Source organism: Leucopleurus acutus (assembly GCF_964270905.1).
Source record: "Leucopleurus acutus genome assembly, chromosome: 16".
Lineage (NCBI taxonomy): Eukaryota > Metazoa > Chordata > Mammalia > Artiodactyla > Delphinidae > Leucopleurus > Leucopleurus acutus.
The window spans coordinates 30,206,502-30,329,945 of NC_139158.1; the positions used below are offsets into that span (position 1 = coordinate 30,206,502).

The window sequence follows — 123,444 nt, forward strand, 5'->3', positions numbered from 1 at the left end:
GTTTGTAGAAGGACAACAGTGTAATTTCACGGGGGACTTGGACACATGTGAGGAAAGAGAGGTATGACTTGACCTTGGCACAGGGTTCCCTTAAATAATAGCTATCTTTTTTTTTTTTTCTTTTTTGCCATTGGGGGAAGTTAAATTGCCATGATGTGCTGCTGCCTCGTCCAGAGATGAACGCTGCTGGAGAGGAGAGCCTGGCCAGGAAAGCATCCACATCCCTAGTCTGACGCTGAGTTGGTGATGGGGAACGGGGTGTAACAAGGTGGTCGCCATGCCTCTGTCCCCTTAGTTGTGCTTAGCTTTGCATTTTCCTGAAGCCCGCTTTCTCTGTCACCCTCTGTCTCCTCGGGTGGATGGTCTTTTGTCCTGAGAAAAAGGACCCTGAAAGGTCCCCAGACGTTCTCAGAATAAGGTGTGATGTCTGGAAATATCTCACTAGGACCAATGAGACCAGCACGCCAGGGCTAACTCTTCCCAGTGAGCTGGCTGCCTGCCTTCAAACCAGGTCTCAGCGTTTTCCTGCTGTATGACCTCAGGCAAGCTGCTTGATTTCTCTGTGCCTCTGCTGCCTGTAAAATGGGAACAGCTGTGACAGCAACAGCAGGGGACCTACACCCAGCGCTCAGTGAGGGCTATTCATCTTTTATTATCAAGTCACTGGGCCAAGCCCACCTACCAAGTAAGCGGCAGACTTGAGGATTAAAATTAGATTTTCTGACTCCAAATCTTGGGTTCTCAACCTTGCCACACGCTGGAATCACTTGGGAGGCTTCTGAAGGCTGGATCCTGCAGAGGTTGCCATCTCCTTGGTCTGGGGAGCAGCCAGGTGTGGAGAGTGTTGAGGGTCTCCAGGTGATTCTAACGTGCCGCCTTATAACTCAGGTGAAGGACACTCAGGCTCAGGCAGAATCTGACCTCCCAGGGCTGGCTTATCTCACTGAGCATAATGTCCTCCAGGTTCATCCACGTTGTAGCGTGTGACAGGATTTCCTTCTTCATGCCTGAATAATATCCCATCCTATGTACATATCACATTTTCTTTCTCCACTCATCTGTCATTTCTTTCTCTGCATCAGCTGATACTGCTTACATGAGGTATTTAAAGTGGTCAAATTCATAGGAACAGAAAGTAGAAGGATGGTTGCCAGGGGCTTGGGGAGGGGGGATGGGGAGTTGCTGTTCAATGGGTACAGCGTTTCAGTCCTGCAAGAGGGAAAGTTCTAGAGAGGCTGGGCAACATAGTCCTTATAAGTAACGGTATAGTTCCATACACTTAAACTTTGTTAAGAGGGTAATCTCATGCTATGTTATGAAAAAATTAAATTTTTTTTACCACAACTTAAAAAAAAAAGACAGGCTCAAACGCGTGGTTCAGGGAAGTGCTGAAGGCTCCAGGGTGGGCAGAGGCTGAAAACAGGGGGACTGAATCAGAAGGGCTTCCTGGATGAGGAGCCTCCAGGCTCTTCCAGGAAGAGGCGGAAAATGTGGACCCAACATGTGGGGCAGCTGCTGGCGTGGAAGCGTTTCCCAAGGGATTAATGGGAGAGAAGGGCTGCTAGGAGATCCAAGCCGGGATCTGGAGCCTTCAGTGTGAACTGCAGACAGCCAGCCTCGGAGAATTGCCTCCGCTTGTTAGCAAGGTGTGGCCTGCAGCCTCCCTGCCCCTGGCTGAGTTGACGCAGTAACCAGAGTGCTTATTTAAAGGATGGATGACTCAGCCTCCAGTTCCAGCCTCCGTCTTGCTTGGCTTGTTTTCTGGCAAAGGAGGCAGAGAGCCAGCGAGCAAAACGTGTGATTTGCCAGATTTTGCCAGCAGCTCAACTGATTTCAAATTCAGCCTAAATTTCTGTCTCCTTGTACGTGAAAAAGTCTTTATAATTTGCTGGTGGGGAAGGGGTGGGGTAGGGGGCTGATTCTTAAAGTCTAGTCCAAGGACTTGCTGCCTTGGAACTCCCTGGGGAGCATGTTGAGAATACAGATTCCTGGGTCACACCCCAGACTTGTGGAGTGGGACCCTCAAGGGGTGGGACCCTGGAATCGGCCATCTTACCGAGCTCTCCAGGTATGTGGACCAAACGATGTTGGTGGATCACAGCTGGGAGTATTTCATGGGATGCTTAACACTGAAAACCAGGCCAGACAGCCCAAATTAAGAGGTGGTCGTGGCCCATCCAACCTGAACTTCCTTTCTTCTCTGCTGGTTCTCTCCTTTGTCTCACTGAGCAGGATAAACAGACCTCAGAGGTGGTTTGGAAATGCAGTGACCTGCAGTCCAATCAAAAATGATAAATTTTAAAAAGAAAGGAAATCTCACTTCATGGTCTGCAGGTTTTCAAAATACCTGTGAATCGTGTTGACACGGATTGCTTTCTTTCTGGTCACCTAATATGCAGTTCCCCTTGCTTTGGTAGCAACCCCCCAAATTCCTTTTGGAATCATCTCTCCCTCCCAGTGGGTGGGCAGGTCGATCCATCAGGGTGTCTGGTGGCACGTGACCCAAGCCAAGTCAATCAACATTTCTCTCCTAGGCTTGTGAGGGTGGAAAGCCCAGCCCTCAAACAGCTGCATCTTATTCTCTCCATTAGCTCCTGTTCCTTTGATTATTCTCTGTGCTCCTTTCTGAGCCTTCTCTAGCCTACAGCACAATTCTGTGGGCTACCCCAGGCCCCGCCCATAAACCCCTCTGCTGCTGAAATTCTGGTCCGCTAGACAACTCTGGGAACTAAGGTTCTCTCTCTCTCTCTCTTTTTTTTTAAACAGATGCTAATGTTTTGCCTTCTTTTCTTTTTAAATTATTTTTGGCTGCATTGAGTCTTTGTTGCTGTGCACAGGCTTTCTCTAGTTGCAGCGAGCGGGGGCTACTCCTCGTTGTGGTGCGCAGGCTTCTCACTGCGGTGGTTTCTCTTGTTGCGGAGCACAGGCTCTAGGCGCGCGGGCTTCAGTAGTTGTGGCACGTGGGCTCAGTAGTTGTGGCTTGCAGGCTCTAGAGCGCAGGCTCAGTAGTTGTGGCGCACGGGCTTAGTTGCTCCGCGGCATGTGGGATCTTCCTGGACCAGGGCTCGAACCCACGTCCCCTGCATTGGCAGGTGGATTCTTAACCACTGCGCCACTAGGGAAGTCCCAGGCTCTCTCTTAATCTATGTCCGCATGCTGCTGCAGAGTTCTGGAAAGCTTTGTCCTGTTTTGACTTGTCATGGGGTGAGGGGAGGAGCGGAGATGGGGCGGTAATGTGAGTCGTTTTTATGCTATACATTTTGCCACTTTCAATCCAGTCCCTCAGAAAAGCTTTACATTTTCATCACAGACAACTAAGGGTAAGTTGCTTCCAGAGCCTCACTGAGATCTGAGTCTTTTTTGACTTGTATTGGATTTTCAGCTTAAACTAACTGCCTCTAATCTACATCAATTCCAATTTGATGAAATGAAGTGAGGATGATAAAATCCACCTGCAAGGGCTTTTGTTTCTAAATGGAACTGAAGCTCTGCAACGGAGAACACGGTCAAGGAGGAGCTTCTGACTCTAAGTTTAGAGAAGCAATTCCAGTTAAAAATTTTGACTCAAGACTCAAAATCAACTGAGAATCAATGTGGAGGTCTGGGAAGAAAGGACTGTGCTGTACCTAAATATTAGCCAAAGTCTTGCTACACTGGCACCATATTTCAAATATGTTGTTTGGTAGTTTTGTGACAATCGATTGGTTTCAACACCAAACATGACAAAAAGCAGGTTTATTTTCAGAAAGGTGGAGAAGGGGCATTACCGCCACCTGGTGGCCAATTTTCCAAACTGTTCGTTCAGGTCTTGTAGGGATGAAATTTGCGATGTTGAAGGCCGGCAGTAAACCGCAAACATTCCAAAGCCTCAACATTTGGCTACTGACCTGCATATTATACATTTCTATATTCAATTACAATCCCAATCATAAACCAAAACAATTTGGTTTGGTCTGGTCAGATAAAATTTCCTTTTTTTTTTTTTTTCAAATCGGATATTCCCAAAGAAGAGAAATCGTTACAGTGATTCCTTTTGTGGTCATTCTACATTTCCTTCTGCCATGTTATTTTTTTCCCGGAGGAAGAAGGGTGTGCACATTTATTCTGGCTTCCTTAGTGGCATTGGGACAGAATAACTTGACCTTGGGGTCTGGGGCTGGTATGTGCATTGATGTTTCCCTGGAAAGGATTTGTTGTTCAGTTCCCCTTCCTCTGGACATCACTTCCACAAACCCAGTCCCAGCTGCTGTGTCACCCTGACCATTGTGATGGACTTGTAATTTGTCATCCTGGTTCCCCCACTACCCATCGCCCCCACCCCAGCCCCCAGCCCATTTTCTATGTGGCAGCCAGAGTGACCACGGCCTCCACTCTGGTCCTGTCATCCATCGGGCCTGAAGGCTTCAATGGCTCTCTGTTACTCCCAAGATGATGACCAAACATCTTAACATGGACAACAGTCTCTAGCAGTGTCCCAGGTGCTGTTGTTGCCTCATAAACAAACCCCAAACTTAGTGGCTTAAAATAACTTTTTTTTTTTTTTTTTTTTTTGCGGTACGCGGGCCTCTCACTGTTGTGGCCTCTCCCGTTGCGGAGCACAGGCTCGGGACGCGCAGGCTCAGCGGCCATGGCTCACGGGCCCAGCCACTCCGTGGCATGTGGGATCTTCCCGGACCGGGGCACGAACCCGTGTCCCCTGCATCGGCAGGTGGACTCTCAACCACTGTGCCACTAGGGAAGCCCAAAATAACTTATTTTGCCCACAGTTTTGTGGGTCCAGATCTGGATAGGACTCAGTTTGGCTATTCGTCTGCTCCACGTGGCTTCAGCTGGGGCATTTGCAATCCAGGATCTGCTCCAAAGATGGTTTCTTCACTCACGGGTCTGCCATCTCAGTGCTCCCTGGCCTGTCTCTTTCTTTCTCCCTCTCCATGTGGCATCTTGTCCTCCAGGGTCTCATGGCCTGGGCTTCCCACAGCCTGGTAATCTCAGGGTGGTTGCACTTCTTATGTGGTGGCTGGTGTCCAAGAGGCAGGAAGTAGAAGCCGCCTGGCTGGCTCCCAGAGCTGGCCCAGCATTGCTTTCATTGTATTCTATTGGTCAAAGCAATCACAGATCTCCCCAGAGGCAAGGAGGTGGAGAGAGAGACTCCACCTCCAGGCAGGGGAGAGAGGCAAGTGGCCTGGGAGGTACTAGGAGGTCTAGCCTCATCCCGCAGGCCCCAAACCAGACTGTCCAGAGCCACCTGCCTCTTGCAAATGTCCTTCCCTGTGCACTTAACCTCGTGAGTTCTACCCATTCTGCAGATTCCAGCTAAATCAGAATTTCTAGAGGGTAGGCTCACCTGACCCTATGTGGACTCTAAGAGTCCATGATCCATTGTTTTGTCCCCCCACTGCTTATTTTGAAAATTTTCAACCTGCAGAAGTGTTGCAAGAATAACATTACTTAGATTCACCGACTATGAACATTTTTGTCACATTTGCTTTTATCTTTCTCTTTGTATGTGTGTGTGTGTGTCTAAATATTTTATGAGCCATTTGTGTGTCAGCTGCAGACATCAAGGCACTTTGCCTCCAAGGACGTCGGCAGTATCTCCTAAGAACAAGACTGTCCTCCCACGTAAGCCCAATACGATGAATACGATGATCACTTTCAGGTGATTTAACACTATTATCCATAGTCAGAGTTCACCAAGGTCCAAATAATATCCTCTAAATCCAGGATCCACTGTGGGTCATGCATAGCATTTCATTGTCCTGTGGGATCCCCTCTTACACCCAAATCCTTTTCCTTCAGAGGACTTTCCCCATGTGCGTTAAGCTCCTTGGTCAGGCACAAGCCCTTCCCCCAGGCACTCTCATGCCTTTCTCTTTATCATCCCTCAGCTTAAGTGCTTCCTCTTCCAGGAAGCTCTTCTTGACCAGCCTGTCTCACATAACCTCACTGCCCCCATCATGCCCCACCATATCTCCCTCCTTATTTTCATATGGACAACATCACATTGCTCTCTGAAAATCTCATGTGTGTACTTTCCATTTGTCTCCTGTGTCCCCCACTAGGTCAGCTCCAAGAGGGCAGGGACAGTGATAAGTCTTGTTCTCCATGTTAGCACCTGGCACGGTGTCTGGAATCTGGTAGATCCCTTGATGAATGAACACATGAATATTTCACTGTGAAATTTTAACCAATGGGTGAAAATAGAGTTTTGGGTTGCTGGGGCTGATGTCTTTACCAAACTTTTACCATGTCGTAAACCTCTTAACACAGCTGCTAAGAATTTCTCCTGTGTCTTGGGCTACAATCCAGCCTACCTAAGCTTGGCCTCTATTTCGCTCAGACGAATAACCCCTGCCCACAAATTTACCAAATTGCATTTATACAGAGCCTATGTGGCCTGAAACAGGGCCCTCAGTCCTACTACTTAAACTACCCCAAATATCTCTGCTTGCTGCACATGGGTCCCAGTCTGTGAGCAAGACATGGGTGAGTATCCCCAGGCTAAGGGATAATTTTTTTTCATGGAGAGAGAAGTGGTAGATAAGCACAATTAGCTCAAAAGGAACTGACCTCAAGCTGTGGAGGTGATGGGGGCAATTTGTGGGTAGTTCACACTCCCCATGATCCTTACCACCATGTGTGGTTTCCATGGTGGCAGAGTTTGCCACGGCCAGAATTGGCTGTTTGCTATCATTACAGAACCAGCTGTGCTGCATCTGTATCCTTCACAGGCACTCTGGACATCCATCCCACAGATGACTCGGATCTTTAGGAACCCCCCAAAACTCAATACTCTCTTTAATGTGAATAGTTAAAACTCTGTATGGCAAAAATCAAATATGATCTGCCTTTTGTATTATCTTGGCCCAAATTCCATCCGAACCTGTCCAACTGCATTTACTATATTCCCCTACAGCCAAAATCCAGGGAAACATAATTGGGTTAGAAATCGTTTTAAATAAATCTTGAGTGTCGAAAGATTTTCTTCATACATCAGACGTCATTTCCCTCTATCAAAGTAAGGAAAAGAAACTTCAGGTGTCTTTGCCCCTGTGGTCAGTCATAGCATCTACAGATATGTTTTCTGATACCATCTTCATTGATCCAACTTACTGCAATCTTTAAGGTGTTTTATTTCACTGGCATTGACAAACAGCTGTCCATCTTGTTACTGAACTGAACTCGGGTTCACTTGCCAGACGCACAGAAAAGCCAATCTGCGGACACCAGGTTGTGGTGCATTGCACAGTGCCAAGCAAGAACAGGCAGCTTATGCTCAAAAGACCCGAGCTCTTCGATGGGTTTTAGTGAAGGATTTTTAAAGGCAACGTTAGGGGTGAGGGTTGCAGGGTACATGATCAGCTCATGGATGTTCTTCTGATTGGTCGGTGGTGAGGTAACAGGGAGGTGTTTGGGCAATCTTAACCATCAGTCTTCTGACTCCAACCAATCTGGGGTCTACGTGCTTGTGGTCAGCAATTTCTATCCAGTGAGGCCCTGGTTTCTGTAAAACAACTCAAGGATATGTGTCCGATTGTTATCTATATCCCTTGAGGAGGAACTGGGGTCCTGTGACTCTGTTTTACGGCTGACCTATTGTTTAAGCTATCATTAATTTTCTTGCTGGACTGCTTTTCCTTTGTTTCTGCATTCCCTCACTTCTCTAATTAGTAACTGCTTGAGTCTGCTCTTTGGATCCTGGGGAAGGCCGAGGAGACTGAAGCCTTTCTCCTACAAACAAGAAACAGGGGACACAGAGGGATCTGCCACCAGGAAGGCCCTGCAGGGTCCTGCTCGCTTTCAATCTCACAAAACCCTGGCCCTAGTTTTAAAATGATAAGAAATTTTCCTTTCAAAGAAATTTGAGAAAAACATCCTGGTATATGGATGATTAATTCATTGTCTATGTATAAGAGTTGTTGCTTGTTGACCAGTGATGGTCTGAGTTTTAACTAATGTTTGTTCTTTTCCACCATCTAAATAGCTAATCTGTTAAGCTCTCCCACCACCCATCGTAATTCCTGTGGTCTCTGTCGTCTCACACTTTGCTTGTGTATTTGGAGGATTAGATCCCAGTGGGTGCGACTCTTTAACCCAACACAGTTCTACCACCCACAGTTCACATTGTAGAGGAAGAAAACTTCCTCTTCCCTTCTAGGGGCTATGAATGGAGCCTGTGAATTAAACTGACAAAAGACAGATTAATAGGAGAAAGGGAATACAAATTTTAATATTTTTACATGCACAGAGGTTTCAGAGAAAACACGTGAAACCCCAAAGAAGTGGTTAGACCTGGAGGGCTTTAACAAAGGGCGATTAAATTATGGGGAAGTGACAAAGGAAAGGGATTTGGGGCTCCTAGAGGTGGTAAATTGTGGGAAGGTGACTAGGAAATATATAGCAGATAAAGGTTTGCTTAATAGGGTTTGTTATGCAGATTCATCTCAGGTCTTCCAGGTACTGAAGAGGGAAACCCCTTTACAGAGGGAAATTTATGTCACCTTTACAAGTGGAAATTTATGCCTTGATTTTAGGCAGAAAGGGGGAGCCAAGTGAACTCTTCCTGTGTCTTCGGTTTTCTCAAATGCGTTCAGCTCAACATAATCCTTATTCCAAAGTGGCATATTTTGTGGTGGCACGTTTTGATCCCTTTCAACACAGATAAAAAAAATCAAGTAGCCACATCCTCCCCCTGAGAAAATCTCAGGAGGCTGAAAGGTAGGAACTGACTGAGTTAGATTTGTCTGCACTGTAGGACTCCTGATTTTTAAAATTCAATGATTTAACTCTATCCTCTGGATTTGTGGTAATAGGTAATGTAAGTCTATCTCTGAGCATTTGCCACTTCAGCTGTGTCAAAGGAAAATAAGATGGAGTGAGTATTGCTAAGAGAGCTCTCCGGAAAGGAGCCAGGAGGCTGTCGAGGAAGTGGGATTCACGCACGTCTCATTCCGGGTGGAATCTGACCTTTGACCACTTAGTATCTTAACACGGGCATCCAGAACATCTGCACAATGTTCCAGAAGTTCAAGATACCTATTAGACCCTTACCCTAAATAACTCGCTTCAGCCTATCCCTTAAAGACAAATATTTCCTTTTTGCATCAGTCATAATTCTCGCCAGACCATAACCTTGTGGCTTTTGCCTTTATAAGCCTGATTCCCTCTTCCCCAGAATACTCTTTTGGTTTTACCTGAATCTGTGACTCCCGAATTGCAATTCTTAGGACCCCAAATAAGGCTCTTTGTTTTCTGAAGCCTTGATACTGATTATTCTTCAACAGCTGCCATCTACCAGTTAAAGATAAAGCCACCATCTGATGTCACGATGTCGGGCACATCTCACTGACAGAAGACATTGTGAAATGATTGACAGAGGCTTTGCATCTTCCATGTTGGGGGCATAAAACCACACCCCCGGCCAACATGAGTGTCTAGGAACACACAGGAGGCCCCACCTCCGCAGCATATGGGGTAAGGGCCAGGTGTCCACGTTTTGAACAAATCGTGGTCCCAGGGAAGAGTGCTTGTGTTAGTTTCCCTAGGGCTGTTGTAACAAATTACCACAAACTTGGTGGCTCAGAACAACAGACGTGTATTTTCTCATAGCTCTACAGACGTCTGAAATCCAGGTGTTGGCTGGGCTGTGCTCCCTCCAGAGGCTCTTCCAGCTTCTGGTGGCTCCGGTGTTCCTTGGCTTGTGGCTGCATCACTCCAATCTCTGCCTCTATCTCCATATTGGAAACGTGTTCACATTATGATTTTTAGAAGAATTTTCTTCCATCTCCATGGCCACCTCTGAGTGACATGCCATCTCCTGCTGACCCTTTGGCCCAGTAAATTAGCAGTTACCTCGGAAACAAGGTATTTCTAATTTACCCATCCCCAGCAAAGGTTTTACGTTTTTGCTTTCTACCATTTACTAATAAAGGACTTGCTTTGTCCTAGGTATTCTATGTTACATCGTTAACTCCTTACAATGACCCTGAATCAGGGCTCTTGAGCTCAGGCAGCAGAACCAGTTAAACAAGGAAAGAGAGGGAGAAAGAGGCAGAAGGAAGGAGTCAGCACTGCCTTCATTCTACACATTGAGAAAAAGGAGGCTCAGAGATGCTGACCTCACGGTAAGTGTTAGAACTGGCTTTCAGACTCAGGGTCTGTCTGTGAATTCCTTATCCCACGAGAACAACGTAGGAGACATTCAGTGTCCAGGACAGGTGGACAAGCTACTGCCCTGATACTCAATTCCCGGGGTGAGGATGCGCCTCCTCTGTCTGGGGGCCCTGTGGTCTTGGTGAGGAAGCCATCAAAACTATAGAACTTGGAACTGATTACAGGGGCTAGGCTTGGCCCAGTGTGGGAGAGCTGGTGGAGAAGCCTATGCAAAGTGTTCCCTCTGGGTCTAGTGTTGAGTCTGGAGTCGCCAGAGGTCAGCCAGGTGGCCGTCAGGAAGGAAGGAAGGAAGGAAGCGGACAAGTACGAACTGGAAGCACGTCTGTGTGTGACTACCTCCAGCCTCGAAGCCACAGGAAACACAGCCTATAGGAAAGGCACAGAGCAGCACGCAGAGGTGCCCTTCACTTGGCCAGGCACTTGGCAGGAGCTGTGGGTCTATGAGCCAGCAGAGCATAGAAGCCTCCACGCTCTGATGCCCCGTGTCTATCTTCAGAACATAAAACACAGAACTGATGTTTTGCTTCTGCTCCAAACTGCATGCAGTGTCTCGTGACCAACGCTAAACTTGAACCAGCCAGGGAAGGACATCCTTGGAAAGGTAGTTCCAGCTTAGCGACATGGACATCATCCAAAGCCACTACACCTACCCTGAGTGTCAAGAGTAGCGGAGTATACCTCTCACTGACCAAAAATGCCAGAGGTTTACTTTTTTGTTCGCCTTGCAGCTTTGACACATGCCCTAGGATAAGCCAATCTGATATGTGTCTGGGCTTTGATTCTGGAACCACAAGGCAGCAAGGACAGTGGGAAAGGCTTTCTGTTCCGCCCATTGTCCCCACGAGGCCGCAAAGCCTGTGTATACAGCCGGAACCCAGGACCAGGGCGCCGCATGTGAATGGGCTGGGTCTCTGTGACTTGGGCAAGCCAACTAAGCTCCCTGGACCTGTTTCCACTCTTTAAAATGGGCAGAAAATATCTTAACATATCATTATGGGGTATAAATTGCATAAACTGTCTCAGGTTTGAAACCTCATGGGAATTGGTTGCAAAGTATCTTTTTTTCCCCTTTCCTGTTTTCCAAGCCAGAGTCTCTCAGCTCCCTGCTGATTCCAGGAACCGCCCCACAGCCTTTTCTCAATATATTCAATTTTAGCTCATCAATCAGGAGTTTGGTTCTGTTGCTTCAAGGAGGCATAAAGGTTTCCCACCAAAAGCGCATGAAACGTTTCCTGGGTGGAGGTGGGGTGTTTACCTTGTACTATGTAACTGTACAGTCCTGGGTCTTGTTCTCAGGCCGGTTCTCTTCTGGTGTCCCTGATAGGTAACAGTTGAGGATCTTGCTCCTGCCCCTCCAAAAGGCAAGAAACAGTAATGCTTTCTGGGCCACCAGCTGTAAGATGCTTGCTTGCTATCAGCGTTCCTCCTCATTCTACTATTGTGAAGAGCTCTTTTGCTTAAGACTTGTATACCTATCAACATTCCAGAAGGTCTGCTGGTTGGGATGCAGTTTCGCTCTGCTGATGCACACCAAAGTCTTGGCTTTGGGCTTCGCTTAGTGAGTGAATGGCTAGTTGATGCCAACCCAAGGGTGCAGTTGTCCTCAAGTGAAGCCCTTGTCCTGTGCTGCAGGACACCCTCCACTGCTCCGAGCCTGAAATAGGACCTCACAGAGGGCAGCTCATCTCTTCAAATTCAGGTCAGAATTTGGCTCTTTCAGTCATAATGTTTTAAAAGGTAGACACAGGAGACTGAAAAATAACATCTTTATTTATGACTGAAGATGTGACAGCATTCACAAAATGCCAAGGAAAGCCATTCCTGTTCAATTTTTTAAATCTCAGAGCCTCTGAGGCCTGAACTTTCACTATATACCAGAAAAGAATGCCTCTCTTGAACAGACTTTCACACTAACTGCTATTTTTCTGTTTTCTCAGTGTCCTAGTATTACTCATCCACGGTTTGTCCCATTAGGGACTGACTTACACTTACCCAGTCTGCTCACCCGTCAAGTTTCTTGGGCTACTTGTAGGAGCCACAGCTCACATCAGTGTTCCCTCAGACAGAGGTAAGCAGGACATCTATGGGAGCCCCTTAGTGTTATGTTGTAAGTAATGACGGTAGCCAGGAAATAAGCAAAGGGTCTCATTAGGGAATCAGCAAATTAAAGCCTTAAATCTAAGGCAGGCAACTCCATTTTCCTCCACTGAAATAGCAGGTTGGGTAATTTTTTATTTTACAAGAGATACTGTATTTTTTGTGTACACAGCATACGTTTAAGTAGTTTTATTACATATGTAAGTATACAAACCGATTTCGGGAAAACCTAGACTATTTCCCTAAATGATTGATATGGCCTAAAACAAAAGGGGGGAGTAGGGAGGGGCACAAATTAATAGCCCTTAGAATTTGAACAGAACGGGAAGACATATTTTCATAAAATCTTGGTGTAGATGCACCCCAAGGATGATCTGGCCTCAGTAAAGAGCTGAATTTTCCTGTACCTATACTGACCACAAGCAGGTCACCAAAAGCTGATATTCAAGAGAGGAAATAGTGGTTGCTTGCATCCTAGGGCTTCTGATAGAAGCAGCAGCTCCATAGTTACCGAATGTATTGTAACTAACACAGCTTAGCAACATGGGTCCATGATGGTGTATGTCTTAGAACATATCCATTGGAAGTATTTATTGAATGCAAATCAGAAATTCATGAAACTAGAGGCCACTTACAACATAGGGAAGAGGACTGTCCCTGTATAAAGGGTTCACAATCTGAACTGGCCCTTTAAGACATTGAATAGGGTTAGAGAACCATTGTAAACAAACAACTGATGTATGAAAAAAAAATGTAGTACAATATATAATTATCAAATACTTTTCTTACTTTTAGGTAAGATTTTCAGAAAACCCAGGAATAGATTTTATATCACAAAATGGTCCATATCGCCCAAAAATGTCTTTTGACTGGACAGTAAAATAATATTTGTTGGAAGTTAAAAAATGAGATAAAGTACAGGCCATTGGGAGTGGTAAAGCTTTAATTTCTCCAACTTTCTTCCAGCTCATCTTATTATTAGGGATGTCATGGCACAGGAAGATGTGGTAGCTTTCCACGGGGGCACACTTGGGATTGATTTTGGTTATGTTCCAAGTCAGGGCAATGCCCTTGGGTCTCAGCACCCGTTTTACTTTGAGCTCAGGCTTCTGGGGAGGAAGTGTGTCTCGGATTTTGTCTACCAGTTCGGGTAGTAGTGGTGGTAGTTCTGGGAGAGGTGGCAGGTGCTCAAAGGATTCAAGAACCTAAAACACATTTATAAAAAGTTTAGCAAGCTGAATTGGTGGGTTCTGATTTTTTTTAAGTGGTCAACTGCAGTTCTACAATATATATTTCCCATTCCTCAATCCATTTATCAAAATCATAAGAACAAAAGGATGCTTCAAGGATACGTGAGGCTGGATCCAGTTTCTTTCAAGCATAAGCTTCTTTAAGAGTTAAGATCTCTACACTCTGGAATATCACTAATCCAGAATGGGTTAGGGCCCAGACATTCTGGAGAAATATTCCATCTCATTTCCAAACCTGTGTTCCCAAACATGAAAAGTGTGACTGTAGGAGAACACCCATTTCCATCCACCTTCATCAACAATGGTTATTATTCTTAAAAATCTTTTCCAATTTGTTGGACTAAAAAATGTAGTTGTTCTAATTCTGTAGCTTCTGGAAAATTCAATTAAATTATTTTAATTGAGTAAATAAGTAGACTCACAATAGCACATTTGAAAAAGCATATTAAAGTGCTTTCTAAGATGAAATGTAACCCAAATGTTTCTTTATGAGTAAAATGGATACTTCCACTCAATTTGGAATGAATATCCCTTACAGAACATTTCATATCAGTACCTGGGCTGCATTTTGTGCCTCTGGGGTTGTCTCTTTTGAGATTGAAATAGCTTTCGTAGGTGACTCAAGCATGGATACTGGACTTTCTGTGAACAACAGAAGGTTTAAAAGTAAAATGTATCTACAATAATCAGTCCCATAGCCTTTAAAGCAAACAGTAGTTTACATCTTGGGTAGTAATTAAATGTGAACTAAAATTATAAAACTGTGAAATAAGAAGATAACTTTTGATATGCAAAGGTATCAAATATAGATAATTTTTCTTTAATGTGACAAAAATTCCTCAAGGTAAACACTAATGTCATGATGCAACTGGGAACTAGGAAAAATTACCCATGGTAGAGGGATTCCTGCTTAGCAGTCTTAGAGGCAGATTTTGCTCTGTTAGGTCAACAAGGATGTTTGCAAACACAGAACTGTTTACAATCCTATAAGAATGTGTGATACAAACAAGGCCTAGGAATTCAAACTAAAACTCATGCAGGCTGGGGTTGGAGGTATCCCATGGTAGCCTAGAGGGAATTAGACATCAATTGTGGACTGCTGAAAGGGAGGGGGCGGGAGGAGAGACAGAAGAGAGAATGGAAGAAAGAGAGATGGTTAGAAGAAGAAAAGGAGGAAAATAGAGAAAATGTGGGTGTGAGGGAGAGAAAGAAGGTTTAGTAGGCACAAGAATGGTTTGAGGACAACTGGGGAAAGTATCATGGGGATAGTAAGAAAAGTGCCTCCATGTTGGAAAGTAATAGGACCAGACAGCTAAAAATTTCAGAAGTTTGAACATATCTAATAAGCAGCAAAAATCATTTTTAATCCACTGTGTGTGCAGTGATGTAACTGTTTAACATACTTTAAGAATCTCCCCCAATAAAATTTTTTACTTGTATTTTTCTTTTAACTGACAAGGATAATTGAGATTCTGCACTGTTTCAAAGATAGTTTATTAATCGCTTTATTTACTGGTGTTAAAATACGTTTTTGTAAAGGTAATGATTTTACGCTTTTAATTGTAAGAGAATCGATGCATGAGAGATTGGTTCAAAATGGCAGAGTAAAAGGATGTGTGCTCACTCCCTCTTGCGAGAGCAGCAGAACCACAACTAACTGCTGAACACTCATTGACAGGAAGACACTGGAACTCACCAAAAAAGATACCCCCACATCCAAAGACAAAGGAGAAGCCGCAATGAGGCGGTAGGAGGGGCGCAATCACAATAAAATCAAATCTCATAACCGCTAGGTGGTGACTCACAAACTGGAGAACAATTATACCACAGGAGACCATCCACTGGAGTGAAGGGTCTGAGCCCCATGTCCAGCTTCCCAACCTGGGGGTCTGGCAATGGGGGGAGGAATTCCTAGAGAATCACACTTTGAAGGCTAGTGGGATTTGATTGCAGAATTCGACAGGACTGGGGGAAACAGAGACTCCCCTCTTGGAGGGCACACACAAAGTAGTGTGCACATCAGGACCCAGAGGAAGGAGCAGTGACCCCACAGGAGACTGAACCAGACCTACCTGCTAGTGTTGGAGGGTCTCCTGCAGAGGCGGGGGGTGGCTGTGGCTCACCGTGGGGACAAGGACACTGGCAGCAGAAGTTCTGGGAAATACTCCTTGGCATGAGCCCTCCCAGAGTCCACCATTAGCCCCACCAAAGAGCCGGGTAGGCTCCAGTGCTGGGTCGCCTCAGGCCAAACAACCAACAGTGAGGGAACCCAGCCCCACCTATCAGCAGACAAGCAGATTAAAGTTTTACTGAGCTCTGCCCAACAGAGCAACACTCAGCTCTACCCACCACCAGTCCCTTCCATCAGGAAGCTTGCACAAGCCTCTTAGATAGCCTCAACCACCAGAGGGCAGACAGCAGAAGCAAGAAGAATTACAATTCTGCAGCCTGTGGAACGAAAACCATATTCACAGAAAGACAGACAAAACGAAAAGGCAGAGGACTATGTACCAGATGAAGAAACAAGATAAAACCCCAGAAAAAGAACTAAATGAAGTGGAAATAGGCAACCATCCAGAAAAAGAATTCAGAATAATGATAATGAAGATGATCCAGGACCTCGGAAAAAGAATGGAGGCAAAGATCGAGAAGATGCAAGAAATGTTTAATAAAGACCTAGAAGAATTAAAGAACAAACAAACAGAGATGAACAATACAATAACTGAAATGAAAAATGAACTAGAAACAATCAATGGCAGAAAAACTGAGGCAGAACAGATAAGTAACCTGGGAGACGAATGGTGGCATTCACCGCCATGGAACAAAATAAAGAAAAGAAAATGAAAAGAAATGAAGACAGCTTAAGAGACCTCTGGGACAACATTAAATGCACCAACATTCTCATTATAGGGGTCCCAGAAGGAGAAGATAGAAAGGACCCGAGAAACTGTTTGAAGAGATTACAGTCAAAAACTTCCCTAACATAGGAAAGTAAATAGCCAGCCAAGTCCAGGAAGCACAGAGTCCCAGGCAGGATAGACCCAAGGAGAAACATGCTGAGACACACAGTAATCAAACTGACAAAAACTAAAGACAAAGAAAACTTACTGAAAGCAACAAGGGAAAAATGACAAGTAACATACAAGGGAACTCCCATAAGGATAACAGCTGATTTCTCAGCAGAAACTCTACAAGCCAGAAGGGAGTGGCATGATATATTTAAAGCGATGAAAGGGAAGAACCTACAACCAAGATTACTCTACCCGGCAAGGATCTCTTTAGGTTTGATGGAGAAATCAAAAGCTTTACAGACAAGCAAAAGCTAAGAGAATTCAGCACCACCAAACCAGCTCTACAACAAATGCTAAAGGAACTTCTCTAAGTGGGAAACACAAAAGAAGAAAATGACCTACAGAAACAAACCCATAACAAGAAAATGATAATAGGAACATACATATCAATAATTACCTTAAACGTGAATGGATTAAATGCTCCAACCAAAAGACACAGGCTCACTGAATGGATACAAAAACAAGACCCATATATATGCTGTCTACAAGAGACTCACTTCAGACCCAGGGACACATACAGACTGAAAGTGAGGGGATAGAAAAAGATATTCCATGTAAATGGAAATCAAAAGAAAGCTGGAGTAGCAATACTCATATCAGATAAAACAGAATTTAAAATAAAGAATGTTACAAGAGACAAGGAAGGACACTACATAACAATCAAGGGATCAATCCAGGAAGAAGATATAACAATTTTAAATATATATGCACCCAACATAGGAGCACCTCAATACATAAGGCAACTGTTAACACCTATAAAAGAGGAAATCGACAGTTACACAATAATAGTGGGGGACTTCAACACCTCACTTACACCAATGGACAAATAATCGAGACAGAAAATTAATAAGGAAACACAAGCTTTAAATGACACATTAGACCAGATAGATTTAATATATATTTATAGGACATTCCATCCAAAAACAGCAGATTACACTTTCTTCTCAAGTGCACACGGAACATTCTCTAGGATAGATCACATCTTGGGTCACAAATCAAGGCTCGGTAAATTTAAGAAAATTGAAATCATATCAAACATCTTTTCTAACCACAATGCTTGGAGATTAGAAATAAATTACAGGGAAAAAATGTAAAAAAACACAAACACATGGAGGAAAAACAATACATTACTAAATAACCAAGAGATCACTGAAGAAATCAAAGAGGAAATCAAAAAATACCCAGAGACAAATGACAATGAAAACATGACGATCCAAAACCTATAGGATGCAGCAAAAGCAGTTCTAAGAGGGAAGTTGATAGCTATACAATCCTTCCTCAAGAAACAAGAAAAATTTCAAACAATCTAACCTTACACCTAAAGGATCTACAGAAAGAAGAACAAACAAAACACAAAATTAGTAGAAGGAAAGAAATCATAAAGATCAGAGCAGAAATAAATGAAATAGAAACAAAGAAAACAATAGCAAAGATCAATAAAACTAAAAGCTGGTTCTTTGAAAAGATAAATAAAATTGATAAACCTTTAGCCAGACTCAACAAGAAAAAGAGGGAGAGGACTCAAATCAATAAAATTAGAGAGGCTTCCGGGAAGATGGCGGAAGAGTAAGACGCGGAGATCACCTTCTTCCCACAGATACACCAGAAATACATCTACACGTGGAATAACTCCTACAGAACACCTACTGACGCTGGCAGAAGACCTCAGACCTCCCAAGAGGCAAGAAACCCCCCAGGTACCTGGGTAGGGAAAAAGATAAAGAATAAACAGAGACCAAAGGAGAGGGACCGGACCTGCACCAGTGGGAGGGAGCTGTGAAGGAGGAAAGGTTTCCACACACTAGGAAGCCCCTTCGCGGGCGAAGACTGCAGGTGGCGGAGGGGGAAAGCTTCAGAGCCGCGGAGGAGAGCACAGCAACAGGGGTGCGGGGGACAAAGCGGAGAGATTTCCACACAGAGGATCAGGGCCGACCGGCACTCACCAGCCAGAGAGGCTTGTCTGCTCACCTGCTGGGGCGGGCGGGGTTGGGAGCTGAGGCTCGGGCTTCGGTCAGAGCCCAGGGAGAGGACTGGGGTTCGCGGTGTGAACACAGCCTGCAGGGGGTTAGTGCACCACGGCTAGCTGGGAGGGAATCTGGGAAAAGTCTGGACCTGCCGAAGAGGCAAGAGACTTTTTCTTCCCTCTTTGTTTCCTGGTACACGAGGAGAGGGGATTAAGAGTGCTGCTTAAAGGAGCTCCAGAGATGGGCGCGAGCCGCGGCTAAAAGCACGGACCCCAGAGACGGGCATGAGACGCTAAGGCTGCTGCTGCCGCCACCAAGAAGCCTGTGTGCGAGCACAGGTCACTATCCCCACCTCCCCTGCGGGGAGCCTGTGCAGCCTGCCACTGCCAGGGTGCCGGGATCCAGGGACAACTCCCCCGGGAGAATGCACGGCTCACCTCAGGCTGGTGCAACGTCACGCCGGTCTCTGCTGCCGCAGGTTCCCCCCACACTCCATGGACCACCCTCCCCCTGGCCTGAGTGAACCAGAGCCCCTGAATCAGCTGCTCCTTTAACCCCGTCCTGTCTGAGCGAAGAACAGACGCACTCCGGCGACCTACATGCAGAGGCGGGGTCAAATCCAAAGCTGAGCCCCTGGGAGCTGTGCGAACAAAGAAGAGAAAGGGAAATCTCAGCAGCCTCAGGAGCAGCGGATTAAAGCTCCACAATCAACTTGATGTACCCTGCATCTGTGGAATACATGAATAGACAACGAGTCATCCCAAATTGAGGAGGTGGACTTTGAGAGCAAGATTTATGATTTTTTCCCCTTTTCCTCTTTTTGTGAGTGTGTATGTGTATGCTTCTGTGTGAGATTTTGTCTGTATAGCTTTGCTTCCACCATTTGTCCTAGGGTTCTATCCATCCATCTTTTTTTTAAAAATTTTTTTCTCTTAATTATTTTTTATTTTAATAATTTTATTATATTTTATCTTACTTTATGTTACTTTATCTTCTTTCTTTTTTTCCTTCCTTCCTTCCTTCCTCCCTCCCTCCCTCCTTTCTTTCTACTTCTACTACTTCTTTCTTTCTACTTTTTCTCCCTTTTATTCTGAGCCGTGTGGATGAAAGGCTCTTGGTGCTGCAGCCAGGAGTCAGTGCTGTGCCTCTGAGGTGGGAGAGCCAACTTCAGGACACTGGTCCACAAGAGACCTCCCAGCTCCACATACTATCAAACGGCAAAAATCTCCCAGAGATCATCTCAACACCAGCACCCAGCTTCACTCAATGACCAGCAAGCTACAGTGCTGGATGCTGGACATCCTATGCCAAACAACTAGCAAGACAGGAACACAACCCCACCCATTAGCAGAGAGGCTGCCTAAAATCATAATAAGTCCACAGACACCCCAAAACACACCACCAGACATGGACCTGCCCAACAGAAAGACAAGATCCAGCCTCATCCACCAGAACACAGGCACTAGTCCCCTCCACCAGGAAGCCGACATAACCCACTGAACCAATCTTAGCCACTGGGGACAGACACCAAAAACAACAGGAACTATGAACCTACAGCCTGCAAAAAGGAGACCCCAAACACAGTAAGATAAGCAAAATGAGAAGACAGAAAAACACATAGAAGATGAAGGAGCAAGATAAAAACCCACCAGACCTAACAAATGAAGAGGAAATAGGCAGTCTACCAGAAAAAGAATTCAGAATAAAGATAGTAAAGATGATCCCCAATCTTGGAAATAGAATGGACAAAATGCAAGAAACATTTAAAAAGGACCTAGAAGAACTAAAGATGAAACAAGCAACAATGAACAACACATTAAATGAAATTAAAAACACTCTAGATGGGATCAATAGCAGATAACTGAGGCAGAAGAACGGATAAGTGACCTGGAAGATAAAAACAGTGGAAATAACTACTGCAGAGCAGAATAAAGAAAAAAGAATGAAAAGAACTGAGGACAGTCTCAGAGACCTCTGGGACAACATTAAACACACCAACATTCGAATTATAGGGGTTCCAGAAGAAGAAGAGAAAAAGAAAGGGACTGAGAAAATATTTGAAGAGATTATTGAATCTCTTGATTGAAAACTTCCCTAATATGGGAAAGGAAATAGTTAATCAAGTCCGGGAAGCACAGAGAGTCCCATACAGGATAAACCCAAGGAGAAATACGCCAAGACACATATTTATCAAACTGTCAAAAATTAAATACAAAGAAAACATATTAAAAGCAGCCAGGGAAAAACAACAAATAACACACAAGGGAATCCCCATAAGGTTAACAGCTGATCTTTCAGCAGAAACTCTGCAAGCCAGAAGGGACTGGCAGGACATATTTAAAGTGATGAAGGAGTAAATCCTGCAACCAAGATTACTCTACCCAGCAAGGATCTCATTCAGATTTGATGGAGAAATTAAAACCTTTACAGACAAGGAAAAGCTGAGAGAGTTCAACACCACCAAACCAGCTCTACAACAACTGCTAAAGGAACTTCTCTAGGCAAGAAACATGAGAGAAGGAAAAGACCTACAATAACGAACCCAAAACAATTAAGAAAATGGGAATAGGAACATACATATCGATAATTACCTTAAATGTAAATGGACTAAATGCTCCCACCAAAAGACACAGGTTGGCTGAATGGATATAAAAACAAGACCCATATATTTGCTGTCTACAAGAGACCCACTTCAGACCTAGAGACACATACAGACTGAAAGTAAGGGGATGGAAAAAGATATTTCATGCAAATGGAAACCAAAAGAAAGCTGGAGTAGCAATTCTCATATCACACAAAATAGACCTTAAAATAAAGACTATTAGAAGAGACAAAGAAGGACACTACATAATGATCAAGGGATCAATCCAAGAACAAGATATAACAATTGTAAATATTTATGCACCCAACATAGGAGCACCTCAATACATAAGGCAAATACTAACAGCCATAAAAGGGGAAATCGACAGTAACACATTCACAGTAGGGGATTTTAACACCCCACTTTCACCAATGGACAGATCATCCAAAATGAAAATAAATAAGGAAACACAAGCTTTAAATGATACATTAAAAAGATGGACTTACTTGATAATTATAGGACATTCCATCCAAAAACAACAGAATACACATTTTTCTCAAGTGCTCATGGAACATTCTCCAGGATAGATCATATCTTGGGTCACAAGTCAAGCCTTGGTAAATTTAAGAAAATTGAAAGTGTTTCAAGTATCTTTTCCCACCACAATGCTATGAGACTAGATATCAATTACAGGAAAAGATCTGTAAAAAATACAAACACATGGAGGCTAAACAATACACTACTTAATAACGAAGTGATCACTGAAGAAATCAAAGAGGAAATAAAAAATTACCTAGAAACAAATGACAATGGAGACACAACGACCCAAAATCTATGGGATGCAGCAAAAGCAGTTCTAAGAGGGAAGATTATAGCAATACAATCCTACCTTAAGAAACAGGAAACATCTCGAATAAACAACCTAACCTTGCACCTAAAGCAATTAGAGAAAGAAGAACAAAAAAAACCCAAAGTTAGTAGAAGGAAAGAAATCATTAAAATCAGATCAGAAATAAATGAAAAAGAATGAAGGAAACGATAGCAAAGATCAATAAAAATAAAAGCTGGTTCTTTGAGAAGATAAACAAAATTGATAAACCATTAGCCAGACTCATCAAGAAAAAAGGGAGAAGACTCAAATCAATAGAATTAGAAATGAAAAAGGAGAAGTAACAACTGACACTGCAGAAATAAAAAAGATCGTGAAAGATTACTACAAGCAACTCTATGCCAATAAAATGGACAACCTGGAAGAAATGGAAAAATTCTTAGAAATGCACAACCTGCCAAGACTGAATCAGGAAGAAATAGAAAATATGAACAGACCAATCACAAGCACTGAAATTGAAACTGTGATTAAAAATCTTCCAACAAACAAAGCCCAGGACCAGATGCCTTCACAGGCGAATTCTATCAAACATTTAGAGAAGAGCTAACACCTATCCTTCTCAAACTCTTCCAAAATATAGCAGAGGGAGGAACACTCCCAAACTCATTCTATGAGGCCACCATCACCTTGATACCAAAACCAGACAAGGATGTCACAAAGAAAGAAAACTACAGGCCAATACCACTGATGAACATAGATGCAAAAATCCTCAACAAAATACTAGCAAACAGAATCCAACAGCACATTAAACGGATCATACACCATGATCAAGTGGGGTTTATTCCAGGAATGCAAGGATTCTTCAATATACGCAAATCAATCAATGTGATACACCATATTAACAAATTGAAGGAGAAAAACCATATGATCATCTCAATAGATGCAGAGAAAGCTTTTGACAAAATTCAATACCCATTTATGATAAAAACCCTGCAAAAAGTAGGCATAGAGGGAACTTTCCTCAACATAATAAAGGCCATATATGACAAACCCACAGCCAACATTGTCCTCAATGGTGAAAAACTGAAAGCATTTCCACTAAGATCAGGAACAAGACAAGGTTGCCCACTCTCACCAATCTTATTCAACATAGTTTTGGAAATTTTAGCCACAGCAATCAGAGAAGAAAAGGAAATAAAAGGAATCCAAATTGGAAAAGAAGAAGTAAAGCTGTCACTGTTTGCAGATGACATGATACTATACACAGAGAATCCTAAAGATGCTACCAGAAAACTACTAGAGCTAATCAATGAATTTGGTAAAGTAGCAGGATACAAAATTAAATGCACAGAAATCTCTGGCATTCCTATACACTAATGATGAAAAATCTGAAAGTGAAATCAAGAAAACACTCCCATTTACCACTGCAACAAAAAGAATAAAATATCTAGGAATAAACCTACCTAAGGAGACAAAAGACCTGTATGCAGAAAATTATAAGACACTGATGAAAGAAATTAAAGATGATACAAATAGATGGAGAGATATACCATGTTCTTGGATTGGAAGAATCAACATTGTGAAAATGACTCTACTACCCAAAGCAATCTACAGAATCAATGCAATCCCTATCAAACTACCAATGGCATTTTTCACAGAACTAGAACAAAAAATTTCACAATTTGTATGGAAACACAAAAGACCCCGAATAGCCAAAGCAATCTTGAGAACGAAAAACGGTGCTGGCAGAATCAGGCTCCCTGACTTCAGACTATACTACAAAGCTGCAGTAATCAAGACAGTATGGTACTGGCACAAAAACAGAAAGATAGATCAATGGAACAGGATAGAAAGCCCAGAGATAAACCCACGCACATATGGTCACCTTATCTTTGATAAAGGAGGCAGGAATGTACAGTGGAGAAAGGACAGCCTCTTCCATAAGTGGTGGTGGGAAAACTGGACAGGTACATGTAAAAGTATGAGATTAGATCACTCCCTAACACCATACACAAAAATAAGCTCAAAATGGATTAAAGACCTAAATGTAAGGCCAGAAACTATCAAACTCTTAGAGGAAAGCATAGGCAGAACACTCTATGACATAAATCACAGCAAGATCCTTTCTGACCCACCTCCCAGAGAAATGGAAATAGAAACAAAAATAAACAAATGGGACCTAATGAAACTTCAAAGCTTTTGCACAGCAAAGGAAACCATAAACAAGACCAAAAGACAACCCTCAGAATGGGAGAAAATATTTGCAAATGAAGCAATTGACAAAGGATTAACCTCCAAAATTTATAAGCAGCTCATGCAGCTCAATAACAAAAAAACAAACAACCCAATCCAAAAATGGGTAGAAGACCTAAACAGACATTTCTCCATAGAAGATATACAGACTGCCAACAAACACATGAAAGAATGCTCAACATCATTAATCATTAGAGAAATGCAAATCAAAACTACAATGAGATATCATCTCACACCAGTCAGAATGGCCATCATCAAAAAATCTAGAAACAATAAATGCTGGAGAGGGTGTGGAGAAAAGGGAACACTCTTGCACTGCTGGTGGGAATGTGAATTGGTACAGCCACTATGGAGAACAGTATGGAGGTTCCTTAAAAAACTACAAATAGAACTACCATATGACCCAGCAATCCCACTACTGGGCATATACCCTGAGAAAACCATAATTCAAAAAGATTCATGTACCAAAATGTTCATTGCAGCTCTATTTACAATAGCCCAGAGATGGAAACAACCTAAGTGTCCATCATCAGATGAATGGATAAAGAAGATGTGGCACATATATACAATGGAATATTACTCAGCCATAAAAAGAAACGAAATTGTGCTATGTGTAATGAGGTGGATAGACCTAGAGTCTGTCATACAGAGTGAAGTAAGTCAGAAAGAGAAAGACAAATACTGTATGCTAACACATATGTATGGAATTTAAGAAAAAATAAGTCATGAAGATTCTGGGGGTAAGACAGGAATAAAGACACAGACCTACTAGAGAATGGACTTGAGGATATGGGGAGGGGGAAACGTAAGCTCTGACAAAGCGAGAGAGAGGCATGGACATATATACACTACCAACTGTAAGGTAGATAGCTAGTGGGAAGCAGCCGCATAGCACAGGGAGATCAGCTCGGTGATTTGTGACCGCCTGGAGGGGTGGGATAAGGAGGGTGGGAGGGAGGGAGATGCAAGAGGGAAAAGATATGGGAACATATGTATAACTGATTCACTTTGTTATAAAGCAGAAACTAACATACCATTGTAAAGCAATTATACTCCAGTAAAGATGTAAATAAAATAAAATAAAATAAAATTAGAAATGAAAAAGGAGAAGTTACAATGGACATAGCAGAAATATAAAGCATCATAAGTGACTACTACAAGCAACTCTATGCCATTAAAATGGACAACGTGGAAGAAATGGACAAATTCTTAGAAAGATATAACCTTCCACGACTGAACCAGGAAGAAGTAGAAAATATGAACAGACCAATCACAAGTAATGAAATTGAAACTGTGATTAAAAATCTTCCAACAAACCAAAGTCCAGGACTGTCTAGGACCGGATGGCTTCACAGGTGAATTCTATCAAACATTTAGAGAAGAGCTAAGACCCATCCTTCTCAAACTCTTCCAAAAAACTGCAGGGGAAGGAACACTCCCAAACTTATTCTACAAGGCCACCATCACTCTGATACCAAAACCAGAGATACTACAAAAAAAGAAAATTACAGACCAATATCATTGATGGATATAGGTGCAAAAATCCTCAACAAAATACTAGCAAACAGGATCCAACAACAAGTTAAAAGGATCACACACCATGATCAAGTGGGATTTGTCACAGGGATACAAGGATTCTTCAATATAGGCATATCAATCAGTGTGATACACCATATTAACAAATTGAATAAAAACCATATGATCTCAATAGATGCAGAAAAAGCTTTTGACAAAATTCAACACCCATGTATGATAAAAACTCTCCAGAAAGTGGGCATAGAGGGAAACTAACATAATAAAGGCCATATACAACAAACCCATAGCAAACATCATTCTCAATGGTGAAAAACTGAAAGCATTTCCTCTAAGATGAGAAACAACAAATGTATGTCCACTCTCACCACTTTCAAAGTCCCAGACACAGCAATCAGAGAAGAAAAAGAAATAAAAGGAATACAAATTGGAAGAAAACTGTCACTGCTTGCAGATGACATGATACTAACATAGAGAATCCTAACGATGCCACCAGAAAACTACTAGAGCTAATCAATGAATTCGGTAAAGTTGCAGGATACAAAATTAATGCAAAGAAATCTCTTGCATTCCTATACACTAACAAGAGATCAGAAAGAGAAATTAAGGAAACAATCCCATTTACCATTGCAACAAAAAGAATAAAATACCTACGAATAAACCTACCTAAGAAGGTAAAAGACCTGTACTCAGAAAACTATAAGACACTGATGAAAGAAATCTAGGATAACACAAACAGATGGAGAGCTATACCATGTGCTTGGTTTGGAAGAATCAGTAGTGTGAAAATGACTATACTACTCAAAGCAATCTACAGAATCAATGCAATCCCTATCAAATTACCAGTGACATTTTTTACAGAACTAGAACAAAAAATCTTAAAATACGTATGGAGACACAAAGGACCCTGGATACCCAAAGCAGTCTTGAGGGAATAAAATGGAGCAGGAGGAATCAGACTCCCTGACTTCAGATTATACTACAAAGCTACAGTAATCAAGACAATATGGTACTGGCACAAAAACAGAAATACAGCTCAATGGAACAGGATAGAAAGCCCAGAGATAAACCCATGCACCTATGGTCAACTAATCTATGATAAAGGAGGCAAGGATACACAATTGAGAAAAGATAGCCTCTTCAATAAGTGGTGCTGGGAAAACTGGACAGCTACATGTAAAAGAATGAAATTAGAACATTCCCTAACACCATACACAAAAATAAACTCAAAATGGATTAAAGACCTAAATGTAAGACTGGACACTATAAAACTCTTAGAGGAAAACATAGGAAGAACACTCTTTGACATAAATCACAGCAAGATCTTTTTTGACCCACTTCCTAGAGTAATGGAAATAAAAACAAACATAAATAAATGGGACCTAATGAAACGTAAAAGCTTTTGCACAGCAAAGGGAAGTATAAACAAAACGAAAAGACAACCCTCAGAATAGGAGAAAATATTTGAAAATGAACCAACGGATGAAGGATTAATCTCAAATATATAAACAGCTCATGCCGCTCAATGTTAAAAAAACAAACAACCCAATAAAAAAATGGGCAGAAGATCTAAATAGACATCTCTCCAAAGAAGACATACAGATGGGCAAGAGGCATATGAAAAGCTGCTCAACATCACTAATCATTAGAGAAATGCAAATTAAAACTACAGTGAGATATCACCTCCACCAGTTAGAATGGGCATCATCAGAAAATCCACAAACAACAAATGCTGGAGAGGATGAGGAGAAAAGGGAACCCTCTTGCACTGTTGGTAGGAATGTAAATTGATAGAGCCACTATGGAGAACAGTATGGAGGTTCCTTAAAAAACTAAAAATAGAACTACCATATGACCCAGCAATCCCACTACTGGACACATACCCTGAGAAAACCATAATTCAAAAAGAGTCATGTTGCTCCGCAGCGGGAGAGGCCACAACAGTGAGAGGCCCGCATACCGCAAAAAAAAAAAAAAAAAAGAGTCATGTACCACAATGTCCATTGCAGCTCTATTTACTATAGCCAGAACATGGAAGCAACCTAAGTGTCCATTGACAGATGAATGGATAAGGAAGATGTGGCACATATATACAATGGAATATTACTCAGCCATAAAAAGGAATGAAATTGGTTCATTTGTAGAGACATGGATGGACCTAGAGACTGTCATACAGAGTGAAGTAAGTCAGAAAGAGAAAAACAAATATCATATATTAATGCATATATGTGGAATCTAGAAAAATGGTACAGATAAACCTATTTTCAAGACAGAAATAGAGACACAGATGTAGAGAACAAACCTATGGACACCAAGGGGGGAAAGGGGGGTGTGTGGTGGGATGAACTGGGAGATTGGGATTGACATATATACACTAATATGTATAAAACATAATAAGAACCTGCTGTATAAGAAATAAAATTTAAAAATTACAAATTGTAGGATAATCTATACACCCTTTTTATAACTGGTTAATTAGAACTAAATTTGTGAAATCATAATCTGCAGCTTAATCAATGCACAAGAGCTGATACAAATAACCTCCTTTAAATTTTCAAGTGAACAGTTTCATACAAAAAAAAATTCTAATAGATATAACTTCCCATAACTAACATTCCTTCTTTCAAGGTAGTAAGTCAACAAGCCCTTGGCAAATTAAAACAGGCTAAGACAGAAACTCAACTTTATGATAAGAGATAAAACAGGATTTTTATCCCAAACCAGTTTATGTTTAGATCCTTTGTGTCACCAATGTCAATGTCTTGTAAATACTCTGCAGCTTTTACCCTTATCTATATAAAAATGAGTAACGGTTACTTTTTTAAAATTTATTTTATTTTTTTGGCTGTGTTGGGTCTTGGCTGCTGTGCATGGGCTTTCTCTAGTTGCAGCAAGTGGGGGCTACTCTTTGCTGTGGTGCGTGGGCTTCTCAGTACGGTGGCTTCTCTTGTTGTGAAGCACAGGCTCTAGGTGCGCAGGCTTCAGTAGCTGCAGCACGTGGGCTCAGTAGTTGCGACACACGGGCTCTAGAACGCAGGCTCAGTAGTTGTGGCGCACAGGCTTAGTTGCTCCGCGGCAATGTGGGATCTTCCTGGACCAGGGATCGAACCCGTGTCCCCAGCATTGGCAGGTGGATTCTTAACCACTGCGCCACCAGGGAAGTCCAGTAATGGTTACTTTAGCACTTTGTATTCTCAAAGCAACAGGAGACAGTACCCGATTATTTTAAAGTTCCTCCTCATTAAACTGCTAGGTGAGAATTGTGGCCTCTGGTCTCAACTTACCCCTTTGGTGTTTGACCTTTCAGATCCTTTGCTGCATGTATATGCACATGTAGACGCACGTTCACTTATGTAAATATTTATATGATAGACATGATTTTTAAAGTTTGTATTTAAAAATTAACTATTCAGATATAACTTACATACAATAAAATGTACCCATTTTATTTTTTTAGATTTTTTTGGTGTGGACCTTTTTTTTTTTTAACATCTTTATTGGAGTATAATTTTGCTTTACAATGGTGTGTTAGTTTCTGCCGTATAACAAAGTGAGTCAGCTATACATATACATATATCCCCATATCTCCTCCCTCTTGTGTCTCCCTCCCACCCTCCCTATCCCAGCCCTCTAGGTGGACACAAAGCACCGAGCTGATCTCCCTGTGCTATGTGGCTGCTTCCCAGTAGCTAGCTATTTTACATTTGTTAGTGTATATATGTCCATGCCACTCTCTCACTTTGTCCCAGCTTACCCTTCCCCCTCACCATGTCTCAAGTTCATTCTCTACGTCTGCATTTTTATTCCTGTCTTGCTCTTGCTCCAATTTCTTCAGAACCATTTTTTGTTTTTTTTTAGATTCCATATATATGTGTTAGCATACGGCATTTGTTTTTCTGTTTCTGACTTACTTCACTCTGTATGAGACTCTAGGTCCATCCATCTCACTACAAATAACTCAATTTTGTTTCTTTTTATGGCTGAGTAATATTCCATTGTATATAGGTGCCACATCTTCTTTATCCATTCATTTGTCGATGGATACTTAGGTTGCTTCCATGATGTGGACCATTTTTAAAGTCTTTCTTGAATTTGTTACAATATTGCTTCTGTTTTATGTTTTGGTTTTTTTGGCCACAAGGCATGTGGGATCTTAGCTCCCCAACCAGAGATCGAACCCACACCCCCTACATTGGAAGTTGAAGTCTTAACCACTGAACCACCAGGGAAGTCCCCAAAATGTACCCATTTTAAATGTGCCATTCTTTGGGTTTTGACAAATTTACAGTTGTGAAACCACCACCAAAATCAAGACAGAATGTTTTTATTACCCCAAATAGTGTCCCTTCTGGTAATATGGAAGAACAAATCTGACTCCACATTGGATCTGTTTCTTTTACTTTAACCTTTGTATTCTATTGATTTTGCTACAAGTTAAAAATGTTGCAGGTAGCCTGAAATATACAGGATAGCTCTTTCTCAAGGCCCTGACCTTAAAAGGTATAACACTTATCCATTTAAATAGAGGTAAAAAGTTGTAGAACAGAGAATAACATTTGTCTTGTTGGAAGTTTATAGCAATATTGTGAAATGACCTACTGGACAGCTAGCTGCCAAGAACAAAGGATTCCAGCCCCAAGACGTTTGTAGCAACCAACCACACACCCTTCCTCTTTTAGTATAAAAGAAGCCTGAATTCTAATTCGGAGAAGATGGTTCTTTGGGACACTAGTCCACCATCTTCTCGGTTTGCTGTCACCATTCCTTGACCCAACAATTCATCTCTTGATTTATTGGCCTGTTGTGCAGCGAGCAGTATGAACTTGGTCTTGGTAACATTCTCAATCCCTCTCACCGCTGGCCCCATGAAATCACAGGTCTGTTGTCACTATAGATTGGCCTTTTCTAGAATTTGACATAAAGCAAATCACACAGTATGTATAATTCTTTTGCCCAACATTTTGTTTCTGAGATTCATCAATGTTGTTGCATATAATAATATTTTGTTCATTTTTATTGTTGAGTAGTAGTACTTAGCTGTAGAGATAGATATGCCACAACCTATTTATCTATTGATGGACATTTGGACTGTTTATAGTTCAGTGCTATTATGAATAAATTGCTATGAACATTTGTGTAAAAGTCTTTGTGTAGATGTAGGTTTTCATTTGTCTTGGATAAATACCTAAAGGTGGAATAATAGTGTCATTTGCTAAGAGTATAGCTAATGTTTTGAGAAACTGCCAGACCACTTCCAAAGTGATTTCACCATTTTACACTCCTACCAGCAAAACATGAGAATTCCAGGTCACTCCACATCCTCACCAACACTTTGTATATTTTCAGTTGTTTTCATTTTAGCCATTTTAGTGGATGTGTTGTGGTATCTCATTGTGGTCTTAACTTCCCTAATGAATAACAATGTTGAGGATGTCTTGTGTTTATTTGCCATCCCCATATCTTCTCTAGTGAAGTGTCATCTACTTGCTTTGGGTTTAATTTGCTCTTTTTAATGTAGAATCTTAGATTATTCATTTTAGACTTTCCATTTTTCCTACTATAAACATTTAATGCTAGCAATTTCCTTCTAAGCACTGCTTCAGCTGCATTCCTCAGATTTTGATATGCTGTGTTTTCATTTTCATTCAGTTCAAATTTTTTTTTTTTTTGGCGGTATGCGGGCCTCTCACTGCTGTGGCCTCTCCCGTTGTGGAGCACAGGCTCCGGACACGCAGGCTCAGCGGCCATGGCTCACAGGCCCAGCCGCTCCACGGCATGTGGGATCTTCCCGGACCAGGGCACGAACCCGTGTCCCCTGCATTGGCAGGCAGACTCTCAACCACTGCGCCACCAGAGAAGCCCCAGTTCAAAATATTTTTAAACCTTCCTTTTGATTTCTTCTTTGACTCATGGGTTATCTAGAAATGTAATCTTTAGCTTCCAAATATCTAGGGATTTCCCAACTAGCTTTCTATTACTAATCTAATTGTATCTGTAATCATACAGAGTATGTTCTCTAAACTTTTACATATACTGAGACTAGTTTTGTGGTCCAGAACCTGATGTTTCATATGCACTTAAAATGAATGTGTATTCTTTTGTGGCTGGGTTTGAGCGTTCTATAAATGTCAAGTAGGTTAAGTTGGTTGATAGTATTGCCCAAGCTTCCAAAATTTTACTGACTACATATTATATCAATTACTGAGAAGGCAGTGTTGGAACCTCCAATTATAATTGTCTACTTATAATTTCAGTCCGATCAGTTTTTATATCAGGAATTTTGAAGTTCTACTATTATATGCATAAACGTAGGTTTAGTGTGTCTTTCTGATGAATGATTGCTTTACTGTTACGAAACAGCCTTCTTTATCCCTGGTAATATTCCTTGTTCTGAAGTCTATCTGATAATAATATAGTCACTCTAGCTTTCTTATGATTAGTGTTTGTATGCTTCTTTTTGTTTTTTGCGGTACGCGGGTCCCTCACTGTTGTGGCCCCTCCCGCTGCGGAGCACAGGCTCCGGACGCGCAGGCTCAGCGGCCATGGCTCACAGGCCCAGCCACTCCACGGCATGTGGGATCTTCCCGGACCAGGGCACGAACCCGTGTCCCCTGAATCGGCAGGCGGACCCTCAACCACTGCGCCACCAGGGAAGCCCTGTTTGTAGGTTTTTGCATGGCTTATCTTCTTACGTCCCTTTAATTTTAACCTATCCATATATTTATATTTAACATACATCATGTAGTTGTCACATAGTTGGGTCTTGTTTTGTTACCCAGTCCAACAATGTGTGCTTTTTAATGGAGTGTTTAGACCCTCTATACTTATTCTAACTATTAATATGGTTGGGTTTAAATCTACCATCCTGTAATTTGTTCTCTATTTAGTGTCATTTGTTCTTTGCACCTTCTCTTGGATTGAGTATTTTAAAAATTCCATTCTACCTCCACTATTGGTCTATCAGCCATACTTGCACTTAAAAAAATATTGCTCTAGGCACTGCCGTATGTATGTATCTAGTATCTTTAATAACGTATAGTCTATCTTCAAATAACATTATACTACGCACAATGTAACACCCTTACAGCCAGCATACTTCCATTCCTCTGACCATCTTTCACACTACTGTTGGCATACATTAGCTTCTACATAAATTATAAACTCCAAAACATACTGTTACATTCCTCTGTGTAGATCCACTTTCCATCTTATATTTTCCCTTTGCTTGAAGAACTTCCTTTATTTTTGACAGTGAAGGTCTGCTGGCAACAACTTTTGTTTATCTTAATAAACAGAAGTCTTAATTTTGCTTTCATGTTTGTAAGTTATATTAGCTGGATATAGAATTCTAGGTTGACAATTATTTTCCCCCAGCCTTTTAATAATGCCATTTGATTTGTTTTGCATAGTTCCAATTGAGATAACTGTGCATTCTTTGTTCTTCCCTATATATCTTATATATATGGTGTCTTTCTGATTGCTCTAAAGTTGTTGCTGTTAATCACTGGTTTTCAGGAACTGATTATGATGTTCCTCGATGTGGTTTTCTTTGTATTTACCCTGCCTGCAGAGTACTGAAGTTCTTGGTTATGGTGGGCTTGTACTTTTCATTAAATTTGTAAAACTTTTGACCATACATGTATGTTAGACCACTTGATATTGTCCCACAGTTTACTAAAGGTCTGATTCCTTTTTCCCAGTCTTTTTTCTTTTCTTTTCATATTCTTTCTTTAATTTGTATAGTTTCTTTCCAAATTATACAGTCATGTACTATTTCTTCCAGTATACCAATTTGTTTTTCTTTCTCTGGTGTTTAATAATATTTATTAAATATATTTATTAACATTTAATTAATTAATATTTATTAATATAATAATATTTATTCCATTCACTGAACTTCAAGTATTTTTATTTCATTTGGTTCTCTTTTATATCTTTTATTTTTCTTATTATGTTCATGTTTTCCTTTAAATCTCTGAGTGTACTTCTATCAGTTCTTTTAAGGTCCTTGTCTGTTAATTCTGTCAACTGTCATTTCTAAGTTTGTTTCTTTTGACTGATTTTTCTCCTGGTTATGGATTCCATTTTTCTTCCTCATATCTCGAGTGACTTTTTAAAATTGGATGATGGATATTATGAATTTTACATGGTTGTGAGTTGAATTCTGAGTTTGGTTTTATTAGGGCAATGCTAGAGTTGCCTTTGCTCTAAGATGAGTTTACACCCGTATAGTCAGTAAGAATCTACCACAATGGCTGGTCAGACCTGAAACATTTCCCACTGCTGTTTGAGCTCTGGAAATTGTTTAGTTTAAAGGTCCTTGGTCATTCTCTGCCCAGACTCATGCAATTTCACTCTGCATGTGTGACTTAATATTTCCGCAAAGACTCAAAAGGACTCCTATGCTAACCTCTTGGAGCTCTTTCTCCAAGTGCCTTCCTCATCTGATAGTACTCTTCCCCTCATTCCAGTTGCCTCAGCCTCTCTGAATGCCAATCTCTCTTTACCTCAGCAAGACAGCCATTCTCTGCTTGGGATCTCCATCAGTGCACCACAATCTAGGAAGAAAGCTGGGGCAGCCCATAGGGCTCATCTCATGCATTTCCCTTCTCTCAGGACTGCAGTCCTGTACTGCAATATCTAAAAAATTTTTTCTTATATCTTGTTTAGTTTTCTACTTGTTTACTGAAGAAAAGTTAAGTCTGAGCCCACTTACTCCACCATGACTCTACATATATACTTTTATAACTTTTTTCTCTTGTTATATTATTAACATGTTTACATCAATACATATACTTCCTCAACATTATTTTTAATGGTTGAATATGGTTGTACCATATAAATCTAATTTTTGTAATTAATTCCTTATTCCTAGAACTTTAAGGGTTTCCAAAGTTTTATATTTCATGAATAGCACTGCAATGAACATTTTCGTATTTCCCCTATACTTTATTTTCTTCAGGTAACTATTCAAAGAATTGAGTCACAAGGCTTGCATATTTGTAAAGTTTTGATATTGACAGAATGTCTTCCAGAAAGATTAATTTACACTCCCATTCACAGTATATAAACTTACATTTCTTTTAAAACTATTTAGTGGAAAATCTGCATTAATTCAACCTTTTTTTTTGGAATGTATGTTGTGTGCCAAGCACTGTGCTAAAAAGATGAAAACATACAGATTAATAAAAACATTAATGCTGCTGAAACGAATTTCAAGTCCTTTTAGGAAAACAGATATGTACAGAAACAATGAATCAAAGGTATAATATAGGCATGCACAAAATACCAAGGGTAAGGAGAGCAAAGATGACAATTTCTGCCAGAACAGTTTGTCACAAGTGTCTAAACTGAATATTGAAGGATGAGAAGTGGGGTCATCAGAAAAGCCTGGGGAGGTACAGAGGGGAGAGCACTCCTGGCAAAGAGAACAGGATATGTGGTGATGGCAAGGAGAGAAGAAGCACTACCTACTGAGAAGCCATCAAAGAAGAGGTAAGGAATCTGTAGAAGATAAATCTAGAAACGTTTTCAGGGTTTAAGTCATTAAGAATTTTGTATATCTTGTTAAAGAATTTGGATTTTATCCTAAAGACAAAAACATAACCAGATTTGGATACAGGAAATAATATTTTAGTGGCAACTTAGAAGATTCATTAAAAGCAGTAAGTTAGGACAGAAATATTAGTTATTAAGTTATGGCAATAGACTACAGATGATAGAATTCTGAAATAAGGAAATATATGGACTACATCTGTTAGCTTTTCGGGAGACAACTGATGAGCTTGAAAGATGACTACACAGTGGAATGAGGCATATCTATGGGTCAAAAGTGACTCTTACTTCCGGCTTGAGAAACTGGATGAGTTGGTGATACCATTCATCAAGCCTGGGAATATGAGAAACGGTCCAAGTTTCATCTGACTAACTAACTATACCCTTATTCAGAACTGAACATTTTACAAGACAGATTCACATTCACATTATCATGAGTTAGCATCATGAATTGGCATGATTTATCTTTCCAACTGCTCGATTTCAAAGTGAATCCCCCCTCAACCCCATTACAGGTATAACTTATTTTATCAAGCACTGAATGAATCTATGTTTTTATTTTACTGCAACTCAAATACTGTATCGTGTACTTTAAAAAATATTTAGTAATCTTAATTGTTAATATTAATGTTAAAATTGTTAATCATTAATGATAGTTCATTATGGACTCCAATTTCATTTTTTAATTCATTCTAATCTTCATGAAATTGGAAACTGAAGGGTTTTTGATTCTATCATGGGGTGCCTAAAGATTCCAATGGTTCCAACCTTTGTTTGGATCCACAGTTGAGATCAGAGAATGAACTGGACTATATAGTTCCTGTAGTAATCTCCATTTTTAAATATTAATTTACTAATGCTAATAAGTGGAATCAAATATTTCATCAAGAGTACCATAAACATTCAAGTGCAATTAAGAGATGAAACCTTATGATTGATTACCAGTCCCAGAAGACTCTATTTTACTTCTTTTTGTTTAAATCTGAGAAAGAGGGCACTGCTGTCACTCTCCCTCTGCATTTTCATGTTATGCCCTAGCATCCTCTCACAGCCAGTATTGCTATGGTTAAGGAAAAAAGTGTGTCTCACAGGTAGAAAAGAGATTTCTAATAGTCCCAAGCAACCCAGATGTCTTTCAGTGAGTGAATGGATAAACCATTACACATCCACACCATGGAATGCTACTCAGCAATAAAAAGGAATAGTTACTAACAACTTGGATGACCCTTGGGGGAAATTAAGCTAAGGGAAAGAAGCCAATATCAGAAGGATACATATTACATCACATTTATATAACATCCATGAAACAACATATAATTATAATAGTGAGGAACAGATTAGTGGTTGCCAGGGTTTAGGGACTGGGAACAAACTCTTAAAAAAATCCTATAAAGGGATAGCATGAGGGAACCTTGTAATGATAGAACAGTTGTATAATTTGAGTGTGGTGGCAGTTACATAAATCTACACACGTGATAAAACTGCATAGAGCTACTAAATACACACACTAACACACACAAAAAAACTTCATAAATGGGTCAAATGTATTTTGAGTTGTTACCCTTCCCTCTTTCTTGAAAAAGACAAATCTTTTACCTGTGTTGCAGTGTGACAGGCCTTCTTTCGTTAGATCAATCACAGAATCAAGTTTCTTCTCTTTAGCCTGAAAAGTTGTTAAAAAAATAAGATTTTGCCTCAACAGAAAATGTTTTTAAAAAATAAAACACATATCATTTAAAATTACTATTTAGAAGCTAGAGATTGAACATTCTATAAGTCTTACAGCTTAATTTAACTCTACTATGAAAGAGAAGCTCGTGAAATACTATATGGTTTCTGTGAATATAACTAAGCAGAGTCTAAATGAGTTAATTTGGTAATAAATATGGTTGTGAAATATGTTTACCATTAGCTGTTTGCTTTTTAATGTTTAAGCTGGACTGAAACCTGGTCACGCTAACTAGGAGACATTAATTTCTCAGAGAATGAATCTCCCAAAGAATGAATGACAAAGATGAGTCATCCAACATGTAGCAACACTAAAGTTCCTAGAACTAACGTATTCAAATAAACAATATTCAGAGACAATATTTAATACCTACCATAGCTTCAGTTTCAGCATCAGGTGAATTGTTAGAATTTCCTGATGTAATTTTTCCAGTATCTGAAAGAAAATTATTAAAATATGAACATTTGACAAGTTTATTAACTATTAAATATTTATGGACTTTATAATATGTGAATGCTGAAACAATAATAATGGGGATGCTACTTAACCATTATATAATCATGGTTGTAACTCAAAAATGTAACTCAATCGACTTTACTTATTCCAAAGACCAATGAACCAGTCCAAAAAAAGCAAACTCTAATTTTGGTTCAAAAGATTTTTTCCTTCTGTAACTTTACAGCTATATTAGTAACTCTTTTTGAGTATCTATCTGTAAACCACTATAGCATTTGAGGAAATAACTTGGAAATTTACACATTTTTTATTCATAGTATCTTTAGACTAGACCACCTGAGATGGCTGAGGAGGATTCTTCACAGAACCAGTAAAAGCCTCAGATAAATGCTTAATATCCCTTAACTATCTGATTTACAATGTTAACAGCCCAAATCATAGTGGCAATTAAGTAGCTATATAAGTGCAGACAAAGCTTTCTGAAATTAAGATGCAAATTAAAGTCTCTAATGTATATTAAAAATGAAAAGGAAATGGGGAATTTTGAAGGAGAAATTATGAGGCAAAAAAGATAGCTATTTTAAGGGAAAGGAAATTTATTGGAAATCTAAGGTTAAAGATTTTTACATTAAGTGTAATGAGAAACTCTAAAGAGTAACAGAAGTATTATTTATAAAAGTTTAAAAAAATCAAAGATACTAAAGATTAGACAAACTAGTAGACTATAACTCGATAAAACAAAAGACAAACAAAAAATAAACCATCACTATCAGCAACAAGACCAGAGTAAACAAGTACAAATAACGGATATGAAAGGTTAAGTAGTTTTATAATTTACAAAGCCATTAAACACAGTAAAGAAACAAAAGGCCATAAATTGATAAACACAAAGTTAACAAGAAACCTCAATTTTATTAAGCAATCACTGATTTATTCAGGTAATATTAATCACAGATATAAATTAAACATTTTTGAGAGTAGAATTAAAACTTTTATTTTATTAAAAGATAATATTCAATTCTCTATTTTAAACAAATACTGATTTGAGGCTTTCTGATTTGCTAGGTCATATTTTAAGATACCTGTTGGATCTGATGTAATTGGAGTTGTCAAATTAGGACTTTCCACAGAAATCAACATGATATCATCTTTACTGAAATAAATAAATAAATAAATAAATAAAATAAACGTGATTATGCTGAGATGTGCAATCAATGGTTTTAATTCTTCTAATTTAACATTTCATAACTGATATGTTTTAATCTAACAATGGGGAGGATGTGGAATGAAAATGATAAAACCAAGTACCCAAGAAACCCTGTGTATAGCCAATTATTTATATGACCGAAAGTTCATGATATACAATAAACATAGACCCTTAACACTTAGTAGAGGGCTTCCCTGGTGGCGCAGTGGTTAAGAATCCACCTGCCAATGCAGGGGACACAGGTTCGAGCCCTGGTCCGGGAAGATTCCACATGCCACGGAGTAACTAAGCCCATGTGCCACAACTACTGAAGCCTGCGCACCTAGAGCCTGTGCTCCACAACAAGAGAAGCTACTGCAATGAGAAGCCCATGCACTGCAACGAAGAGTAGCCCCCACTCGCCGCAACTAGAGAAAGCCCGCGCACAGCAGCAAAAGACCCAATGCAGCCAAAAATAAATAAATTTATTAAAAAAAACTTAATAGAAATCCATTTACAATAAATCCAAATGTATGAACTATAAGTATTCAACATATATAAATGTACAAAATATACAAAAGTCACTCTAGCACATATACTTGCCTTCTTGAAAATGAAACAATGTATAAAAGAAACTGATTAAAACTTTGTTACTGATGTAGAACTATAAAAAATAAAGATATTAAAAAATTAATTCTGCCACTACTCTATATCACTATAGTAGCAATATTTACTATGCAATGATGATAAAGGATGCTGATTATGGTTACAGAATATTCTGAGTCATGAGACTGTCTTTTGCTCCCATTTGACCCCGACTCCACTTTTTTGAATGTGACATTTAAAATCAGAATTTTTGTTAAGAAAACCTTGACACAAATTTCAGTAAGCCCATTTAATTTGCTACATGAATTTTCTACACACAGGGTTGTACCATTTTCTTATAGATGTTTTTAATTTTTAGCCTTTGTATTTGGCCTATGATCCATTTCAAGTTATTTTTGTGTATGGTGTAAGAGTTGAGGTTCACTTTTCCCCTCTGGTTATTCCAGCAACAGTTGTTGAAACAACTCTCTCTTCCCCATTAAATTACCTTGGCATCTTCGCTGAAAACCAATGGACTCTATACATACTCTCTAATTTGTCCATTGATTTATATTTCTATCCTTATGCCAACACCATTCTCTTAATTACTATAGCTTTATAGTAAGTCTTGAACTCAGGTAGTGTATGTCTTCCAACGTTGTTCTCTTATAACACTGTTTTCACCTTCTAGGTCTTTTGCATTTCATACAAGTTTATGATCAGTTTGTTACTTTCTACAGAAAAGGATGCCATGATTTTGTTTAAGGGTGCATTAAATATACAAAACAATTTGGGTGAAGTGATATTAACAATGAATTTTCTGATTTGTAAACATGGCATATCTCACCATATATTTATATTTCCATTAATTTTTCACAGCAATATTTTGTACTTTTAAAAATTATTAACTGGGTTTTTTTTTACAGCAGCTTTAGGTTTACAGCAAAATTGACTACAGTGTTTTCCCATATACCCCCTATCCCTCCCACACACAACCTCCCACACAATCCTTTGCCAGTGGGTACTGCTGTTACAACTGATGAAACTACGTTAACATCATTACCCCCAAACTTCATAGTTTACAATAACATTCACTCTTAGTGTTAGGATATTCTGTGGATTCTGACAAGTATATAATGACATGTAGCCACCATTACAGTATAATAAAAAATAGTTTCACTGCCCTAAAAATCCCCAGTGCTCTGCCTATTCATCCCTCCCCACCAACCTCTGGCAACATTTGATCTTTTTACTATTTCCACAGTTTTGCCTTTTCTAGAATGTCATATAGTTGAAATCATACAGTATACAGCCTTCTCAGATTGGCTTCTTTCCCTTAATAATATGCATTTAAGTTTCCTCCATGTCTTTTCATAGCTTGATAGATTTTTTTTTTTTTAGCACTAAACAGTATTCCATTGCCTGAATGTACTGGGTTGGCCAAAACGTTTGTTCGGTTTTTTCCGTAACATGGATCTAGTAGTGCTTAGATGTCTTTAACTTCATTCAAAACAATTTTGTTAGATTGTATTGTGTCAGCTGCCATATCAGCATGCATTTAAAAAAACTTATCAAAATTGGTAAATTTATGTGAAGCCATTTTGATATTGATGGAAGAAAAAAGCAACATTTTCGGCACATTATGCTTTATTATTTGCAACTGAAATGCAAAAAAAGATTTGTGCAGTGTATGGAGAAGGTGCTATGACTGATCGAACACATCAAAAGTGGTTTGCAAACTTTCGTGCTGGAGATTTTCTTGCTGCACGATGCTCCACGGTTGGGTAGACCACTTGAAGTTGATAGAGATCAAATCAAGACATTAATTGAGAACAATTAATATTATGCCAGGCAAGAGATAGCCGACACACTCAAAATATATCAAGCATTGAAAATCATTTGCACCAGCTTGGTTATGTTAATCGCCTTGATGTTTGGGTTCCACATAAGTTAAGCAAAAAAAAACTTCTTGACCGCATTTCCACGTGCGATTCTCTACTGAAACATAATGAAAACATTCCATTTTAAAAACAAATTGTGATGGGTGATGAAAAGTGGATACTGTACAACAATGTGGATGGAAGAGATCGTGGGGCAAGTGAAATGAACCACGACCAACCACACCAAAGGCCAGTCTTCAACCAAAGAATGTGATGATGTGTATATAGTAGGATTGGAAGGGAGTCCTCTATTGTGAGCTCCTTCTGGAAAACCAAACGATTAATTCCAACAAGTACTGCTCCCAATTAGACCAAAAGAAAGCAGCACTCGATGAAAAGCATCCGGAATTAGTCAACAGAAAATGCATAATCTTCCATCAGGGTAACTCAAGTCCACATGTTTCTTTGATGACCAGGCAAAAACTGTTACAGCTTGGCTGGGAAGTTCTGATTCATCTGCTGTATTCACCAGACTTTGCACCTTTGGATTTCCATTTATTTCACTCTTCACAAAATTCTCTTAATGGAAAAAATTTCAATTCCCTGGAAGACTGTAAAAGGCACCTGGAACAGTTCTTTGCTCAAAAAGGTAACAAGTTTTGGGAAGATGGAATTATGAAGTTGCCTGAAAAATGTCAGAAGGTAGTGGAACAAAATGGTGAATATGTTGTTCAACAAAGTTCTTGGTGAATATGAAAAATGTTTCTTTTATTTTTACTTAAAAACCGATTGAAACTTTGGCCAACCCTATACCACATTTGTTTACCCACTCACTTACTGAAGGGCATCCTGGTTGCTTCCAAGTTTTGGCAGTTACGAATAAAACTACATTTTATATGATTCCATTTTCTCTCCTTTCTTAGCAAACTATACTTCTGTATTTAGTGGTTGCCCCAGAGTTTGCAATACACATTGACAACTAATCCAAGTCAATTGTCAAATAATACTATACTGCTTCACAAGTAGTACAAGTACCTTATAATAACAAAATATTCCTAATTCCTTTTTCCTGTTCCTTTTCAATCATTGCTGCCATTCATTTCACTTATATATAAGTGCGTGAATGCAGCACGCACACACACACACACATACACACACACACAAGCATACATAATCAAATACATTGTTGCTATTAATTTGAACAAACTCTTGTCAGTTAAATCAATTAATAATAAGAAAGATAAAACATTCTATTTTATCTTCACTCATTCCTTCTCTGATGATCTTCCTTTTCTTTATGTAGATCTGATTTTCTGACATACTGTTTTCCTTCTCTGTGAAGAATTTTTAACATTTCCTGCAAGGCAGATCTACTGGCAACTAATACCCTAAATTTTTGTTTGCCTGAGAAAGTCTTTTTCCTTCACCTTTGAAAGATAATTTCACACTGTAAAGAATTTTAGGTTGGTAAGTTTTGTTCTTGCAACACTTTAAATATTTCACTCTACTTTCTTCTTGTTTGCATAGTTTCTAAGGAGAAGTTGAATGTAAGTCTTACCTTTGCTCCTCTACACGTATGGTGTTTTTCCTTGGCTTCTTTCAAGATTTTAGCTTTGATTTCCTGAAGTTTATATATGATATGTCTAGGTGTACTCTTTTAGGTATTTATCCTGCTTAGTATTCTCTGAGCTTCCTGGATCTGTGGCTTGGTGTCTAACATTAATTTGGGAGAAATTCTTAGTCACAGTTACTTCAAATATTGCTTTTGTTCCTTTCTTTTTTCTTCCTGGAATTCCCATTATGCATATATAACTCCCTTTGTAGTTGTCCTAAGTTTTTGGATATTCTGGGTTGTTTTTGTCTTTTATTTTCTCTTTGCTTTTCCATTTTGGAAGTTTCTATTGTCATATTCTTAAGGTTGGTGATTCTTTCCTCAGCCATGTCTATTCTACTAATGAGCCCATCAAAGGCTTTCCTCATTCTGTTAGTAGTTTTGATCTCAACCATTTCTTTTTCTTAGAATTTCCATCTCTCTTCTTACATTACCTAACAGTTCTTGCATTTTGTCTACTTTTTCCATTAAAGCACATTAATCATAGTTTAAAAAAATTCCTGGTCTAGTAATTTGAACATTCCTGCCATATCTGACTCTGGTTCTGATGCTTGCTCAGTCTCTTCAAATTGTGTTTTCTGGTTTTTAATATGTCTTTTTTTTATAATATGTTTTTAATATGTAACTTTTTGTTGAAAGGTAGACATGATGTACTGGGTAAAAGGAACTATGGTAAACATGCCTTTAGTAATGTAGTGGTAAAATGTGGGGGAAGGGGAAGCATTCTACTAGTCCTATGAGTAGGTCTCAGTCTTTTAATGAGCCTGTGCCCCTAGAGTATGAAATTCACTAATGCAGCCCAGTCTCCATACCCCTCTTAGGTGGGACAGGATGGCTAGAGGGGGCTAGAGTTGGGTATTTCTCTTCCTCCATGTGGAAGGCTGGAGGGAGTAGGTATTAGATATTTCCTTTCCTCCAGGTAGGTTAATCTCTGGTAATACTTTCTCCTGATGGCAGGCCTTGTTAAGAACAGAGTGCTCTGGTGTATTTCAAAAGCTTCTTTTTATCTTGCCCCCTGCTGGAAGCATGAGAGGATTTTTCTTCAATATTCACTGCAAAGATCAGTAGAGCTCTAGAGGTAAAACTCACAAAATTGTGCCCCTCCCTTACCTGGACCCCCCCCCCCCTTGGAGTTTTTATCTCTGAGATTTATTTACTCTGAGCCTCCAGCAATTACAATTTAGGTTTCCCTACCCCAGCAGTGGTTGCCACGGAGGTTTTTGCTCCACTTCCAGGGCGTTTTGATTCTGTTTCCGCCTGTTTCTGTCTCCAAATTGGGTGTCAGTAGTTTGCTCTATGACCTTACTTCTCTGGTGGATCAAAGAAGAGTGGTTTTTTTCAGTCTGTTCAGCTTTTACTTGTTAGTATGGAGTGATGACACCTTACAGGCTGGACCAGAAATCTTGTTTTGGAGTTAGGTCTTATATGTATTTTGGTAATATACCCCTATGAATATCATGCTCTGATATTACTGTAAATGGTATTAATTTAAAATTCCAACTGTTTGTTGCCTGTACACAGAAATACTACAGACAACCAGTATTATAACATATATATACACACCACATAGTACAAAGGAATAGTGTGATATATACACACATATATACCCTATATAGAAACAATAAAATATTTTATATTTATCCACATATTTATAATTTCCAGCACCCTTCATAACTTTACCTTTGTATAGATCCAAATTTCCATCTGATATTATTTTCCTTCTACCTGAAGAAACTCCTTTAGCATTCCCTGTAGTGCAATTTTGCTGCTGATGTATTCTTTCACTTTTTTTGAGTATGAAAAAGTCCATTTTCTTGTACACGTCTGAAAGATATTTTCACTGAGTGTAGAACTGTAGAAACTGTAGACAGTTCCTCTTTTAATGATTTAGAGATGTCTCTCCATTTCAGTACTTTAGAGATGTCTCCTTTTCGACATCTCTAAAGTTTGAATAGTTTACAGTGAGAATTCTCATCTTATTTTTTGTTCCTTTCTATGTAATGTGTCTTTTCTCTCTGGCTGCTTTTAAGATTTTGTCACCATTGATTTTTAGCAGTCTGGTTATGATGTGTTTTTCCTTTATGCTTCTGCTTAGCTTTGTTAACCTTTCTTTCTTCCTTTCTATTTATGGGTTTAGAATTGGACAAATTTTAGATATATTTTCCTGCCCCCCTGCCTAGTGATGACTTCAATGATATATACATATATTAGACTACTTGATACTGTTCTACAAGTCTCTGATGCTCTGTTCATTTTTTTGTTAGCCTGTTTTCTCCCCATGCTTTTGTCTGAACAGTTTCTGGTATTTCACTGATTTTTAAAAAGCCAGTAATTATTCTGTTATTAATCCTATCCAATGTACTTTTCACTTTATTGTCTTTCTCATCTCTAGAAGTACAATTTGGGTCTTTTTTTTTACATCTTCCATTTCTGTCATGTTGACATTCTCCTCTATGTTGTTAGATATGAATAATATACTGATAATTGCTATTTTATGTTGTCTGCTAAGTCCAACAACCATATTAATTCTGTTTCTATCATTTTGGTTTTCTCCTTGTTATGGGTTACTTTTCATATTTGGCATGCTTGGTAAGTTTTTATTAGATGTCAGACATTGTTAAATTCACACTGTTGGATGATGTTTCATTCTATCAGAGTGTTGGACTTTGTTCTGGCATACAGTTAAATTACCCATGATTAGTTCTGACTCCTTTGAGTCCTTTTAGCTTTCTGGGGTAGGTTCACTGGAGTCTTTTAGTCCAGAATTAATTTAGCCTCACTACAGCTATACCCATCCAAGGACTCTACCTGTTGGTGCATGCTAAGTCTCTTCACTACAGCCAGTGAGAAAGCAAAATGTTCCCAGCCCTGTGCAACCTCCAAAAAATGTATGGCCTTCTTCTTTTCAGTGGTTCTTGACCCAGCCTCTTGTAGTTTCATGCTTTGCACATATAGATCTGTATTCAGCCAATGATTCAAGGGGTTCCCTTTGCAGATCTCCAGAGCTCTACCTTTATGCAATTACCTCTCTTGCTTTGCCTCACAAATTCTAGATAATTCATATTCTCCAATATCTGATCTAAATGCACCAAGACCAGCAGGCTGTTTGGGCTCCTCCCACCCCTGCTTTTCAACTTGGGAAATGCCTCCAGGCAGAACTGGCACAATGGTAGGGTGCATTTCTTTTGTTTCTTTTCTCACAGGGATCATAATTGTGTGCTCCCTGTTGAACAATGTCTAAACACAATTTCTTTTCTTTAGTCTAGTTTTCTGTTTGTTTACAGCAAAAGAACAATTCCTGTGCAGTTAATACTTCATGAGCAGAAGGATACATTTCCCACACACTGATTTCCATTTTGTGAAATCAACTGTTTTTCATGTGCACTTTTAAACAAATTCAATAATTTTTTCCATATCAAATTTATCAATAAAAGATTCTGACAAAAGCTATTATTTCTAAGTTCAATTAACAACAAAAAAGTTCAGATCTAAATTTTATCAATAATATTTTACTCTTCTACTCATTTTTGGCCTTTAACACAGCTTACAAAGTTTATTTTGTATATACTTTTTTCTACTAGTATTCAATAATAGTCATATAGTGGATGAAAGACTAATAGCTGTATTTATTTTGTTGCTTAACTACAACTATAAGCAACTCTTTTCATTATACTATAGTCAAAATCTCTTATCAATCTCAAAATTCTTCATTTAATATTTCTATATTTCTAATGTTTTAAATATCTTTATTTGCTGCTACAGTATATCAAATATAATGTTATTAAGGAGTCTAAGACATTAAGCAGAAAGACTAAAAATCAGAGTGAAATTTTTGGCAATCTCATTGGAATTTTGGGCTGAGGAGGTAAAGGTAAAGATTTAGAAGCCACCGAGGCGGAGAGGCCCTGGTGAACACTCCAAGCTTTCAGCTGGAATCCACTAAGGGCTACATCTTAAAAGCCAGAGTGAAGTAGATATAGGAGACTTACCAAAATAACAACAGGCCTGAATTTATACCATTACCTGAGCAGATTAGGTGACCAGGCCCTACTCTACCTGCCAGAGAACAGAATAAATCTCGTCTATAGAAAGATATTATTCAGAGCCTCACCAATTCTTCAGAAACTATCAAGCACACTAACAGACAGAATCAAATGACTAGAAACAGAGAAAAACAATAAAAACATATGTACAGATGATTGAGGTACTGGAGTTATAAAACAAGGACATAAAAATAAACTGGGCTTCCCTGGTGGCGCAGTGGTTGAGAGTCCACCTGCTGATGCAGGAGACACAGGTTCGTGCCCCTGTCCAGGAAGATCCCACATGCTGCGGAGTGGCTGGGCCCGTGAGCAATGGCCGTTGAGCCTGTGCGTCCGGAGCCTGTGCTCCACAATGGGAGAGGCCACAACAGTGAGAGGCCCACATACCACAAAACAAAACAAAACAAAAAAACCCCAAAAACTATGATGAATAGTTTTAAGAATACTGAGGAAAGATGGGAAAATAGTCAAAACCAGATGGAACATTCATCAGAAAAGCATAATCTATGAAAAAAAAGACTACACTGAAATTAAGAAGAGTTAATACATATAAAGACACTATTATGAAAGTGGAAAGACTTGGAATGGGAAAAGATACTTGTTGTCAATATATCTGATTAAAAAACTTAAGACAGGCAACTCAAAAGAAAAACATGCAAAAGTCTTAGAGAAACTTTATGAAAGAAGATATCCAAATGACTAACAAATATAAAAAAAGTGCTTAATTTCATTATTAGAAGGAAACAAATTAAAACGAATACAGGCATACCTTAGAGATATTGCAGGTTTGATTCCAGACCACAACAATATTAAGCGAATATCTCAATAAAGTGAATCACTTGAATTTTTTAATTTCCCAGTGCATATAAAAGTTATGTTTACTATACTATAGTGTGCAGTATACTATAGTCTATTAAGTGTGCAATAGCATTATGTCTAAAAAAACAATACATACCTTAATTTTAAAATATTTCATTGCTAAAAAATGCTAACCATCATCTAAGCCTTCAGTAAGTTGTAATCTTTTTGTTGCTGGATGGTCTTGTGTTGATGCTGATGGCTGCTGACTGATCAGGGTGGTGGTTGCTGACGGCTGGGGTGGCTCTGGCAATTTCTTAAAATAAAACAATGAAATTTGCTGCATGAATTAACTCATCCTTTCACAAGTGATTGGTTTTCTGAAGCATGCAATGCTGTTTGATAGCATTTTACCCACAGTAAAACTTCTTTCAAAGTTTGAGTCAATCTTCTTAAACCCAACCACTGCTTTATCAACTAAGTTTATGTAATGTTCTAAATCCTCTGTCATCACTTCAACAGTCTTCACAGGATCTTCATCAAGAATAGATTCCATCTCAAGAAACCACTTTCTTTGCTCATCCGTTAAAGTTTATCATGAGATTACAGCAATTCAGTCACCTTCAGGCTCCACTTCTAATTCTAGTTCTCTTGCTATTTCTACATCTGCAGTTACTTCCTCCACTGAAGTCTTGAACCTCTCAAAGTCATCCATGAAGGTTAGAGTAAACCTCTTCCAAACTTCTGTTAATGTTGATCTTTTGACCTCTTGCCATGAACCATGAATGTTCTTAATGTATCTAGAATGGTGAATCCTTTCCAGAAGGTTTTCAAATTACTTTGCTCAGATCCATTGAAGGAATCACTATCTATGGCAGCAAGAGCTTTACAAAGTACTTAAAATAATAAGCTTGAAAGTTGAAATTACTTGACCCATGGGCTGCAGAAAGGATGTTGTGTTAGCAGGCATGAAAACAACAATAATCTCATTGTATATCTCCATCAGAGTTCTTGGGTGGCCAGGTGCATTGTCAGTGAGCAGTAAATTTTTTTTTAAAATAAATTTATTTATTTTTGGCTGCATTGAGTCTTTGTTGCTGTGCGTGGGCTTTCTCTAGTTGTGGTGAGCGGGGGCTACTCTTCATTGTGGTGTGCAGTCTTCTCATTTCGGTGGCTTCTTCTGTTGTGGAGCACGGGCTCTGGGCTCTAGGCACGCGGGCTTCAGTAGTTGTGGGACACGAGCTTAGATGCTCCGCAGCATGTGGGATCTTCCCAGACCAGAGATTGAACCCGTGTCCGCTGCACTGGCAGGCAGATTCTTAACCACTGCACCACCAGGGAAGTCCCCTTTGAGCAGTAAATTTTGAGAGGAATCTTTTTTCTGAGCAGTAGGTCTCAAACATTCAGTTGAGTAAAATATTCAGTAATTCAAGCCTGGATATGCTGTCAGCCAGGCATTGTTCTTCTACTTATATAGCACAGGCAAAGCAGATTTAGCATAATTCTTAAGGGCCCTAAGATTTTTGGAATGGTAAATGAGTACTGGCTTCAACCTAAAAGTCACCAGCTGCACTAGCCCTCAAAAAGAGAGTCAGCCTGTTCTTTGAAGTTTGAAGCCAGGTATTGACTTCTATGTAGCTATGAAAGTCCTAGATGGTATCTTCTTGCTATTTAAGGTTGTTTCTTCTACACTGAAAATCTTTTGTTTAATGTAACCACTTTCATTAATTATCTTTGGTAGATCTTCTGAATAGCTTGCTGCAGCTTCTACATCAGTATTTGCTGCGTTACATTGCACTTTTATGTTATAGAGATGGCTTCTTACCTTAAACCTCATGAACCAACCTCTGCAAACTTTTTTTTCTGCAGCTTCCTCCTCATCACTCTAAGCCTTCACAGAATTGAAGAGTTAGAGCCTTGCTCTGGATTAAGCTTTGGCTTAAGGGAATGCTGTGGCTGATTTGACCTTAAACTTTCTCTATATCAATAATAAGGCTATTTCACTTTCTTATCATTCACGTGTTCTGGAGTAGCACTTTTAATTTCCTTCAAGAACTTTTCCTTTGCATTCACAACTTGGCTATTTGGTGCAAAAGGCCTAGCTTTTGGCCTGTCTCAGCTTTCAACATGCCCTCCTCACTAAGCTTAATTTCTAGCTTTTGACTTAAAGTGAGAGACATGTAGGTCTTCTTTCACTTAAACATTTAGAGACCATTGTAAGGTTATTAACTGGCCTAATTTCAATATTGTTATGTCTCAGGGAGTAGGGAGGCCTGAGGAAAGGAGACAGATGACATCAGTGGAGCAGTCAGAATGCACACATTTATTAAGTTGCTGTCTTATACGGGTGTGGTTTGTGGCAACCCCCAAAAAGTACAATAGTGACATCAAAGATCACTAATCACAGATCACCATGACAAATCATAATGGAAAAGTCTGAAATATTGTGAGGAAAAAAAAATATTGTGAGAATTGCCAAACTGTGACACAAAGTGAGCAAATGCTATTGGAAAAATGGTGCCAACAGAATTGACGCAGGGTTGCCATAAACCTTCAATTTGTAAAAAACCACAATATCTGTGAAGCAAAATAAAGCAAAGCACAAAGAAACAAGGCATGCCTGTATGTGATGCTATAAACATACCAGTGTGGCTAAAGTGAAAAAGGCAGATAATACCAAGTGTTGGCAAGGATATAGAATAAGAAAAACCTCATATACTCTCATTGGGAGTGTAACTTGATACAACTTCTTTGGTATTTAGTAGTATCTATTAAACCTGAAAATACACATACCCTATGACCTACCAATTCCACTTCCAGTCAAAGGTCCAACAGAAATTTACCTATGTATATTCACCAACAAACACGTAAAGGAATGTTCATAGCAGCACTAATCATAATTTCCCCAATCTGCAAATAACTCAGATGTCCATCAACAGTTGTGAATGGAATAAGCTGTGGTATATTCATATGATGGACATTATATAGCAATGAGAATGATCAAATTATTGATGCTAAGCAACAGCATGGATGAATCTCTTAACACATAAAGTTGGGCAAAAGAGGCAAGACACCAAAGAGTTCATTGAGTATGATTCCATTTATATAAAGGGGAAAAGTAAACGAAAACAACTTATGGTGTTAGAGGTTAGGATGATGTTTACTGAAGTCAGTGTGGTAGGGGTGGGACTTGTGACTGGCATGAGGCAGAACAGATGCCATTGGTGTTGTTTTTTGATCTGGGTGATAATTACAAAATGTGTTTACTTTTTCAAAATTCACCAAACTATACATTTACTGTTTGTGCAGTTTTCAGTAGGTATTATAGGTCAATTAACTTTATTTTAAAAATTATGTGTCTGTGTATGTACGTATGTAAAGCTGCTAATGCTTATCCTGAGAAATTCATTTCTACATCTACACACTAAAGATTGGAATTCCACAAGCATTTTATGATACGTAACTTTCATGAAACTGTTCCACTGACTGCTTCCAATGATGGCTCTTTTTTTAATGAACCGTATCTGGGAGGAAAACTGAGGACACTGATGATTTTCGTGGTCTTCTAGATGCACCTATTTTTCTACTTGTATTCTACCTTGGAGAAAAACTTCTGTGTCTAAAATCAGTAATTAAAATTCTCCAGGTAACGTTATAATGTAGTACATAGTTCAATAATGGGATCTGGAGACAAAACTGTCTAGGTCTAAATCCTGGCTCTGCCATTTACTAGCTCAGTGTTTGGGGGACAGGAAACTTGGTTTCCTGATCTGTTAAAGAGGGACATGTCATAAACGTGAGATTAAATAAGTGTTAATGAGTAGGAAGGAGCACATGAAAAACAGTGGAAAATTTCTTATAATACTATGGCTGGTAACTACTTTTTTCTCCTTTGTATCTCTGTAAACATTTCTTCACATGAAATTCAATGCAAGACTTATTTTTCAGACAATATTAATGTTTCATTCCATCAACACTGGTGAAGTGGTCTGTTCTTGGGTGCCTTAGACCTTGATGCTTACTTTTCCTCTTTGGAAAAGATTGCATATGAAAGCCTTTTCTTTCTATTTAAGCAAGTTCCTTCATCAAATATGTGTTCTGGTCCACAGGCCTTCTCTTCTATGAGCTTCTTCAGCTCAGCTGTTACTGCCTTTCCCATTTTCTTCACATTCTAAAAAGAAAATGCTTAAACTTCTAAATCGAACCATGACTATAGACATAGAAAGTTAGTAGTGGCACTAATTCCTTCAACACTTGGGGTATCAGAAGAAACAATTATAAAGCCTCCTGGATTTCTCTAGAGTTATAATAATGGAGAGAAAATAGATCCAATGAAAAGAGGAGACTGGAAAATTAAAAAAACTGAAACTAAGAACTAAATACCTGAGTTTAACAGCCACTTGGATACAGCTAAAGAGAGAATGAACTAGAAAATTGTAGCAAATATCCAGACAAAAGCATGGAGAACAAAATAGATGGAGTGTACACAGAAGAGTATAATTGGAATACCAGAAGGGAAGAAGAGACAGAATGGTGCAGAAGCAATATCTAAGAAGATAATAGCCAAGAATTTTCCAAAGATAATGAAAGATATGAAGTCACAGATTCAAGAAAAACTATGAGCCCCAATTAGGATAAATTAATCCCCCCCCACCGCCAGCATCATAGAATATACTGATGAAAACCAAAAATATATAGACTATCTTGAAAGCAGCTAGACAAATAGACACCATCCTCAAAGAAGGAACAAGAAGATGGATATCTAACTTTTCAACAGAAATTATAGAAGTCAGAAAACAATGTAATGACATCTTGAAAGTGCTAAAAATAACTGCCAACCTATAATTCAATACCTATGTTGAAATATCCTTTAAAAATAAAGACAAGGGCTTCCCTGGTGGCACAGTGGTTGAGAGTCCGCCTGCCGATGCAGGGGACGCGGGTTCGTGTCCCAGTCCGGGAAGATCCCACATGCTGCGGAGCGGCTGGGCCCGTGAGCCATGGCTGCTGAGCCTGTGCATCCGGAGCCTGTACTCCGCAACGGGAAAGGCCACAACAGTGAGAGGCCCGCGTACAGCGCAAAAATAAATAAATAAATAAAGATAAAATGAAGTTATTTCCAGACAAATAAAAACAAAGTTTATCCTGAGCAGAATTTTTAAAATAAATAATAAATGGAATTATTCAGGCAGATGAAAAATTATCCCAGATGGAAATACAGGAAGAAATAAAGAGCAACAGAAAGGGTAAATACACTTGACCCTTGCACAATGAAGGCATCAGAAAATCCAAGTATAACTTTTGACTCACCCCCAAACTAGTAATAGCCTACTGTTGACTAGAAGGCTTACTGTTAACATAAACAGTCGATTAACACATACTTTGTATGTTATATATATTATATACTGTGTTCTTACAATAAAGGTAGGAAAAAATATTAAGAAATCATAAGGAAAATACAGTTGCAGTAGTGTCCTCTATTTATTGATACTATAAGTTTATGCTGTCTGTTTACAAGATGAATCATCTGTCAGTACCTATATCAATATTGTCCTAATGATATAAATACCATAGATGTTATATGTATTACAAACATTAGACATCAAAAATGAAAAGAAAATGTGAAAAAGAAATTATTTGTTTATAGGTACTATATTTATTGAAAAAAATCCATATATACGAGTGGACTCAAGTAGTTCAAACCCTTGTTGTTCAAGAGTCAACAACTGTATTTGGGTAACTCTAAGTGAATGACTGTACAAAGTAATGATATTGTCTTATGAGATTTAAAATAATGTAAAACTTAAATGCATGAAACAAACAATGGGAGGGAGCACTAAATGGAGTTAAAAGTGTTCTAAGGTCAAGCATTGCCTATAAAATGGTAAAAGTAGCAATTCATATTAGACTCTAATGTTAGACTCAAGAATCCATATCATGATCTTTAGGATAACTTCAAAAGGTACAATGAAAGATGTATAATTAATGAGGTAATGGGGAATGGGAAAAAGAAATCCAAAAGAAGGCTAAAATAAGTAGAGAAAAAAACAGACACAGATAAGGGAAAAGGACCATAAAATAATGTAACAAATAGAAAACAAGTATTAAGATTATAGTTATGAGCCCACATATATCAGTAAGATTACATTAAACATAATCTAAAATTTCCAATTAATAATTATTTTCAGATTGGATTAAAAATACATATTCAGCTTAATAAATAATTATAAAGCTAGCATCCATGTAGCCACTACTCAGATAAATACATTTTAACCTTTTTTTTTTTTTTTTGCGGTACATGGGCCTCTCACTGCTGTGGCCTCTCCCACCGCGGAGCACAGGCTCCGGACGCACAGGCCCAGCGGCCATGGCTCACGGGCCCAGCCGCTCCGCGGCATGTGGGATCTTCCCAGACTGGGTCACAAACCCGTGTCCCCTGCATCGGCAGGCAGACCCTCAACCACTGTGCCACCAGGGAAGCCCCAGATAAATACATTTTAAATTATCAGCACTTCAGAAACCCACGTGCCTCCATCCTGAATCATAAATCTCCTCCATAAATAGCATTTGTGGTACTAATCCCCTTGTTTTACTCTTTAGATTTACCATCTAGCTTTGAATTCATAAATAATGTACTTTTTGCTGGCTATTTCTGAACTTCATTTGAATGGAATCATACTATTCCTTGTGTCTGCCTTTCAGTAATGTTTTTTGTGGGAGTAACATACTGTTTACATGTGACTGTAGTTCCTTCACTTTCATTAATGTACAAAATTCTACCATATGGACTTACAGCAATTATTTTTCTTTTCAGCTGTAGATGGACTGTTTTTCCTCCTGGTTTTTGGCTATTATGGAAAATGCTGCTAATAAACATTCCTCTAGATATGTCCTATTGCACATGTGAACATGTCTCTAGCTAGGGTATATACCAAGGGATAGGACCGCTAGGTCAAAGGATATTCAGATCTTCAATATTTCTAGATAATGCCAAATTTTTTCTAAAATACTATACCAATTTACTCACCCAACAAAATATTAACTAAAACCAATTCCTTTTATTTCAAAACCTCACCAATACCTGGTATTGTCAGATTTTAAAATGTTTTACTTTTCCTTACCTGATATGAAATGGTATCTCATTGTGGTTTTAATTTGCATTTCCCTGATTACTAGTGAAGATGAGCACCTTTTCATATGTTTATTTGCCATTTGGAATTCCTCTTTTGTGAAGTAGATGTACAAGTCTTTTGCCCATTTTTCTTTTGCATTATCTGGCTTTTACTCATTGATTTGTTGAAGTTCTTTATATATATTCTGGGTACTAGTCCTCTATAGGTTATATGTGCTGCAAGTATCTTCTCCCACTTGATGGCCTGTCTTCTCACTATCTTTATAGTGCCTTTTGAGAAAAGAAGTTTCTAATTTTAATGTGGTAAAATTGATCTTTTTTTTCTTTTATGGTAAGGGTATTTGTGTCTGAAGATATCTTTCCTTATCCGAAGTTCATGAAGACATTTTATGTTACCTTCTAAAAGCTTCATAATTTTCCTTTAGATATTTAGTTCCTTAATTCACTTGAGATTGATGTACAGGGATTGGACTCAGGGATCCAATTTCTTTTATATTTCTCACAATATGAACAGCAATATGAATTTACTAAAGTCAATCATTTCCCAATTGATCTGCCATACAATCTCCAACACAAATCACATAATACATTATAGGTATAGGTTTCCAGACTCTCTGTTACACAGCTCTGTTGTCTAGCACTTGCCAATATCACATTATCCTAATTACTGCAGTTTCATAATGTCCTGACATCTGATGGCAAACTCCTTCCATTCTGTTTCTCTACTTAAAGGGTATCTTGGCCTCTTAACCCATTGCATTTATATATACATTTTCGAATGAAATCAGCTTGTCAAGTTCCATAAAATTACACACTGGGAAACTGACTGAAACTGTCCTCTATAAATTAATTTGAACAAAAGTAAAAGCATTTTTAATACTGTATTGTCCAAACCATAAACATAGTACATTTCTCCAATGAATTCTTCTTCAATATCTCAAAGTTTCGAAATTTTCTTCAGTTATTACATGCCTCGTTAATTGTATTTCTAGGTACTTGATACATTTAATACTATAATATGTTTAAAAAATTTTCATTTCCTAATTTTTTATATCTTATAGGAATACAATTGATTTCTTATATGTTTGAGTTTAGCAATCTTGCTAAACTCATATTAATCCTAATAATTTATCTGTAAATTCCTTTGGATTTCCTACATATATACCCCCAATCATCTAGGAATAGTAATAATATTTATTGTTTCTTCTTTTTGAATCTTTTATACTTTTCTTTCTTTTGTTTTTCTGATTTTTGCATTAGCTAAGATATCCAGTATAACCTTAAAGTGTAACAGCAGGCATCCTTCTATTTTTATCTCAAAGGGAATATTTCCAATATTTCACTAACAGATTTTAGGGTTTTTATAGATACTCTTTATCAAATTAAGGAAGGTACCTCCTATCCCAAGTTTGCCAAGAATTTTTTTTTAATCATAAACATGTGTTTTATAAAATCCTACATCTATTTTGAGCTGATGATGACTCTTCTCCTGGCACATTATGTAAGTTGACTTGCTATTGTTAAACCAATGTTGCAGCATTCCTGGAACAAACTCAACTTTTATAGACTGTTGAATTTGGTTTACTAGTTTCTGTTTAGGATATCTGCATCTATTTTGTGGGTAAAAGTAAACTGTAATTTTCCATTTCTGTAAAATTTTTAAATTGATTTTATTATCAGAGTATCAGAGTTATACCAAATTTTAGCATCTAGTCTCATAAAATGAAAAATATTCCCTCTTTTTTTATTCTTTGGGATAGTTTGTTTAAAAATGATATTGTTTCTTTCTTAAATGTTTTATAAAATTCACCACTGAACCTACCCATCAGGGTCAAGTTACACAATTGTTACACCTATTCTCACACTCACCATGGGCTGAAACATAAATTGCACATTCTTCCTTCATTATAGAGCATGAGGTGAATTGTTCATATCATGGGTATAAGCCACTGATAAAGTTAACATATCAGTCTATAAAATGTTACTTTAACGGCGCTTTCACTTCCATCAACAGCATTTTTCTTTTTTGTCACCTTATGAGTTTCAGCACAGGCATCAAGTAAGTGGTAACAACAAACACTCACTGAAATGTGACTCTTTCCTTTGTCAACTAAATAAGTGCCTTCTTCACAGCAGCTTCCTGGCTCAAAACTAAAATGCAGGCCTCAATATCATGGAATATTAGGGTTTCTTCTGAAGAGCCAGAACTGCATGTGAATTCCCAAATACCAAGAATCTCCTGTAAATGGTGTCGATCTGTAATGCTTCTCTTTCATTTTATAGCATCCTTGAGTATGCATAGTTGGGGGAAAGAGTGGTGTTCTCCAAACAATGGCCATCATTTAATTCACTTATTTTTAGTTATAAATTTTCCTCTTTTTAAAAGCTGACATATAATTTAACATATAAAAGCAAAACCATAGGACATTCTAGGGAGTGAAATGTTAAGAATAAATAATATTATAAAGCTCCAAAACTGTTGAGAATCACCAGTCAAGAGAATTCATTAAAATGTCCCCATCCCCCTATCCTTGAACATCAATCCAGGCCAGGATCACCAATCAAGGGTCTTTGTTAAACTAAACTATTTCTTCCCTATCAGCCCCAAATCTTCTATTAGACTAGATTGGAGATTAGGTGTCTCAGCTGCTTTGTGATCAATCAGACAAATAAGTTAACCTATTCACTATAGTTTGAAGTTATCATGATACTACTTTCCACATTCAGGGAACTAATTTTAGACACTTTTCTCCTAGTCTTACTCCTCTGTGTAATTCTTTAAAACTACTGTTTCATAGGGCCTTGATTCTTCCATGTGTAGAAGTGGAAACTACTGGAGTGATCCAGTTGATCACTCCAGTTGCCATACCAAAGATGGAAAGCATCACAATGAAAAACCTGATCACCTAACCAATTCAAAAGTTTATTTAGTACAGTTAAAACAACAATAAAAGCTTTTGAGAACCAATTTCTTCATAATGGACAAAAATAGCATTCATATAAATATGAAGCTTTAAGGTATTTTATGCTTGAGTATATGTGTTTACAAACATATTTAGATAAGTTTATGCATTTTTATAGAAATGCCTACCTTTCAGAAACAGCCTCATTATGTTCCCGTGACAAATTAATCTTTTCACTTGCTTTTTCTGAAGGGTTAGAAGGTTCAGAGTTCACAGAAGTTTTTCTTTCCTGTGGACTATTAACTGACTCTGGATTCTTATCCAAATTCATAGTCTCTGAATTTGCAACCTGTTAGTTGGGTGAGGAAAAAGCAGTTGAGGGGAGGGTTACCAATTGTGCTCTTCCAACAAAATTGATGATAGGTTAAAATTCCACTTGGAAAGTGTTCTCAAAATATTCTTGCATACACACAGTAAAACATATATTAAATTATATGTATATCAATGGCTGATGACCATGATTGCAGTTACTCTGCCAAAATGAATTTTAAAAAATACTTCAAAAGAAATAAAAATAATGACAGCACAAATCAACTTCCTAGCTTGAACGGAAAGAAGGAGAAACAAATACCTAAGTACTTAGACAACATTTTATTCCTATTATACTAAACTTTAGGAATAAACATTAGACTTCAACAAGGAAACTTTTACTTTTGTTATACTTCTAATAAGAGTGAAGACCAGAAATAAATCAATTTTCCAAGTTGCTCTTCTAGTTGATGAGTTTTGGATAGGCTAAGAATTTCCCCAATCAAATCCTGGTTCCTTTTTGCTAAAGTTTCTCCTTCAATTTATCTTTTCTCTCTCACATTTTACTGTAAGAAGCAAGAAACCAAGCCAAACCTTCAACATTTTGCTCAAAAATCTCATCAGCCTAATAAACACGCAAGTTTATCATTTACAAATTCTGCTTTCCATATCACTGTAGGTAACATTTCAGCTAAGCTTCCTGCCACTATGTAACAAGAACCCCATCCCCTCCCCAATTTCCAATAACATGTTCCTCTTTTGAGTCCTCACCAACAGTGCTTTTAAATATCCGTATTTCTGCCAACAGTTTATGAAGATTTAGGTATTCTCTTAGACTATACAGGGTTTCTCTACAATGTTCCTCATTTCCTCCTGAGCCCTCACTTGCAGACTTTATCATCTATATTTCTATAATACTAAGAGTCTGATCAAGGCAATCCAGGCTTTTGAAAAATCATGCGCCTTAATATTCTTCCAGCCTCTACCATTCCAAATCCACTTCCACATTTTTAGGTATCGGTTACAACAGCATGCCATACTTCCTGGTACCACATTCTATATTAGTTTTCCGAGGCTGCGATAACAAATTACCACAAACTGGGTGGTTTAAAACAACAGAAATTTATTCCGTCACACTTCTGAAGGCCAGAAGTTTGAAATCAGTTTCATTAAGATCAAGTTGTTAGCTGGCTGCATCCCTTCTGGAGGCTTCAGGGGAAAAATCTGTTTCCTTTTTTCCAGCTTCTAGAAGCTGCCAGCATTCCTTGGCTTGTACCTCTTGCCTCCATCTTCAGTGCAATCATCCAGCCTCTGCTTTCATTGTCCCATTTCCATCTTGTCTTTAACCTTCTTGACTCCTTTTTATAAGGACCCTTGTGGTTTTATTGAGCCCACCAGGATAATCTTCCCATCTATAAGCTTCTTTTAGCACATTAAGTAACATACTCACAGGTTCCAGGGATTAGGTCGTGGACATCCTTTAAGGGCCATGATTCACCACTATCAACCATCTTGACACAATTAGCATAGAAGTGACATTTATAGAATATTATACCGAATATTCTTTTCAAGTATACATGAAACATTCAACAAGGGAAAGCATATCTTGGGCTATAAAATAAGTGTCAGTAACTCTCAATGTTGCAATTTTACACAGTATGTTCTCTGACCAAAATGAAATTAGATATCTATAAAAATAAGATACCTAGAAATGTGTGGAAATTAAACATATCCTTCTAAATAACCCATGGGTCAAAGAACAATACCATAAGGGAAACTGGAAATTATTTTCAACTGATGGAAAACAAAAATACAATATAATACAGATTATATTATACTCTCTACACTGAAAAGTACATAATATAAGCATTAAGAAGATGCTTAGAAGGTGCTTAGAAAGAGCAGTGCTTAGAAGAAAATTTATAGCTTTAAATGTTTTCTAGTAGAAAAGGTTAAAAATTAATGCTCTTTGTCTCTTAAGAAGCTGGAAAAAGAAGAACAAATTATATCCAAAGTAAGACTGATCAAGAAAAAAAGGAGCCACTTCAGTTTTAATCAGAAACTGGCTGAGGTTGAGTCCAGATCCTAAGCATTTTAAAGCCTAGTTATTCAGAAGCCAAATACACCAGAAATACATCTACACGTGGAACAACTCCTACAGAACACCTACTGAACACTGGCAGACCTCAGACCTCCCAAAAGGCAAGAAACCCCCCCCCCAAGTACCTGGGTAAGGCAAAAGAAAAAAGAATAAACACAGAAAAAAGGATAGGGACTGGACCTGCACCAGTGGGAGGGAGCTATGAAGGAGGAAAGGTTTCCACACACTAGGAAGCCCCTTCGCGGGCGGAGACTACGGGTGGCACAGGGGGAAAGCTTCGGAGCCGCGGAGGAGAGCACAGCAACAGGGGTGCGGGGGGCAAAGCGGAGAGATTCCCACACAGAGGATCGGGGCCGACCAGCACTCACCAGCCCGAGAGGCTTGTCTGCTCACCCGCCGGGGCGGGCGGGGCTGGGAGTTGAGGCTCAGGATTTGGTTGGAGCGCTGGGAGAGGGCTGGGGTTGGCAGCGTCAACACAGCCTGCAGGGGGTTAGTGCACCACGGCTAGCCGGGAGGGAGTCCGGGGAAAAGTCTGGACCTGCCGAAGAGGCAAGAGACTTTTTCTTCCCTCTTTGTTTCCTGGTACACGAGGAGAGGGGATCAAGAGTGCTGTTTAAAGGAGCTCCAGAGACTGGCACGAACAGCGGCTAAAAGAACGGACCCCAGAGACAGGCATGAGACGCTAAGGCCGCTGCTACCACCACCAAGAAGCCTGTGTGCAAGCACAGGTTACTATCCACACCCCCCTTCCGGGGAGCCTGTACAGCCCGCCACTGCCAGGGTCCCGTGATCTAGGGACAACTTCCCCGGGAGAACGCACGGCGCACCCCAGGTTGGTGCAACGTCACGGCGGCCTCTGCCGCCAGAGGCCCGCCCCACATCCACACCCCTCCCTCCCCACAGCCTGAGTGAGCCAGAGCCCCCGAATCAGCTGCTCCTTTAAAGCCGTCCTGCCTCAGCGAAGAACAGACGCCCTCCAGCGACCTACACGCAGAGGCGGGGTCAAATTCAAAGCTGAGCCCCGGGAAATGTGCAAACAAAGAAGAGAAAGGGAAATCTCTCCCAGAAGCCTCAGAAGCAGCAGATTAAAGCTCCACAATCAACTTGATGTACCCTGCATCTGTGGAATACATGAATAGACAACAAATCATCCCAAATTGAGGAGGTGGACTTTGAGAGCAAGATTTATGATTTTTTCCCCTTTTCCTCTTTTTGTGAGTGTGTATGTGTATGCTTCTGTGTGAGATTTTGTCTGTATAGCTTTGCTTCCACCATTTGTCCTAGGGTTCTATCCATCCGTCTTTTTTTTTTTTCCTCTTAATAATTATTCTTTATTTTAATAACTTTATTACATTTTATCTTACCTTATGTTGCTTTATCTTCTTTCCTTTTTTCCTTCCTTCCCTCCTTCCTTCCTTCCTCCCTCCCTCCCTCCTTTCTTTCTACTTCCACTAATTCTTTCTTTCTACTTTTTCTCCCTTTTATTCTGAGTCGTGCGGATGAAAGGTTCTTGGTGCTGCAGCCAGGAGTCAGTGCTGTGCCTCTGAGGTGGGAGAGCCAACTTCAGGACACTGGTCCACAAGAGACCTCCCAGCTCCACATACTATCAAACGGCAAAAATCTCCCAGAGATCTCCATCTCAACACCAACACCCAGCTTCACTCAATGACCAGCAAGCTACAGTGCTGTACATCCTATGCCAAACAACTAGCAAGACAGGAACACAACCCCACCCATTAGCAGAGAGGCTGCCTAAAATCATAAGTCCACAGACACCCCAAAACACACCACCAGACATGGACCTGCCCAACAGAAAGACAAGATCCAGCTTCATCCACCAGAACACAGGCACTAGTCCCCTCCACCAGGAAGCCGACATAACCCACTGAACCAACCTTAGCCACTGGGGACAGACACCAAAAACAACGGGAACTACGAACCTGCAGCCTGCAAAAAGGAGACGCCAAACACAGTAAGATAAGCAAAATGAGAAGACAGAAAAACACACAGAAGATGAAGGAGCAAGATAAAAACCCACCAGACCTAACAAATGAAGAGGAAATAGGCAGTCTACCAGAAAAAGAATTCAGAATAATGATAGTAAAGATGATCCCCAATCTTGGAAACAGAATGGACAAAATGCAAGAAACATTTAACAGAGACCTAGAAGAACTAAAGATGAAACAAGCAACAATGAACAACACATTAAATGAAATTAAAAACACTCTAGATGGGATCAATAGCAGATAACTGAGGCAGAAGAACGGATAAGTGACCTGGAAGATAAAAACAGTGGAAATAACTACTGCAGAGCAGAATAAAGAAAAAAGAATGAAAAGAACTGAGGACAGTCTCAGAGACCTCTGGGACAACATTAAACACACCAACATTCGAATTATGGGGGTTCCAGAAGAAGAAGAGAAAAAGAAAGGGACTGAGAAAATATTTGAAGAGATTATAGTTGAAAACTTCCCTAATATGGGAAAGGAAATAGTTAATCAAGTCCGGGAAGCACAGAGAGTCCCATACAGGATAAACCCAAGGAGAAATACGCCAAGACACATATTTATCAAACTGTCAAAAATTAAATACAAAGAAAACATATTAAAAGCAGCCAGGGAAAAACAACAAATAACACACAAGGGAATCCCCATAAGGTTAACAGCTGATCTTTCAGCAGAAACTCTGCAAGCCAGAAGGGACTGGCAGGACATATTTAAAGTGATGAAGGAGTAAATCCTGCAACCAAGATTACTCTACCCAGCAAGGATCTCATTCAGATTTGATGGAGAAATTAAAACCTTTACAGACAAGGAAAAGCTGAGAGAGTTCAGCACCACCAAACCAGCTTTACAACAACTTCTAAAGGAACTTCTCTGGGCAAGAAACATGAGAGAAGGAAAAGACCTACAATAACGAACCCAAAACAATTAAGAAAATGGGAATAGGAACATACATATCGATAATTACCTTAAATGTAAATGGACTAAATGCTCCCACCAAAAGACACAGATTAGCTGAATGGATACAAAAACAAGACCCATATATTTGCTGTCTACAAGAGACCCACTTCAGACCTAGAGACACATACAGACTGAAAGTAAGGGGATGGAAAAAGATATTTCATGCAAATGGAAACCAAAAGAAAGCTGGAGTAGCAATTCTCATATCACACAAAATAGACCTTAAAATAAAGACTATTAGAAGAGACAAAGAAGGACACTACATAATGATCAAGGGATCAATCCAAGAACAAGATATAACAATTGTAAATATTTATGCACCCAACATAGGAGCACCTCAATACATAAGGCAAATACTAACAGCCATAAAAGGGGAAATCGACAGTAACACATTCATAGTAGGGGATTTTAACACCCCACTTTCACCAATGGACAGATCATCCAAAATGAAAATAAATAAGGAAACACAAGCTTTAAATGATACCTTAAACAAGATGGACTTAATTAATATTTATAGGACATTCCATCCAAAAACAATAGAATACACATTTTTCTCAAGTGCTCATGGAACATTCTCCAGGATAGATCATATCTTGGGTCACAAGTCAAGCCTTGGTAAATTTAAGAAAATTGAAAGTGTTTCAAGTATCTTTTCCCACCACAATGCTATGAGACTAGATATCAATTACAGGAAAAGATCTGTAAAAAATACAAACACATGGAGGCTAAACAATACACTACTTAATAACAAAGTGATCACTGAAGAAATCAAAGAGGAAATAAAAAATTACCTAGAAACAAATGACAATGGAGACACAATGACCCAAAATCTATGGGATGCAGCAAAAGCAGTTCTAAGAGGGAAGATTATAGCAATACAATCCTACCTTAAGAAACAGGAAACATCTCGAATAAACAACCTAACCTTGCACCTAAAGCAATTAGAGAAAGAAGAACAAAAAAACCCCAGTTAGCAGAATGAAAGAAATCATTAAAATCAGATCAGAAATAAATGAAAAAGAAATGAAGGAAACGATAGCAAAGATCAATAAAACTAAAAGCTGGTTCTTTGAGAAGATAAACGAAATTGATAAACCATTAGCCAGACTCATCAAGAAAAAGATGGAGAAGACTCAAATCAATAGAATTAGAAATGAAAAGGAGAAGTAACAACTGACACTGCAGAAATAAAAAAGACCATGAAAGATTACTACAAGCAACTTTATGCCAATAAAAGGGACAACCTGGAAGAAATGGACAAATACCTAGTAATGCACAACCTGCCAAGACTGAATCAGGAAGAAATAGAAAATATGAACAGACCAATCACAAGCACTGAAATTGAAACTGTGATTAAAAATCTTCCAACAAACAAAGCCCAGGACCAGATGGCTTCACAGGCGAATTCTAACAAACATTTAGAGAAGAGCTAACACCTATCCTTCTCAAACTCTTCCAAAATATAGCAGAGGGAGGAACACTCCCAAACTCATTCTATGAGGCCACCATCACCTTGATACCAAAACCAGACAAGGATGTCACAAAGAAAGAAAACTACAGGCCAATATCACTGATGAACATAGATGCAAAAATCCTCAACAAAATACTAGCAAACAGAATCCAACAGCACATTAAACGGATCATACACCATGATCAAGTGGGGTTTATTCCAGGAATGCAAGGATTCTTCAATATACGCAAATCAATCAATGTGATACACCATATTAACAAATTGAAGGAGAAAAACCATATGATCATCTCAATAGATGCAGAGAAAGCTTTTGACAAAATTCAATACCCATTTATGATAAAAACCCTGCAAAAAGTAGGCATAGAGGGAACTTTCCTCAACATAATAAAGGCCATATATGACAAACCCACAGCCAACATTGTCCTCAATGGTGAAAAACTGAAAGCATTTCCACTAAGATCAGGAACAAGACAAGGTTGCCCACTCTCACCAATCTTATTCAACATAGTTTTGGAAATTTTAGCCACAGCAATCAGAGAAGAAAAGGAAATAAAAGGAATCCAAATTGGAAAAGAAGAAGTAAAGCTGTCACTGTTTGCAGATGACATGATACTATACACAGAGAATCCTAAAGATGCTACCAGAAAACTACTAGAGCTAATCAATGAATTTGGTAAAGTAGCAGGATACAAAATTAAATGCACAGAAATCTCTGGCATTCCTATACACTAATGATGAAAAATCTGAAAGTGAAATCAAGAAAACACTCCCATTTACCACTGCAACAAAAAGAATAAAATATCTAGGAATAAACCTACCTAAGGAGACAAAAGACCTGTATGCAGAAAATTATAAGACACTGATGAAAGAAATTAAAGATGATACAAATAGATGGAGAGATATACCATGTTCTTGGATTAGAAGAATCAACATTGTGAAAATGACTCTACTACCCAAAGCAATCTACAGATTCAATGTAATCCCTATCAAACTATCACTGGCATTTTTCACAGAACTAGAACAAAAAATTTCACAATTTGTATGGAAACACAAAAGACCCCGAATAGCCAAAGCAATCTTGAGAACGAAAAACGGAGCTGGTGGAACCAGGCTCCCTGACTTCAGACTATACTACAAAGCTACAGTAATCAAGGCAGTATGGTACTGGCACAAAAACAGAAAGATAGATCAATGGAACAGGATAGAAAGCCCAGAGATAAACTCACCCACATATGGTCACCTTATCTTTGATAAAGGAGGCAGGAATGTACAGCGGAGAAAGGACAGCCTCTTCCATAAGTGGTGGTGGGAAAACTGGACAGGTACATGTAAAAGTATGAGATTAGATCACTCCCTAACACCATACACAAAAATAAGCTCAAAATGGATTAAAGACCTAAATGTAAGGCCAGAAACTATCAAACTCTTAGAGGAAAGCATAGGCAGAACACTCTATGACATAAATCACAGCAAGATCCTTTCTGACCCACCTCCCAGAGAAATGGAAATAAAAACAAAAATAAACAAATGGGACCTAATGAAACGTCAAAGCTTTTGCACAGCAAAGGAAACCATAAACAAGACCAAAAGACAACCCTCAGAATGGGAGAAAATATTTGCAAATGAAGCAATTGACAAAGGATTAATCTCCAAAATTTATAAGCAGCTCATGCAGCTCAATAACAAAAAAACAAACAACCCAATCCAAAAATGGGTAGAAGACCTAAATAGACATTTCTCCAAAGAAGATATACAGACTGCCAACAAACAGATGAAAGCATGCTCAACTTCATTAATCATTAGAGAAATGTAAATCAAAACTACAATGAGATATCATCTCACACCAGTCAGAATGGCCATCATCAAAAAATCTAGAAACAATAAATGCTGGAGAGGGTGTGGAGAAAAGGGAACACTCTTGCACTGCTGGTGGGAATGTAAATTGGTACAGCCACTGTGGAGAACAGTATGGAGGTTCCTTAAAAAACTACAAATAGAACTACCATATGACCCAGCAATCCCACTACTGGGCATATACCCTGAGAAAACCATAATTCAAAAAGAGTCATGTACCAAAATGTTCATTGCAGCTCTATTTACAATAGCCCGGAGATGGAAATAACCTAAGTGTCCATCATCGGATGAATGGATAAAGAAGATGTGGCACATATACACAATGGAATATTACTCAGCCATAAAAAGAAACGAAATTGAGCTATTTGTAATGAGGTGGATAGACCTAGAGTCTGTCATACAGAGGGAAGTAAGTCAGAAAGAGAAAGACAAATACCGTATGCTAACACATATATATGGAATTTACGAAAAAAAAAATGTCATGAAGAACCTAGGGGTAAGACAGGAATAAAGACACAGACCTACTAGAGAATGAACTTGAGGATATGGGGAGGGGGAAGGGTAAGCTGTGACAAAGCATGAGAGAGGCATGGACATATATACACTATCAAACGTAAGGTAGATAGCTAGTGGGAAGCAGCCGCATAGCACAGGGAGATCAGCTTGGTGCTTTGTGACCGCCTGGAGGGGTGGGATAGGGAGGGTGGGAGGGAGGAAGACGCAAAAGGGAATAGATATGGGAACATATGTATATATATAACTGATTCACTTTGTTATAAAGCAGAAACTAACACACTATTGTAAAGCAATTATACTCCAATAAAGATGTAAAAAAGAAAGAAAGAAAGAAAAAAAGGAAATACAGATTATACTAGTATCAGAAATGAAATAGAGTATATCACTACAGATCTACAAAGGTTAAAAGGACAAGGGAATTTTATCAATAACTTTATGCCAACAAAATCATCAACTTAGATGAAATGGACAAATTTCTTGCTAAGATAACTTACAAAACTAATACACAAAATGAAATAGGAAAATCTGAATTACTTTATACCTATGAAAGAATTACATTTTCAGGAAAAAGTCTTCCTACAAAGAAAGGTCCTTGCCCAGATTTCAGAGGTGGATTCTATCAAACATTTAAGGAAGTGATAAAAATCTTGCACAAACTTTCAGAAAACAGGGAAGGAAATGCTTCCCAATTGATTTATTGAGGCTAGCGCAAATATGATACTACAGGGAACAAAGACATAAGAAAAAATTCAGTGAATGTATACTTATGATTATTATTATTTTTTTTTTTTTTTGCGTTACGCGGGCCTCTCACTGTTGTGGCCTCTCCCGCAGAGCACAGGCTCCGGACGCGCAGGCCCAGCGGCCATGGTTCACGGGCCCAGCCTCTCCGCGGCATGTGGGATCCTCCCAGACCGGCGCACGAAACCGCATCCCCTGCATCAGCAGGCGGACCCTCAACCACCACGCCACCAGGGAAGCCCTATTTTAAATTTTATATAAAAAATATAAACAGATACTAAACTCTACTTAATGATACCCATGCTGAAATATTTTGGAAGTGTACACTGCAAAGTGTATTTTGATACAAAATACGTTAGTACTTATGAATGTACCAAATATGAACATGGCTTAGGGGATGAGTAGGCTGGCAGATACATGACAAAAATAAATTTATTAAAAGAGTAAAGGTAGAAGTTAGACGTTGATTATACAAGCGTTCACTGTAAAATTCTCTCAGCTTTTCTATGTTTGAAATTTTTCATCATGATAAAACGGCGGGGAGGGAGGCAGTACAGGCAATCACAAATCACCTCTCTACTCACTTTATGAAATAAATACAGGTGGCATTTACTTTTGGCTATCTGAGGGTATCTTCTCCAGAGATAGAGTCAGAGGAACATTCTAAGTATAAATTTATTGTCTTTTAAACCTATGTCTTCGTTGGAAGTATATTCTGCTCTTACAGTCCAACTACTTATAATGTGGGGCAAGTAAGTTATTAAAACTCCTATACGTTTATACCAACCTTACAAGCTGTATTGCTGGATACCACTTTTGGTTCCACACAATTCCTTCGAGATAACATTACTGTTCTAATACGTCTTTGAAGTTTTTTTATTTTTGTCTAGAAGAGAAAAACAAATAAATACAAAACCAGAGTACCAAATAATATATCATATAGAGGTGGAGAGAAAAATATTTGCCAATGTAATTTTGTGAGACTTAGGCATCCACCAAATAAATGAGAAATTCTTATGTAAGCCAAACATTTAAATCAGGTTTGATCTACTATAAGATGTTCAAGAATAGAAGATTAAAAAAATCAAACTTCTAATTGGTCCACAATAAAATTAATGTTGGTAGAAACACCAATTAGCAAGTAACCCTAGAAGAGTAAAACAAAACAAAAAACCTAAAGAAAGTTTGAAACAGGTTATACAAGCTCTAATATAGAATATATTTTGAACTGACACAGAATGGCTGATGGTTCTACAAGTATTTCTCAAGGGCCAATACAGCTGAGATATAATAACTTATATTACCAATGGTATAGCACATCAGGGTTGTGGCCAGGGATCAGATTTGGGTCCACCTTTACTGTTTTCCTTTCCTAATATGTAAAATTTTATTAAATTCTACTTTTTAAAAGGACTCAAATGAAATAAAATGAAATTAGAAACTTACAAAGAGTTCATCAGCTATTGCTTCATGTTTACTCCTGCACTGTGTCTTCCCAATGCGTTCAGTCAATTCTTTCAGTTTGTTATCAAATAGTTTGTAATTTATACTACAGATCTCCTGTCGAATCAAATGTCCGACCTAGAATGTTAAAATAAAAACCAAAACACTCCACGTTTCAAATTTAAAAGCAATTTTATTTTCTACTTCTTAAAAACAGCTTTGCTCTTTTCTGGATTTACTGTAACTAATAAAAGGTACTTTATTTATGTATTTATATTACTATGTCAATATGGTTTATAAAAGTTAAATAGCAAATTCAGCAGAACACATCTAATATTTAAATATATGGGTAAGTTAGAAATTAAATTTATTCTCCTAGTGCTAATTTTAGTTTCCTACAGTTTTGGTTGAATTCCATAATACAAATTAAAGGAATAGTAAAAGTCTATATATATCCCATTTATACTTTTTAATGACCATAGCTGAAACCTAGTATTCTATGAAAAGGGACTCCACTTATCTGAAAACCAGAGCCCAGTGAAAATGGCTGGTTGATCTGTAGTAGACAGAAAGGAAATTATGAAAATTTGAGCCTTGACCCCACCATTAACAAGCTATATGACCTTCGGGAAGTCACAACTCTCTGAGCTTCATTTGCCTGGTCCACAAATGGGTAGATGTCATACAATGTTGAACAAGTGATGCTCATAAGATTTTCATAAGAACAAAAAGATAATATGCATAAGAGCTCCATAAAATGGAAAACACTGAATTGAAATGAAAGAAATAAATATACAAGATAATCTCCTTTAGTTTTTTTTTGGAGGGGGAGGGGATGACTTATTGTTAAAGTGAAAAAAGCAATTATGTGACTAATGCTATCTGGCATAATGTATGCTATTCTATCAGACTATAGTAGTTAGCACATGAAACATTAATGAATTTCATTATCTGGCTAGTTTTCAGAAAATAGGTTGGCCTATTTTCAGGTAGCATAATTAATCTCAGTGCCTACTGATATTAATGGCTTTGCTGAGCCATACATTCAGAAATATCCACTGCAGGTGTTTGCTCAATGTATATGCCCCTTTTAGCAACTTTCACAACAGAGTAGGTAGTCTCTCTTAATAACAAATTCTGTCATGATATATTTAAGGTATTTATTAGTAATATTTATATCTTCCCATAATATCTTGTTTCTTGGTGCTCAAAACTGTAGCACATAGTTTCTATGTTAAACTCCTTTATACTGACGTCACCTAGATGATTAGTCATATTCAGTAATTTTATTTGATTATTCCCAAGGTTTTTCCTTTTCATTCCCTATTGTTCTTGATCTTCAACATTATCATCTACTCGATTTCTTCTGTAATGCTTCATTAACACTTCTACAGTGGTTTCTCAACATTATTAGACATGATTGTCATTTGTACTCTCACAACTTTTAAATATCTGATTAATAACAGCTCAAAACATATGTATTATGTAAATAAGTGCTCAGAGAATCATACTATTTTTACTGACAGCCATTACCTGTCCCCATGTGTGGTTTTTATGGATTATTGCATGCTTGCCAGTTCACTGGCTGAGGTCAATACGTGAAGTTCATACCCTGATGAATCTTGGAATACAAATTTAACTGTTTTGAATACGGAAATACTGTTTTGCTAAGAAGCAAAAGCCATACAGTGTTCGTCAAACTTCCCTGGTAAGGAAGAATCATATGGAATACTTGTTAAATTCACAAATTCCTAGGACCTACCCTGATTCACCAATTTCCTGAAAAGAGGCCTGGCACCACTAATGATTCTTATCGGGTAAGTCTGAGAAAAGAGAAGCTTAAAACAATTAGTAGTGAGCTGAAGACACCACAATTTAAACAAGTACTCCTGGTGATTCAGATGGAGGCAGACTCTTAAAACTTGGTTACTTTGGATTAACTGCCCTCCAAGGCATGCGTCCTCTAGTGTAGAGTACACACTTGTTCTCATTTAGTGGTTATGGTCTTCATACAGAAGGAAGACACAATAATCTCCACCAAATACCTCATAAATATCTTCTGCAGATGGTAATGTGTCAAAAATTATGGAATCAGATGAAGTCCTAGCTACAATTTGCAGATGGTAGGCAAAGTGGCCTAAAGATTGGAGAAAAACTGGAAATTATGTATGTGTATGTGTGTGTGTGTGTGTGTGTGTGTGTATATGTGTGTATATATATGTGTATATATGTGTGTGTATATATATATATATATATATATATATATCTCCCCTATCTGCCTCAACTTTCTGCAATGGTGGGTAGCGTTAACAACTTGGACTTCGGAAGAAAACCCCCTCTACTTCAGTAATTTAATTGGAATCAACCAGGCCAAGATCCTTCTGAAACCTCAAAAGATAAGAGTTAACTGCTCTGGGACTCTCTCAGTAGGGAAGAACAATGTCAGAATGGGAGGCCCTATTCCGCTGGGATTCAAACAAGAAAAACAAACAGATGTGGTTTAGAGAGTTAACTGTTCAGACAGGAATTAAAATATCAAGTGAGGGAGAGCTAGTTACTGAGAGATAGATAAAAGATAGGAATTAGCTAAAACCCACGCTGTCACCCGACAATGTAAGAAACTTCTGGTGGTAGTGGTGGGGGAGGATAACAAATAAACTGCATTCCTTCAACCTCACTGGCAAGGACCATATTCTGTGTTAACTTGGACCAAGTATTTTGTGAGATAGATAATAGTAGTGAATGAAAACCCTGATTTTTCTGTGCCAGTGAAATTAAAATGTTCAAAGATTAAATTTTGTATTTGTATGTCCATATCAGAACTTATTTCTGAAATCAGCTACTAATCACTGGGAGTAACACAGCTGCAATGCCCAACTTCTTAAGCTAGATCCATGTTTAACATAACTCCACTACCCCATCCCTGCAAACAATAGAATATTTACATATTTTTTATTAATGTCTCCTTTGGTCTTGCAGAAGAAAATAAGAAGTAGAAAGGGGAAGTATTGACTCACCTTTTAAGCTGATTCTGCATGAGTCTTTCAATGGTTTCCATTTATTATGTGAATATATGTTGATATAACATGTAACTATGTAATTGTAATGGCCTGTTTTAGAAACAGTGTTTTTGTTTCTGAAACAGCAGGATAGTTTGGATTGGGACATTTTTTGGTCCACTATAGCTGACGACAATCTATCACATAATGACTTTTAGTTGTGGCATTTCAGTGGTAATAAAATAGCAAAACATGATCATCAAAACAAGTCCTGATACGGACCTACTAAAATTGGAAGCTCATTACACTTAAAGTCAGAGTTGATCAGACATTAATGGAAACTGTAGTACAATGAGATGAAATGGGGCAAAAAGAAAAGGAAAAGTACACTTAATGATGCTATAAAAGCAAAACGTCAGATAATGCACCATATCTGTGTAAATTAGGGTAAGTAAACCTTTCCCTAATTTCTTGGAAATTAGGGCAAGTAAACCTGAATGTAGCAGGACTTTGTAATGAACTTCCGGGTTGCCTGGGTCTATGAAGTAGTGGTCAATTGTGATAATAAACAGCTATAGCTGCAGATCAAGAACGCCATGACCAGTACAAAAGAGACAGAATTGTTCACAAAGCTCAAGGTCATGTAGTGTCTGACTTGAAGAGATTTGAGCATAATATTGACTAAAAAGCCCATTCTCTTTCTACCACAGCACTCTACCTTCATGTGATTCTGTAGGTTACTCTGCATAGGATCATTTTGAAGGATCTAGAGATGTTTTGGTGATGTAAACAATTATTTTCCCCTAATATCTCCACCTGCTAATAATTCAGTTTTCATATACCTGCCCTGCATCATGAAAGTTATCTGTACTCATTGTTTAGATCAATTAACTTTTACCATTTTTTACTAATCAAAAGTAAAAGTTTCTGAAGCAAATATTTAAGCCCAATATTTTACCTGTTCCAGCAATGCTGTTTGCTTTCCCAGAGCTAGAGAAATATTTTCATTAACTTGCTCTGAAGTTTTCACACGCTTAACATTTTCTTTGTGTTCTGAAAACGTCCTCTTCTTTTGATTATGGCCTTGGGGAGACGGAAAGATGAGACAGAAAAATACTCCTTCTAATGAAGGAAACAGGGGAATTCTCTAATTTAGGGACCCCTAAGCAAATTAAAAAACTAAAATGTGACCACAGCAGCATTTTTTAGAAAATGTATAAAAAATTCTGACAAACTAATCCTTAAAAAAAAAGAGTATTTTAGTCCTGGTCTCAGATATACTTTCCTTCCAGAGTATTTAATATACACTTAATACTAACAAAAACAATAAATTACAGCATTTGATCTTCTGTTTACAGTTATTTACTTGGTGGTCTTACATTATTTTTAGAGTTACTTAGGCAGTCCTACATATTTTTAATAGGTGATCCTACTATTATTTTTAAGCAATTTAAAATTCACCTTGTTAAATGATCACTCTGTAGCATACACAAGAAAACAAATACAATTTATCCTAGTAAATCAAGTTTTTCTTATATTTCATTAACCTACAAAAACACCCTTTTAATAAAATTTACTTGTGCTATTTTAATAACTTTATAACCCTAGAACTTCATTGGTTAATTATTTGATGTGTTTCTCACTCTACACACAAACCTGTATGTATTCTTATTATCTATCCGCTTACACTTGGCATGTGATATACAGGCCAATTCTGGAATTGGAAAGAAATGGGTTCAACTATTTAAAAAACCCACTCTGCCTTTCAACTAGCCTCCTTATTAATTTAATAAAACTTCAAAAAAAAGAAAAAGGTGTAAATGAAATAAACCAAGCAATTTCTATAAACCACCTTTTGATTTTGTTGTACTTTCAAAGGAAAGTGATTGATTCCTTCTTTGCCAGAATTTACTTCCCTTTGGACATAGAGGATACCATTCCCCCTCCCCGCCAAGAATGGTTCAGAAATAAGATACTCTGAAATAATTATCATTTACTGTTTTCCTGTTTATGTGTACTCTACTGTTTCTGAGATTATGAAACTGCCCAAAGCAAAGTAACTATTTTAACTTCTCCAAGAGAAACGTTAAGTATGCACTTACTGTTATTACTATCAGTGTCAAATGAGGACAGCCACTTTGCATCTGTACTTTCACAACTTAAAATGCTGGAATGACAGGTTCTACAGGATTCTTCACTTTTCAAAATGTCAGCAGCACAGTTACTAGAAATGACTGAATTTACCAAGTTAGGTATTTTATCAACAGGCACAAAAGGGATATCTGAATTTAAAGTTAAAGTGTTATTTTGTCTTTTATCACGAAACTCAGAATTGGAGTTTGTTTCTAAATAGGAAACTATCTTGTCAGTTCTCTTATCATCCAAGGTATTGGTTATTGTAGACTTTGACATCTGAACTACACCACTCAATACACTGGATGGACAGCAAATGGGTTTCAGATTACAATCCTCTTCATGTTCAAAAATGGATCGTGTTACACTTGCCTGACATTCAAAATGGCTTTCAGAAGTGTTTTGTGAATCTTTTGCGTCTTGTGTGAAGAGTTTCCTGGGAGATTCTACTGTTTTACTTGGCTTTTCATAAGGGTACACAACTTGTTCTTCAGTGTATTCTAATCTTGTTTTCGAATCAACAATTTCTAGTGGTTTTATTAAGTTCTGAGAAAATACTTTACTTTTTGGTGCACATACTGAATTTTTTATAGAGTCCAAAGAGGAAGCATCATTTTCAGAATGTCTACATTTGCTACTTATGACATCAGTACTTGAATTCTGATTACTACTTGACACATTATTCCCAATTGCTGCTGTTTTTAGTGCTTCAACATTCTTTGACTTATTCAGGATCTCTGCTTGCTTCCGGCAACTTGCAGGCATTGTTTTTCTTGCTTTTAAAATCTTCCGTTTACTTCTATCTGGACTTGCCATCTTTCATATCCTAGAATTTAAGATACCATATTTAAATGAATATCTCTAGCAGACAAAAGTTAACATTTACTTACAATATTAAAATAATGCCGAGACTAATCTTTCCAGATTTAGATAATTATTTTTATTGAAAAATATACCCATTTTCATCTGTCATTGATAATTTTAATTTTGTTCTATAACTCTATATAAAGTCAAAATTTATACTGTCAGTAAGCCTCTGTTTGATACTAAGTCTGATAATTTATCTGGCCACTTTTTGTTATATCACCTCACTACTATAACCATTAAGTTCTGATTTAAATAATCCAAGTAGGCCATACTTTAGATAATCTAAAGATTAAGTTGCATTTCTTCATAAAAACAAAAAACAATGTTTTGTGTGGCATGTTCCATTTTCTACATACCGTGGCACCTTTTTAAAGCTTTCCTAATGTTCAAATTTCCAAATTAATGGTACTGCACGAGTAATTCTCAACAATCATCAGTATGAAATGAGCACTAAAATACACAACGTGATGCTAGTTCAAATAAGAAAGCCAAGTTAGGTTTCAATACATCCTTAATTCTGAATTATTTCTGTTAATTTAAGAAAAATCTACTACATAGAAGGGAAAAATATTTTAGTATTTATTTCTCAGTACCCACATCAAGCCTGATCTGAACCATAGGTAAGTAAATGGTTTAAAAGAAAGGAAAACTGCCAAATTACAAGGCACTTAAAGGCATAATACAAGCAAAAAAAAAAAAAAAAATTATATAATACATGATAGACCAGTTACCTAACAAACTATAGAGCAATTATTAAACTCGAAGACAGAATCTAAGACATTTTAAGGTGCAAATAACCCAGTCAAAGCTACCTGAATAATTTGATTTATCCTTATCTGTTTTCTTACTCGAAGTTTTCATTTACTCTATTTTTTTCATTCACTATATCATTTGACCAGGAACAGTTCCAGGATTTGTTAGACTTGAAGGCTAAATAAATATTTATTTTATGTATACATAAAAATCAGGAAATCCAGAAAAACAGCACATTTTCATTAAGGGCCTGATACAAAATAGAACTCTATTTTCTCTATATGACTACATATTTGACAGCCTTTTCATGAATACAATATTTGTAATATTCCCCAAAGACAAACCAAATCTTTTCTCTAGCAAGGTTGATCAATTTTTAATTTTTTTATTTTGGGTTTTTTTTTCCCAAACATTTTACTGAAGTACCTACAGAAAAGTGCACATATCATGTGTTCAGTTAAAAGAATTTTCACAAACTGAATACACCCATTTAACCAGAATCAAGATCAATTATAACAAATATACCACTCTGGTGGGGGATATTCATAATGGGAGAGGTTATGCATGTGGGGGTCAGGGGATATATGAGAAATCTCTGTATCTTCTTCTTAATTTTGCTGTGAGTCTAAAACTACTCTAAAAAAATGAAGTCTGAAAAAAAAAAGAGCTATAGAAATAAAAGAATTTTAAAAAAAGAGAATAATTCCAAGGGTCAACTGTACTAGTAACTGCCTAAAAGGTGAAGAAATAGTTTACGTGTTGTAGTGAGGGTGAGTGAAATTTATTACTGGGAGCATAAAAAGCAACAACTCAGTCTAATTGGGGGATCACTGGCATCACCATCCTGACATTTAGACTTGAGTCCTTTGCTGCAAATAAGCCACATTTCACAGAGGTCTTTGGAATCGTGGTACTGTCCTGCAGCACAAGGTCAGAACGACAGGTCATCTACATTTTCTCAAGTCTTAAAGATTTGTCATTTATAATTTACATCCTCAATCCATCTAGATTTTAGGATATAGTTATAGGAAGGGATGTAATTTTGCTTTCCCTCAGATGTATACTGGCATACCTAGGAGATACTGCAGGTTAGGTTCCAGACACTGCAAATACTGCAATAAAGTGACTCACATGAAGTTTTTGGTTTCCCAGGGCATATACAAGCTATTTATGCTGTAGTGTAGTGTACAATAGACTAAAAAAACAATATACATACCTTAATTTGAAAATAATTTATTGTCCAAAAAATGCCAAAACAATTCCAATAGGAACGTCAAAGACCACTGATCACAGATCACCATAGCAATATAATAATGAAAAGTTTTGAAATATTGTAAGAATTACCAAAATGTGACAGAGACACAAATGAGCAAAGGCTGTTAGATAAATGCTGCCCACAGACTTGCTCAACACAGGGTTGCCACAACCCTTCAATCTGTAAAAAACACACTATCTGCGAAGCACAATAAAGAGAAGCGCAATGAAACAAGGTATGCCTGTAATTGTTTGAAAGCATCCTATTAATTTTAAACTGTAAAAACATAATCTGTCCCTTTTATTCTATTTTATCTGGTGATGTAACTCATGCTGAATATATTGTTGTTCACTCCACCAACTTTTTTAGATGTCTCTTATAAAACCTATTGAAAATATTTTAAACTAATGAATGTCTTTTAATAGGAGAATTTAATCCAATTACATTTATTGTAAATGACACATTAAAGCTTTAGTTTACATTTGGTTTTATGCCCTCTGATTTTTATAACTTGTTATGTTTTACATTTTATTATTTATGTTTATCTCCATGTCATTTTAGTATGAAAATGTCTTTTTTTTTTTTTGAGGTACATGGGCTTCTCACTGCCATTACCTCTCCCGTTGCGGAGCACAGGCTCCGCACGTGCAGGCTCAGCGGCCATGGCTCGTGGGCCCAGCCACTCCGCGGCACATGGGATCCTCCCGGACCAGGGCACGAACCCACGTCCCCTGCATCGGGAGGCGGACTCTCAACCACTGTGCCACCAGGGAAGCCTTGAAAATGTCCTATTTTTTAAGGTCTACAAATGCTTTACAATTCTGTGGAGCCTAGTATATTTAAACATTCCCTAAAAGCATTTTTCAGCTAACATTTCATTAACCACTGAGGTCAAGAGATTTCTTTTCACTGAATTTAGAACTTTATATCCCAGGTTTTACTTTACTCTTACATTATATTTACACACACACACTTGATCCTTGAACATAGGGGTTGGGGTTCAACTCTTCATGCAGTTGAAAATCCACATATAACTTACAGTTGGCCTTTCATATATGTGGTTATGATGCTTTCATATCCACAATTCTCTATCAGCAGATTCAACTGCAGATCATGTAGTACTATATAATATTTACTATTGAAAAATACCCACATAAGTGGATCTGCATAGTTCAAACTCATGTTGTTCAAGGGTAAACTGTACTTTCAAGAATAACTCTGGATATTCACATCTTGCTAAAGAACCAGATTTGGCTATTATAAATAATGCTATGAACATTCACGTATAAATTTTTGTGTGAACAGGTTTTCATTTCTCTTGGGTATATGCCCAAGGATGGAATTGCTGATCATACAGTAACTCTACATTTAACCTTCTAAGAAACAGACTGTTTTCCAAAGGGTCTGGACCAATTTACATTCACACCAGGAAAGTATGAGGGATCCAATTTTAGCACCTCTTCATCCATCAATACTCATTATCATCTGTCTGTTTTAGTATTGCATCTTGGTGTGAGTGATGACTTCACTGTCATTTTAATTTGCACTGCCCTTATGGCTAATGATGATGAGCATTATTTCATGAGCTTATTGGCCACTGGTATATTGTTTTTGGGGAAATGACTATTCGGCTCATCTGTCCACTTCAAAATTGGGTTATCTGACTTTTCATGGTTGACTTGTAAGACATCTTTATATATTCCAGATCTAAGTCCCTATAGACATGATTTCCAAACTTTTCCTCACATTTTGTGGGTGTCTTTTCAATTTCTTGATGGTATACTTTGAGAAACTAAAGTTTTAAATTTTGATAAAGCCCAATTTACTTTTTCATTTGTTGCTTGTGCTTTTAGTGTCATATCTAAAAAAAAAAAAATCACTGCCTAATCCAAGGTCATGAAGATTTATCTCTGTTTAAAAATTTTATTGTTTTACCTTGGATACATTTGGAGTTAATTTTTATGTGTGTTAGTAATAAAGTGAGGGAGAAGGTCCACACTTATTCTTTTGCATGTTGACATAGAGCTGTTCCAGCACCTTTTGAAAAGGCCATTCCTTCTTCCTCATTGTTTTGTTTCTCTCATCAAAAACCAATTGCCTAGGACTTCCCTAGTGAGGCAGTGGTTGAGAGTCCACCTGCCGATGCAGGGGACACGGGTTCGTGCCCCGGTCTGGGAAGATCCCACATGCTGCAGAGCGGCTAGGCCCATGAGCCATGGCTGCTGAGCCTGCGCGTCCGAAGCCTGTGCTCTGCAACGGGAGAGGCCACAACAGTGAGAGGCCCGCGTAATGCAAAAAAAAAAACAAAAACAAAAACCAATTGTCTATATAAATGTGAAGGTTTATTTCTGGATTCTCAATTTTATCCCACTGATATATAGGTATGGCCTTATGCCTGTACCAGACTGTCTTGATTACTATAGCTTTCTAGTAAGTTTTGAATTCAGGATGTGTGAGTCCTCAATGTTCAAGACTGTTTTTGCTATTCTGAGTTCTCGGAATGTCTATATGAATTTTAGGACCAGATTAACAATTTCTGCAAAGAAGCCAGATGGCACTTCAATAGGGATTGTGTTGAATCTTTAGATCAACTTAGGGAGCAATTACCTTCATTCTATCAAGTGTTCTGATCCATGAATATAGGATGTCTTTCCATTTATTTAGACATTTAATTTCTTTCAATAATGTTTACTTTTCAGAGTTAAAGTTTTGCACTTTTCGATACTATTGTTAATGAAACTTCAGAATTTTTCACTGCAAGTACATGGAAATACAATAGAATTTTGTATATTTATCTTGCATCCTGCAACTCTATTGATCTTATTCTCATCTCAGAATAGCTTTTTGCAGATTCCTTAGGATTTCCTCCATACAAGATCATGTCATTTGTCAACAGTTTTATTTCTTCCTTTCCAATCTATTCCATTTTCTTGCCTAATTGTCCTGACTACAACCTCCTGTACAATGTAGACTAGAAGTGGCAAGAGTGGACATCCTTGTCTTGCTCCCTATTTAGGAGGAAAACCTTCAGTCTTTAATCATTATGCATGATGTTAACTGTAGATTTTTCACAGGTACCTTTTATCAGGTTAAAAAAAATTTCACAACTAACCCTACTTCTTTGCTTTTTTTTTTTTTTTTTAACCATGAAGGAACCTTGGATTTTTGTCAGAATATGCCTTTTCAGCATTAACATGACCATATGGCTTTGTGCTCTATTCTATAGATATGGTACATTCATTAATATATTTTTGGATGTGAAACCAACCTTGCATTCCTGGGATAAACCCTACATGGTCATGACGTTGCTGGATTCAACTTGCTAGTATTTTGTTGACAATTTTTGCACCTATATTCATAAGAGATATTGTTCTGTCATTTTCTTACAGTGTCTTTGGTTTTGTTACCAGGATAATACTGGCCTCACAGAATGATCAGGGCAGTGTGCCTTCCTCTTCTATTTCTCTGAAGAATTTGTAAGAAATTGGTATTTTTACACGCTTGGTAGAATTCAACAACAAAAACCATCTGAGTTTTTCTTTGTGTTCTAATTCAATCTCTTTACTTGCTTTTCAGATTTTCTATTTCTTCCTGAGTCAGTTTTGTTCATTTTGGCCTTGTTAAGAATTTGTCTAGGGCTTCCCTGGTGGCACAGTGGTTGAGAGTCCGCCTGCCGATGCAGGGGACACGGGTTCATGCCCCGGTCTGGGAAGATCCCACATGCCTCGGAGCAGCTAGGCCCGTGAGCCATGGCCACTGAGCCTGCGTGTCCAGAGCCTGTGCTCCACAACGGGAGAGGCCACAACAGTGAGAGGCCTGCGTACCACAAAAAAAAAAAAAAGAATTTGTCTAGTTCATCTATAAAACTGATCAGTATATAAGTGAATCGTTCTATAGGAGTCTCTTATTATCTTTTTAACTTCTGCAAGATCAGTAGTAATGCATCCTTTCATTCCAAATTTCAGTAATTTGAGTCTTTTTCATGGTCACTCTAGGTAAAGGTTTGTCAATTTTGTTGATCTTTTTGAAAAACAACTTTTGATTTTATTAATTTTATTTTTTTCTTTCTTGATTTTACTAATCATTTCCTTCATTCTGCTTAGGTTTAGTTTCCTCTTTCTGCATTAAAAGTCAGTTTATTGATTTGAAGTCTTCTTTTAAATATAGGCATTTATCACAACAACTTTCCTAAGAAAAGCTTTAATTGCACCCAAAATGTTTTGTATGTTATGTCTTCATTTCCATTAATGTTAAAGTATTTTCTAAATTCCCTCATGATTTCTCCTTTGACTCACTCATTATTTAGGAGTGTGTTGTTTAATTTCCACATAGCTGTGAATTTCTCAAATTTCTTCTTCTTAGGTTCTAATTTCATTCCACTGTGGTCACAGAATGTAGTTTGTTGTGGTTTCAGTCCTTTAAAATGTGTTGAGGTTTGTTTTATGGCCTAGCATAATGTCTATTTTGGAAATTTTTCTATGTACATTTAAGAAGAATATAATCTGCTTTTGTTTGGTTGAGTGTTCAAAAGATGTTTCTTAGGTCTAGTTGATTTACAGCGTTATTCAAGTCTTTTCTAATTGATCTTTCACCTAGTTTTCCATTATGAAAGTGTTGTATTGAAGTCTCCAACTATTATTGTTGAAATTTGCTATTTCTCTGTTCAATTCTTGTCAATATTTGCTTCATATATTTTGGCGCTAGTTAGTGGCATGTCTGTAATTGTTATAACTTCCTAAGGGACTGCATCTTTTATTACAAAATGTCCCTCTTTACCTCTAATATTTATTTTAAAGTCTATTTTGTCTGAAATTAGTATAGCCACTCTAGTTTTCTTATAGTTGCTATTCACATGATTTTTTCTATGCTTTTACTTTCAACATAATTGTATCTTTCAATCTATGTGTGTCTCCTACAGACAGCATATAGTTGGATGCTATTTTTCCTCTGGTCTGACAATCTGGTATTTGACTGGATTGTTTAATCCATTCACACTTGACATTAATATTGATATAGCTGGATTTCTGGCTACCATTTTACTTTGTTTTATATGTTTCATGTCTTTTGCTCCTCTATCCCATAGGCATTCATTTTTTAATATTCATTTTTTAATACTTTCTATGTGGCATCACTTTAAAATTTCATTTTTCTGCCTGGTATCATATAGAAATACAATCAGTGCTTTTTTATTGATCGTATCTCCAATTAATTCATTAAATTCACTTATTAAACCAAGTAAGTTCTTTTGAACTTTCTATGTAGTGTCATAATTTTCTTGCTAAGCCTTATTTTTCTTATTGCACTAGTTAGAACCTCCAGTATGCTATGAATGGGTATGCTGTTAGCAGGCATCCTTCACTCATTACCAATCTTGAAAGGGGTGTGCAGTTTCACTAACACCACTATGATTTTTGCTATACATTTTACAAATGCTCTATATTAGATTAATAAAATACCCTTCTATTCCCAGATTTTATCATTAATGCATTTTCAATTTTATCCTTTTCATATATATTTAGATAATATAATCTCATTTTTTCAATTAACTTCTATCATATTGGTTGATCTCTTAAAATACTAAACCTAGCTTATTTCTGAAAGAAACCTCAGTCAGTCATAATATGCCCATTTTTTTGCTTCATGTTTCTGTATTCAACTTGCTAATATTTTTTTAGGACTTTGTATCAATGTTATGAGAAAGATGAGTCATTCTTTTCCTTTATCAGGTTTTGAAATCAGGGTTATTTTGGCTTCATTAAAAAACTGGAAAGTCTTTTTCCATTCTCTGAAGAGTTTTTGTCTGCAAATAGTATTACTCCTTCCTTAAATGTTAGAAATAATTCATCATAATGCCATCTGGGCTTGGAGTTAACTTAGTGATAAAGGTTTTCAATTATGTTTGAATTTTTAAAAATAGATATAGGAATTATCCATATTTTACTTTTCTGTTAATTTTATTTTTTTCACACAAAATTTCAAAATTTAACAGAATTTCAAGTTTATAAAGTTCTTCATAATATTCTCTAATTACATTTGTAATATATGCAGGATCTGTAGTGATGTCTCTTTTTATTCTTGATATTACTGACATGTTTTGTTTTTCTTTCTCTTGGTCACTCTTACTAGAAATTTATCCATTTAATCAATACTGTCAAAGCACTGACATTCTGACTTTCCTCTCTATTGTATGCAGTGTTCTATTTCATCATTTCCTGTTAGTTTTATGATTCAATTTTCTTCAGGCTTGATTTTTGTTCCAGCTTGAGATAAAACTCAAATCTTTTTCAGTCCTTTTTGTTTTTTTGCATTTAAAGCTACAAAATTTCCTCTAAGTCCTGTCTCTTTGTCAAGTCTCACAAATTCTGATAAGCCCTCTTATTACTTGGTTCAAAATACTTTCTAATTTCCATTATAATTCCTTCTATGATCTGTGCATTATTTAGAAATACATTTATTTCCAGGCAATTGCAGATTTCCAAGTTGCAGTTTTGTTGTTGAAGGTTAGCTTAATTTAATTGCACTGTAATCAGAGAATGTCCTCTGAATAATTTCCATCCTGTATTATCTGTTGAGGCTAGTTTCACAGCCAATTTTTTCAAAAGCTCCATGTGTATTTGAGCAAAACCTGTATTCCAACATTGTTGGGTACAGTGTTATTCTATGTCGACGCCAACTAGTTCAAATTTCTTAGCTGTGTTGTTTATAATCTTCCAGCTATTAAAACAGGAGTGTGTTCAGAGTGATCCACTATGATTCCACAACTTGTCTATTCCACTATGATTTGTCTATTTCTTTTAACTGAATCACTGTCTCTCCCCCCCTACAGTATATAGTTTGAAGCCATGGGTACATACTGATTGAGTTTATTGTCTCTATTCCTGGTGCTGGACTGGTTTTTCTCATTACAAAATGTCTCTATCTCTAGTGATCCTTGTTGCTGAGATATTACCTTATTATAAATATCAATACTAAATAAAGCACAATTCCTGTTATATTTTACATTTACACCAAAACAAATCTAAGCTAGGTTGTATAACTTGTTCAGAAAAACACAGTTCAGAGCCAGTATTTAAACCCAGGATCGTAAGACTCAAATCTCATATCACAAGTACAAATCAGATATTATGAAGTAACAAGGTTACCTTTAAGGGATATATAGTGGTCAACAAAAGGACAAAACATGACCAACTTGTGCCAGGTGACAATCTTATAATGAGCATGAACTAATCCTTACTACTCTAAATGTGGTCCATGGACCAGCAGCATTAGCATCTTCTAAGTACTAGTAGAATTTTGCTTTTACTTAGAAAAATTTTATCGACGTAGTGGTATAAAATTAAGCAGCATAGGGCTTCCCTGGTGGTGCAGTGGTTGAGAGTCCACCTGCTGATGCAGGGGATGCGGGTTCGTGCCCCGGTACGGGAAGATCCCACACGCCGCAGAGCAGCTGGGCCTGTGAGCCATGGCCGCTGAGCCTGCGCATCTGGAGCCTGTGCTCCGCAACGGGAGAGGCCACAACAGTGAGAGGCCCGTGTACCACCAAAAAAAAAAAAAAAAAATTAAGCAGCATAAAATGCTCACAGTGAAATAAAGTAGTTGCTTGTCAACACTCAATGCCTAGTAACAATCATTTTAAACTAACTTTTTTTTTAATCTCAGTATTTTAAAATACATTCACAGTAGTATTTCTTGAATTACAAATTTTAGCCACTATCAAGGTCCTATACATACAGATGAGGATTTAGCTCTTTTCTATACCCTATACAGCTTTTCATCACATTTGTAATTAAATCAATACTTGAGTTGTTACAAGCAAATACATAACCAGAGAATCACGACTGCACTATCTTTTTTATATTTCCTTTTTCCTGAAGCTATTAAATTTTATCTCTGAATTTCCTATAAACCTATTCTTCACTTTTTTTTCAAATTCATCAGAATGGTCATATACCAACATTTTCCCTTATTCGCCACTCCTTCAAGGTCTCATTTAAAGATCATCTCTTCAGAGAAAGACTTCCCGCAAGAGAACTACTTCCTTATCTGAATTTCCCATTAGAAATTTATATTTTAGTCATGATATTTGTGGGCAGAGACTTGTCTTACTTTTATATCCTCAGTGAGATGCTTTTCATGTAGAAGTTTTATTAAATGCTGCCTAAATGAATACTCAACTTATAAAAATGAACCTCTGGAAAGCCACCCAGGGTTATTTTTTCCTTAATAAAGAGTACCAGAACAGGCCTCAGCAACTTTTGCCATAGCTTTACCATAAGCTATTTCATATCAGCAGCACTATACACAGTAGAACTTCAAAGGTATACTAATGATACCACATTTAGTAGATACATATAGTGCCTCTATATAATTAATGGTTAAATTTAATAAGATCTGTACACAAACACCCCTTATATGCCTAGAAATTTAATCAGAAATTCAAAAATTCACATTATAACCAATTATCTCCCCTACCCAAACAGTTATGTTTACTTCCCTCTAGATATTACCCGACTACAATCTTTCTGTCCTACTTAGATTGGTAAAGATAAAAAAAGGATACGAAGTTACCTGAGTCTATAGTAATGCATTTTAAAGGTATGGGTCAAGGTTTAATTAAGCTTTAGAGAACAGAATAAGTATTTAAACAATGTAAGGATATGAGACAAAATAAGATAGAAGAATATGTTTCTTTGTATTTTAATATAATCTCACTCAACTTAATGAGAACTAGTACTCTTGTGCATTTAAAATCATAGTTTATTTTTAACAAGTATCCAATATATTATTTAAAATTTGATATCAAATGAAATACACCCACTATACACCCACTATAAGAGAACTACATGATTTGCACATGCAAAGATGCAGGGATCATGCAATATTTTCATACCAGAATTCAAGATATTAAGTAGCAAGGAAATACAGCAGAATTGAAGGTTGAGGTGAAGTACGAGCGTCAATAAGATAAACAGCTGAAAATTCAAGATGTACCTAGATACACCAGTTCTTAAAAGATGCAAATCATGCACTTCTGTTGAGGCAGAAGTCAATCTTAGGATGTAGTCTGTACAAATCTGCAGATAAGACTGAGAGTTAAGTAGATTAATTTGATTACGGTCAGACTCAACATTTCCAAAAATGTATTGGAGGATGAACGAACTAAGAAGACATACTTCACAAGAGCTGAACTCAATGTAATCAGTCCTTCAGCCAGATGCTTCATTTTTGTATTTTCAATAGCTTTCCTGTGATATAAATTATTTTTATCTTGAACGTTCTTCCCCATTTGTTTTGCAAATAGTTGTCGCCAGTCATTTACTGGCTACAATATACGACAAAATCATAATAAAAGAGTATGAAATCCCAACCTAGCATAACAGCCCGTTTAAGTGGGTTTCACATAATTCTCCTATTTTTTAACATTTTATTCCTAATGAATTACTCAGTATGATCATCTTTTTCTAGGTCTTGACCATCTATGAGTCTCCAGAGCAGTGAATACCGGCTCGTCACAAAGCAAGCAACACGTGCTGGCTTACAATGTTGGAAACTTCATCTTCAACACAGTATCACGGAAAAGTGGAGGTCAGTTTTCCAAGCCAGTTTTCCAAGCACAGCGAGGTTGTAATGAGAGAGACAAAGCAAAATAATTGCTTCCTCTGTACAGGACACATTCTTGAACTTGCCAAAATTGAAAGTAGGTGAGGGAAGGGCGACAAGCAGGAAATGGTTTTTTTCTCTTTAACTTCCTCAAAAATAAACTGTGTTAAAGAACCACGCCTGCCGTTACACGGCTTTCATCCTTCAATCACAGCATCCCAACACTGGTGAGCTCCACAGGTGTACATTACACGTTTGTGCTCCAGGCGCTTTCCTTTAAAAAGGCATGTGGGCATTAAGGCTCGGAATTTTCTGTTTTCCCTGATGTTCTAGTACCTTCTGCATAAAATGTACATCAAGGAAAGCCTCCCCACCGCCTGATGAAGATCACTTAACTGTTCTGGCACCTGGTTTCCTCAGATAAATTATAACTGAAACTCCTGGAAATTTGGCGACGGAATCCCAAAGTTGCGCGGAGGACTACTACATTTTCTCCGTTAGTCTGTAAATGTAGTCCGGTAGGGCCCCACGCTTCCACTTACTTACTCGGCGAGTACCAAACCCTGAGGTAACGTCCCTCCGCGGCACCGACTCGCCCGCGCCGCCGCCCACCACTCCTGCTTTGCCCGCCGCCCGCTCGGACAGCGGGTGGAGACACGTCCTTTCGCCCTTCGCCGTTGTCTTGCCGGCCGGGTCGGAGCCCCAACGACTCCGCGGACACATCTGAGTCAACCCCGCCGCAACCGCCCGGCTCGCGCGGCGCTCCGAGGCCTCCGGAGGCCGGCACTCAGGCGCGTGGCGCGCAAGAAACCTCCGTCCCGGCCAACTGTCGCTCGCGCAGGGTTCTCGCCCGGCCCCAACGTACCTAGAGCGGCGCCGCGCCAGCCGCTTCTCTCCCCACAACCTCCGACAACCGCCGACAACCGCCGACAACCGCTGCCGCCGAGCACAATAACGCTTCCGCGCGAACCAGCTGAGGTAAGTTTCCCTTGCGCCCAGCCCCGATGGACTTCCGGCCAATGGCAGCGCGCACTTGCGGCAGCCCAACCAATCAGAGACGAGCGGGTGAAGGGGGCGGGGAGAACGCGGCGGGGAAGTGGAAGTCTGCTGAGGGGTGCGGAAAGTTCGCGCTTCTTTGTCAGGACGTTAGACCTACCAGCGGGTTACGCGACCAAGCGCCTGAGCTGGGCCTCTACTTTGAGCGACTGAAAGTTTTCCGAAAATCACTATTAAAAAAACCGTATTTACAAAAACAGGCGGCCCGTCCGCAAGCAGTGGCTAACCCATTTGAATTTTTAAAACACTACAATAAAATATAATTGATCTTGCTTTCGGAGGTTTGTGACAACTCCTTAAATTTTGCAACCCAGGCGAGTGGTCATGGCCCCATTGTGTTCTCTCGAGTTTCCTAAATCGACCCAGGGATCTGCCAAGCTAGGCTGCATCAGACTTAAAGAGACCTACTCTGCGGCCGAATAACCACACTTTTGGTGATTATCCTGGGTTCATTGAATAGTTAAGTACCCTCACTGTACCGGGTGCAGGAAATATCACCATCAGCTAGTTCGATTAAGGCCTCCTCATCATGGAGGGTGGAGCTGCCTGCCTATAACTACTGGCTACTAGAAAAATGAGCCAAGGTCGGACAATCTAGAAATAGGTCATTAACAGAAAATCCTACTCTAACCCAGTCTGTTCCCAAAATATGGTCCAGGGATCCCTGGAGGTCTACAAGATCATTCTATTTTCATAACAATAGGAAGATGTTATTGGCCTTTTTCATTCTCATAGTCGCAAGTGTTCAATGGAATTTTCCAGAAGCTTCTAGAAAATTGACATGTCTTTTGCAACAGATTGAATGCAGAAACAGATGTGAGAATCCAGCTGTTTTACATCAAACACTAGGGAAAATGGAAAATGTTGCCAATCTTTGCACAATTTTTTTGTTTCGTAAAAATTTTTTCTCCCAGTTTTACTGAGATATCATTGGCATACAGCACTGTATACGTTTAAGGTGTACAGCATAATGATTTGACTTACATACATCATGAAGTGATTATCACAATATGTTTAGTGAACATTCATCATATATAAATACGAAGTTAAAGAAGCAGAACCAAAATTTTGTGTGTAATGAGAAATCTTAGGATTTACTCTCTTAACGTTCACATATAACATACAGCAGTGTTAACTGTGTTTAACGTGTTGTTATGTCACATTCCTAGTACTTGTTAATCTTATAACTGGAAGTTTGTACCTTTTGACCAGCTTCATCTGATTTCCACTGCTTCCCTCCGTGCCCAGCACTGCCCCCCCACACCTCTCTTAACCACAAATCTGATCTCTTGAGAAAATAACAATTTTGAATATAATTGAAGGGTATGTATAGGGTTGATGAGAGAGAAGGATGGTGTGGGAGCGAGTGTGAGGCAAGTAAACTGGAGCCAGATAAGGAATTTAGACTTAATTCAGTCAATAGTGAGTAAGTAGCCTTTAGAAATATCATGCCTCTTTAGGGTGATTGGGTATCTTGTGTGCCATTTTAATAAGAATCGATATTTACTGGGCATTGTGTCAATTAAGTTCATTACATGCATTTTTTCCCATTTATTTCCACATTTGAAATTGGACAACCTGTATTCAAAATTGTTCTGGGTTACTTATTAGCCATGTAGTCTTGGACAAGTTAGGTCACCTCTCAGAGCCACAATGATCTTGTCTCTAAAATGGGAATAATAACAACAAAGGATTTATTGAGTTCTTAATTGTCCCGGACACTGCACTAAGCACTTATCCATGTTATTTAAATTAATTCTCATAACTCAGTATATGAAGTACTATGAAGTCTCTCAATTTGCTATTTGATTTTTATATTATTTATTATTATTGATGTATAGTTGATTTACAGTATTAAATGTTACAGGTGTACAACATAGTGATTTACAATCTTTAAAGGTTATACTCCATTTACAGTTCTTATAAAATATTGTCTAGGGGGCTTCCCTGGTGGTGCAGTGGTTGAGAGTCTGCCTGACGATGCAGGGGACACAGGTTCGTGCCCCGGTCCGGGAAGATCCCACATGCTGCAGAGTGGCTAGGCCCGTGAGCCATGGCCGCTGAGCCTGCGCATCCGGAGCCTGTGCTCCGCAACAGGAGAGGCCACAACAGTGAGAGGCCCGCGTACCGCAAAATATATATATATATATAGTCTATATTTGATTTAAAAAAATACATGGGATAGTAGGGAGATACCTCCTTGAATATTTCCAGACTTATAGTAGACACTTGGTACATTGTAGTTATTATTATTAAAATTGATAAAGCTGAATAACATGGATGATCTTGAGCAAATCTCTTAACCTTTTGTGTTGGAATTTTTTTGTTTGATAGTTTCTTCCAGTGAGAATTGTGGTAGGCAGAATTCTGACTCCCATGATCTTTGTCCCCTGGTATTCCTCTCATGGTTATGTTACATCTTTGGCAAAAGGGATTTTGCAAATATAATTAAGCTTACTAATCAACTCACCTTAAGATGGAGGGATTAGCTTGGGTTTTTCAGGTGAACCCAATATAATCACATGAACCCCTAAAGGCAAAATAGCAGGTCAGAGAGATGCAGCAGAAAGGAAATTCATAAAGATTTCATACATAAGAAGGACCCAAACCACGGGTGCTGGATTGAAGATGGAAGGAACCACATGAAAACCACACTAAAGAAATGAATTCTGCCCACAACCTGGAACAAGCCTGGAAGCAGATTCTTCCCCAGCGTGTTGGCTGGCTGACACCTTGATTCCAGTCTTATGAGACACTAAACAGTGCTCCCAGCTGAGTCCACTAGGCTTCTGACTTAAAGAGCTGTGAGATAATAAGTGGGTATTGTTTTAAGCCACTAAGTTTGTGGTAACTTTATGGCAACAATAGAAAACTAATAATAGCATTCATTCTCATACCCTTCTCAGCTCTCCCCAAGGCATACTGGAATCCTGGGAACTACATTTCCCAGATGCCCTTACCACCAGTGTTCTGGATTCATTTACATTTTGTCAAGTGGGATGTATTTCCTGAGATCTGGAAAGTGGCAGAAAGACATAAATTATTGCTCGGTGTTTTTTGCTTGGGCTTTGGCTTGCTTCCCTGCCAGTTTCTGCCTCAGTAGACAGTCAACAGTGCTTTTCTGAACTTTTCTGGCTTTTGGGTGGCAGCAGCAGCAACTTCTCTATTCTCTGGACCAACCATAGAAGCAGTGGCACAAGTGAAAATTAATGTGATATTAGCTCCTTCAGCCCTTCCAAAGGCTTTTAAGCACCTAATTCTCTGTCCTAAATACGATTATGCTTGAAATACCTGGAGCAGTTTCTATTTTCATGATTGAACCCTACTTATAGACTTATCCATGCCTCAGTTCCCTCATCTATAAAGTGAAATTACCAATAATGCATGACACAGAGTAAAAAGTAGCCTCTTAGAATTGTTGTGTGGATTAAATTACATGGATAAATCCATTTTAAGTGCTGAATATTGAACACACAGTACGTGCTCAATAAATGGTTTTTACTATTTTATCTAAAGGGTTATTCATATGATTAACAAAATTGACACTACCAAATGCCAATTTATTGTACCGTTTTCCAAACCTATCATCAACATTCCTATCTTGAAAACACATACACATTGTCACTACTTTACCTATTGAGGAGTTTTAGCAGCCACAAAGTACCTTATAACATAAGAACTCAGGATTATATACAGTTCTCAGCACTGTCAACTGTGAAAAACAACTCTGGGGTTAGACAGTTGATTTTATACCAGTCTTTACTGGATCTTTTTCAAAAGCCATCGGAAAAGTCTGGAAGCCTGCAGTGGCAGAGAGAAAAAACACTTTTGTGGTAACTTTCCAGGGAAGTAACCCCTGCCTAGCTAACCATTCTTGTTTCTGCCCCCTTGATCTCCAGCCTTTCCAGAGGCTATATTATTGTCAAGATAATAATACCATATTAAATCAAGACTTGGGAATTTGCATTTGTTTCATAGTTGCTCCAACTCTTTGGAAAAGTCTTTTTCCTCGTCTTCACCTGGCTAATGTCTATTCACATGTCAAGTCAGGTGGTTCCATCTTTATCTACAGCATAACACTTTTTTTTTTTTTTTTTTTTTTTGCGGTACGCGGGCCTCTCACTGTTGTGGCCTCTCCCGTTGCGGAGCACAGGCTCCGGACGCGCAGACTCAGCGGCCATGGCTCACGGGCCCAGCCGCTCCGCGGCATGTGGGATCTTCCCGGACCGGGGCACGAACCCGTGTCCCCTGCATCGGCAGGCGGACTCTCAACCACTGCGCCACCAGGGAAGCCCATAACGCTTATTATACTGTGTTTTGTCTCTTTTTTCATTTGTCTTTTCCCACTGCTTATGAGCACCTTGAGATCGGTGACCGATCTTTTATGTATTATATTAAATAAGATGTGCCTGACCCATAGTATGTACTTAATAAAAGTTTAAAACTACTATTACTAATAAAATCATCATTGCCACCCTCTCATTATCATTATATATTCCTATTTCCATTATCTGGTACATAATAAGTGCTCATTAAAAGTCCATAAAATGAAAGCAAATGAATGAATTCATTCAGAAGGAATTTTTCAGCATAACATTTATGGTATCATTTCTGTTAGCATAAATCAAAATAGAACAACTAAATTTTATTTAAGGGAAAATGGAAGATTAAAACATTGCTGATTATGAATCCAACATTAAGTTATAGGATAAAACTATTATTATCTTGAATAATTTTTTGTTGGTGTGATTGTTGTGATGGTTAAATTTTATGTGTCAATTTGGCAAGGCTATGGTACCCAGTTGTTTGGTCAGACACTATAAAAGATGTTCCTGTGAAGGTATTTTGTAGATATGATTAACAGCTACAAATAAGTTGACTTTAAGTAAAGTCAATGTGTAAAGATGAAATTTGTGATAACAACAACAGACAGGGGGAGGGAAAGATCTGTAAAAGAGCAGGGTGTCTGTATACCATTGAAGTTAAAGTGGTATTAATACAAAATAGATTGTTATAAGTGTACGAGTCTAATTGTAATCCCCCAAGGTAACCACAAAGAAAATAACTTTTAAAATTTTCACAGAAAAGGAAATGAGAAGGGAATAAAAATGGTACACCATTAAAAAAAAAAAAACAGAAGAAGGGAGTAATGGAAAAATTGAGGTACAACCAGAAAAAAAAAAAGACAGAGAAAACAAATATCAAAATAATAGAGTAAGGAGTTCCTTATCGATAACTACTTTCAATGTAAATGGATTAAACTCTCCAATTAAAAAGAGGGTGATGGGCTTCCCTGGTGGCGCAGTGGTTGAGAGTCCGCCTGCCGATGCAGGAGACACGGGTTCGTGCCCTGGTCTGGGAGGATCCCACGTGCTGCGGAGCGGCTGGGCCCGTGAGCCATGGCCGCTGGGCCTGCGTGTCCGGAGCCTGTGCTCCGCAACGGGAGAGGCCGCAGCCGTGAGATGCCCGCGTACCACAAAAAAAAAAAAAAAAAAGAGGGTGACAAAATAGATTAAAAATAACAACAACAACCATGATCTCACTATATCCTCTCTATAAGAGACTCACTTGAGGACTTCCCTGGTGGTGCAGTGGTTAAGAATCCACCTGCCAATGCAGGAGACATGGGTTCGAGCCCTGGTCCAGGAAGATCCCACATGCTGTGGAGCAACTAAACCTGTGCACCACAACTACTGAGCCTGCATGACACAGCTACTGAAGACTGCGTGCCTAGAGCCCATGCTCCACAACAAGAGAAGCCTGCACACCGCAACAAAGACCCAACACAGCCAAAAATAAATTAATTAATTAAAATTTTAAAAAAGACTCACTTTAGATCCAAGGACACAAGTAAGTTGAAAATGAAAAAGATAAAAATAAATATTTCATGCCAATAGTAACCAAAAGAGAGTTGGGGTGGCTATACTAATGTCAGACAAATAGTTTTTAAGTCAAAAACTGTTGCAAGAGAAAAAGAAGGCCATTGTATATTGACAAAAGGGTCAATCCTTCAAGAATATATAACAATTATATCGGGCTTCCCTGGTGGTGCAGTGGTTGAGAATCCGCCTGCCGATGCAGGGGATACGGATTCGTGCCTCAGTCCAGGAGGATCCCACATGCTGTGGAGCGGCTGGGCCCGTGAGCCATGGCTGCTGGGCCTGCGCATCTGGAGTCTGTGCTCCACAACGGGAGAGGCCACAACAGTGAGAGGCCCGCGTACCGCAAAAAAAAAAAAAAAGAATATATAACAATTATAAACATATTCACACTAAAAACAGAGCTAAAAATATATGAAGCAGAAATTGACAGTACTGAAGGAAGAAACAGATAATTCTATAATAATTGTTGAAGGCTTTACTACCTCACTTTCAACATGGATAGAACAACTAATCTGAAAAGCAATGAGGAAATAGAAGACTTGAACAATAGTATAAACCAACCAGATCTAACAGACATATACAGGACATTTCCTACCAAAACAGCAGACTAGACATTTTTCTAAAGTGCATCTGGAACAATTCTCCAGGATAGACCATATGTTAGGCCACAATACAAGTCTCAAAACATTTAAAAAGAATGAAATCACAGAAAGTATATGCTCTGGACACGTGGAATAAAATTAGAAATCAGTAACAGAAGGAAAACTGGAAAATTCAGATGTATGTTGAACTTAAACAACATGTTCTTAAACAACCACTGGGCCAAAGAAGAAATCACAAGGGAAATCAGAAAATATTTTGAGACAAATGAAAATGAAAACACAATATACCAAAACTTACGGGAGGCAGCAAAAACAGTGCTCCAAGAGAAATCTATAGCTGTAAATGTCTATATTAAAAGAGAGAAAATGTTTTAAATAAATAACCAAACTTTATACCTTAAGGAACTAGAGAAAGTTCCTAAAACTAATCAAAAGCCAGCAGAAGGAAGGGAATAATAAAAATTGGAGCAGAGATAGAGGAAATAGAGAATAGAAAACCAACAGAAAATAGAGAAAATCAACAGAGTAAAAAAAAATTGGTTACTTGAAAAGATCAACAACATTGACAAATCTTTAGCTAAACTGACCAAGGCAAAAATAGAGAAGACTCACTAAAGGCAGGGATGATTGTGGGAACATTACTAATACCCTTATAGATGTCAACTGAAAAAAATGTACAACCTGAAAGTTGAGAAGTGTGTTTTATTCGGAGCTTTACTGAGGACTTAAGCCTGGATACAGCCTCTCAGGTAGCTCCGGGGGACTTTTCCAAAGAGGTAAGGGAAGAGCCAGGATACATAGGAGTTTTTTCAAAAAACCAAATTGTCAAACATCAAAAGATTACTATTAATTAAAGAAAAATCAGACAGATCAGGTTAATGAATTTAGCTCTTTCCAAGTATGGGAAGATGCAAGAGTCTGGGCTTAATGAAATTATTCCTTTGATATCCACCTTAACTATATAGGGCCAGTATCCTGTTTTTCTCCATCCTAAATCTCCTCAGGGTACACCTTCTGGGGCGCCTGTAGTGGCTGATGGCTTGATGGTCACAACATCCTTTGTTTACTGATAAGACTGGCAACATTCTTGTCCACATAGAAATAAGAAGGATTATAAGAGAACACTATGAAAAACTGTATGCCAACAAATTAGATAACCTAGATGAAATGGAAAACTTCATAGAAATCCACAAACTACCAAAACTGACTCAAGAAGAAATAGAAAATCTGAAGAGGCCTATAAGAAGTAAATAAATTGAATCAATAATCAAAAACCTCCCAAAAGAGAAAAGACCAGGACTAGATAGATTCAGCAATGAATTCTACCAGTTATTTAAAGAAGAATTAACACCAATCTTTCTTAAACCCTTCCCCGCAGATAGATGTGGAACATGTTCTAACTCATGTTAAGCTAGAATTACTGTGATACCAAAGCCAGATAAAGACAGCACAGGAAAATAAAACTACAGGCCAATATACCTTATTAATGTGAATGCAAAATCCTCAACAAAATAGAAGCAAACCAAATCTAGCAGCATATTGAAAGGATGAGACACCATAACCAATTGGCATTTATCCCAGGAATGCAAAGATGGTTCAACATAAGAAAATCAATGAATGTAAAGCATCACATTTACAGAATGCAGAAAAAACAACCACTTGATCAGTTAATTGATGCAGAAAAGCCATTTGAAAAACAACCCATCACCCTCTCATCATAAAAACTCTTACAAACTAGGAATAGTAGAGTACATCCTCAACATGATAAAGAGCATTTATATAACAATCCCCAGAGGGCTCTCTCCCACTCTTTCTGCTTTGTAAGGATACAGTGAGAAGATAGCCAACTATGAACCAAGAAGCAGGACTCTGCCAGACACCAAATCTTCTGGTGCTTTGATCTTGGACTTCCCAGCCTGCAGAACTGTGAGAAAACAAGCTGGTGAGGGCTATTATGACCATGACATTGCCTACTTTAGGCTCTTCTGACGAATTTGCAGACAAGGAAGCATACATGTTTCAAGTCTAATCTTGATAAAGGATGATGTGTCTGTTTAGCAATTGAAATATTAAGAGATAATATACATTAGAATGCACTCAGTCCGCCAACTCTGAAATTATTTCACTTTTGTCAAAGGCTTAGTTTTGGGGGATTCACACCACATGGGTATCAGATTTGGGGACTGTGATGTGTTTAAAAGATGCCCACAGATAGTGTTACAGAATATGAGGTGTCATTGATGGCAAAATTGTAGAGCAGGCAGTTAGCCAGATATGAGCAGAGAAGGGAGGCACGAGTCATGTGACAGGAAACAATACATCTTGTGATGACAGGGGTCCTAGAGGCAAAGAAAGAACAGTGGGAATCTCTAGCATCAGAAAGTAACCTTTTGCTCTTTATGCCCTTATTTCAATAGAATTAGCATTGCAACCAGAGCAGTACCCATCATGCACTGACACCATGACAGATCCAAGCAAGACCAACTAAGGACAAAAACTCCTCCTCCCCTTGGGAAGGTGGAGCTGGGACAAAACCTAGGAAATTACCCCCCAAACCCTCCTCAGTGAATATTCTGCCCAGTCATTTTCACACCCCATATAACCAGCTTGCCAGAAGGAACTCAGCCTGCCCACTCTCCCTCCTGAGAGCGTTCCGTCTGTTAATAAATGCTTGCTTTTCCTACTTGGTCTCCATGTCTTATCTCTGAATACCTTCTGTAATGAAACAAGAACCTACACTCTGGTAACAAAGTTTATGGAAACATCCACAGGGTGGTAATATGTAAACAGGTAAAGGTACTGGGTTCTGGTTCCCTGGACGTCCCCAGTGGTTGCATGACTGTGGATGATAAGGCCCAACAAGAGTGAGGACTCTGCAGGCTACAGATGCTTTTCCCCCTCCTGATTTGAGGGTCTGTATTCATTTATGGCCCCTCCCTAGAGGGAAGACTTAAATTCTATGTCTGCTCGTTTACCATATGCTTATCACAAGTCTCTGGTCTCCAGCGTGTTGATGGGAAATCTATACAGCACAACCCAACACATTTACATTATTTTATGCTTGTCAGTTGGTAACAAGCACAAACCAACTCAGCACTTTCCTGACCATTTACTTAATGGGATCAAGGGTTAGTCTCCAAGGTGCTTATGTCAATAATAGGCTTCAGACCTGTGGTCCATTTCTGCATAGATTATTTCAATATTGTCCTAAAGTGAGACTTTGCTTTACTATTTGTTTCTATTTTATGAGTTCAAGTTTGATTCGTTAAAAATCTTTTTCAGGACTTCCCTGGTTGTCCAGTGGCTAAGACTCCATGCTCCCAATACAGGGGGCCCAGGTTTGATCCCTGGCCAGGGAACTAGATCCCGCATGCTGCAACTAAGAGTTCGCATGTAACAACTAAAAAAAAAAAAAGAAAAAAGATCCTGTATGCCGCAATGAAGATCCAGCGCGGGGCAACGAAGATCCAGCATGCCACACCTAAGACCTAGTGCGGCCAAATAAATAATAAAATAAACAAATAAACATCTAAAAAATGTTTTTTCTTTTTTACTTTAAAATCGACTTCATGGGTATAAAAATTACATAAAATAAAATGCACACGTTTTAAGCAAACAATGAGTTCTGCGTAATGTAACTACCACCATGGTCAAGATCACCCCCCCAAAGTTCCCTGTTCCCTTTGTAATCACCCGCAACCTCTGATTCTCAGCCCCAAGAAACTCCTGATCTGATTTTAATCAAGTTATATTAGTTGTGCCTATTCTAGAATTTCATATAAATGGAATTATACAGCATATGCTCTTTATATCTTTCATTCAGCACAGCGTTTTTGAGATCCATTCATGTTGCTTTGTGTTCAGTAGTTTTTTCCTTTTGAATGGGGAACAGAGTTTTATTGTGTAGATGGACCACACTTTGTTTATCCATTCACCTGCTGATGGGCATTTTGGTTATTTCCAGTTTTGTCTATTATGTCTATAAAGTTGCTCTGAACATTTGTGCAAAAGTCTTTCAGAGATCGTATGTTTTTCTTCCACCTGGGAAGGCACGTAATAAACATATGCTTAACTTCAAGGCTTTGCATATGTTTTCTCTCACCAGAAAGTAAATAATTTAGGCTTTGTGGGCCATAGGGTCTCTGTTACAGTTACTCAGTTCAGCTACTGTAGTATGAAAGCAACCATAGGTGATACATAATTGAACAAGCATGTCTGTATAAACTTTATTCACAAACACAGGTAGTGGCTCAGATTTGGTCAACAGCCCATAGTTTGCTGAACCCTGGCAACCAACTTTACAATGATTCACACCTATGTTTTCTTTCAGGCATTTTATAGCTATAGCTTTTATATTTAGGTCTAGATCAATGTTGAGTTAATTTTGGTAGGTGGTGTGAAGTTAGGATCAAGGTTCACTTTTTTGTTCATACTGTTTTTCTTGTTGTTTCAGTAACATTTGTTGAAAAGACAGTTCTTTCCCTCTTTGAATTACTTGGCATATTTATCAAAAAGCAATTTAACCATATGCATATCTATTTCTGGACCCACTATTTGTTTCTATTGATTTATATATTTATCCTCATGCCGATATTCCATGGCTTTGATTACTGTGGCTTTATAGTAAGCCTCTAATTCAGAGGGTATAAATCCTCCAACTTTGTTCTTCTTTTTCTAATTGTTTTGCCTATTCTAGGTCCTTCTCATTTCCATATAAATTATAGAATCCACTTGTCACTTTATGCAAAAAAACTGCAGTGATGTTGGTTTTGACTGTATTGCATACCTAGACAATTGGCACCATAACAATATTGAGTCTTCCAATCCATGAGCAGTTAACATTCTGACATGTATATGTATAATTTTTATTAAAAACATTAATAGTAATCCTCTGAAGGCTAAGATTATAAAATATTTTTGTTCTTTTTACTTTTCTGTCTCAAAAATATTATTTTAAAAATATTTAGCTAGACCAAAAAAGATACTAATTTTGGTTATGCAACAGCTCAATTTAATTTGAATGATTCAGAGACAAGTAACTATATTAGAAAAAGAGAGGATAATTGTTTCTGTCTTTCCAACTAAAATAGAAGATTCATTACCAAAAGAAAAAATTATTTGATGGTGTGTCCTTAGCAACTAAATTTTAAAAAGGCAATTGAAAAAAAAGAGAATGGGAAACTGCATATTCATCTACACCATGAAAGCACCTTCATCCAAATAACTCTTTTTTTCTTACACTGTGAATTCATAGTCTATTTTCTCTTTTGAAAACAAAAGAACTGTGTATTTCTAACTTTACCCACTGAAAAAGCCAAGAAATAATGACCAATCTAATGGTAATGGACTCCCCCAGGGTTCAGTCTATGTGTTGTTTCCCACTCCAAGAAACTAGAGCTTCTTAGAAAAACAGTTGATTCCAGTTCTGAGCAGGAAAGTACAACTTAACCTGCAGCATCCCACATTCAAGAGGGGGGAAATTAAATTTTACCTTTTTTTTTTTTAAGTTTTTGGTTTTTTTTTGGATGTGGACCATTTTTAAAACCTTTATTGAATTTGTTGCAATATTACTTCGGTTTTACGTTTTGTTTTTTTGGCTGGGAGGCATGTGGGATCTTAGCTCCCCGACCAGGGATCGAACCTTCACCCCCGGCATTGGAAGTTGAAGTCTTAACCACTGGACAGCTGGGAAGTCCGTAAATTTTACCTCTTAAATGGAGGAATATTCTAGAATTTATGGACTGATTTTAAAACCACCACCACCAATCCATTAAATGATTTTGATTTTTTAAAATATACCCAATGATTATCTGTATGCAGCCTTATGAAACACAAACCATATACAAGCATATTCTACTCAGTAAAAATTGAAATCCCCTCTTCACAACTAAACATAACCATACTCCCACTCTAACCTTCCTACCATGACTTTACAGCCTTTTTCCTATATACTTACACATACACACACATCTATACATATGCACGTACAATTTTAGAGTTTTTATTATTACACAAATGGGCCCATCCTACCATTCTCTTTATCCATCAAGACATAATATCTTGAAGCTCCTTCCATGTGAGCATAGACCCAGCTCATTCTTCTTAAAAACTGCACCACGTTCTGTTGTGTAGATGTACAGTAACTTATTTAGCCAATTCCCAACTGGAAGACATAGCATGATGCTCCTTCCTATTTTCTTTTATAAACATTGTGCAGTGAATATCTTTCTGACTTGTTCCCTAGTTCTATAAATTAAGGAACCAGACGTGAAAAAAGTACTTTGTTAAATGGTATCTATATATCAAATTTTGACATGAATCGCCAAATGGTGGCTTCACAGGGAAGTTGGTCTAAAAGGGAGGTTGTTCCAGGAAGAAAGGACAGACTTTTATCTGTTCAGATGTTTTGCAAATAACAGAAAACCCGAAGTAGCCCAAACATTTAGGAAAATGTAGTAGTTGCAAACTAGCGTTTCCTTTCACCTCCCCAGTGCCGTGACGAAGATCCTGTGGATTCACAGTAACCTGAAATTTTGAGGTGGAAACACGAGGTTATTTAGTGCTAACAACTTCAGCTGATTATGTTAGCTCTGTTTGCTGTTTAAAAGGGGGAAAACTGAACTGTTGCCCCAATTTCTGGCAGACCGCAGGTAAGAAGCCTGGCAACACCTAGAGCCACAGCTCCTCCCACCCACCCCCCACTGTCCCCCTACCCTCCCCCCGTCCCCCCCATGATACCTCCTCCCTCCACCACCATGACCTTATGGCTGTAGGCCTATCTGAGCCTGGCCCCAGCCATACAGGCCGCCCTGTCTGGGTTGGGCCGCGGTGAATCCCCACCAGCCTGCAGAGGACACGTGGCCTTGGGGTGGCTTGCATGGCGGGGCAAGGGCAACGGTGACCAATGAAAGGGTAAGCAGGGTAGGGAAGGCTGGTCTAGGCTGGCATGAGCTTGGCCACCTCAGCGTCAGGCCAAGTTGTCGCACAGATCCAGCACCTGGCACGACTGATTGGTCCCAAACAACGTGGATGAAGGCTGTCAGGGCCGGGAAGCGAACGGAGCGCATGACAGCTAAGGTTGGGGTGGTGGCCCTCAGGACTTGACACTGGAAGCCAGAAATGGTAGAATAACGTACTACGCTGGGCCAAGAGGAAGTGCCCACCGTGCTTGAGGAAGATTTGCTGGCCATTTACGGAAGGCCTGTACATAGATCATGGAAAAGCTGCTCTTCACTTCCAACCTTCAAAGGAAACCTTCTGCTACATCTAGGCCTTCTGGCTGTAAAGTAGTTGCCCGAAATCACATGACTTGTACAGAACCATTTGTTTAAAACAATCATAAGAACGTCTTCCGGAATGACCTGTTGCAATGGAATCGTTAGACGACCTCTAGAAGCCACATCATGTGCCACACACATCCGTGTTTGTTCTGTAGTTTGGAGGACATGGAGCAGAAGGTGTGAGGAGGAAGAGAAGAAGCTTCTATGCCAGACCGGCCACGTTGAGAAGATATTTTCATAGTAAAACCACTGTTCCATATGTGCATTTTATTCCTCACTATATATAGTTGACAATGCTAAGTGCTTTTTTGAAATATATAGTCTTTCTAGATGTTCTGAAGTGCCTGATATATATTAAAAGTAGAGGTAGTGAAATAACACATTTCATAAATATCTTTCTGTTCAAAGTAACAAGAAATATTGCTTGTTTGTTTGGAATGACCAAAGCACTTCTTTGAGCACACATTGTGTGTGTTTGTGCATTGGTTTGGGGGAGGAGAGAGGAGATGCAAATGCAAAGGTGTCTAAGCAAGTGTGTTTATTCTTGGGCAAGATTAACCATTGTCCTTTAGGGTCATATATTTAGTTTTACGTTGCTGTGTATGTAATAGTGCGTGTAATGAACAAATGATTCCTGGTTTACAGCATCTAGCCTTTCTAGATGTTAAAGTGGTTGCCAGTCTGTTACCGACCAGGGTTCTTGGCCTCCTTAATCAATAGAAATTGATAAGAGGCCAGACAAGAAATTCAGGCAAGGCTTTATTGGGGCTCCTGCTGCAGCAGAGGGGAGCAAAAACAAATAACAGTTTCCTCTGCTTGCTTACTGAGGGGGGGGCGAACTGGTTCTTTATATGGGGTGAGGGTGGGGGTTGGTCCAGGGTCAGGCTGTGTTGGATGGTCTGCCCACCCCCTTGGTGGTGCTGTGTGCAGGGTGCGTGCACAGTACCCTGCTTCTGCTCCTGGCTCCTCGGAAGTGACAGTTGGGTTTTTGGTCTTTTTGTATCTTGTTCATAATTTGCCCCAAATGCATATCCGACACAGTTACTTATTTATTTATTTAATAGATCTTTATTGGCGTATAATTGCTTCGCAGTACTATCTGTGTTAGTTTCTGTTGTACACCAAAGTGAATCAGCCATATGCATACACATGTCCCCATATCCCCTCCCTCTTGAGCCTCCCTCCCATCCTCCCTATCCCACCACTCTAGGTCATGGCAAAGCACCGAGCTGATCTCCCTGTACTATGCTGCTGCTTCCCACTAGCTATCTATTTTACATTCGGTAGTGTATATATGTTGATGCTACTCTCACTTCGCCACAGCTTTCCCCTCCTACCCCGTGTCCTCAAGTCCATTCTCTATGTCTACATCTTTATTCCTGCCCTGTAACTAGGTTCATCAGTACCATTTTTTTTCTTTTTTAGATTCCATATATATGTGTTAGGATATGGTATTTGTTTTTCTCTTTCTGACTTACTTCACTCTGTATGACAGACTCTAGGTCCATCCACCTCACTACAAATAACTCGATTTCGTTTCTTTTTATTTCTGAGTAATATTCCATTGTGACATGGTTATTTTTAATCCCTTATAGTTTCTTTGCATTTTGTTGTCAAGGAGACGTTTGTCCAGGTGCAAGCACTGCAGCAAAGGGTCCCAGGTCCCAGGTTCCAGCCTGTCTCAAATTTATGACAAAAACATAGATGTTAAAGTAATACATTTTGTATGCTTTGTGTTAAAATTCCTAGGAAAGATTGTCTCCTGAAAATTTGAGTGTTATAGTTCACTGGGTCAGTGGAGGATGCAGAGAAGAAAGAAGGGTTCTAGGCCAGAATGTTCATATTTAGAAGATACTTTTAGATCATAACTGTTGTCATATGTGTGCAGTTTATCCAGGACTGCTGTGTATATAGTGCGCAAAGTCCTTATTTGAAACATCTAGTCTATCTAGATGTTTTGAAGTGCCGGACATGTGTTTAAAGTAGAGGGAGTGAAATATCACTTTGTAAATATCTTTGTGCTAAAGTTCATAGGAAGTACTGTCTTTTGGAAATGGAATTGCTAAACCACCTCTGTGAGCAGTGTCAACCAAAAAACACAGAAGTCTGCATGTAAGAAAAGAGTTTATTTGGAGTCTTAAAATTTGCAATTTGGAAGACACAGATTTGGGTAAAACTGAAAGAGTGTTCCAGGGAAGAGAAAGGATCAGGGGCTTATAAAGGCAAAAGGCTGTACTCTGACACAAGAAAGGAAATAATTGTCCTTAAGAGATAGGCTGTCATGAGTTATTTTGGGTGAGGGTCTGATAAGTATCTTGAGTTTCTGGAACATTGGGCAGACGTTCTGGATGCCTTCATTAAGACAATAAGTGGTTCAAAGGTCAGATTCCATCAGGCTGGATGTACATAAGTCACGCTTCTTCAATGGCCTCCCAGCTCCATTTCAGAGAGGTCTCTTAGCAATACCAGCTCCATTTTGATTTTTCCTTTGTCAGGAGTATACTACTGTCTATATCGTTCAATGGTTTGGAGGAGCTGGGAGGGAAGGAAATGCAAAAGGTAATATGGTAATATGTTCATATTTGCATAATTCCAGACAAAACCACTTTTGGTGAGCTTTATGCATTTTGTTTTGCTGTGTATATAGTGTATATAATAGACAAATGAATCCTAATTTGATAACATCAAGTCTCTAGATGATTAAGAGGTTGCCAACGTATGACAAATAGAGTTAGTAAAAATTATCATATTTTACACAGTTCGTGATGAAATTCATAGGAAAGCTTGCCTTCTATATGGGACTTGTGAATATTAATTTGTTCAGCCACCTCTAAGCATTATACGTGCCTGTACTTGCCCACTGTATTGTGGTAGAGAGAAGGAAGTAAGGAGGGAATGGTTCAAGGCCAAAATGGTCATACTTAGAAGATACCTCAATTATAACCAGTGCTATGTGTGTGTGTGTGCAGTTTTATTTAACAGTATTGTATATATAGTAGACAATTAAGTTCTTATTTGAAATTTGTAATCTTTCAGGATGTTTAGAAGTGCTTAGTATATTTAAAATTAGAGATTGAATGACATTTTGTAAAGAGCGTTTAAAAATTGATGGAAATATTGTATGACTCCACTTATATGAGGTACTTAGAATAGTCAAATTCTTAGAGTCAGAAGGTAGAATACTGGTTATCAGGGGCTTGGGGGAGTGTTCTAATGGGGAGTTAATGTTTAATGGGTACAGAGTTTCACTTTGGGATGATAAAAAGTTCTGGAGATGGATGGTGGTGATGGTTGCACAAGAATGTGAATGTAATTAATGCCACTGAACTGTAGACTTAAAAATGGTTAAGTGGGGCTTCCCTGGTGGCGCAGTGGTTGAGAGTCCGCCTGCCGATGCAGGGGACACGGGTTCGTGCTCCAGTCCGGGAAGATCCCACATGCCGCGGAGCGGCTGGGCCCATGAGCCACGGCCGCTGAGCCTGCGTGTCCAGAGCCTGTGCTCCGCAACGGGAGAGGCCACAACAGTGAGAGGCCCGCATACTGCAAAAAAAAAAAAAAAAAAAAGGTTAAGTGGCAAATTTTATGACATGTATATTTTACCACAATAAATCGTTTTTAGAAATTTATGGGAAATATCAGCTTTGCAAATGGAATTGTTAAATCATCTCTACAGTATACTTTTTGTACTCATTCATTGGGTTGAAGGAGATGGGAAGAAAAAATTACAAAAGGTGTTTTGCTGGCATGTACTAGAAGATTTCATATTATACATTGCCCGGTATATTATGTGCATTTCATTTAACTTTAGCTGTACTGTATATAAATCCAGGAATATCTTTTTCAAAGGTCTGGGAGCCATCTCTTTGAAGTGTAATTATCAAGGGATATAGCCCCTGTCCCCCAGCTTCTGTGAGAGAGTAGGAGCCTAGGTTCAGTGTGATCCTACTAAGGTGCAAAACTACCTTGCATCAGGAATACTCAAAATAAGCTTATTTTTCCTTTGGATAAAGCCAATTAGCAAACCCTGATGGTTACGTCAATTACCAGGTGAACTTAAGACGGATGATGTGTGATGAATGGTGCTGTCAAGTCCTTGCAATTGAACACTAGTTATCACTTATCTTGAGAACATGGGTAATAGGTTGTATCTGCTTGGCATGAGGAAGGATGCCCTGAAGAAAGGCTGAGGTTTCTTCCTGGCTTTCCAATCTCTTGGTGGCTTCCCTGTGATGAGCATCACATTCTGGTTTAATCCTTATCCAATAATAAAACTGTTTTCTTTCTCTATTATATTTGTGGAGAGGATTTCTGGGTTGGGAGAAGATTTTGTTCTTAAGTATATTTCCCCATCAGTGACAAAAGTAGAGTTAGCAAACGAACACATATTGTTCACTTTGTGTTAAAATTCAGAGAAAGATTGTCTTCTGAAAATGGCTTTGGGAATGAAATCATAAAACCACATCTCATTCAGCTGGTCATTTTTGGAGAGAAGAAATCAAGAGAAATGAAGGATCCTAGACTATAATGTTCCTAACCAGAAGTCACATTCAGACACAACTGTTGTTACATGAGTATAATTTATTCAACACTACTGTGTATATGAGGGACAAACTTAAGTTCTTATTGGAAACATCTGCCTTTTCTAGATGTTTAGAAGTACATAAAATCTATTAAAAGTGGAGGTAGTGGAATAACACATTTTGCACATATCCTTTTGTTAAAATTCATTTGAAATCATGTATTTTGGAAATGGAGTGGTCAGACTACCTCTCTGAGCAGAACACATGGTGTTTGTGCTGGTTCAGGGAGGAAGGAGGAGAACAAAGGGCAAAGGGATCGAAGCCAGTATGTTTATAGTTAGGCAAGATTAACCATCATCCTCTTATACGTTCTGTGCATCTGGCTTTATTTCGTGGTGTCTATAAAGGACAAACAAGTTAAAATTGTATAACATCTAGTCTTTCTAGATGTTAAAGAAGTTGCTAGCGGATGACAAGAGTAGAGTTAGTATAACCCCAATTAACTCACATCTTAAGTTCAAGCCTTCTGGTTTACTAACACGAATCAATACTTTATCAGTTATGTAAACGCAAGCCAATGACATTCCTTGACAGTTTTTGGAATTAGTATTAAAATCCTGCCAAGAGAGGCGTCATTCAGAGCCAGATTATGCTCCTGTCAAGAGATGTTGCAGGTTGATCATATTTTGTTTTTGTTTGTTTGTTTGTTTGTTTTGTAAGTTTGAATAAAAAAATCCCTAGACGGTTTACTGAAAGTGGGAAGAAGACAGGGAAAAAAAAAAAGTAGTTAGTAAATAAGCTTTTTGTTCATTTACTTTCTTTTCTTTTTCAATTGCGAATGTTCCATAGTTTATTAAACTAGTTATTAACTATTTCCAACCTTCTGCTACTACAGACCATGTTTTAATGAATAGCCTTGTACATGTAGGTTTATTCTATCAGGTAAATTCCCAGAAGTGAGATTGCCAGGTCAAAGCGTTGAATACAATTCATAAACTTGATCCTTTTGGTGGGATTATAGATCGTATCATTTTGTATTTCCATTGGTACTGCATGAGAGTGCTCTTTCTCCACTGCTTCTCCCATAGAAATATGTGGTTCACTTTTGGATTTGGGCAACTGATAGGTAAAAATGAGTAGTTTATGTCGTTTACATCTGTAACTATCCTAACTATGAGAGAGGCTGAAGATTTTTTTCATGCATCTAAAAGGTGCCTTGTTTTTACATTTCTGTGAACTATCTGTTCATATCTTTTGCCCATTTTGCTCTTAGGTTTCTGACGTTTTTCTTTTTTTCAGTGTCTGGTTAGCTCTTTGTATATTAGGGATACTAATGCTTGTCTTTTATATGAGTTATTTTCTGGTATATCATTTGTCTTCTGATGATTGTTCACGGGTTTTTTCCCCATGCAGGTATTCTGCTTCAGGATACCACATTTCACTTAGTCATCATGTTTCCTTAGGCTCCCCTTGGCTGTGAAAGTTTCTCAGGCTTTCCTTGTTTTTGATGACCTTGTTGGTTTTGAGGAGTACAAGACAGATGTTTTGTAGAATGTCCCTCACCTGGGAATTGTCTGCTGTTTTTCTCGTAATTATATTGGGGTAATTGTTTTCTTGGAGAAGGACCACAGAGGTAAGGTGCCATTTGGTAACATCTTATCAGGATAAATGCTCTCCACGTGACTTTTCATTTCTCAACAGAGGATGAATCACTGTTGATCACGTGCCTGAGGTCATGCGGTCAACTTTCTCCATTGCAAAACTATTCTTTTTTCCTCTGTTTACATAATGTACCCTTTGGAAGAAAGTGGGGAGTTATGCTACACCTCCTTCATGGTGGAGTATCCACATATATTATTAGGAATTCTGCACAGGAGATTTGTCTATTAACTCAGTCCATGTTTAAGATCAATATGAGCTAATGGCCAGTTATTTTTTACTTTGTTTATAGTCCAATACTACCTTGTTTATTTTGTTGCTCAAATTGTTTCAGCTTGGTTATTAAATAGAGCACTTGCAGGTGGTTCCTGTGTCCTTCTGATGTACCCCATTATTGTGTTTTTGTTTGAGTACTTCTTCCGTACTTTCTGGTAATAGAAGATATTCCAAGCTCATCTTACATTTCCTGCCCTAGAATTAGCCATTTTTCCCTGAAGAGCTCTGGTTCCTTTCATTGGAGCATGGTATTAGAAACCAAGATTGGGGGGCTGGATTGCTACTGGTTTCTAATTCCTTAGAGACCCTCTCAGCTGACTGAACAAGAAAATATATATGTATACTAACTCACATATATACACATATCTATAAATATTTCAGTATGTAACCATCTGTGTTTGCATTAAGCTAAGTATTATTTCACACTGATGTCCCCTGCTGTAATCATTATCACATGGAACATTCTAGCCTTCTCCCCTTGCTTGTCTGTAACTCCCACTCTAGCAATCTGGCTACCACCATTCTGCACTTGGTCATTGAAACGGTGGGAGAGGGAGAACATGAAGGGAGGGGTCTCTCTGCTAGTATCTCCATATCTGGAAAATAGTCTTGGCTTATATCCATAGTTCTATATGTGCATTTTTTATAAAGCACCTGTGTTTATCTAAGCTTTATGGATATCTTGAGCTAACACTGTATGATAAAGAGTAGAGTTAGGGGCTTCCCTGGTGGCGCAGTGGTTGAGAGTCCGCCTGCCGATGCGGGGGACACAGGTTCGTGCCCCGGTCCGGGAGGATCCCACATGCCGCGGAGCGGCTGGGCCCGTGAGCCATGGCCGCAGAGCCTGCGCGTCCGGAGCCTGTGCTCCGCAACGGGAGAGGCCACAGCAGTGAGAGGCCCGCGTACTAAAAAAAAAAAAAAAAAAAATAGAGTTAGTGAATTAACCAAATTGTAAATATCTTAAAAGAAGTAATTAATACAAAAGAAGCATCTTGGGCATGGCATTGTTAAACCACCTCTGAGCAGTGAAATGTCAGGACTTGTACATTAGGTTGTTGATGGGGAGGGATGTAGGCATATGTGTTCATATTTACATTTTGATGATAGCAATTTATGTATGTATACAATTCTTTTGGCTGTACTGTAGGAATGTATTGTTAAATAATCCAGTGGAAACATACCTTCCTGATAATGTTTTAAGAGAATATATCTGATAATGAATTCTCTTAAAAGCATTGTACTCATCACTTTTTGTCTCATTTAGTATTGCACATAAGGGAATGTAGTATTTTAATTACAATTCTTTCAATATCTTTATGTAAGAGGCTTGTTGCCATTTTTGTCTTTTATGACATTTTTGTCCCCAAGTGTATTAGTCAAGATTCTCCAGAGGAACAGAACCAGTAGGATTGATTGATTAGAATTGGCTCCAGAAATAATATTTAGTCTGGGTACCCCATGACCAGTCGAGTTAACACAAAAAATTAACCATCACACCAAGAGAGTAAGGATTTGATTTGATTTTTTTCCTGATTGGGTTGGTGTAGGGTATTCTTGGTTATCAAAATACTTATGGTTTTTGGACTTTGAATTGGTAAATATGCATGATCATGATGTGTGCAAATGAGTGATACATACTGTCTAATCTCAACTACATAAAAATATTGGGTTAGTTCTATGTATACAAACGTAGGACCTAGAAGGACACATCAAGCTATAAAGTGCGTATAACTGTGGATGATGTTTGTATACTTTGCTTCCTGTGTTTTTCAGTTTTCCATAATGCACATATTAACTTTTAACCATTGAAAAATGACGCCAACATCTCAGTGATTTCCAGTAACAAAGGTTTGTTACTCACTTGCTCATGTTTACATTGGCTGCTATATAGAGCTACCAAAACAAAGTACCACGAACTGGGTGGCTAAACAATAAATGTATTCTCTCACGGTTGTGGAGGCCAGAAGTCTAAAACCAAGATGTTGATAGGGTTGGTTTCTTCTGGAGGTACTGAGGAAGAATCCATTCTGTTCCCTTCTCCTGGCTTCCGATGGATGCCAGCAGTCCTTGGAGTTCTTTTGTTTTTGTTTTTTTTGCGGTACATGGGCCTCTCACTGTTGTGGCCTCTCCCGTTGAGGAGCACAGGCTCCGGACGCGCAGGCTCAGCGGCCATGGCTCACGGGCCCAGCCGCTCCGCGGCATGTGGGATCTTCCCGGACTGGGGCACGATCCCATGTCCCCTGCATCGACAGGCGGACTCTCAACCACTGCACCACCAGGGAAGCCCTGGAGTTCTTATCTTGTAGCTACATCACTAACCTCTGCCTCTGTTGTCACATGGCCTTCTTCCCTGTGTGTCTCTGTGTGTTCTCTCTTCTTCTTATAAGAACAGCAGTCATATTGGGATGACAGCACACCCTAATCTAGTATGACCTCATTTTAACTAATACATCTGCCAAGACCCTATCTCCAAATAAGGTCCCATTTGCAGTTACAGGGGGCTAGGACTTATCTTTTCAGGGGACACAATTCAACCCACAACAGTTGCAGGTCAGTGGTGGCTCTACTGCCGCCAGATGTGTCTTTCCATTCTTGGACCCAGACTGAAGGAGTGGCCCCTACTTAGCATGTGTCATTCCTGTGGCAGGGATAAACGGTAGCTCTCAAAGCATCCATTCAGGTGAGGCACGTATCAAGTTCAATTACATGGCAAGTTTGATCATTCCATAACTTGCTCTGCATCACAGTTCCTGCCTCAGGCTTGAGTTTGTCCAAAACCTGCAACGTTTGGCAGTCATGGAGTTCCTGTTAAGAATCAATCTGTTGCAATTCCTGTTTTCTTTTGGTTTTAGTTGATTTATAACCATTCCTCTTTCTGTAACAAAAGTATCCTCTCTTCTATCAATCCAATCAAAGCCCACTTCTTTGAAGACATTTGAAATTTTTCTTAAGAATTCAGATGTATCTTCAAACCTTTAACCGTGGTCATTCTTAAGTCTTTTGTCATTTAGAGACAGTTCTGGGTGTACTCTGATGCTTTTGCAAAAATGTTCCTATAAAAGGATTTCATCTTCAAGGAATTCATGGAAAAGACTCTGACAAGTACAGGTTTCTGGTAACTGACTATACTGCTGAACTGAATAAATAAGCATTTTCAGAACTCTAATGGAAAACTGATGAATTCATAGAAGTGCTAACAAAAAAACAAGATGAAAAAAAATTAATTACATGGGACTGAGTGAACTGATGAGGATGATTATAATTTTTGTGACTTTCTGTTTGAAACATTGGTTCTTCTGTGCTTTGTGTTTCCAGATTTAAGAAAACCTTTTCTCTTTTCTCTTAAAAAAAATAATAATTCGTATGTATCTTCAGCCAATTAAATGCAAGAAGCACATAAAAAAAATCTCAGCACTTAAGTTTCTGTCAAGAAAAGATATCAGTTTCTGAAATAAAATTAGTGAAGTATTTTCACAACGTCCACATCAATGGGACAAACTCCAGAGGTTGCTTTCAAGTCTTGGTCTACATGGTAGTGAGGCAGGACAAGAACAAGGGAGTTGTTTCCTCTACATCTGGTTTCATTTTGCTAAGCAACTTGGGTGCAGGACCGTAGCAGTGCCATAGTGTTATCTGAACGGTGGAAGATGCACAGTCATTTCTAAGAATGGTGGAAGCAGGAAGGGGTTCACCACACCTCTGAACTTCAGGAAGTGGGCAAAACTATTAGAGGCAAGTGACCTCTAAACCCATTGGTTAGAGGTTTTGGGGACACAAGTTGGAAGCTTGTGTTTTCTTGTTTGTTCCATTTTGCCTTCGGGTTGAAGTTCACATATCCCATTTCACCTAGGAATTGTTACCCATCAGGGTTCTTGGCCTCCTTAATAATAGAAATTGATAAGAGGCCAGACAAGAAATTCAGGCAAGGCTTTATTGGGGCTCCTGTGGCAGCAGAAGGGAGTGAAAACAAGTAACAGGTTCCCTTGCTTGCTCCCCAAGGAGGGATAAGCTGGTTCCTTATATGGGGTGAGGGTAGGGGCGGGGCCAGAGGTCAGGTCAGAGGGGCGGCTTAGGCGGCTTGCCCACCCCTTTGGTGGTGGTGTGTGCAGGGTGCATATGCAGTACCCTGCTTTTGCTCCCAGTACCCTGTTTTTCTCCTGGCTCTTCAGAATTGGCTGTTGGGCTTTTTTGGTCTTTCTGTATCTTGTTGAACATAATTTGCCCCAACTGAGCATATATGCAGTTATTTTCAATCCCTATGGTTTCTTTGTATTTTGTTGCTCAAGGAAACATTTGTCCAGTGCAAGCACTGCAGCAAACGGTCTCAGGTCCCAGGTACAGCCTGTTTCAGAATGATCTTTAAACACATGAAAAGGTTCTCAACATAGCTGGTCGTCAGGGAAATGCCACATAGAACCATGATAAGATGTCATTATACACCCTCTAGAATGTCGAAAACTTAAAAGATGCAGAAAGCAACAAGTACCTACTGTATAGCACAGGGAACTATATTCAATATCTTGTAATACCGTATAGTGGAAAAGAATCTGAAAAAGAATATATACATATATGTATAACTGAAGCACTTTGCTATACATGTGAAATATTGTAAATCAACTATACTTCAAATTAAAAAAATAGATGCACAATACCAAGGATTGGTGAGGATGTGCAGCAAATGGATTCTTATATATTGCCGGTGGGAGTATAAAATGGTACAACCACTTTGGAAAACAGCTTGGCAGTATTATATATATACATAAAATTAAACGTGTTTATCATACCACTCAATAATTCCATTTCCAGATATTTAGATATCTGGCCAAGGGACAAAAAGTTGATTATTAAGAGATGAAAAAATACCTTACCAGCTATCTGGGTATCCCTTAGCCCAGTCAAACTGACACATAAAATTAACCATCACATGTAGCAACTAGAGTAAGAGACCAGCAGGGAAACTGTAAAGATTCTTGTTAGGAAGTAACTCAAAATCTCAATCAGTGACAGTGGCTTCTCATATTATACTGCTCAGTTTTAGAATTATAGGTTTTGATGGAAGAAATTTTCAGATATTGAGGTATGGAGAAGTCATTCTGGCTTATACATGATTTGGCCTGAACTTTGTGTGAACTTCAACAGTCTGACTTATGTCCTGTCAAACATACGTTGCACATCTGCCTTAACCATTAAGGTAAAGAATTTCCTCTTTGAAGATAAGAATAAATGACTCCCTTCCTATGCATCCAATATCAGCGTTCCCTTGAAGATAAGGTTCCCTTCTCGGACCCCAGGGTCATACTGATTCTCTGTGTACATACAAGTCTATCTCTTTTGAAATCTTGAAGGAATGTACCCCTGTCACATTTGATGTACGTTCTTTGTTCTGATATAAAACTGTGCTGAAAACCATGCTTCAGCAGAACAGTTTCTCAGAGCTACTGAGAGACCGCCTCCAGAGCTATAGTCCTCAGTTTGGCTCAAATAAAACTCTCTTCTGTTCCTTATTATAGATCGATTATTGATTATTTGTATCAACAGTTTTATTCATTTATTTCTTCAGTCATTCAATATATATTTAATGAACATATCTGTGGTGTGCCAGGGTCATGGTGAACAAGAAACAGTTCATGTCCTCCAAGGGATTTGTCATCTGAAATTAAGGTGGACAAGTAAATCAGTAATTTAAAAACTGTATGATCAATGCTACAATCACATGTTTTGTCACAAATGTGATTTCACTAACAGAGTGCCACCAAGGATCATTAGCCCTAAGATACAACTTACTGCCAAAACACACAGGAGAGGAACACTGTAGACAAGGGGCATGAGATCCAGATCTTTCTACATTCCCTGTTCAGATATGGAGTGGTTGCATATTGATATTGTGATATGCAAGGGAATGTATTCAGGTCAAGAATTTAGGGACAGCTTCTCTGAGGAGGTGACTTTGAAAAGATCAATCTGATTGCCACAAAAAGGGGAACCGCTAGTGCAAAGGCCCTGAGGTAGGAACACACTGAGAGGAACTGAAGGAAGTCCATGTGACTATAGCATAGAGAGTCCCAGAGGCCAGATCACAGTGGTGTCATCTGGGGCAAGGGGATTAAATTTCATTCTAAAGGCAGCATGAAGCCATTGGAGCACCTTAGGCAGAAATGAGATCTGATGTGCCTTGTGCCTGTGGAGGTGGGGACTTTGTCGTCATTACTCACTTTACCCAACTTCCTTAGTGAGGCAAATCATAGCAATGCTTGGAACTGCCAAACTTTTGTGGTTAGCAGTAGCTGACAAATGCGTCGTTCCATCTACTTCACTTAATTCAGAAGAGTAGACTTTAATCATAGATTTTCTTAACTCTTACTTCCCCTTTGCACAGCTCAAACCAACCAACCAACCAACCAACCAACCAAATAAACAAACAAAAAAACAGCAGCAGCAAAAACAAGAACAACGAAAGTCTCAACAGAGCTCTTTAAGAAATCTTTCAGGTGGAGAGAACTTTTTAGCGTAATGGAAATATTCTATATCTTGATTGTGATGGTGATTACACAGGTGTATACATTCATCAAAACCCGATCAAACCATAGCCTTACAAAAGGGGAATATTAATGTATTTAAATTATGCCTCAGTAAAGTTGCTTTTAAAAAGGAAATTCTCTACACACTGTAAGGAAATACACAGGAGGAGCATTTTGCACTCTTCCAAGAAGTGCAGGAAACTTCTCAAAGGGGCTGGTATTGGAACTGCTACTTGAAGAATGAGGAGGAGTATTGTGGCTATTTAAAACATTTCAAAATTCTGTGACACTCCTCCCGTCAAGGTCTGTGACTAGTACCCTGTAACTACGTGATCACGGAATAGGTGGAAGTGATGCTGTGCTTTAGAAATGGACAGCTTCCACTTCCTGTCCCTCAGTCCCCTTCTTGGAACCCAGCCACCATGTTGTGAGGAAGCCTGTTCAGCCCGTGGAGAGGGTCTGGTGGAGAAGCTCATGTGGAAAGGAACTGAGTCGTCCCCTCCCTCGCCCCATCCTCAGCCTCGACTGAGTTCGCAGCCGACAGCCAGCCCACCTTGCTGGCCATGTAAGTGGGCCATCCTGGAAATGGGCCCTCCAGTCCCAATCAAGCCACCCCAGCTGACCTGGTGGAGCAGAGGCCAGCTCTCCCTGCTGAACCCTGACCAAACTGCCGGTGTGTGAGCTAAATCAATGATTGTTCTTTCATCCACCAAGTTTTGGCATGGTTTGTGAAGCAGCAATAACAACCGATCAATTAGCTGGATAAAAGGGGTGGTGACAGGGTGAGTATTCCGGGCCCAAGACAATTCCAGTATCTGCCACAGGTCCACACTCACTTATTCAACATCCTGAAGGTGAGCTATATTTTAGAATTCAGAGGTTTTAATTGTAGAATGATAATACAGTACCTATACATATTTTCATGACTTCTCAGTGGGTAATGCAAAATATTAATTCATCTGTAGGGCAAATGTATAAATACGTGCACTAAGCATGACCAATTAAGACCATGAATAGCCACCCGTCAGTCATTTGCTACCAAATGAATTTGCTGTGAAAGAAAAGAAAATGTTTAGTTGTCAAAACCATTTTGGATTTTAATTTTTGGAATTGCACTGAAAGGATGATGGGTGGACCTGTAGTTTGGTGTGCCTAGAAAGTAGAGGAAGAAGGGAACGGGGGGTGAGGGGGGCAGAGAGAAGGCAGGAAAGATTAGTGTGTTGCGGGAAGGGGGACCCCCTTCCAGGATCCGAGAATGGGCTCTTGTCTAACACTCGGAAATGAATTGTCCGAGGAGACACACGTGCTGATAAAGCAAGAGACTTTATTGGGAAGGGGCGCCTGGGAGGAGAGCAGCAGGGTAAGGGAACCCGGGAGAACTGCTCTGCCACGTGACTCCAAGTCTTGGGTTTTATGGTGATGGGATTCGTTTCTGGGTTGTCTCTGGCCAATCATTCTGACTCAGGGTCCTTCCTGGTGGTGCGCACATCGCTCAGCCAAGACGGATTCCCGTGAGAAGGATTCTGGGAGGTTGGTAGGACATATGGACTGGCGTCTCCTTTTGACCTTTCCCAAATTCTTCTGGTTGGTGGTGGTTTGTTAGTTCTGTGTTCCTTACCAGGACCTCCTGTTGTAAAATAACTCCTGCAAATGGTTACTGTGATGCCTGGCCAGGGTGGGTGGTTTCAGTCAGTGTTTCCCCCAACAACTGGGTACAGAAGAGTCCTATAGCCTGATTTACTGGGCTGTGAACCTGAAGTTTATCCTGCAGATGGCAGGGAAGCAGGGAAGTATCGTCAGGGGAAGATTGTTGGTTCTGGTGTGGCACATGGAGTGGACGGGCAGGCTTGAAGCAGAGAGATGACACACGGTGGGGACCACAGTCTTGGTGGCCGTGGATGGAGAGGAGAGGACCCAAGTGGCAGAACACACAGAAAAGTGATACTATTCATCCTGTGCACTGGGGCACTGGGAGGACACTGCTCACAGATTGAGGCACTGGCCCTGGGGATCCGCCCCTCACCTCCTCCAGCTGCCCCACGGGTAACTCAACCCACCCTAACCAGGTCTGGGGCACAGCAGTGCGCAGGGCCCGCTGGTTGGGAAGCTCTGGATTTAAGAACTAAACAAGAAGGTAGAAGCCACTGGGCTTGGCGTTCGATTTGATGTGGGGGACAGGAAAGAGGGTGAAATCAGGGGGTGATACTCAGGTTTCTGTTTGGACATTGGGGTGGATGATGGAGCCACTCTTGGCTGCCAGTCTTGCTAAGACACATCTGGATGCTCTTGGCTATAGGTTGGATCCCTGGGGAGAGCTTCAGAGTTATTCTAATGAAGGTGGTAATTGAAGACTTTGGCACGTGTGTGATAGGCCAGGAAGAATGTTTCTGGTGAGAAGGAAGGGAAGGGGAGGGAGAGAGGAAAGAAGAGGGAGAAGAGGCACTCTTAATATCTTTCCTTTTTTTTTTTTTCTTTTTATTGGCCACGCTGCGTGGCTTGCGGAATCTTAGTTACTCAACCAGGGATTGAACCCAGGCCACAGCAGTGAAAGCGCCGGATCCTAACCACTGGACCACCAGGAATTCCCAGTAGCTTTTAATTTGTCAAAATTCATCGATACAAGCCCAGAAATCTTAATCAGACCGGGCCTCCATCACAGATCTTCTAGATTCACTGATCAAGCTGTCAAGGGTAATGTCTGGCAAGGTTTAGCTTTCAGATAAAATTCCTTATAAATAAATGTAAAACCTCATACAATAAATGGCCTTCAGTGCCCCAGACTTTGCTCTGAGGGCCATGACATCGTTGAGGTGCGGAAGACCCAAGAAGCCAGAGGACCCACCCAACTAATCAGATCACTTCTGTCCTTGTTTCTTGATATGCATAAAAAAAGGCAGAGTCACTTCTGAAGGGAGGAGTGGGGGCAGGGTGGGCTGTGGGTGGAGGGTGGAGGAGGAAGAAAATTTTACCTTTTAATTCTATATACTTCTGTCTTTTTCGAAAAACTTTACAGGAATGTGTTTGCGTATTACTTCTGTAAGTATATGAAGACGTATACTATGTAAAATAGGTCCCGGCAGTTTTCACGTGATTTGTTCTGAAAGATGATTAATAGCAGTTGCAGGAAAGGCAGGAGCAGGCTGAGTCAGGGTGACATGGTCAAGCTTCCTTTGTTTAAAAAAAAGGAGGGAGGTGATTACCTCTGATGGGTTCAGGACACGCTACCTTAAAACATGGCACCTTGACATATTGAATATTTTAAGCTGAAGAAGTTTGAGAAAACAGCAGAAAGGAAATCGCTCTGACCTCCTTCCCCCTCTGGCCCTCCTTTCCAGAAACAGGCCATAAAACCCTCAGGTGAGAGGTGCCCTCCCTATACCTGGGAAAGGAGCACTCTTATCTCTGAAGATAAAGGGACACCAGGAAGAATCCTAACCAACCAGCCTTGCTAAGTTTCCCCCAATTTACTTGTTAGACCTCACACTCCTTAACTTGTCCCCCACGACTGTCCACTCTTCCTCAAACCCAGCGTAAAATTACACTAGTCTAACTGTCTCTTTGGGTCTTCATTTCCTTATGAAGGCTCCTGTGTCACGGAAAATTTGTACTAAATCAATTTGTATGCTCTTCTCCTGTTAATCTGTCTGTGTTGGTTACATTTTTAGACCTAGAGTCACTAAGAAGGTCCAGGAGACCTTTCCCTCCCTGACACCTCCCCTCCCTCTTCTACTTGGGATGTCTCCTGGAAACAGAATAGGCCCCGTAGGAGGGCCAACCTTTTGGTTTTGCAGTGCAAATCTGTGCTTTCTGATCCTTTGAGCTGTAAACACACATGCCTCCGGGGCTAACTTTGAAGGTATATGGAGACAATCCCAGAGATGAGAGTAGTTTTAATTATTTTTGCCTCTACTTTTCTAGTTACAGTGGTGTGAAATTCCGTTCAGACTTTGTAGACACTTTTGTGCTACCTTGCATGCGCGTAAATACTGTAACGCTTACTTCATATTAAACTGGTATGGAAGTTTCTTTGGTTGGCAAGATTGTTTTATTTCTCCCTGAATTTATAGACAAACTGCAAAATAAGCTAATTACACACACACGCACACACAAAACAGACTGTCAGGTAAAGTCATATGATAGATACTCAATTTAAATGAATAAAGCTCAGGAGAGAGAGCAACTGATACCAGCAAAAATACTATAACTGTTGCCCATGATTCTGCCCCACTTTGCACTCAATGGCCTGTGTCCCTGTCCATCCTGAGCTTGAATGGGAGACAGGAATCTACTGAAATTCCCAGGCCTCACTTTGGAAGTGGTGCTTGTCATAGAATGAATATCTATCTCGTCGACATGAATGTGATTCTAGTATGTGAAAAGCAGCCGTTTCTGTTTGGCATGCTTCCAAACACAAGCCGAGTGCTTCGTCTGGTGTTCGTGAAAGTACAACCTAATCTAAAGTTGGAGAAAAGGCTCACTACGTTGATTGTTTTGAGAAGAGAGCAAAACTTGTAAGGGAGCAAAACTTGCCAACCCAAAATGTCTCTTTGGCACATGGATTATTTAGAACTGAAAACATCCAAGGCCCAAGACTCAGGAAGAAACTTTGACCTTTTCCCTAACTGCCTAAAAGAATTTAGATAGAAGACATATTCCCAGAGTAGAGCTCTCACCAGAGATACCTGAAAAGAATATGGAGTAGGTGTTATGGGGGAAACTCTTTGAGACCAGAATCCACTCTGTGTCCCATTGACTGCCTGGCCCAGCAAACATTTGTTTAAGCAAATATTTGCTTTTCCATCTCAATGTCAATTGCCTTCCTCACTTTTGAAGTCCTAAACCACTACCCCTAAAATTCTCTTCCGTCTCTAATCTCTTCTTTTGCATTTGAGGTGAGGTTTTTAACCCTTTTGGTGAGTTACTCAGTTTTCCTGGGTCTCTCCCAGGTATACATGTTATTAAACTTTTCTTTGATTTTCTCCTGTTAATCTGTCTCATGTCATTTTAATTCTTAGACCAGCCAGAAGAACCTAGAAGGGTAGAGGAAAATTTCTTCACCCCTGATAGTCTCCAAGATGGGACATTAGTCTAGAATCAGATGTGGAGGGGAGAGTGGTCACAATGCCACGTCTGCTCCCAGCACTCCTGGCCCCTTCGCATACTCTATTGTGTTACCCTATCCAATGCCTGCCAGTGAAACCACCAAGACAAGACCCAGGTCCCAGGGCCTATAAAGCACCTTGTCTTCCTTCCGGGCCATGCACACTCCCCAGTCACAGCTACAGATTCAGTCTTATTTAATTACTCAAGGCTTATGCCTACCAGTAGAAACACCTCTGACAATGACCATGAATGACTATAACTCCCTGGAATAGACTATGTGTGCTTGGGCTATTCTAACTGTCTAAACAGATAGCCATATTTAGTGAATATGATCTTCATTCTGGGGTAGCCATCCACGTTTTCCAGGACTCCCAGGATCCACACCAGCCTTGGGCCTGGAAGTGGTTGTTGTACATAGTACATGAAACTACAGCTTCACATGGGGCTTCATTTCTGGGTTGGGGGATTAATGAACTGGTGAGATCCATATGGGATCTCTCAACTGCTAGACCAAATAGCAAGTGAAGTGGCTCAAGTCCCAGTGTCCTAGCAGACCAGATAAGGGATGGATTGTACCCTGACCAAACTGTGTTGCTTAGATTCACACTGGTGGCAAGGTAGAACAATCAGACTCCTGTATATAGAAACAGGTAGCATGGCTGAGTAATGTGCCCTGACCAGCAGCTTAGAACCTCTTCTCTTGTCTGCTCCGGCATCCCTTGGTCCCTGGTTTTGCAGAGGACTTCAGGTGTTATTCTTGACCTTCCTTTTCCTGCTCACTGTTCTAACCATCCTTCATTGTCTACTACAGCAAAGCCAGAGACTAGCTTTACAATCCTATGGGTTCAACGGGTACAGGTACAAGTCTGCTAGTGGAACAGACTATGACACATAGAAGCTATCCTTCGAAATCAAGCGGTGGCCCAAGAGGCAAGGATTAACTTGTCCAGACGTTGCTTCCCTGCAGACTGGCCTCCTAAGGAGGAAGTTGGCTTCCTCTGGAAAGAGTCTGTTTCAGTTACAGAAACTAGTTAAAGCTCAGAGTGAAAAGAATAACCTTTCTGGAAGCATGCTGATGTGGTGGAAAAGGGCTGAGGTGGTATGTCATATCAAATGACTGTATCTGAAAGACTTGGACCACAGACCAAGGTCACATGGAAGGGAGCTGTGGATCTGGTGAGCGCAGAGGTTAGGTTCATCTCCTGGACTCTTATCTGACTCTGCAAAGTCTGTTTTCTGCCCCTTATGAAAAGCGACGTTGGAGGGGAGTGGAGTCACACACCTGCTACTGTTCTATCTCTATTATTTCCTCCAATAAACACTGTTCCAGGCTTGGTGTGTGTACTGTCATCCCATATGCTTTATTGAAGTATAGTTGATTTACAATATTATATTAGTTTCAGGTGTACAACATAGTGATTCAATATTTTTATAGATTAAACTCCATTTAAAGTTATTACAAAATAATGGTTATATTTCCCCGTGCTGTTGCTCATCTATTTTAAACATAATAGTTTGTATCTCTTAATCCCCTATCCCTGTATTGCCCCTCCCCGCTTCCTGCTCTCCATTGGTAACTACTGGTTTGTTCTCTTATCCGTGAGTCTGTTTCTGTTTTGTTATATATATTACTTTGTTTTACTTTTTAGATTCCACGTGTGAGTGATAACAGAGTATTTGTCTTTCTCTTGACTTATTTCACTAAGTGTAATACTCTCTAGGTCCATCCACATTGTTGTAAATGGTAGAATTTCATTCTTTCTTAGGGTTCCATTGTATCTATTACCACATTTTCTGTATCCATTCATCTCTTGATGGATGCTTAGGTTGCTTCCATATCTTGGCTATTGTCAATAATGCTGCTATGAACATCAGGGTGCATGTATCTTTTTGAGTTAGTGTTTTAATTTTCTTTGGCTATATACCCAGGAGTGGAATTGCTGGATCATAGGGTAGTTCTATTTTTAGTTTTTTGAAGAACCTCCATACTGTTTTTGAACAGAAGCACTTTTACAAACCTTTCCACCAATGTTTAAATCTTTTATCCCAATATGTTTTAGAAGGTAGAGATAGTCTATAGAATTTTCACAAGTAAAACTTAAGCCATCATAATTGAACCTTATTGCTTGCCGCCTAGCACCCATTCCTTTCCACTGGCATCAGTCCACTGGATTTCCTTGAACAAAATTAGCCAAACAATTTAGGTAGGATTGACCCCACCTATAGACTTGGGAGTGGCACCTGATCAACTTAAGGCAATCAGCAAACACAGTTTCATTTCTCAGGACTCACAATTGTCTTAAGAATGTTTGTCCACGTGACCATATTTGGGCAGAGAAGTGAAAATGAGTTGCTGATAAATTCTGGGAAAGAAATTTCCTTCCTTTTCTGAGAAAAATTCTGGGAAAGATGTTGTTTCATCTAATAGGAAAAGAAGTATGTAGCCCTGGGGCTCCTGGCAGGCATCCTTGGACCACATTGGGAGGCAGATGTAGGGTAGAAAAACTTCCTTCTACCCTCTTAGGTTCTGTAGCTGAGCCTAAGAACTAAACTCATGTAAGACAGGTTAACAGGAGAAAAGCATACAGATTTTATGTAATATTTTTATGTGTACATGGGAACCTTTAGAAGGAAAATGAAGACCCGAAGAATCGGATAGACCCAAAAGCTTACAAATGACGATAAATTGTGGGGTTGAGAAAAGAGACAAAGGAGCCTGATCTAGGGTCAGTAAATTGTGGGGCAGTGACTAGGAAATATACAGGGAAACTAATGGAAGATAAGGGTTATGACAGTAGGTTGCTTTGCACAGGTCCATTTTGGTGTTGACTCCCTGTCTCTGGTGATAAGAATGTTCTTCTCTCCCTGGTGCAGGGAGGGCACCATTCTCATGGGAAATTTTATGACCTGATTTTAGGTAGAAAGGGGAGGTCAGAGAGCCCTTCCTGCATCTGCTGTTTCTCAAGTGCCGGCAACTCAAGATAATTGATACGTCAAAGCGGCGTATTTGGGGTTGGCATGTTCTGCGCCTCTTCACAGCCTTAGTTTGAAGCCAATTTTAGAGAAATTGAAGAATAACCAAGAGAAACTAGGTCATTGGTGACATGGCTGAGCTGCTGAAGTCTGCTCTGTTGCTGGGCTTATTAATTTTGTGGGGTGATACATTCTCATTACTGTTCAAGACAGTGAACATGGATCTCCATTGCTTGCTACTCAGAGAATCGTAACAGATATTGCCATTACGACTGATGTGATGACAAGAAAACCATTCAAAACAGACCAAGAAAGAAGCCAGAAAGGCAAGGATATTATAATTCAAATTTTGATGTGTGTAATATTTATATCTGTGTGATATTAAAGGTCAAGAAATACTGCAAATTGAGTTTGTTGGTAAGAAAAATTTTATGTGTTACGTGTTCAACAGGCTTTAATTTTAAGAATGGTATCTTTATCCAAGAAGCTAGGGTGTGGGAAGTGGATAGGGATGTAAAGAGGATTATGTGTTGAGAAGATAAAAGTTGTCCAAAAATGGAGACAAGGCCAAGTTCCACTGTGCAGATAACTGTAACAAACTAGAGCAACTTGTCGATAGAAGAGGAATTTTGTTGTTTGATGTCTTTGTTTATTGGTGGTTATATCTGATTAATGGCCCAGTCTATGAAATTAACATTTACCCCAAACAACTTAGTCATGAGTTTTACTGCCTAACAATCTTTAACTAGTTTGTGACTAGACTCAACAATCTTTAACCAGGTATTTCTTTCTAGAACCTAATCTTGCAATATAATCCTCCCCCTTTTTTTGTATAAAGACCTCCTTCTTGAAAAGCACTGTGTCAACTTCTTTTTGCTTTTGTTGGTTCCTTCTGTTAAAAAGTTGACATGTGATTTGTGGTAGTTTGTAAGAGTAGCTG

The 123,444-nt window shown here is 38.9% G+C and overlaps 1 protein-coding gene across 2 annotated transcripts; it reads right to left on the bottom strand.

Annotated features, from left to right (window-relative positions):
* Positions 1–13,061: 13,061 nt before the first annotated feature.
* Positions 13,062–87,559, bottom strand: ATF7IP2 (activating transcription factor 7 interacting protein 2; the record flags this gene model as incomplete). Of its 2 annotated transcripts, XM_082857534.1 has the most annotated exons (11): positions 87,501–87,559; positions 74,130–74,986; positions 72,986–73,110; positions 69,032–69,166; positions 68,373–68,471; positions 57,819–57,979; positions 38,574–38,644; positions 37,409–37,470; positions 36,903–36,969; positions 14,077–14,162; positions 13,062–13,475 (listed from the first exon to the last, which is right to left on the bottom strand). In XM_082857534.1, exons 2-11 carry the CDS (start codon positions 74,974–74,976, stop codon positions 13,062–13,064), a joined length of 2,067 nt encoding a protein of 688 aa, XP_082713660.1. In that variant the 5' UTR covers positions 74,977–74,986; positions 87,501–87,559. The 2 variants fall into 2 exon arrangements, with proteins under 2 accessions (XP_082713660.1, XP_082713661.1); XM_082857535.1 differs by lacking the exons at positions 57,819–57,979; positions 69,032–69,166; positions 72,986–73,110; positions 74,130–74,986; positions 87,501–87,559 and having other exon boundaries at positions 68,373–68,468.
* Between the last annotated feature and the right edge of the window lie 35,885 nt (positions 87,560–123,444).